A 139,821-nucleotide genomic window follows, 5' to 3' on the forward strand; every position below is an offset into this window, starting at 1 on the left:
CTCCACGTGCTGGTTTTGAGACAAAACCCTCAGCTCTAAACAGAGAATGAGAATTGCTTTCAGAGCTGTTAATAGCACTTCTCCAGAGGCAGCAGAAGTGCAAAGAAGTTTTATTTCCAAAGCCTATTAGGATTCAGCGTCGTCGTTGGGCTGCTCAAAAATCAGGAGCTGGCTGAGAGGCTCTGGGGCTGTGCTGGTGTGGCTGCTCACACACAGCAAAACAAGAATAATACAAACACACACAGCAAAACAAGAGTAATACAAACAAGGGAGGGGGGAGGCTGGCAGGGCAGGGAGGGTCCGTCCAGCCTTCCACACAAGGGAAACACAAACAGGGCACAAGGGGGAGGCTGGCAGGGCAGGGAGGGTCCGTCCAACCTTCCACACAAGGGAAACACAAACAGGGCACAAGGGGGAGGCTGGCAGGGCAGGGAGGGTCCGTCCAACCTTCCACACAAGGGAAACACAAACAGGGCACAAGGGGGAGGCTGGCAGGGCAGGGAGGGTCCGTCCTACCTTCGCAGGACTCCTCCTAGCAGGGAGGCATTGAGACACTCCGGGGGCGAGAGCCGCCTCTGCACCTCTGCCACTGTCACTTTGTACTTGGACGTGGAGCTGAGCAGGGACAGGCGGCCCGGCACGGAGCAGAACACCTCGTTGGGGTTGATCACCACCCCGATTAACCCATCCTTCTGGCAGGGCAGGCTCAGAGCGCTGTTCTTCGTTAGGGAGATGGGACCTGAGGGTGGAGAAGGGAAAGCAGGGATTTTTATAAAAGGGGGAAATAAATAGGAAGTGGCAAGTGAGTTGTCTTTCTGTACCAACAAGCCGGGAGAGGGGATTTTGTTTGGTGTTAAATGCTCTCATCGCTGGGCCCCCATCCCCAGCATCCATCCACCCAAAGGGCCCCAAAACTATTCCTGACCGGCTGGATTTTGCCACTGGATTGCCAGGAGCTGCCGAACAAAACCAAGAACGCTTCTGAAGGCACACAAATCCCACACCAGCAGGCTGCAAGGTAGCAAAGCCGTGCTCACAAAAACTCCATGCTCCAACAGACTCCAAATTAGCATCCTCCAGCTACTGCCAAAACTCTTCCCAAGCCAGGGCAGGGAGAAACCTCCCGGCTCCTGCTGGGATTCATCTTCCACCTCGCACACGCAGATTTAAGAAACCGCCTTTGGAATTTAATCCAAACAAATTCCTACCAGAAAGCAGCACAACAGGGAGGGACGCAGCCCAGGGGAGAACCGAAAGTAAGGAGCTGCTCCTCGTTAAGAGCTTCAGCCTTTAGGTGAGGAGGGACAACAAAGGCTTTGGAAGGAGCAAACCACAGCTCCGGCTTTTCCATCCCCTCGCGAATCCGCCCGGTTCACCCAGCGCTGCTGCTGAAAGGGTTAAAGAGCCGAGGTCGGCCCCGCTCCCGGAGGGGGAAGATTTGTCAGTGGTGCATCTGACAGCAAAATTATTCTCCCATGAGCTAAAGGCAGCAATCAGCGCTCTGACACACACTTCTGCTTTTCCTCAGTTAGGTATTTGTTTGAAGTCTTCAGAGGAAACTTCTGATTTTTTTTTTTTAAGCACAAATTTGTTTAAAAACAAAAGCAAGGAAAAAAACGTAAATTACTGTAAATTGAGTCAATACGTCTTCCTCCTTCCTCAAAACCTCGGCTACAAACCAATTTCGATTAAGATAAAGCCAAACAGTCTTCTGCCAGCGAACTCAGTCTTTTCTCAAAACTTGTAAAGAGGTTAAAAAAATTGGGGAAAAAAAAAAAAAAACTATCTTCGACTGCTATCAGCAACAAAAAAACCTCAAACAAACAAACAAAAGAAAAGCCCCGTGTCACTTTACACACACGTACTTCAGGAAAGATTAAAATCAGTTCAAGGTCCTGGTTCCGATTAAAGCCATAACACAAGAGCACACGAGGGGGGACAGCCGCGGGTGTCCCCGGGGGAGTCTCACATCCCAGGGCAGTTTGTCCCCACCGCCACCTTCCCTCGGACAGCATCAGAAAAATCCAGCGACAAAGCGTGGAGTAAAAACTCCTCCGCCCTCCCGATCCCAAAGGATCGTTCTTGATAAAAATAATAGGGCGTCACTTCACCGGTGCGTCATGAAACTTTTAACTATTGACAAGGGAAAGTAGAACTGCGGTGCCACCTTACTGACCTTTTCTAATGACTGTCTGGTCATGCATTAGTAAGTGTTGATCTTCCACATTCTGGAAAGAGAAAGGGGGAGAAAGTTTCGCACCTGGAAGAGCCGAGAGGGAAAAACCCGGCGGCTTTAGGGAAACCCATCCCCTCCCCGCGCACCCGCACCCCGAGGGGCGAAAGGGACAAAATGCGGATTTCTCCGCATGGATGGAGATGGGATGTGCAGAGGGACACGGGGCCTGTCCCGCTTTGCCGAGGGGGGGTGTCCGGGCTCTCCTTACCTGCACCTCCTCCATCTGGTGGGCCATGTCGTGCAGGCCCAGGTTATCGGCCAGCGCCGAGGCGTCCAGCCCGTGCCCGTGGGGCAGCAGCAGCTCGGAGCGCCGGAAAGTCTCGCGGCGGCTGCCGGCAGAGCCGCTCTCCAGCGCCGAGAGGTGCGGCACCAGCCCGGGGCGGCCGTGCGGGGCCAGCCCCGCCGGCTCCTGGCTCTGCCGGTTCGGCCAAGCGCTCTGCTGCTGGCTGGGCGGCGGCGGCGGCGGCTGGTGCAGGGGGTTGATGGAGAAGGGGTCCCCGAGGTGCGAGTAGGGGTCGCTGGACTGGGAGTAAGGCAGCGGCTGGTAGGGCGGGGGGAAGTAGGGCGGCTGGAAGTCGGAGGCGCCCGAGTGCGAGAGCGGCGGGGCCGGGCTGTACAGGTGCTGGCTGACGGCGGAGAGGTGCGGCAGCCGCGGGTTCCCGTTGCTGCTGCCATCGTGCCGGTCCTGGAAAGCACACAGGGGTGGGGGACAGCGGGGTGGGCGTCAGCGGGGTCGGGGGACACGGCGGCCGCGGGTGGTGGCGCTTGGGAAGGAGAGAGGAGAGAGGAGAGCGAGAGCCGCCCCGCTCCTGCCCTGGAGTTTGGTGTTTTTAAGGCACTTCGCGGAAGAAATCAGCCCCGCTCCCAGGGAAGAGGTTACAAAGCAGTTCTCGCTGCTCTCCTCATCGCAACCACACCGGACCAACCCTTCTCCCGCTTGTGCGAGTCAGCAGAGGAATCATTAAAATCACAAAAATTCAAATCAGAGACGCAGCCGCGTTTCCGCCGCGCTGCCTCGGCTGGGCAGGAGGCGGCGGAGCCGGGGTGGGGGCTGCGGAGCGATGGGGACCCCCGGCACTGCCGTCCTTCCCACCCCGAGGGGCGCCCGGGCCGGGGCTCCCGGCTCTGCCCGCCGGGAGGGAGCGCGGCGCTGCCTCCAGCCGTGCCATCGCCGCTTCTGCCCCCATTTCCAATCTCAGCGCTCAGAGCTGAAATGTCTACATTGAGCTGATCCAGGGATTTGGCAGCTTCTGGCTTCACGGTCATTAAAATAACAGGGCTAGTTAATAAGAGGTGAATGGGGTCCCAATGGAGCGTGAAGCGGGGACTGCGGCTAATCTGTAGGAGCCGAGCAGGCGGACCAGCGGAGCCGGGGGGGGCACGGGGGACACCGACGAGTTCGGAGAGATCAAAACCCGGGAGCACCTCGCGGCGGGTTTTGGTGGGAGCTGCTCCCGGGGAGGAGAAACGTGCGAAGGAAGGGTTCGCCCTGCCCGGCTCGGCAGCTGCTGCCTGCCGGCCCCTCCGCATCCCGCCCAGCGCGGTGCGCTCCCACAGCCCCGCGGCGCCGGGGTCCCGCCGCTCCCGCATGGATGCTCCCTGCTCCATGCGGGGTACGAGCTCGGTTCTCCCAGCTGGGGCCCATTTAATTCGAGAGTTCAAAAGACTCCGTAAAGAAAAAAAAATACAAAAATTATAAAAAATACGAAAATAAAAATTCGCACTTCCAAAGGAAAAAGGAAAAAAGAAAAAAAACGCCAAGCGGGCTGTTGGGGCAGGGAGCGCTGCCGCTCCGGCGGGGATGCGGCGGGGCTGGCAGCGAGCGGGGCCCGGGGGCTGCGGAGCCCCGCGCTGCCCCGCGCAGCACCCCCGTCCCCCGGCGGCCACCCCTCCCCGCAGCCTCTCACCTCGCAGTCCTCTTCGTACTTGACATTATCTGCTAGTTTCCACAACATGGCGTCCAGCGTCCGGACCAGGTGCGCGGTGCCGCCAACAGAACAGCTCGGCCCCCGCCACGGGCGGTAAATCCACGCCGGCGCTGGGCAAGAGCAGCGGCCCCCCGGACGGAGCTCAGTTGGCAGGCATGAAGGCAGCTGACGGACTAACCCTGCGCGCTTGTGGTCACTCGGGCTTTTTTTCCCCTGCCCAGACGCCCTTAATGGCAATAGGATTATCCTAACTCCTCCCCAGGGATGGCTCGGGCGCCGCGGCCGCCAGCCACTCAGGAGGGAGCGCGCAGCCCCAAGCCACTCCTTCCGCGGCCGCGGAGGGCGGGCGGGCAGCGCGGAGCCCGGGCCCCTCCGCCGCCCCTCCTCGGGGTGCGGGGCCGCTGCCCCGCGGGGAGGGACGGGGGCACGCGTGGGCAGCCCGGGCTGGCCGCAGCTGCCCCGCGATGAGCGGGTTTGGGGCGCTGTGCGAGCAGGGCCGGGTGTTCCCCGCTCCTCCACGCGTGGATGGGCTCTGCCGAAGCCCGCAGTGCGCCGCCCCCACGGCCGGCGGGGGTTTTGGGTGAAATAAACTCGGGAAAAGTCCTGGTAGCGAAAGCGAGAAAGTCCGAGCGCAGCCGGGGTTTCATTTGCATAATTGTCAAGAGTTTGAATTACTGATTACAACTTGTAAGCTACCAATGTTTAAGGTATAATTTACTTAATGATCCGACAACATTATTGCAGTGGTGTCGAACCCCCGGTAGGTAAAGCAGCCCTGATTCAGCGTCCCCGATCCGAGGCTCTGTGAATTGTGCGACTGGTTCCTCGCATCGGCTTCTTTTTATTTTAATTTTTTTTTAACTTTTTTTTTTAACGAAAATCCCGTCTGTCTAATCTTTTCGCGCAAACTCGGGGCTGGGGAAGCAGGTGGGAGGTGAGACAGGCATTTTCGGACGCCGTGAGCACACTTTCATCTAAGCTTAGAAAATACTTCCCTGCCAAATTGCTACCTTTCTGCAGGCATTTGATCTATGCAGTTATGTGTGTCAGACAAAATGAACATCGTTTTCAAAAGCAACGACTTCTCCCAGTGTTTTAAGGTGCATCCGGATCGCTGCTCATTTACATGAGAGGAGCAAGTGTTTGTTTATTGTGGCAGAGACAAAAGCTGACCCTGGGCAGTGCTGGCTGCGGAGATCTCGGCTATCAGTGCCGGGGACGAGCCGCCCGAGAGCTGCTATTAAAGGCCCGAGATAGACCCACGTCTGCAGATTTAACCAGCTCACACTTCACTCACTTTTCCCCCCCTTAAAGATCGGGGAAGAAAAATAACAAGATCGCTAATTAAAATTAAAAAAAAAAAATCCAAACACCATAAACCCCTCCATGAGACTAAATGAATGATCTAAAAATAAACCCGAGGAGGACGGGGGTGCTGGAAGTAACTGTTGGAGGTGTTATCTGCCTTATCTACCACGCAGGTGCTGATTTGCAGCAGTTGCATTAAGCCCGTCATCATCAGCGACTCCACATTATCATTTTTGGTGGAGTCTCTATTTATTTTTATTTTTTTTAACGACGGTGTTTTTCTTCCAGGGATGTTTCTTTGAAATGCAGTTGGCGACGATTATTAGCGAGTGTGCTTGCGCTGCTCCTGGCGTCATTAAGACTAGGAATCTAAATAATAAAATACAGGGGGAGCTTGAAGTTCATTTGTATTAAAGGGACAAGATGGATTTAGAAAGAAACGAGGAAGGGAACCGTCGAGCTTCCCTGGTTTGGGATCAGCTCTTCTTCCTTCCAAAGGAGAATTGTAACAACTTCGGTTATTTTTATTATAACCTCAGAAGCCAGATTTTGTTTCTTCTCAGAAATGTCACACTGAGAAACGAGCACGATTTTATCATTCTGTGGGATTGTCAGTGCCTGAACACCTTCGTTTTGGTGGCCAAAATCACCAAAGATGATGAATTCGCGTTATTTATTGTGTATCTAGGAATAATATTTATAAATAGAAGCGTGGAAGAGGATGAGGGACGTATAAAAAATCACCTAAACAAGGCGACCGAAATAAACCCTTGGCTTCCTAAACAGAAGCCAAGAGAGCAGAGAGGAGGCTGAACGCGACCGAGTTTGAGAGAAACTTTCCCGCACACCCCCTTGCTCCTCGCTCTGCGCTCGCAGCCGCTGCCAGGGGCCGGCGCGGGGTCCGGGACCCGCGGGGAGCACCAGGAGAAGAGAATGGAAGGGAAAAGAAGGGAAGGGAGGCAGGGAGGGAAGGGAAGGCAGGGCAGGAGCGGGCACTGCCCGGCAGGTGATGGATGCTGGCCCTGCCCGGGTGCGGCTGCCCAGGGATGCTGTGGTGCGGGCACACGGCGGCTCAGCTGCTCCGCTCCTCTCGGCGGGCTCGGGGAGGGATAACGCTCCTGGGGCCGCTCCCTCTGGGCACGGTGCGTTCCCGGAGCGGTGCCGTTCCCGGAGCGGTGCCGTTCCGCAGCGCTCCGCGCCTCGCTCAGAGCCCGGCTCAGTCCCCGCGGAGCTCAGCCGCAGCCGCGCCCGCACAAACGCTCCCAGCGCACTCCGGGGATGCTCAGGCAGCCGGGACTGCTGCAGGGACACAGAACCGCCCCGGACACGCCTCTGAGACTGGGGCAGAGCAGGGTCCGACCAGCAGCCGGGCAGGGAGGTGGGTGCTGACAGGTGGCGGCTTTTATTTACTTATTAAAAATAATAATAAATAAGTATTTTAAAATTGGTGCTCTAACTCCGGGGATATCCCCCGATTCCGAGCAGAAGGAGTGCCTTGCTCCGTGGGGGATTGGTTCCCTTTTTGACGAGGCTGCAGTTTCCCGTGGGGAGCACGAAGCACCCCCGGGCGTGAACACGCTTCGGGAGGGGAGCCAGAGCCCACTGCTGCGCCTCTGTCACACGCTGTAGTTTTCCTATTTGGCAGCAATTAAAAGAGAGCGTGGGGATGCTAATTAGTTACATCCTTCTTCCTCTGAAAAAATTATTTAAACACGCACATATCTGTATTGTTAATGAGGCTGCAGCAACCTGTCCGGATTGTCGCCTGGGCTCCTGCAGAGCCGCACAAAGGCAGCGGCTGCCCCGCGGCCCCGGGACACTGCGCGGGTTGGGGCGCGGATCCCCCCGGAGGGGCAGGACCCCCGCCCGCAGCCCAGGGCCGGGGCAGAGCCGCGGGGTCGGGACGGCTCCCGGGGGGCTCCGGGGGTGCCCGGGACCGGGGCCGCGGTACGAAGGTGCCGGGCGATGCTCCTCGGCTCAGCCACGGCCAGCCGGCCCCGCGGACGGAGCATCCCCACCGCGCCCCCTCCCGCTGCCCTCCCCGAGCGCGGCCGCCCCCGCTCCGGGAAGGCACCGAGACCCAGCCCGTTCGGGCCGCAGCGCCGCGGCACAGCCCGCACGTTTCCAGGCTTTTTTTCCCCCGCTGTTTCTCCTCCCTTCACGGCCCCGGGGGATGCGGGGTGGGGGGCGGTGTCTGTGCGCGGCTCCGGCACCGGGAGCATCCCTGGAATCTCTGCCTGCCGGGAGCCTTTCCTCGCCCTCGTCGTGCCCCCCCCGGCAGGGCAGCGGCCGCAGAGCCCCGGGCAGCTCCCCCGAGGCTCCCGCAGCATCCCCGGCAATGGCAGCCCGGGGGCTGCGGGCACCTGCCCCGCTGCCAGGTGTGCCCAAGGCCAGGCTGGACGGGGCTGGGAGCGACCTGGGCTGGCGGGAGGTGTCCCTGCCCAGCGCAGGGGGCTGGAGCTGCATCGTCTTTAAGGTCCCTCCCAACCCAAACCATTCTGTGATTCTGTGATTCTGTGATTCTGTGATTCTACACCGGTATGGGAGGTGCAGGCTGGGCTGTGAGTGGGCTGGGCCCCCCAAAAGTGAAGGTGATGGGGAGGGGAGAGGGGCTGCACTGACAGGACTGAATCCCTGCCCAGCTCCCAGCCTCAGCTTCCAGCCCTCACCTCTGCAGGAAGTGAGAAGTGCCCACACTTTCTTCATTTTCCCCCAACCTATTAATTTGCTTAATAAACACCATCCCAGCTATGTTTTCTTCCTGCTCCTTCCCTCTGGAGCTGGAGGAGCAGAGTCCCCTGGCCATGGTGTGCCCTGAGCCTGCAGCACAGAGGATGTTTAGCAATTCCTGGGCAGAAGTGATGGGCTTTGGCAGCAGGCACTTTTGGGCCCTGGGTGAGATGCTCCCTGGCATGTGGCAGAGGCTCAGCAGGGATGTGCAGCTGCCTGGGGCTCCTGCAGAGGAGTTTCTCTGGCTTTTGTGCATGAGAAGTTCTGCCAGGCTGGATGGTTTGAGGCAGGAGATGGATACCTGGGAGAGAGAGAGTTCACAGGAGCCTGCCTGCAGCCACAGCATGGGACAGGGCACAGGAGCAGCCAGATTCCAGCCTGGCCCTGTCCCTGAGGCAGGGCATGACCACAAATGTGACAGCAGCTGCATTTACCCTGCTCTGCTCATTCATAGAACAGGGATAATAATCCCAGCAGTGGCCAGGGCTGAATTCAGCTCTGGTGGAAGCAGGAGAGGAGTGGGAGCTGTGGTCCCTGATCCCATCTCTGCCCAGAGGTGCCTCCTCAGGGCTCTGACATTTTGCCTGCAGTGGAATGATCCTTCCATGCTGGAGAGATGCTCTGATTTTTTAAAATTCCCTCCTTTTTATGTCCATCAGGAGCTGTTAGCCAGTGCTGCTCCAAAGGCTGTCATTGCTGGACTGTGTGTAACCGTATCCAGCTCCCCCTTGCAGGGAACAGGCTCAAAATAAAAGATAAAAAACCCCAAACAGCCAAAACACCACAATGCCAAAAGTGAAATCAGGATTCATATATTTAGTTAGGCTGTTTTCTGTAAGTAAAAACATAAACGGGCTCTTGGCTCAAAAGACACAATTCATATTATAAAAACTCAAGGTTGGTGATGGTGTTTCATGCACACAATGGTTGGGGTACAATGCTGATGTCTGGGGAAGGTTCCTCTGTGGACAGAGATGGGCACCAAAGGGTCCTTCCCATCCCTGCCTTTGAGGGCTCCTGCAGCCCATGCACTGTCAGGGTATCAATCAAGCGTGTAAAGTGTCCTTTTTAAAGCACTCATTCTCCATGTACATACATAGATACACACAGACATGAGAGGAAAATTATCCAAACACCTCCCAAGGTGATTTTGGGCACAATATGAAGCAGAGATGCAGACAGTCCCTGTGCAGGAGGGAAGGAGTTTCCAGAGCAGCACTCAGCTCCCTTATTTCTTGTTACCTTTCACTCCTCAGGGGTGATGAAATAAGGAAACTGACCTTGATGCCAGGCCAATGGGTCCTGTGAGTTGAAGCTGAGGATTTTCCCTGCAGGCAATTTAAGTAAAGAAAATATATTCAGTTACTCTCTGACTTCCGTGGTCCAGTTTCTTGAAAACTCCTAATCCCTCTAAATAGCCATTTTTTCCTGGAGTTCTCCATCAAACTCAGCTGCACAAAATCTGAACTGCATCACAAACAGGGGAAAAGCTCTCTCAGGGACTTGATTTTGGTTACTCTAGCCAACACACGCAGGGGCTGAGTGGTTCTTTAACAGGTTTATTTTTTCCGTGTAAAATCATTCGTGACAATTCCTGTAGCACTGGTGCTGCAGAGGCACAGAGGAGATACTCCATGGTGAAAGAATTCCCCCTGGTTTGAAGGCTCCTATCCACGTCCAGGTGATTTCGTGCAGGTAGGGCTGCAGAGGGACACAGGTTTGGGATGTCCAGGTGATTTTTCTTCTGTTAAAAACCCTCAAAACAGAGGCAAGATGACTCAGGGTGCTTCAGTTCCAACGTGAATTCAGGCAGCATTTCAGGCATCTGCATTTCTGGGCTTCCTGGGATTTAAGAGCCACAGTCCAGACACCACCAGGCAACACAGCACAAGCAGCTTTAAATCTCTTCCTCCTCCTCCTCCAAAAATCCAACACTGGAAAGCACTAAGTCAGTATAAAGTCACTCCACCAATGCAAATGCATTGAAAATGAAGCTGGCATTAACTTGCAGCAGTTTCACGCTGTGTAAGATGTCTTGTGCCCACACCAGCAGCCTGACCTGGTCTGTCGTCCTGTCCCCAAAACCAATCCACAGAAGCTCCAAAGCTGAGCCCAACCCTTTGGCTGGCTCGGCAGGAAGGCAGCCTTGGGCCCAGATTTGGATTGTTAGGGGAGCTGGGTGTCCAGAGAGCTGGGATCAACAATGCTGGGAGCCTTAGAGAGCACCTGAGGGAAGGAAGCCTTGGGGGATGTCAGAAGAGCTGCTCTGGGACACGGGGAGCTGTGCTTTGGAATGAGAGGGAATTTGGAGGGCAGGGAAGGCGGTTCTTACACTGAGAGCTGCACTGGTGGAAGATGGATGGTGCCTTTGAGAGCCAGCCCTGATGCTGAGACAGGAACGAGGTCACCACTTCCTCGTGGTGCTGCATTAGAATGGAAAACAATCACAGCAGCGAAACAAAACCAGCTCAGCCCAAGGGATGCAAATCCAGCGGCAGACACGGCTCCAAGCAGGTCAGGCTGCACCCATGCAAATGCTGGGGGAGTCCAGAGATCAGCCAGGAGGGTCACAGGGGGGCTCAGGGTGACCCCAGCCCAGCCCGGGCTCTGGGCACTGCTGGAACCTGGCACAGAGCCCCTGAGATGGGATGGGTGGGATGGGATGGGATGGCATGGATGGGATGGGATGGGATGGATGGGATGGGATGGGATGGATGGGATGGGATGGATGGGATGGATGGGATGGGATGGGATGGGATGGGATGGGATGGGATGGGGATGGGATGGATGGGATGGGATGGGATGGGATGGGATGGGATGGGATGGGATGGGATGGGATGGGATGGGATGGGATGGGATGGGATGGGATGGGATGGGATGGGATGGGATGTGATGGGATGGGATGGATGGGATGGCATGGATGGGATGGCATGGATGGGATGGGATGGGATGGGATGGGATAGGATGGGATGGATGGGATGGGGTAGGATGGGATGGATGCTTCTCCCTGTGCCCCTGGGGAGCTGTGCCAGCAGAGCAGAGTGATCAAGGCTGCTCTGCCCTGTGCAGACACAGAACAGCCCAGCTGAAGCACTGCTCTGTCAGTGGGGCTCAGCCCGGCTGCCTCCTGCCAAGGAATGCTGCTCCTTCTCTCAGGCTGGGCTGGGAACTGCTCACAGAGCTGGCACTGAGGTGGGCACCAGGGCTGCTCCCCACTCCCAAATCCCTGCAGTGCTCCCTGCTCCCAAATCCCTGCGGTGCTCCCTGCTGGGGACACGGACCAGGGCTGTTCCCTGTTCCCGAGTCACAGGCACCTGCTCTGCCCCAGACATCAATAAAGCCACCACGATGGCCAGGGAAACAGGGCCCTGTGTGAGGGTCCTCCAGGGCACCAGGAATGCCCTGTGACCATGGTCTGTGGTGAGGATCCCGTTTGCACACAAGCAGGGGAGGAGAATTTACATCTCCAGCAGCCCCAGACTGAGAATCCGCCAGGCTCTGCCTGTCCTCAGCAGCCCTGCACTACCCACACAGGCAGGCAGCACCAGCAGCAGCTCTGGGCTGAGCTGTTTCCTTGTTTAGAGCAGGGAAGCAGGAAGCAGGCACATGTAAAGCATATCCACAAGCTACAAACCTCCAGCTCACCCCGAGCTGCCCAGAGCTGAGCCGGGAGCTTGGAGCCCTGGCCGTGCTGGGACACCCAGGAGCTGTGTCAGCTCCCTCTGAGCAGTGGCTGCAGGCCTCCCCAGCCCTGGCACATCCAGCCAGCTCTGAGCAGGCACAGGGACAGCCCTGCCCCTGCAGATGTGCCCAGAGCACCTTGGCCAGCACCCGGGTGATGCTGACTCCCAGCACGGCCTCATCCCCTCCCTGGGACATGGAAAAACCTGGGTGGAGGCTGTGACAGCTCCACTGAAATGCTGGAAACAGAAAAGAAGGCCTTACAAACACTCTGGAATGGAGATCCCATCAAAGGAAATGCAATTGAAGGGGGAAAAAAATAAAGAAAATTGGGAAATGTTGTGACTATAAGAAAATGGACTGGGATTACATGAGGTACAGTGCAAAGGACCAAAAGAGGCCAAAACTAACCTCAGAGATGGTGCAAAAGCAGGGGAAAAAATCAAGGAGGAAGGAAAAAAATCAAGGACACAACTTGGAGGGGAAGATATGAGGGACATGGCATGGATACTTTAAAAAAAAATCTTGGCCAAAGTGAAAGCCATCAAAAGGCATCAAGGGCAGGGACATGGACCAAAGCTTGCCCAATTGAAATTGCAAGATTTCGTTTCCCTTCCCAAAAGGAAGAAAAATGAAATTTCCTTTCGGGAAGGGAAATGAAACCTTGGAATGGGCAGGAGGCTCTGGGCAGGCTCCCCACACACACCTGGCTGGGGACAGCCCTGGAGGCTGCAGTCTCAGGACAGCCTCTCCCTGCACCATGCAATTGCTGCTCCTTGTAATTTTCCCCGAGCTGGTGCCATTGCAAATGCCATCCTTATCTCCCTAAGTACAGATCCTCTCCCCAGCCATGTCACACAGCAATTTGTTACATAAGCTCATTAAGGTTTTTAATGTATCTATGTTAATAGGCACATAAATATGGAAATCTTAATTTCAGGCCTGTCTCTGAAAAGCATTAGCTGGGAAACTGGTCTGAGAAAAAGCAAACAGGGCCCAGGAACGGCCAGGGTTTGGTGAATGGAGCAGGAGTTGTGCTCCTCACTGATCATCACCTGTGACCTTCTAAAAGCTCATTCTCAACAGAGAACCTGCAGTTGCTCTGCTCTGTTCTCTCCACCCTCAGCAATGCTGCAGTGCCAGGCTGGTTTTATCTCTGTTATTTTTCTCTCTTATCACAGGTGCACTATTAGCACAAATAAAAGGACTCTGGTTCTCCAAAGCAAACAGAGACGTTGGCTGCAGCCCAAGGATCCCCAGTGAACAACTGTAACCTGCAAAGTGCATTTAAAATGGCTCAGCAGAATTCCATCCACATTCATTTTCTGCATCATTTACAGTAGTAAATACTACTTCAGGTGTACTCCTGTTTGGCTCCGCACCTTTAATTTGGTGATTTAACACAGGAGAACATCTCCACACCTCGTGATCCTTCCCTGCAAGGATCCTGACAGGAAAGGAGCTCTCAGGCCAGGAGCAGCTGTGCACTCTGCATTCATCCCACAGGCTCTGGGACAGCCCTGTGCCCCACCAGGCACTCAGGGCCTGCAGATGAAGCTCACTTTAATGAGTGATGTGGATTTGGCTGCCCCAGAGTAACTCCCTGCACTGCCAGGAGATGCCAAACCCTGTCTGGAGGCACCAGATGAGCAATTCCTGCCCTCCTGAAGCAGGGAACTGGTTCAGTGCTGTGATGGCTTTTAGGGGCCAGCTGGCTGGGGGGTGTGCACAGTGTGTCACAGGGTGTCCCCACCTCAGCAGGGATGAATCCAGGTGTCCCTGCACCCCCGGGGTGCTGGATGGGGCAGCAGTGCCCAGACTCCCTGGCACTGCTCATGGCCTCAGGCTGCCCTTTCCTGGAGCACCAGCAGCTCAGCAGGGCCAAAATGGACTGGGGGATTTCTCCTCTTCCTTCTCTTTTTGAGCTCTCCCAGCAGCAGGACCCAGCTCCTGGGTCACTCCATGCATTTACTGCTGGATCAGTGGATGGAAGTGGCTCCAGAGGGCTCCCATGGGCACCAGGTACCCAGCAGGGGCAGTTTCTGCTTTGCTTTCCCAGGTCAGCACCCAGCACATTAAATTCACTTCCCTCTCCCAGCATTCTCCCTGCCAGGCAGAGATTGAGGCCATTCCCAGGCATTGTACTTGGCAAAATACAAATACAAATAATACAAATACGGATTTCCTCCTGGCACGGCTGGGATGGAGGCACCTCTCCTGGCCTGGCCATGTCCTCAGCTCTGCCTTTCCCTGCCCGGCTTCCCAGGAAAATGCTGCCGAGTGTTCCGCAGCCCCCAGCCCTGCAGAGGGCACCTGGTGCCATTGCCACGTTTGTGAAATATTGCAGGTTGCTAATTAGGCAGTGATGACCAATGGGAAGGGCATTTCCCGGCTGTTAACTGCAGACTCCTGACCTGGAAAGTTGCTCTCAGTCACCCAGGAATTACTAAAGGACGGAGGAGGAGAGAAACAGACCAAAAAGAGCAAAAACCTCATTTTTTAAAGTTCTTCTCCATTGCCCTGCCCAGCAGGGAAGGGAGGGCAGGCACCCCAGCCTGCCCAGGGCTGCTCTGCTCCTGCCCCTCTCTCCCAGTTACTCCCATTTCCCAATTAATCCCCGTGCTCATGAGGAAACAGGACATTAAATATTCAAGGATTAGCTCATTTTTTAATATCTAGCTAAAAGGTGAAGCTGCAATTAGCAATAATGGGCAGCTGCTGGGCCTGTGTGTGCTGATCCCTGCCCACTTCTGAGGGGAAGGTTTCCACCCACTCCGCTTCCAAACTGGGCCATTTCCCCCATTTCACACCTGAATGGGGCCGGCTCTGCTCTCCCTGGCAGGTGACTGCATTTCAGCGGCTTCACAGTTAATTAAATTGCTGTGAATTGCCGCCTTTCCTCGGGGCTGACCCTGCAGAGCCCCGTGGTTGTGTTCGAGCACCTCTGCTTAGAGACACGCGGAGCTCCTGGAGCTCCTCAGCCCGGCCCTGGGGCCTGGGGCCGCCTCCGAGGGACAAGCAGCGACAAAAATTCACATCCCCGTGCCCTAATTCCCCACTCAGGGCCTGGCAAGCGCGCCCTGCTCTAAATACAAGCAAAGGAGAGCCAGAAGGGAGCAAAGGGCCTGCCAAACAGGCATGGGATGGGATCCCTCTCTTTTCCTGGCAGGGAGGATGCTGGTGCTTGGATTTTAAACAAAAATCCAATTTCTACCTGAGTCTCCAGCTCCAATAACAGCAAAGGGTCAGAAGGCTGACATTGAGGGGACCCTCCCTGACCCCTCTAAACCATGGAATCACAGAAGGGACCTTAGAGCTCCTCTCATTCCACCCCTGCCATGGGCAGGGACACCCTTCTACCAGACCAGGCAGCTCCATGGCCCTCCAAGCTGGCCTTGGACATTCCAGGGACATCTATTATCTATTAATTATCTATCTATCTGTCTATCTCTATCTATCTATATCTATTTATATGTATATGTATCTATCTATATCTATCTAATCTCTATATCTATCTATCTATCTATCTATCTATCTATCTATCTATCTATCTATCTATCTATCTTTTTTCAGTTCCTTACGGTTGTACCTTGGTAAAAAGCATAAAAATAAGGGAAGAAATCAGAAAATGCAGATGAGAAGGTGCAGAATTGTCAAAGGCAGATTTTGCTCACCAAAGGAGGTGTCCAGAAATATTCTCCAGTCCCTGAAGACCTCCAGGATCACAGCTCTGAGGTGTCTCCAGAGCAGCAGGAGATCATACACAAGAAGCAGATTTCATGGTCAAGGTTAGCTTTTGGCTAAAGAAAAAGTGATAAAATTGTAGAGGAAACGTCACTTGCAGAGCTTTGAACATTCTGATTTTTTTTTTTTTTTTTTGAGAACCAAGATTAGCTGAAAGCTCACAGTTTGCAGGCTGTTTTTGTTGCCCTGTCCTTGGCACACCTGCAGACAGGCAGGGACTGCTGCACCTTGCTGGGAGCTACAGGCAGAGCTGGGCAGCACAGGAATTCCATCCTCAGCAGGGTGGAATTCTCCCTTTGGGGAGAAGATGACAGCAGCCAAAAGGAATATGGAAAAATGAACCATTCAAGCAAACTGATTTTTTTTTAAATGTAGTCTCTCCTATTCCTTTGGCCCAAGGGATGCTCTGAGCAGCCCTGTCTAACCCTCACTATGTCCAAATGATGCCAGCTCACCTCACCTGGATGCAGGCATGAGGCAGGATGCTCCTCTCCTCCCCTGTCCAGCTTCTCCCATTCCCAGAAAAAGCAGGAAAGTCCTGTCTGCATAACCCTGATTATTTCCTGTGCATGTTCAAGCCAATGATGATGGGCCCACAAGAGCCAGAGCATGAGAGACTTTTCTAGAACACTTCTTGGGGATCAAACCCTGCTCACTTTCTCCCCCAGGTGATTTCCTTCCCTTGGAGGGGGTGTTAAACCAGCAGCACCAGTGGCAGAATGAAAGGACCTGTTATTCTCCAGTGCAAGGAGGTTTTCCCACTCTTCATGAGGAGCAGAAACCTATTAGGAATCATATAAAGCAGGATTTATATGCAGCCTAGACTGATGAGCCATGTTATGCTACCTTTCAAAAAAATCCCAAAGCAGTCCACACCCAGCACAAATCAGGGGAATAAAGGCTTTTAACAGACAGTCTGCGAATTCCTTAAAAAAATATTCCATCCTGCCTGTACAAAAGGTTGGTGAGGAATTTACAAACGGTCCTAATCCCCCCCTAATCCTTTAAAACACCGAGCTGTGATCACAGATGCTGCTTGGTGATTATGTGTCTTCAAGGGCTTGTTTGGATACTTATTTAAGAGATACCAACTCACTTTCGTCATGGAGAGATTCACCGTGGCTTGATGTGTTTTTCTTGCACATTCTTCTGAGGAGAAACCCCAGGTCTGCTGGGAAAGGGCAGCCAGCCCCACGCCGAGCCACTGGCACAGCTTTTGGGGACAACCAGAGCTCAAAGGGTTCAAACCCACGGAGGATGCAAGGGGAGAATGCTCCTCTCCTTCCTCCCACCCTCGGCTCTTCTTCTTTGCAAGTGGGGAGAGCAATGGCTCATCTCATTCCAAAAAATGTTTCAGGACTCATCTCATTCCAAAAAATATTTCAATACTCATCTCATTCTAAAAAAATATTTCAAGACGCATCTCATTCTAAAAAAATATTTCAGGACTTGTCTCATTCTAAAAAATATTTTAAGACTCATTCTAAAAAACACCTCAAGACCTCCCCAGCAGAAGCTGCAGAGGAGGCACAGTGTGTGATTACTCTGGTGGTGCCTTCAGCAAGCTCCTAATGGAGACTTTGGCTGCTTTAAGTTGTGTGTGATATTTCTGTGTGCACAGATAACCAGGGCAGAGCCGAGTTTTAACTGCTCATATGTGTTTAATTAGAGTTGCATTTTTAATCCTTTTAATTTGTATCTCTTTCTTAATAACCTCATCTTGGCAAGGGTTGAAAAGGAAGAAGTGTCATTTGAATATTGGGTAAAACCTGGTAACAGCTGAGCAGATTGTTTAGCAAAAAGGTTTCAGAATGTTCTTTAAAGACTGTGGGTAGCAGTTGTAGCTAAGCCGAGGTTTGCATCCTTTGGGAATAATTTCAGAGCAGTTTAATAAAAATACTCTGGAGCTCAATATATCATCCAAGGTATGGGGTGTTTAGCAAGTGTTATTTGTCTGTAATCTCCAGGCAGGTAAGATCACAGCAACTTCGATTTTTGCAGCCCAGTTCTGAAATCTCAATGCAATCACGCCATAAATTCATATTTAACATTTGCACCAAAGGAGAAAAAGTCATTGCAGACTTCTGCAATCCCTGCTGATGAAAGGAAACATGCTCAGAGGTTAAAAATCCCATGGGAATGCTCCAAGCTGAATGAGTGAAAACACTTTCAATAATCTCTAAGTCTTGAACCCAGCTCTGATGGGGAGCAATGAACCCATTTCACAAGCACTTGCTTCTTTGCTTCAGATAAATCTCAAATTTTATCTCAGGAAAAAACTCCCCCTCTCATTAAATACAGGATGACCTGAAAAGAAGAACAGATAAAATCAGCAAATACAGTTGCAAATGCTACCATGAATTTGACCCAACACTGTGGATGGATCTCAACTCTGAGACAGCCCAGACTCCTCAGGCAGGTGATTTCTGCTTTAGAAGAAACAAGGCAAAGAGATAATGCAAAAAGAGCACATAAAACCACTGTGACACTTTGGGTGTCTTATGTGGCATAATCTCCTTCTCAGCAGTTCTGCTGTACCACCAAAATCCAACATTTTGGTGTAAAAAGTGGCCACTCTGGGCAGTGTCTGTGCCCCTCAAACGCAGGGATTTGCTGGGTTTGCTGTTTCTCACCAGCTGCTAACAGAGGCCAGCTCTCAGCATCTCCCACTTTGGTGATTCCTCAGCCTCTTCCCAGTGCATGCGTGGGAGCAGCACACAGTGAACAAAAGTTTATTTTTCTTTGCTATCATGCACAGGCTGTTTGGAAAGGGCCCACGAAGCCCTGAGCTGCTGGAGCTGCCTGGAAAGTGCAGATTTCAAGAAAGGCCAAGTGTTAAAGCAAGAGCTTCATTTGAGCTCTGGCAAAACACAGCATCCTCATCCTCAGGACAGCTCTCACCAGGCAGCAGCACTGGGAGCTCACAAACCACCTCATGTTCCAGTTCTGAAGATGGAAGGAAATAACTCAGTTCCCAGCCAATGCCCAGCCCAAGCTGCTGAGCAGAACTGGTCACCCCTCCCTCAGCAGCCCCAACCCAGCAGGAATTCTCTGCAGATGCAGCAGCCCCAGTCCAGCAGGAATTCTCTGCAGATGCAGCAGCCCCAATCCAGCAGGAATTCTCTGCAGATGCAGCAGCTCCAGTCCAGCAGGAATTCTCTGCAGATGCAGCAGCTCCAACCTAGCAGGAATTCTCTGCAGATGCAGCAGCCCCAGTCCAGCAGGAATTCTCTGCAGATGCAGCAGCTCCAACCTAGCAGGAATTCTCTGCAGATGCAGCAGCCCCAGTCCAGCAGGAATTCTCTGCAGATGCAGCAGCCCCAACCTAGCAGGAATTCTCTGCAGATGCAGCAGCCCCAACCCAGCAGGAATTCTCTGCAGATGCAGCAGCTCCCTGCCAATGCAGCCAGCATTCCTCCCCTGCGTGTGCCCATGCCCACACTCCAAGCCAGGCAAGGCAAGTCCCTGCAGGAAGCTCTGCAGCTGTGGGTATCTGCAGGAAGGGATCTCTGGGAGCTGCAAGCCAAGCCTGCCCTGCTCTGCTTTGCTCTGACTGCTCCAGTTTTGCCCTGCATTGCTGTGGCCACGCAGCTCTGGGAGGTTTTGAAATCAATAATGGTTGCCCTGGTCAAGGCTCTTGCCCAACGCTGTGGCTGAGGGGATGTTCCATGCTGGGGGTTGTGTGATGCTTCCCAGAAGGCTCCAGAGTTCTCAGACAAAATTACAGAGTTTTGTTCATTCCTTTTGTTCGTGCCATTGCTGGGCTGTTTTCTTATGGATCATTTTCTGACTGGGAAACTGGGATAAGCCCTGTGATGGTGCCATGGGTGACACGCCACCAGCCCTGCAGAGCATGCAGAATTCACCACAGCACTGGGGGCTGAGTGGAAGCAGGGTGTTTTCTTCCGCCCTGCCAGGAAAAACTCACTGATGTGACACTGGGAATTCAGCTGTTGAGGAGAGCCTCTGCTCAGAAAGGTGGATTTTCACATTTTCACACCAAGCTGCTCCTGGGCTGATGGATATCCTCCCCTGGGAGGTGGCAGGGGGTGTGATGCCATCTGATGTCCTCGTGTTGGGGTGCACAGGAAGTGTGACAGACACAAAATGACCCCTTGGGGGGCTCAGAGGGGTGTCCTGCCTTTCTGTGTGTGGGTGGGGAGGGATGGTTTGGGCCTGCTGGAGAGGAACAGCAAAGGATTCCATTGTTGGGGCTGTTTGAAGGGCAGCAGTCATCCCCAGCACAGCTGCAGGTGCATTCCCAAGGGGAGCATCCAGAGGAGGGAAAACAGAGCTGCAGGGATGCCCTGCACCATCCTGGGCTCAGGACCTGCCCCTGTCCTCTCTGCTCATCACCCTTCCCACTGCACCTCCAAAATTCTGCAGCCCTGCTAGGGACACACACCCTGGGAATCCCTGCCTGCCTTGAATTTCTTTCCTATCAGTAATTTTTAGACTGATGTTGAAGCCAACATCATCAACCACCCCTCAGTGAGGGTGTGCTGGCACCAGTGAGGAGGGATCAGGAGGGGATGGCACTGATTAACTCACCCAGCACTAATTAACTCACCCAGCCAGCAGTGCCAACCCACTGGCTTTTCTTAATGTTTCAGTTATGATTTGAAACCAGGATGGTGCCACCTCTGTTTAGCCAGACCTCAAACACCAAGGGAAGACTGGAGCACAATTTATCAGCCTGAACCAAGCCCAGTGGGAACACAAGGAATGTGACAAGAGCAGAGCAAGTGCCACCCAAATTCATGGCCTGAAACTCTCCTCCAGTGCCAAGAGCTCCCCTGGGTGCCAACCCCACAGCAGCCAGATCCTTGTGCCATCTTCTCCCAAAATCCTGCCCTGCCTTTGATATGTTAATCCTGCATAAGGCAAATTCTCCCATTAGAATAAAGTCCATTCTGGTCTCCCTGCAATCTGCATGATCCAGTTCAAAGTTAAATTAAAAATCCCAACCTGTGTGAATGTTGCAATCGCATTATGAAATCTGTAAATCTATTTTTAATGTCTTAATGCTGAACGAGGCAAGGCGACTGCTGCATGGCATTTGCTTTACACTTTTTTGGATTCTCATGCACTCATTAAATATTCACTCTGCAGCTTTTGCATTTCCAGTAGTGCAGGACCCTAAAATAGAAGACAAGTTTTTCTTTCCCTCTTTTGTTTCTGAAATTCCAACTTGACTCCATGATCTCTCCAAATCAAATGTGAAGCACTAAACACTGCAAGGAGAAAATGTTTCAAATTAATAGAGATGCCAGAAAATAGGATTTAAATCCTAAACATGCAGCTATTTACATTGTTTTTAGGAGGTGACAGAGCAAAATGTTTGATTTTATTTCAACTTTAAGATATATGCAATGTTAATTCTCTGAGTAGCTTGTTTTTATTAAGAAAATATTTGAACATTGCTGGAACAACTCTCCCAAATCATCATCTTACAGAACATTTCTTGGGGGAGCAGTTTGTGCTTTTCATTCTGATCTGGGATGGAAACAAGCTCTGAAAGACTGGAATTTTCTGTGTAGCAAACTTTATTTTCTGACCGACTGGCTTTGAAAAATCAGTGTATGAAGCAGCAAAATGAATCCTGCAGTTGTCACTTGGGAGCTGTGCCATGAGAGCTCGGGCTCTACCTCTCCCTCTGTGCAGCCACCTCTTTGTCACCACTGATGTCCCAGCTGGGATGAACTCCTCGGTGTGAGGTGTATACAAAAATCCTGTGTATAAACAGACGAGAGAGCAGGGAAGGACGGCAGAGGCGATGGATTTGTCCCGAAATCCCAGATTTTCCCAGCAGAGCGGCTCCTGCAGCGCTGCAGACCCCGCGGGTGCCGCGACCCCAGCGCCACTCGTGCCATGGAGCCTGAGGCTGGAAAGAGACGGGGATGGACACGGGGATGGACATGGAGGGGATGGACACGGGGATGGACATGGGGATGGACAGGGCAGGGATGGACACGGGGATGGACAGGGCAGGGATGGACACCAGGATGGACATGGAGGGGATGGACATGGGGATGGACATGGAGGGGATGGACACGGGGATGGACAGGGCAGGGATGGACACCAGGATGGACATGGCGGGGATGGACACGAGGATGGACACGGGGATGGACACGGCAATGGACACGGGGATGGACATGGAGGGGATGGACACGGGGATGGACATGGTGGGGATGGACACGGGGATGGACACGGGGATGGACACGGGGATGGACAGGGCGGGGATGCACAGCCCAGCAGGGATGCACAGCCCAGCAGGGATGCACAGCCCGGCCAGCCTGGGCACTGTGGGCACCGCGGGCCCCTTTGGAAGGGCTGGGCTCTGGGTCTGCGGAGGGGCCGCTGGGCTGTGCCCGCTCTGTCCCTCCCTGTTTCCCCTGTCCCCCTCTGTTCTCCTCGTTCCCTCTCTGTCCCTCCATCCCCTCCTGTCCCACTCTGTCCCCTCCTGTCCCCTCTATCCACTCTCTATCCCCTCTCTGTCCCCTCTGTCCCGTCTCTGTCCCCTCTATCCCCTCTCTGTCCCCTCTGTCCCCTCTCTGTCCCCTCTATCCCCTCTGTCCCCCCTCTGTCCCCTCTCTGTCCCCTCTGTCCCCCCTCTGTCCCCCCTCTGTCCCCCCTCTGTCCCCTCCCTGTCCCCTCTGTCCCCTCTCTGTACCCTCTGTCCCCTCCCTGTCCCCTCTGTCCCCTCTGTCCCCTCCCTGTCCCCTCTGTCCCCTCTCTGTACCCTCTGTCCCCTCCCTGTCCCCTCTATCCCCTCTGTCCCCCCTCTGTCCCCTCTCTGTCCCCTCTGTCCCCCCTCTGTCCCCTCCCTGTCCCCTCTCTGTCCCCTCTGTCCCCTCTCTGTCCCCTCTCTGTCCCCTCTGTCCCCCCTCTGTCCCCTCCCTGTCCCCTCTCTGTCCCCTCTGTCCCCTCCCTGTCCCCTCTCTGTCCCCTCTATCCCCTCTCTGTCCCCTCTCTGTCCCCTCTCTGTCCCCTCTCTGTCCCCTCTGTCCCCTCCCTGTCCCCTCTGTCCCCTCTCCGTCCCGGGGCGCTCCCGGCGCTGCCGTGCCCGAGCCGCTGCCGCCCCCTCGTGGCCGCCGGCCGGAAGCGCAGCCCGGCCTCAGCCCACGGGCTGATTTTGGCTCCAAATTCCTTAAATAAAACAAAATAAAACCAAAAAGTCTTCCAGAGGCTCAATCCAGCCCCGTACCCAGCCATTCCTTCGGGATCGATGCATTCCACAGCATTTCGGGATGCTCCAGGCGCCCGCTCCCCGCTGCGGATCCCGCATTGCCCGGGATGCATCCCCAGGCGCATCCCCAGGAGCGCACCTCACTCATTTACAGGTGCTCGTTCGCGGGGAGAAAAGGTGTATGCGGCACTGAAGCTTGGTCTATTCAGTGAAATTCCAGCTTTTTTGGGGAATTTTGCCCACTGGAGCGCCGGCTGGCGGTGTCCATGGAGCCTCCCCGCTGCATGCATTGGGACCAGAGCTCTGGGATCGGTTTAATGATTCCTAAAGGAATGGGAACATGCAAACCAAATGAGCTTGGGGCAGCTGAAATCTCAATGGGGGAGTAAATGGCTGCAGTTTAAGAGATCCAAGCAGCCCAGGCCGGCCGCCGCTGACAGCAATTCAAATGCGAGCAGATTGGGCGGCACTGAATGAAACAACAGCGCCTGTTCAAATATTAGGAAAGACAAGGAAAAAAAAAGCTCTTGGAGAAACAAATCCTGCTGTGCTGGATGAGTTCCACGGGCTGACTAATCCGGGGATCTGTCCCAGGAGTCAGCAGCACCAAATACCTGAGGAAGGTGCGAGGCGTGGACACCTCACCTGCCCCGGGACACTGGGCTGGGAATGGTTCAGGGTAGCACCATCAGTGTGTAAGAACTGGGGAATCTAAAGTGAAAGACCAGAGCTCAACTCCATCCAAATGAGCAGACAATGCCGTTTTCATGGCCGACTTCTCAATTTTGTTAATATAATTTATTGGTCCCAGGCAGTGAGGAGGAGCTCAGATTCAAAGTTCAGCTCTGGGCTCACTAAAATTCCATGCGCTGCCATTGGGAATGGCGTGTTCCCAGCAGCTGGAGCAGGCAGGGAGCAGCTGGGAGGTGGCACCGGCCGTGCAGGGCGATCCAGGGCTGAGAGGAGCATTTATTTGCAGGTATTGTGGTTGGCCTGGCCAGCGCTAATAATCATTGCCATTCATAAGCATGAAAGAGTCAAGTATTCCCACCCCCCTGCTGCCATTTGAAAAGTATCTGACCTAATTATTACTATCCCTGTTGTGTAAATTCAGCACTTTGTCAGTCTGAATAAATGTACATTAGCCTTAACATGAGTGAAACAAGTTTAAACAATGAAGGCAGCTTTGTAAAGCTCCCTCGCTTTTTAACTTATTTGACACCACACTAAAGAGCCCATTTAGACTAAAGAGTTCAGCACATTTTGGGACCCATTAAATGCCCAGGTTGAGACTAGATATTCTCCTTTTTCTTTTTTTAATTTGTCCTCCCCAGTTGCTAAAGTCAGCAGAATTGAGCAATAAGCTGCTTTGCATTTCTTTAGCTTTGTAGGCAAGTTGCAGAGAGCTGCACCCATCCCGGCCAGCACAGGGCAAACCTCACTTATCACTGAGACCAAGGCATTCCTTGGAATTAGTTTTAATTAAAAGAAATTGCTCTTAATTAAAAAAAAAAAAGAGGAAACTCATAGCACAAAAATGTGATATTCATGACTGCTAGGAAAACTTACACTGTCAAATTGTTTCTATTTTAGGCTAACAACATAGAATTTAGAGTCAGGTCAGCCTTTCATAGAGTTATGGAATTATTATGGTCGGAAAAGAGCTCCAGGACCACCCAGTGCCAGCTGTGCCTGATCCCCACCCTGTCCCCAGCCCAGAGCACCCAGTGCCACCTCCAGGAATGCCTGGGACACCTCCAGGGATGGGCACCCCAACCCTCCCTGGGCAGTTCCAAGGCCTGAGCCCCCTTTCCACAGGGAAATTCTTGCTGATGGAGGAGTGACAAACTCCAAGTGTATCCTGACTGCAGCTGCCGTCACATTCAGGACATGACCTGGGAGAAGGAGAAAATTTACCCAGTCTTGGCTGCAGGACAAATGCAGATCAGCTCCATAAGAGCAAAAGGGGCTGAAAAACCAGAGCATCATCACCCTCATCATTCCCTGTTCCCTGCCCTCCTCCATCACTGAGGACATTTCCGAAGGCAGCAGAAATAAAGAGGCAAACGAGAGGCAACAAGGGAAAAACTGGGTGGAAAAAGCAGCAGCGCAGTCAGAGCTGAACACTTCTGCCAGGGGAAGGGGTTTCTCCAGCAGTGAGCCCCTGACTTTTGAGAAAACCTCTCAGAGATCCCACACAAAGGCTGGGCTCTGCTGGATGTGTCACAAAGAGCTGGCAGGGAAACATTTTCCAAAGAGAATTTCATTTTACTCAAAGCCGTAATGAAACCGGTTCTTTCCCAGATGAGATCTGTGGTCAGTCTGTAAATTGAATTCTGTCACTGACCTGTGAGAGATACTTGGATCCACAAGAAGTTCAGTGCTTGACAAAGCCACAGCTCTGACGTTGGCAGCAGCACCTCCCCAGGATCTGGGCTCTTGGATGGATATTCAGATGAAAACCCTGCTTTATAGGCAGAGCTGCAGATGGATTTGGATTCCATCCCTCTTACTCATTTTGAAGCTTGGTTAAGTTTGAAGCACAGAACAAACCCAACTCAATTATAATTTCTAGCTGTCAGGAAGGAATTCTATCAGCTCCATCCTCCAGAAGGAAATCCACACTGTCTAGCAGTAATCAGTTCCATTTGTGACCCTCCCAACAAAACCCTTTTTGTCTGTGATTTGTATTCAGCTTAGGACATGCTGATTTCAGACCCTCTGTGGATTGTAATGTCTAAACAGCCTTTTTATTTTTAAATGCAAGCAAGAAACTATTTGGCAGGGTCTGAATCTGAAGCAGAATCTCCCAACTGCACTGGGGTCTGGGCTCACAGCAAGGCAGGACACTCACAGACAACTCTGTTTGTTCAGTTCAGCTAAGAATAGGACGTTAGTAAGAAATATTTTAATCTAACAGGCATCAAGTTTTGAAGGGAATTTTCAGCTTTTTTGGCCAATTTGAGTGGCATGTGATGATCTCATGGTGTGGCAGCTGGAGGACAAATGAAGCTGCAGCTCTGACCACTGAGGATGGGCTGGGTGTGGGAACTCCCTCAGGTTTTGGGATTCAGAGGCAGCAATGTGGAAAGGACTGAGCCTGTCCCATGCCAGCCAGGCAGCTCCAGGATGCTGATTCAGGACACAGAACTTTCCCCTTGTGCACACCTGGGCCAGAGTGAGAAGGAATTTGCTGCATTTCAATCCAATCCCCAAATTCCACACCAAAAATCAGCCCCCAGTTATACAACTGGCACTAATTGGATCTTTTTTTTTTTTGAGCTTTTTTCAGAAGAGAGGCCAAGGCTTGAAGAGCATGGAAACAAAACTGTCCCATGAATTCCCCAGAACTGCCCCACGGATGCAGCGCTGCCAGAGCCTCATGTGGCATCTCAAAAAACACAGATTTCACATTCTAAGGCTTCTGCAGTTTTCAACTTTCACCAGCATTCAAATCCACCTACATTAAAAGAAAATTAAATTGCCCTCTCCAACAAAGAGCAAACCACAACAAAGCAAACATCCTGCAGCAAACTATTCCCTTGAATCCATTAAAAATTGCCAAGTCAACGTTCCAGCGCCCGCTGCCCATCCCAGGCTGCCAACAGCACCAGTGGCACTCTGGGCTCCTGTCTGCCACCAGCTGTGGCAAGAACAGGCCAGAAATATTCCATATTCCAACCAGATCTCATATTCCACATGCCAACAATTTATCACATTCCTTCCCAGCTGGAGCTCTGTAAAGGGCAGGAAAAGCCCCCAGTGCAAACACCTCCAGAAACCATAAATGGTGTAAGGTGGGGATGGTGGAATATTGGACACAGCCCTGGCAGAGAGGCAGAGCACGAGCTGATGGACCCAGGGGTGCAGGAGGAATCAGGCAGGAATTTGTTTCAATAGATGAGTGGATCAGAAGCAAAAAGGAGTCACTGTTATGGCCCAGTGGGCAGGAAAACCTGGGACCAACAGCTTGGACTGCATGATTTATCACAACAAAGAGAAGCAAACTGAATATTATGTTTCTCTGTGTATTTTTAGCAAAGTATTAACTAAATCAAAAAGCATTAAATACTTCCCTTTAGGATTTATAACTGCTGGAAGTAGAGGAAAAGTGCAGTCCTATAAAACAGCAATAGGATTTTAACATGTGTTGTCAAACAGAATTAAACTACAAATAAAAACCCTACCATGGGACACCTTTAGTGCAGAAATTTCATTATCTGTAAGCAACAAATAATAAAGGATCATCATGAAAAGAATACAGAACAAGGAGAACAAAGCTGATCCCCAGCCATGCATACAAAATGTGCCTGATTCTTCCTGGAAGCTCCAGCAAACCTCAAACTGTTTGATGTGCTCACATCTCTGGGAAACAAAAACTTCTTACCACCATATAAATTCTACAGCAAACCAATTTTTAATTATAGCTATCAAAATAATAATAAAATCCCTGTTTCATTCAAGCTGTTTGAATCATGGAGACCACCTGTGCAAATATCAACACAGCATTTGAATCTCCAGGTAACTACTGCCAATTATAAATGGGGACACTTTTAAAATGATATTACAAAGATAATTAATCATTTTCACACGCAAAGGTAACAAGGTAACATCATGCAGTGGTTTTTAAAGCCTCCTACTTTCTGCATTTCTAATCTGGTTCGTTTGTGCCAAGATTAGAGAAGCAGATTTCAATTTTAAAAGAGGGAGAGAGGAAAGTGAAAAAGTTCCAGCCTTGCCTCTGGTCATTCCATGTGGGGATTATGGGATTCAGACACTAACAAGGGAATATTCTGCTGTTAGGAACAGGCTACAACAACATGGACAAGGATGCTGCACAAACATTTTCATGACTGTGCTCTCATCTACTGTGTCAAAAGGTAAATTATTTGAAAAAATCTGCAGAAGCTTTTAGAAATACAGAGTTCTACTGAGGGCCCAGTTGGCTTGACAAACCAAAAAAGCATCATTTCTATTTTTGCTGTCATAAAGTTAGAGAGGGTTTGAATTCTGTAGTAATACAGTGAAAGCTGTAATTACACAATTATTTTGTGGCACAAATCAACAGAGGAGAAGAGCAGGAACTTCTCCTCTCCTCCTGAGGACACTGTGACTGAGGATAACATCCAACTGGGAGGAGAGAAGGAGAATTTTTGTGCAAAAATTCCAACATTTCAGAATGAAATCTGCTGCTACAAACATGGATTCTGCTGGTCTGCTTCTTATTCACCAGAAGCTGCAGCTGACTCAGGTTCTCCAGCTATGACCAGGTTTATAACCAACTTCCAAAGAGGAACTGCAGCCAGGAGCAGAGCTGGGCAGAGGGAGCCATGGGGAGGAAGGAGCCAGGGCTGCTCCTCATTGTTTCAGAAATAGTAAGCTGTGTGAGTAACCCAGTTGGAACACTCCTCCTTGGAACGTTTTGCTGAGCTGTGAGTTGTAAAAATAGATTTGTAAGCCTCAGACTTGTCCTCGCTGTCTGCAATGGATCTCTTGGTGCTGCTGCAGGGAGCTTTGTTGACTTTTCCTGGGACTGATGGGTTTCCATTCTCTGAGGGCAAAAAGAAACACAACGAAGCGTGACAGCTTACAATGGACAAAGGTGGTTAAATAAAGATGAAAAACAATGTTTGAAAATTTAAATATATGCATTTTTCAGCTCTCTCGTAAATATTTCCCATAACTTGGATGCAACAGCTTTTAGAATTCACACTCAAAATAGATTTAGAAATCTTGAGAGAGGAATTCTGCAAATCTCTTGCACTGCAATTCAGAACTGACAACATTTATTCCTCCAAGTGAAAAATGGCTGATGAGCTCTGGTGTTTAGCAACATGAAAGCCCCCAGCAGCCTGCAGCATTGTTTGGAAATCAGCTCCCAAATGCCAAAAACTGAACTTGTGCCACACCTTTCCCCAGGGAATCCCTCTGGGCAAAGCTATGACCAACAACAATGCTCTGCATCATTTGATGTCTGCAGGGGGGAAATGCCCATCCTCTGCTCCTGAGACCATTTTTCTCAGTCTATTTTATCTCCTGCTACATAAAAATCCTTTTTTTATTTTTTTTTTTTTTACTATTTCATCTCCCAAGTTGGAGGATGGTGTTTGAAAAAGCCAGGACTCTGGTGCAGAGAAATGAATGCAGAAATTCAACATCCTGAGTCAAACTGAGGCACAGGGGCTGCCAGGAACTGTGTGTGCAACCCTAAATCCTCACAAAACTGTGTGTGCAGCCCTAAATCCTCACAAAACTGTGTGTGCAGCCCTAAATCCTCACAGAATTGGTGTGCAACCCCAAATCCTCAAAGAATTGAGTGTGCAACCCCAAACTTGTGTGTGCACCCCCAAATCCTCACAGTTTTGTGAGTGCTATGCCAAATCCTCACAGAATTGAGTGTGCAACCCCAAACTTGTGTGTGCAACCCCAAATCCTCACAGAATTGGGTGTGCAATCCCAGCAGAACAGTTTCAAAAAGCACTTTTTTTTTTTATTTACACCCTCAGAAAATAAAAAAATCATTAATATTAATAGAATTACGAGGTTGCTCAACATCCAGGAGCAATTCTCATCATCTGGGATGAAATCTTTTTAAAAGTCTCTCCTGTATAAAAGCAGACAGTAGAGGGCAGGTCAGGCATTGCTGATGGAATTTCATCAGTTCATCCTAAAGTTCTATTCCAGTGTTCCCAAGGTCTCACAGCAAATTATCAGGTAAAACAGAGGATTAAGAGTTAAATAATCAGGAGTTTTTAACAAAATTCATCCAAATAAAATGCCATAACATAGGTTTTGATCAACTGGACATCAGGAAACTGCAAATTCTCCTACACTACCTCATAGCCTGGAAAGCAGACACAACAAATCCATGAGTGTGTAAATAAGAATCTGTAATCTCATGAAGTCAGGTTCCCAACTTCAAGCAATACTAGAGTGACAAACAAGCAAATCTGGCCCCATTTTCACATCAGGATTAACCACCAACCTGAACTTTTGGTGAAGATTATCTGCCTGTTTTCCCCAGAGCTGGAATTGACACAATCCTTTCCACTCTTAGCTTTTGAAGGACCTGGAGAATCTAAAAAAAATAAAAATAAAAATAAAAAATAAAAACCAGAAAAATGAAATCCTGACAGCTTCAAGACTCAGAAGGTGAGACAGAATTTGGAGAATATTACCTGCAGAGGGCTCTTGTTGAGAGGCTGCTGCTGCAGTCTTGCCTTTCTTCGATTTCTGAAACAACACAAGCAGAAATCTGTAACAGACTGAAAGGAGATAAAACTCCCAGCTTGTATTTGATAGACACACAATTGAATTCAGAACATTTTTGTTTCTTACCCAGTAGAACTCCTCCTTCCACATTTTTTGTATTATTTCTACATAGAAAAAGTAAAAATCTTGAGAACCTTGCAGTTACATTGAAGAAAATTATGCAGGACAAAATTGGATTTGTCTGGATTTAGTATTTTGGGTTGCATACTTTGAAAGGGGGGTGTGTTATTCTCATTAAATGATCATCAGAACCCACCCAGCAGCACAATAAATTGCACAACATTAATAAGACACAATTAATTGTAATAAAAAAAGATGTTTTTCAATAAAAATGTCAGAAGAATCTGGAATCTTGTATCCACTCAATTTTGTTTAGTCCATAAAAAAAAAATCCCTCCTTGATACCTGCCAATAACTGAACCCTCTGCTGCAGGATTGTTTGGGAAGAAAAGATGGAAACAGTTAATCTAAATTTTTAAAAAGCATCTGTGCAACAGATTTTCCAAATTAATTTATGTTTGTACAGATTAAGAAACAGAAAAAAACAAGAAGAATCCCATTACTGGCTTTGATTATATAAAAAGAAAGAAGCATTATAACAGTCATTAGCATTATTCTCACTGGATACATTCTGAATTGTGAACATGTGGTAAGACAGCTGCACAAACTCAAAAGAAAATAAATATATTGAATTCTGTTCTAAAGCTCAGGAGAACCCCTGCTGTGAAGCAGAGGCAAAAATGCCACAGGAAATGTGGCTGCAAAGCTGACCCAGGAGGGGGGACAGAGGATCAGGGCTCTGCTGGAGGCAGGTCCATGGCAGCTCATCCCATCCAACCTTCCACAAACCAGCTCCTGTCCATTCTGCCCTTCAGGCACCTGGAAAACCCCAGTGCAGGGGATTCCCAGCTTTTCTAGGGGTGGATTTACAAAGCAAAGTCATTTCCCAGATGTTCGTAACTCCATGGATGCAGAAATTCACCATGCAGAATATAGACTGGAGAGATTTCAGTATGGGCACTGTGACAGCTGCGAACTGAATCATTTTTTATCCTGGTTCCAGCTGCATCTTCCTGATGTTTTGTCTCATGGGGATAAAGAAAAGGGGTTTGTGCTTCCTGCCCTAAACACAGTAGGTCCACTTAGGAAGGAAAGGAAAGGAAAGGAAAGGAAAGGAAAGGAAAGGAAAGGAAAGGAAAGGAAAGGAAAGAGGGAGGGAGGGAGGGAGGGAGGGAGGGAGGGAGGGAGGGAGGGAGGGAGGAAGGGAGGGAGGGAGGGAGGGAGGGAGGGAGGGAGGGAGGGAGGGAGGGAGGGAGGGAGGGAGGGAGGAAGGAAGGAAGGAAGGAAGGAAGGAAGGAAGGAAGGAAGGAAGGAAGGAAGGAAGGAAGGAAGGAAGGAAGGAAGGAAGGAAGGAAGGAAGGAAGGAAGGAAGGAAGGAAGGAAGGAAGGAAGGAAGGAAGGAAGGAAGGAAGGAAGGAAGGAAGGAAGGAAGGAAGGAAGGAAGGAAGGAAGGAAGGAAGGAAGGAAGGAAGGAAGGAAGGAAGGAAGGAAGGAAGGAAGGAAGGAAGGAAGGAAGGAAGGAAGGAAGGAAGGAAGGAAGGAAGGAAGGAAGGAAGGAAGGAAGGAAGGAAGGAAGGAAGGAAGGAAGGAAGGAAGGAAGGAAGGAAGGAAGGAAGGAAGGAAGGAAGGAAGGAAGGAAGGAAGGAAGGAAGGAAGGAAGGAAGGAAGGAAGGAAGGAAGGAAGGAAGGAAGGAAGGAAGGAAGGAAGGAAGGAAGGAAGGAAGGAAGGAAGGAAGGAAGGAAGGAAGGAAGGAAGGAAGGAAGGAAGGAAGGAAGGAAGGAAGGAAGGAAGGAAGGAAGGAAGGAAGGAAGGAAGGAAGGAAGGAAGGAAGGAAGGAAATCTGGGTAACAGTGCCAGGACAGTGGGCATTGTGCTGCCAAGTGTGCTGCCACGGGCACTGGGGCTGCCAGGCCTCGGGTGTGCAGGGACAGCAGAGCTGGCTCCAGCTGCAGGGACCAGCTGGGGCACCAAGGTCACCACCTGAGGCTGGGAGATTTGCAAATCCTGTCCTGTAATTCTCCACTAACCAAAGAAATCCCATTTGCATCTTGCCCAGGGCACACAGAGCCCCAGGAGCAGGGCACTGTGTCCCTTTGTGCTGTCACCCTAAAGCCACATCTGCTCTGCACACTCAGGCACTTTGCTGGGCAGAAATTGTGGGCAGCATCACCTTCCAGATTATTCAAAATTACTTGCTCCAAAGCTACAGGTGCTTTGTTAGGGCTCTGTTTCTAAAGAAAACCAGCACAACCAACCACTCACTCATCTGCTGAGATCTGCAACAGTCTAGCAACAAATTATAAATTTAGTTTTTATCCCAAACTTTTAACTACCAAGTACTGAGGGAAAAAAAAAAAGAAAAAACCCTCTGAACAGACACCATGAGATTGTCACTCTTATGCCAGAAGTCATCAGACATGAGGTACAGAGACTATGAAAAACAGGAAGCAGACCAGCAGGATTTTTATGGAAAAGCATCTTTTTGATGTATTGCCCAGGCCCAGTGATGCTGCACTGGCACAGATGAATGAAGCCCCTGTGAGGAGAAGGAATCATATGCTCCCCAGCAAGTAAACAAGCATTTGCTTGAAAACAAACCAGGGAAATATTTGCATGGCAAAATCAAGGGATGAAACCTCCATCTCAAATCTCAGAGGCCGAAAGCATCAGATTTATGAGTTATGATTTCTGTTCCTGAGATCCAGCTAAGTCAGAGCAGCCTGAACTGAGTCAGCACTAAAGGTTTGCTTGCTTTGGCATCCTCCAGGGAGTTCAGGGGAAAACAGCAGTGCTGACAAAATCCCCAAATGCAGAAGTGTCATTTGACAGCTCAGCAGCACAGAACGGCTCCCAGCTCACAGGGCAGAGCTGCAGGGATTTCATTTCCTCTGCATTTTACCTGGGCTGACATCAAAATGCAAAGGCCTCAACAGCATGGTGGGAATTAAGGGAAGCAGTGATTGCTGAGGACTCTGAGAACCACAAAACATCATCAGCTTCCACACCCTTACAGCACCAGCCCAGGAATGCACAGATCCCAGCATCCTGCTTCTGACAGAGGCCAGTAAAAACCATCTTATTTTATAAGATCAAAAAACTGATGTTGTCATCAGGAACTGCCACAAGAAATACAGGGATGATGTAGCTCATTAGTAGAATGAATTCATTTCAGGAAAACCACAAAATATTGTTCCATTTTACCCATTTTGAGTGCACAGGGCACTTCCTGCTGGTCAGGAGAAAGTTTGGGATGTACAACTTCAAGATGTTATTGGCCAAATACATACAAAAACCTCATTGCTTTTCAAAGCAGTGTTTAAATACAGCACAGCTCGGGGAGTAAATTCCTCCATCTTTATAAAGATCAGCAAATCTAAAATCTTGCAGACAAGAATTTTCCCAATTTTATAATAAATAATGCTTAAAAATCTCACCTTTTCTAATTTACTTTTAACTCTTCTTTCCTCCATCCTTTTCTTCAGAATTTCCACATCCTCTTTATTACCATTAAGGACAATCACATCTTCCTCTTGAAAGGGAACACCACACTTCATGAAAGAAAAGAAAGGACAAAATTGCATATTTCTTTTTCTGTCTTCTATAAACAATACTCTGAACTAATTCTTTTATTTGTGTATTTTCTTTTCATGGTTTCCTTGTTTTACTGGCACAAATGGACTTAAAAGTATTCCAAATTAGCATCTACTCAATTTACTGAACCCCACAGCTAAAACCCAAAAGTACTTTCTGATTTTTAGTAATGAATGTAATTGATTAAGACCTGGATGCCATTCTGCTCTTGAATTTGTCTTTCACCTTAGTGACATAAGAAACAGCAGCTGATGGGAGCAAAGGTGTTATTCCTCTACATGTGGAACAGACAGCAAATTTTTCTCTTCAATTGGTAGACAGGAAAACATGAAGGGGGTTTTTGTTTGGGTTTTTTGTGGGGGTTTTTGTTTGTTTTGTTTTGTTTATTTTTATTTTACTGTGGGAATAAAAAAGAGTCATAAAAGCAGAATAATTCATTACCCTTGCCTTGCTGCCTCACTGGATTGTATCACAGAGACCATACCCTTATCTGATTTATCAAACACTCCCAAGTTTCCAACTACTTTCATAAATTAATCTGGATAATGGCTGTAATGTGCTCTGTGTACCTCCACATGTTTCATGGTTGAAGGCACAAATGTTTTCCTGTGCACATTTGCAATAATTTGATGTACCAGCCCATTGACCATGATGTTTTCTTGTCTAAGATCTCAAATTGCTTTTTTTTTTTGTCTATTTGTTTTGTTTCTTGGGGTTTTTTGGAGTGGTTGTTTGTTTGTTTTGGGTTTTTGTTTTTTGTTTGTTTGGTTGGTTGGTTTTGGTTTTTTTTTTTTTTTTTTTGTTATTTTGTTAAATGCAGAAGCTTTCTATTAATCTGCAAGATTAAATTATAATCCTGCCTCTGCCATTACTCTTCTTTTTCCCAACGAAGGTTTGGAAAGGTTACTCCTGTATTTGCAGGAGGAATTAAACAAATGAAAGGACATATGGGCAGGACTTTGCTCAAGTGCTGAGCTTCAAAAATGAACCTGAGCCTGAGAGGAGAAGCAGGGCTTAGAGAGAGGCACAGCAGGCAGGAAGGGGATCAGTCACACCCAGGAAATGTGGGAGTAGCTCATGTTTCTCCATTTCTACTCCAGGAGAAATCCCAGCCTGGTGTGATCTCACACTTGGGAGGGAGAAGAAAAAAATCAAGAATTTCAGTTCAAAATCAAGAAATTGATTGTCAAAATTGAAAGTCAAATCAAGAATTGAAGAAATTGAAAGCCAAAATCAAGAATTTCAGTCTTCTTTCTGAGGCAGGACCTGGCAGCTGACTTGGTTCGGAAGAAGCCCCACAAATTCCTCTATAAAAGCCCCACAATTTCTTTTCTAGGGTGGTTTCCTAATACAGCATTTTTCAAAGATATTTTGTCAGCAGAATAATTTCATTAAATGGTGCATTTTTAAAAGAGCAAGCAAATTCAGGTTCCCATCTGGAAAACACAGGCGGAATTGTTCAAAAGTGAGAAGTATTTACAAGAAACAAGGAAATGAAGACAGTGTTCTTTCCATTCCCTGAAAAAAAAAATTTTGCCATGACAACATTGGATTATGTCAGCGACCATACCCTTCCAAACATCTTAATGAGATAAAAAGCAGAAAGAAGTTTCAGTTCTGCAAATTCAGATGTTTCTTCCTGCAGATTAATTAAGGTCTTGGGGCAGATGTTTCTTTTATGTTATCACAGGGTCTCCTCTGCTGTGCCTTGTTTATCTTGGGCCTTTAAATATATATGAAGGTACCTGCTGAGCTCTTAGCACCTTGAATAGAGGACATTCCTAAATGACATAGTTTTTATCTTTCTTAAAATATAAAATACAGGATTTTTAAAGTAGTAATGAACTCTTAATTTAAGATGATTTTCTGAATTCTAGAATTTACAGTTTCAGCTGCCTAAGAAAATAGTTGTACATTATTTCTTGCTACATGGACACATTTATTTTTTTTTTATAGCATCTAAAATGTAGTTCTGTGCATGACTACTCCAGTCTTAATGTAATACAAATAAACAACAGGCAGATATGTTTTCATATCTAAATATTTACACCAATGTTACAGCCTGGTGTCCTCAGAGAAACCTAAAGGCTCTTTCCCACATTCTAACAGTGAATTCCTGCAGTTCTTCTGAACATGACCATTACCAGGAAATTCCCACCAGGATATGGGACATGGATGGCCACAACCTGAGTGTCCCTCTCCAAACAGGGACATTAGGAAGAGGATTGATCATCTCACTGTTCATCTCCCAGCCACACAAGCTCATGTATTAAAGATTATTCTTGTTGCCACATTTAACTAAAACTTGTTTTAAGAGAGAGAATTTTCCAGAGGTTTAGCCATTAAAAGTTCAGGAGTGTAAGATTTGCTGAATATGGTTTTTTTTTAGACTGTCACCCAACCCAGACATGCAATGGGTCAGGGAGCAAAGGACAAGTTGGGAGCAGTGGAAATTTCCCACCTAGCGATTCACAGAATGTGAACTTCCACTCAGGAGCTGCAGCATCTATTTCAAAACCAGTTCAAGAAAAAGCCTCAATTTACAGAGTATCTCTTAAAATCAGTGATAATTCTGTACCTGTAATACCTGCAGCTGTGCCTTAACTTACTTTGCGGTTTTCTCTCTGTTTATTTCTGACCAACATGCTATTTGTATCAGAATGTTTCCTCCCAGTCCCAGCACATTTAAGCTCAACTTTCCACTTATTAAAGAACCTTTAAAAGGCTGTAACAGCAAACAGTGTGTGTGTGAAGGATGGCTCAAAGCAATCTGCTCCACAGCAGGTACTGTAAAGTAAAGCAAACCTTTCTGCACCAGAGAACACGTAGGGTTAACAAGTCCTGGTGCCTTTCTGCCTGGGGTTCATTTCACACAGACTTTTATACTTTTACAATTCTGGCGTCTGTTTGTTTGCTTAGCTAAAAATTAGAGTTTGAAGGGCTGGGGTCTTACAGAACTTGTGGTTTCTTTATCTCAGGGTTCCAAACATGGCACACGGCTCTACTACACATACTTATCACACACACCTCGCTTTACTGCTACAACACTTACACTCTGTTTATAGCTGTGATTTATAACTATTATGTCCTTCTGTTTCCTATCCATTACCAATCTGTTTTTCTAGCCTTTTGTATCAGCTCTTCGTATTTTCCTGGCCCAGCGGGGCTGGTCCTTTGCTCACAGCATTCAGACACAGCAGTCACACTTAAACCTCCTCCTCATCTCCTTACCCACCACGGCCAGACCCTGTTCTGCAGAATTGCCAGCAGTTCCATTCAAACCCTTTTTTTCTTATCTCTTCGGCCCACTCAGGGCTTGATCCCCGTTTTGCAGAGGGGGTTACATTTATAAGAAGCACTCACATTGAATTCTTTCGCTGACTTACACCTTAATTCTTTCTAACTTCCGCTAAGCTGCTGCTCCCAAGAGAGGTCTGTGCTTCCAGGAGATCTTTCTCTTTTCAAGAGAGATCCTTTTCAAGGAGATTTATTCTCTTTTCAGCTCCCAGCCACTGAGAATGCCCGGCAGCAGCAATTGCCTGCTGGAACCGGAAAGTTTCGGCAGGCGAACAGTTAAGGGCAGGGGGAGGAGGAGGAGGAGGAGGAGGAGGAAGAGGAGGAGGCAGCTCCCAGTGCTCCCCGTGCAGCAGCCGCAGCTCGGGGGGCTCAGGTGGGATTGGGGGGCACACACACAGCGTTGTTCCTGCTCCTGGGCAACATTCCCTTCTCCTGGGCAATATTCCCCTCTCCTGGGTAACATTCCCAGCCCCGGGCAATATTCCCAGCCCCGTTCAGGCTGTTTGGCCGGGAAGGCAGCAGCGTTCCCCGGACAGCACTGCGGGATGTGGAGCGCTCCGTTAATGGTTAACGGCACCGCCAGCCCTGCTGAAGGACAATGAGCCCCAAAATCATCTTTATTATTTTTACTGTTATTATTATGCTGCCGTCTCCTGGACCAGGTAAGGCTGCATCACTTGCTTCTTGCTTTTTCCTTATGTAAAGTGGTCATTTTACTGAGAAAACACTGCGCTAAGCTTTGCATTTCCTTTCCTTCTTTATGGATGCCCAGAAGGATGGAGGTCATTAGTACTGATTGTATTACAAAAATCACGGTATTCATGCAACTTATTTTTTTACAGCTCTAGAACTTAAGGGTTTAAGTAGCTTTCATTGTGTTTGTTTTAAATTACTGTGAGGTCAAATACACAAGGGGAAAAAAAAGGTAACAGGAAAAGAAGAAAAATAGCAAAGCAAAAACAAACACTAAAACTTCATAAATTCGCTGTGTATGCAAATTACGCAGCGTTTTTAAATAATGATTTAAATAACTGGGTTTGATGGAGAAATGTTTATACTCAATGCACCTCAAAATCAGAAGCAGACTCCATGTTCTGACCCCCTTTTAAACAAAAACAAAGCAATGGAAAAAGCATTTAAAATAACTGATTTTAACATTTTTTAAGGACTGAAGTAGTCTTCCCTTGTTTATAAAATGTCTACATTAATGCCTGCCTAAATACCTTTCAAACAAAAAAAATCAGCTATAAAAAAGTTGAAATAAGTATTTAATGCTTTTTCAGTATTTTATTAGAAGGTGAAGCATTCCCAAGTAATTTCTCTCACTAAATTACAAGGTCATATGAAGAAAACTTGATCTAAACTTTAATATTAGGCAAAAGCAAAGAGCACAGAGAAACCAGAATGTTTCGAGGTGCAGTGATGCAGTCTTAAATGCAGTGGCAGGAGAAACAGCAAAAGCAAAAGGAGTTGTTACCACAAAAGGCACCGTGTGTGCTAATGGGGTCTCCATGAGCTGAGCTGACATTTCACAGCCTTTTTCCAGGCATCATCATAATTCCCCTTTCCTCTAGACTTTACTTTGTTAATTGAGACGGAGTATCTTAGGCTTGCAGCAATTTTCTGTTAAGCAAGGTCCTTAAAAGCATCCACAAAGGTGCTTGAAAATCCCTGTTTTGTTTTGGTTTTTTTTTTTTTTTCTTTTATTCCAAGAATGTCACACGCTACTCGCAGGAGTTTTAAAAATTCATACAGCTCCAGGTTTAGAAAACCTGTGCATAAGGTAAGAAATGCTGAGTTTCAGAGACGTTCTGCTAACAGAAAATACTTGTCATGGCACTCTTACATAATAAGACTCAAGGGCAAGACAGTCCCAGTGCAGGGTCATTATGGACAGTGGTCATTCCCAACGGGATCTCTTGCTCCTCAAGGGCAGCAGGAAATTTGGGATAAAAATCCTTCCAGCAGATAGGGCTGAGAGTATCCTGCTAAACAACAAATTTCATATCCAGTGGCACTGACAGCTGCAATTCCAGCTCTAAGTCTGGTACCAAGAAGCTTTCATTCCATAATATCCTCCCAGGGCTGAAAGATGTCAAATGTTCTTGCAATTCCCCATAAACATATTAACACTGGAGAGGAATTGCTGCCTCTTGCCTGATTATGGGCTGTTTGTGTACTTTTATGCTGCCATAAAAATACAGTTTTTAGATGTCACACAGTCCAGTAGGAAAAAATCCATGGTAAGCACTTAACAGCCTGAAACAGCCCCAGAAGCTATTACTTGAAGGGTAATAAAAATTCAGGGGTATGAAACAAGCAGCTTACAGCTTGACTCCCTGTAATTACACTTTGCAACCTGTCCAGAATGTATTTAAGGAAAAAAACCTGCCAAGCGCCCTCATTCTGGCCAGGTTCAGAGAATATTCCAAGTTGGAAGGGACAAGGATCACTGAATTCAACCCCCAAGTAAATGATCTGTGATGAACCCACAATCTTGGTGTTGTTTTATATTTAATCAGGTATAAAATCCTAAATATTTTTACAGCTGCCTGCTGTTGTTAGTGTAATTCTTATATTCAGAATGTCCTTCCCTGTGACACCCCAGAGATCTCATGACATTCACTAATTCAGAGGAATCTCAATGTTCTCCTGCCAATTATTCCCTCAGAATAAAGAGTTTGTCCAAGTCCAGCTCTGTTAGAACCCTAGCTGCTAAGAATCTGAAACTTTCTGTACTACCAGACACTAACTCCCAAGAGAACACTACATTTAACCTGAAGCAAAAAAAAAAAAAAAAGCTCCCAAAATTAAATAATAGAGCTGAGATTCTAAGTGTGTAGCTTGAATAGAAGTGTGTAATATCACATAGAAGAAAACTTAAATTTTAAAGTTTTAGAATATAGTAATATATGTATAAGGCAAAATAGAAGATTTAGAGCAAAAGCTAGTTCTTGTTATTCACCTTTTTCTTCTTAAGTAGTATTGTGTAATTAGGGTAATTAGGGCTCCACAGAAATCAGTGTTTCCCCAAATCCAGCCCCTGGGTCTGTACATCATGGTGTCCTCACAGAAACCCCTCTGGGCTCTGGCACAGAGAGGATTCTGTGAAAATGAAATTAATGGATTTAATGTCATTTTTAATGCAGAAATCCTGCCTTTCCCCTTGCAGTGGCGTCCCTGCTCTCCTGCTTTCTGCACAGCATCCACGGGCTTGATTTGCTGCAGCTTTTTGCTCGGATGGATGGAAGGCTCCCATCAAGGTTGTTTACCCAGTAAATGGATCCCTGAGGAGCTCCAAGGCAAAAATCCTCTCCTGGGAGCTGACTGCCTCCTGTTTTCCTTTGAGCTGCCTAAAGAGCATCCCAGGAAAATGGAGGAGCCCTGCACCTAAGAGGCAGCTCTGCTTTCTGGAATGTCAGTGGGAAGGAGGCACCATTCCAGCATGAAATCCAGTGCATACCAGTGAGGACCAAAAGATAAATACATTCTTTCCCAACAGCCTAACAAGATCTTAAAAATGTGGGAATATGGAGGATCCCTTCCCTCGTTTCCATTTGTTTTCTTGATGCTTTCTGAATTTCATGTCTCGTTGCTGTTTTAACTACAATGCCCTCTTTATTTTCAAGCTTTTAAGGGAGATACTGATTTTTTTATTAAAAAAAAAAGTATTTTGCACTTCTTCCTAATGAAAACCTCGAGCCTTCTAACCACAGCAACATTCTTCTAATGAAACTACCTTTATAAAAATCTATTTTTCTATGTTTCTGTGTGAAGCTAAATACTTCATGATTTTGATAGCTGCAAAATGTAAAATATTTCAATGCAAATTTTGTTTAAAAAAATCATTGAATGAAAGAAGAGAAAATTAATTACCTTTAAAATAAATTTAAAATCTTTTAAAAAATTAACTATTGAGCTCAATGGGAGTTGATGGACCTTCTCCTTGGTGTTTTTCTCTAGAATTTTGTGCTTCAAGGATAAAGACTTCATGTAACTGCTGTGGGATTCAGGACTGCTGCACTCATTCTTCTGACTGTTCAACACGGCAAAGGTAAGGAAAAAACCACAATGGAAAAATTCCTGTGCAAATACTGCTGTAAATTGGTTATCTCAGAATGCCAATGCTGGCATTGTGTCCTTATCTCAGGGTATGCACAAATACCAAAAAGAAGAAATGAGTGTTGTCCCCTTGTTCAGTTTTCCAAAGCTCAAATACAAAGATGTCAGAGGAAAAAAAAAATAAAAATCTCCAAGTCAGAAACATGAGCTGACTTTATAAGGATAAAACCCAGTGTATTTCGTGGATTACATTTTAGCCTCTTCCTTCTGTTTATTTAATAAATTTTCTGTTGATTTAATTTACTGAATTCTGATCCTCTGGCAGAACTTCAAGTTTCCCAGGCCTTGAGGAAATCTCAGCAGCAGCTGCTCCTGGGCTCTCAAAGCTCACTTCTTCCCTGGGCTCACCTCTGAGCACAGGGATCTCCCACCTGAGGGGCTGAGACCCCCTTGGTCAAGCAGTGAAGAATTCAAAGCCATTTTGGGTCCTTTTGTAGCATTTTGAGATCATTTTGTCCTGCAAGGACAAAATTCCTGCCTCGTGGCTCTGCATTCCCAGGGCTGAGTGCACTCAGTGTGGGCACACACAGTTCCTCCTGGTAGTAATCCCAACATGAATAAATGCAGCACTGATGTGGCATCTATTAAAAAAATAATCAGGTTCTTTCCCTCTGTCTCATTTTTCCTTTCAGATGATCTGAATGTTTAATTGGACTATGATAAGAAGACAGGAGCTGGAAGTAAAAGATGAACCCACTTCATGCAAAGAAATCAAGATTTTTAGTGTGTGTTGCTGGCTGTATGTGCATCTACACCTTCATTTACCTAACAGTTCCACTTTATGACGAGTCTGATGACCAAAAATCCCGGGTCAGAAGAGCAGAGTGTGGTTTTTACCCCGATGAACTTTGCTCAGCTCTTTTTGTGGGGAAACCTGCAGCCTCTAAAATTGGAAACTTCTGTCAGAAGTCCTACCAGCCCAAAGCCCTCAGCTGCATTCAGACTCCCTGCAGCTGCTCCACAGTCCTGAAGACTCTGCATTTTATCACCAGACCACTGTCAGAGGAAGAAGGAAATTTCTCCTTGGCATACATTATTACAATTCACAAGGAGCTGGAAATGTTTGTGAGGCTGCTAAGAGCTATTTATATGCCTCAGAATATTTACTGCATCCACATTGATGAAAAGTCACCCAGAGGTTATAAAACTGCTGTACAGAACATCGTTAACTGCTTTGAAAATATTTTTATTTCCTCCAAAAGAGAACACGTTGTTTATGCAGGGTTTTCAAGATTACAAGCTGACATTAATTGCATGAGAGACCTTGTTAACTCCAAAGTTCAGTGGAATTATGTTATTAATCTGTGTGGTCAAGATTACCCCCTGAAAACAAATAAAGAAATCATAGAATATATAAAAACTAAGTGGAATGGTAAAAACATCACGCCTGGGATAGTGCAGCCCCTGCATGTGAAGCACAGGACAGAGGTCAGCTACAGGGAGTTTGTGCACTCTGGAGTGCCCTACGTGTACCCAGCAAAGGTCAGGAAAGCTCAGCCCCCACATAACCTCACCATCTATTTTGGCAGTGCCTATTACATCCTCAGCAAGGCCTTTGTGGAGTTCACACTGAGTGATGCCCGGGCTAAAGCTCTGCTGGAGTGGTCCAGGGACACCTACAGCCCTGATGAGCACTACTGGGTCACCCTCAATCGTTTACCTGGTAAGCCTTGGGCATTTCTGCCACAAATAAACACAGCAGGGCAGGGAGAGGCTGTGAGCTGGGAGCTGAACAGCTCTGAAATGCAGAAATGAAGTCATTTCTTCAGCTTTGCTGCTGCCCTTTTGAAAAGTTGTATCTGGTGGCTGAGATGCAAAGCTTGATTGCAGGAAATGGCTACTTCAGTGCAGACCAGGAGTTAGAAAAATTCTGGTTAAAAAGTTTTTTGCTGCACGAAAGCTTTTGCTCTAAAGAAATTTTAAAAAGTGATTATACTGAGAATGCTACCTGTTCTTATGACATAAATATCTGCAAATAAATACTTAATGTGACTGCAGTTAAGAAGTGTCCAGCAGTGAAAATTTTCCCTGTAATAAGTAGAAAAGAAGCTTATCAGAGCCTTTTGTTTTGAAAGATGCTCCAGGGGCTACACCCAATGCAGGCTGGCAAGGAGACCTAAGAGCCATTAAATGGAAAGATCAAGAAGGGCTCTCACACAAAGGCTGCAAAGGTAACGTGAATTTTGATCATGAACTTAAATTTCATTCACTGGTGAGCATAAATTGGTGATTACATATTATTTAAAGCAGCTCTTAAATGTACATCAGTGGTCATAAATAATTTATTTTGGAAGTATTAAATAAAACAAGGCACCCTATAAATTATTGCACTATCCATTGATATATCCATTTGATATATATGTTATATTAATATATTAGTTACATATTTTATATATTTTGATATGACTGCAGGATTTATACACTGACAATCCTTCTTTCAACCCCTAATTACCACTGCACTAATTTCACTGATCACTTCTCAGTGGAGGGGCTTTACCTGACAAGGATGTTTGTTAGGAACTTTCATCAACATTGGCTTGAATCCCTTCAATTTGAACAACAATAAGACAGAATAGTGCTGACCACATGGAAAGCATGCAGAAATAATTAAAATCCCCAAGTGTGCAAGCTGAGCCCGGGTGTGATTGAGCAGGGAATCCCAGTAGGAGCTCAGAACATCTGATGCCCACCTACAAGATTTTATTAAGCAGAACAACATGGCAGGGAGACAGCTGGAGGTAACAAACATCTATTTATGTAAAACATAAACATTCTGAATGTCTTTATGGACATTGGGGCATTATCCTCCAGCTCCATTTCTAATCCAAAGGTGAAAAACTCTTTTTAAAAAACGCTTTCGTTCATCTTCCCGCTGCTGCCACACCTCTCCAATTTCTCTCTGCAGGTCATTACGTCAGAGACATCTGCATTTATGGCCTGGGGGATCTGCAGTGGATTATTGAGTCCCCTCATCTGTTTGCCAACAAGTTTGAGGCTGGCAGGAACCCCCTGGCCCTGGAGTGCCTGGAGCGGCGGCTGCGGCTCAAGGTGCTGCGCCAGGCTCAGGTGCCCATCGAGCAGCACTGGCGCCTGCAGGAGCACAGCCCCTTCAACATGCAGCTGGATGTGTGAGCTCAGCCCCTCACAGCAGATCCTCCTGGGCAGGAAAGAGCAGAAAATGTGGATATTTACAGCCACAGCCTCGCTGTGCATCGAGGGTAAAGCACAATCCTGCACATAAACGGGGTTTATTCATTCTGGTAGCAATGGGTTCATTCCCAAAGAATGCCCGAAATCAAAGGGGGAAGTTCATCATCCATTAAGTGACTTCTGTAGCTGGAAAATCAATATTCCTCATGTTCACAGCCAAAGCATGAAAATAATAAAATGGAAGCAGTGACTGAACAAAGACAAAATATGGAGAAATAACAAATTAAAGTCATGGTCACTGAATGTCTCGTGAAATGTTTTGAATAATGAAGTTGATGCTAAAATTTCAGAGCTTGTCCATAAGTGACAACCAGCTTGTGACACAGCCCATGCCACTGGGGGGTGAGGGGTTGTTTTTGTTTCCCATGGCCAGCCACGTCCCTAATTTCATTTTGTAGCATGGCAACACCACTGCTGCCCTTCCCAGGCTTTGCTCCTAATAACAGAAGGATCCTGCAGCAGATGTTTATCTCCAAGTCTCTGTTCTGAGTCTCTGCAGGAGTTCAGGGCAAGGAGACAGGGAAGATTTCAGGCCAGGGATTACAGGAAAACTAAGCAAAAAGCCATTTTTCAAACATTCTTCCATCCCTGACTGAGAAAAGCAAAGAGCCTGCAGCAAGTGCAGTAACACCTGGACAACTCACTTGATTAAAAAAACTGCAAATTATTAATAAAAATTCATTAAATAAATAAAAATAAATTGTAAAAGGAGCAATTTCAATGCAATCTTCAATATGCACCCAGAACATCCCTGAGTTTTTACAAGAAAACTGGCTACAGATTGAACCTATTCCCAAAAAAAAACCAACCCAACAACAGGACATGAAAGTTCCTTGTTCCAAACTTATTCCCAGGTTGCTGGAACTTTATCCTCATTTTCCCACACAAGTTTATTGGAAACATCATTTCTTGCAAATGAACTTTAACCTAAAGAAAGGCCATCTGGTCCCTATTTATTTACAAACTCAACCCAAAGGCCTGTGCTGGGTTTCATGGATAATCCAGGACTGATCCTGTAGCTAAATATTGCTGGAGATAGTTTTTTTTATGGAGGGAAATAAAGCTAAAAAAGCAAAGGAAAATAGAAGCCAGGCACATGTTCATGCTGAGCTTGTTGAGAGTCTCTCTCCAAACCATTACTGAAGCTAATGGGTGTCTGGCATGTACTAATCACAGTAATATTCATCATTAATTCCTCTCCAGTGCACTGTAGGGCACTGCCAGCATTTATCCACTCCATGATGTCTTTTAAAATGGGAAAGGAGCGTTCCTTATTGCTGTCATTGCAGCAAATCCAGTCTCCAGCTTTCACCCCTGGCACCACCACATAGAAAAATTGTTGTGCATCACTTCCAAATTGAATTAAAATGAAAAGTTCAATAGCCAGGCACTGTATATCATGGGCTCCTTTTGCAGAAATTGAACCAGGCAAAAAACCTGCACAAAAAGGCCTCTGAAAATACAATTTTGATATCACTTGAATTATCTTTGCAGCATGACATTCTTTGCTTAAAGGATTTTGGATTTGAAACAAAATTTTAGGAAAATCATCAATAAACAATTTTCAAGTAATAAGAAATATTATTCAACTCATTATTGTGATTACCACGACCACATCACCTTGAAACACACGTGAAAAGCTTTCATGAATTCTGTGTTATTATGTTAAGAGTTGCTCAATCAGACTCAGTAAATATTTGTTAATTTGGTGCCCTAGGAGCAGAAAGTTCCAAAGTGACCCTGGTTCCAGGAACCACTGCTGCACACCCAGCTCTGGATCTGACAGGCATGGGCATAAATTCTGTTTCAGAAAGCTTCATATCTAAATTAAACCTGGGGTTAAGTGTTTGATATGGCACAGAGCTGAATACTTAGGGCACTAGTTCAAGTCTGTGTTTACTTGACTCTGAAAACAAATCCAAAATAAACTTTGGAGTGATCCAAGAAAGTACATTTTCAATGTAATCTTGGATTACATTTTTGAAAGTTAAATGTAACTTTCAAAGTGACCCCAGAAGGACTTCCAGCAGCAATCCCAGAACCTCTGTCCTGTCCCCACACCACTTGTAGCATATTTTACATCCATAGGAACTTCTTAGAGGGTCAGCTTTCAAATTAAAGCACAATTTCTAATGCTGCTAAGGAGTGCTTTGGACATGAACAAACTGTGAGATACCACAAAGCACAGCAACGTGTTCAGAAGAGTTCTACTCCCCTCCTTGATTCTGAAGGAGAACAGCATCAGAATACACCCAAAAATCTGCCAAATCTCTCTTTGACCTTACTCAGTGTGCTCTCTCAGCTGGTTACCATTGTCTTTGTGCATCAAAACCCAGCCATGAGAGGATGAGACACTAAATATTATATCAATTATTTCTAGAAGAATCTTTCTGAATATTGTGAAGAATTTCCAGCTGCATGCTAAATACTCTTGACTGAAAAAATGCTAGGGAAAATATGTGGTATTCATTTGGTTTTTGTAAAATTATCAGACTGGCCAAACAATGGACAAAACATCTCATTCCTGCATTTTATGCTCTGGTTACACCCATCCATCAACAAAAATTTAGATGCAAACAAAAAAACCTCATTAAAAATAAATGAGTATCTGCCAAGAGGAAACAAAGCCATTAGGACAGAACAAAATGAGCACTGAAAGCAGCAATGTGAGATTAAACCTTACAATATTCAACAATTTACCAAGACAAAAGTGTTTCCCTCCCAGGTCTTGTTTAATATAAATATACTCCACATTTTATCCAATATCAGAGTGTTCACAGAAATTAAATAACTGCCCAATCTTGCTGATAATGAAAGTAGTGATAGGAATAAAGGGTATTTGCTCATCATTGTCCTTAGCTACAAAAAAACCTGTACAATGAGATCAGCTATGTGAAATTAGGTCAGGATTTTCTAGAATAATTTATAAAACTGCTGAGAATTCTACAAAGTTGGCCCCACCCAAAAATAAAGCAATGCCCAATGTTCTTCAAAAATACAAAACATTACCTGAACATACAACCAGTTTAACCATAGAACAGGTACTGATCAACACAAGCCATGTGCATTCAGGAAGAAAAAATTACCCATCAAACAAAACTCCCAGAACCAAACCAATCACCCTTTTAAAAACTGAAATTAGTACCAAATATTGGGGGAAAAGTACTTACTGCACAATATAACTCTGAGAACAAAAATACTCACTTTTATAATTATTTAGAATATTTTTTTAATTAAAAAGGCCATCAAGAAATACTTGAGGCCATCATAGAACATAACTTTCACAAGTTCCATTTCAATTTGCATACTGAGATTAAAAACTCCCTTTTTAGAGCAGCAAATGCACTTGTATAAAAACACAGATGGCCCAACTGCTTCCACAGCTGGAAAAACTCACCTTGTGACAAACTTCTGCTTTAATTTCCTTGAGAGCACGCTCAGAGAACACACAGCCACAGTTTCTCAGGAAGCAAAACCTTCCAAGAAAAGATAACACACAATAATTTTTGGAGAATGAAGAGAGATCTGTGCAGTGCTGGCAGGTCACAGCCCACCTTCTTTAAAAGTTCTTGCACCTAATCAAACTATCAGCATAGTTAAATGGGCAATTAGTTTATTATTAATTTGCATAGTGTAAAAAATGAATGAAAAATATTGGCTACATTAAACCACAATAGATATTTTGGTTTTTTATCTTGAGTATCTCCTGGCTAATCCCTCTCTGGAGGAAGAAATTCTTTGCAACCATTAAGGTGTGAACTCCTCCTCTTCTCATCCCTCAGGTGATAAAGAAGTTGCTGCTCTGCCCAAACCAGGCTGTGAGGAAATCCCCTGGCCCAGAGCAGTAAAATACAGATTTACTGCAGGGTTGGGACAGAGAATCCATCTCCAGTCCGATCCTAACACAGGGAGACAGAACATGAGGAAAGGCTGGGAGAGCTGGGATTGTTCACATGGAGAAGCTTTGGGGTGGGCTCAGTGGGGCCTTGCAGGGCCTGGAGGAGCTGCAGGAAAGATGGAGAGAGAGTTTGGACAAGGGCTGGAGGGACAGGACCCAGGGAATGGCTTCAAACTGCCAGAGGGCAGGGCTGGATGGGACACTGGGCAGGAATATTCTTGCCCAGAGCAGCTGGGGCTGCCCCTGGACCCCTGGCAGTGCCCAAGGCCAGGCTGGACAGGGCTTGGAGCCACCTGGGCCAGTGTCAGGGGTAGCACTGGAGAGCTTTAAGGTCCATCCCAAGCCAAATCAATCCATGACTCCAACTGCTTGATGTGACTCCAAGGGAGGGCACACCCCATCTCCTGTGCTTCAGCCCCCAAATAACCTGTAGGCAATTTTTCCTTGCCAACACTGCCCCTACTCCTCCATTACACATCTTAATTTATTCAAGAAAAGGTTAACTTTTATCTTTCCTCTTAAATATACCATGAAAGAACACCCAGAAGCCACTTGAACTCTGAATGTTCAAGCTTGAAAACTGACAGCCAGACAGATATTTCCCCCCAGCCCTGAGTTAGCTCCTGATTTCCATTTCCCAGGCAGTTTCCCTGCTCTGTGTGCAGTTTGCAGAGCCCTGACCTGTGCCTGCCATTCATCTCCAGCCCCACCACGGGGCAGATGAAGCGTGCAGCCTGCAGGTCGTCGTACTTGTCCCCCTTGATGCTCTCCTTGTCCCCACACCAGGCTGGGTTATCCACCAGCTGCAGCTCTGTCACGTTCTGCAAAGGGAAAAACACAAACCTGGGTCAGGAGCAGGGAGGTCACTGCTGCCCTGTGCTGGGCACTGCTGGAATGCTGGGCCCAGTTCTGGCCCCTCACTGTGGAAGGACATGGAGGGGCTGGGAACACAAAGAACCCCTGAGGGAGCTGGGGGTGCTCAGCCTGGAGAAAAGGAGACTCAGGGGTGCCCCCATCACTCTCTGCAGCTCCTGAAAGGTGCCTGTGCTCAGCTGGGGCTGGGCTCTTTCTCCAGCAGCACTGACACAACCAGAGCACACAGCCTCAAGCTGCGCCAAGGGAAATTCAGGTTAGAGATTAGGAAAAGGTTTTTTACAGCAAGGGTGATGAAGCTCTGCAATGGCTGCCCAGGGAGGTGGTGGAGTCCCCATCCCTGGGTGTGTTTAACAAAGCCTGGGTGTGGCACTGGGTGCCAGGGGCTGGCTGAGGTGCTGGGGCTGGGCTGGACTCAATGATCTGCAAAGTCTCTTCCAACCTGGTCATTCTGTGAATCCTGTGAAACTTTAAGCTTTTTTCCCCATGATTTTTGAGCCATGATAACAATCCTTAACGTTTTTGCCATTGTGTTTTGTTGTTTAACACTTTAACCTATACTTACAGCATGACTCACAAATTTAACATTTTATTTCAACTTGTCACATTAAACACAAGCTGTTTACCTTAATGCTCTTGATATGGGATGCAGATTCCATGGGCGTTTTATCAGGGGATTTATCCAACAAATATTCAATGATGGCATCTTTGTTGTACAGCCTGTAACAGAAAAATCCCAGTGGTTATATTGGTTTGTCATAATGTTTTGTATTTATAATTTTATATTTAGAACTTTAATTGATTTTATATTTTTATATTTAAGTAATTTCAATATATTAATATTATGTTATAATATATAACTAATATTTAATATACTACATTAAATTTGATTTTAACATATTTAAATTAATTATTTCATATTTATAGTTTTATATTTATAAGTTTAATTGATCATTAATAAATTAAATTGTTAATCAATTAAACTAAATTATATCATTGATTATATATTTCTCTAATTATTTTAATATACTACTATAATGTTATAATACATTATATAATTAATATTTAATATACTACATAAAAGTAGATCTTGATATAGTTTAATCCTATATTATTTAGTTTTGTATCTATAATTTTATACTAATAATTTGAATTTATTTAATATTTTTATATTGAATTATTTTAATATATTTAAATTAATTATATATTATTTAATTCTGCATTTAGAATTTATACTTAAATTTTAATAGATTTTATATTTTCATATAAAATTACTTTAATATATGTTAATTAATTTTTACAACATTATTTAATGTTGTATTTAGAATTTATAATTTTTTTTATAACTCCTGAGGAGTCCATGGCAGCATTCCCACCTGCCCAGCTCACAGGCCACGATGGGCCGACGCAGCTTCTCCTGGCTCAGGGCACAGTAGAACCACCTGGCCACCAACTCAGCAACCTTGTCAACCTGGAGGGAGAAAAACACTCATTAATTAAAAAATCTGTGAATTATTTAAGCATAAAATCAGCTCATACTTGAAGCATTCCTCAAACCCCCAGCTTTTTTACCAAACCTGCTTTGTGCACTCCGAGTTAATTCATGAAATAACTTCAGCCAAAGATTTTGGTAAAATTCTCATCAGTTCTCCAGCACCTCCCTGGGCAGTTCCAGTTCCTGAGCCCCCTTCCATGGGGAAATTACTGCTGTGCCCACCCTGAGCTGCCCTGGCCCAGCCTGAGGCCGTTCCCTCTGCTCCTGTCCCTGTTCCCTGGGACCTGTCCCCTCCTGGCAGGGAACTCCAGAGAGGGAAAAGATCCCTGGGGATCCTCCTTTGCTCCAGGCTGAGCTCCTTCCCAGGTCCTCAGGAATTCTCCATTCCCTTCCCAGCCCCCTCAGGAATTCTCCATTCCCTTCCCAGCCCCCTCAGGAATTCTCCATTCCCTCCCCACCCCGCAGCGCTCCCGGGGCTGGTGTCACCTCAGTACAGCTCCCGGCCCTTGGCCTTGCTGAATTCACGTCCAACCCCCTCCACAGCACACAGGGCCCCCCCGCCCTGAGCAGCCACCAGCGCGACGCTAACACAGGGGCCCCGGGCCGGACTTTCCCCTCCCCGCACCCCTCCAGCCCTCACGGATGTCCCTCCCGGACCTTCTCGACTTTGCGGGGCCCCTTGACCAGCTCGTGCCGCTTGGGGATGGTGCCGCCATCGCATCCCATGGCGCTTCCGGGTTCTCCTTCCTCGCGCACTTCCGGGTACGCCAAACCATTTCCGGCGCACTCCGATGACGCATTGCCTAGCAACAATCACTTAGCAGCGGTCACTGTTGCTTAGCAACGGGTGGCTGGGGGCGTGGCCTTGGCGCCTGGGCGGGGCGGGGCGGGCGAGCCCATCGCGCCGGGACCGGGGGCGCGCGGAACGTACCAACTCAGCGCGGGGGGGGAGGGGATGTTCCCAGCGCTAGTCCCGCCCCTTTCCCTTAGGTTTATCCTTTATTTTTATGAGGAAATCCCCCGGGACACCCATTTTGGGAGGATTTCCGGCCAAACCAGGCGCTCCCGGGGCGGTGCGGGCTGGCGGGGGCGCTGACGAGGCGCGTCCCGCCCTCAGCGCTGTCATTGCGGTACCGGAGGGAGTTTAATCCACAGGAATTCCCTGTGGGATGCGAGCGCTGCTCTGAGTGGGATGTCGCGATGATAGTGACCCATGTCGGCGATAAATCACCCCGAAAACACGGGGGTGACAAGGAGAACGATGCTGAGGGGGCAGCGGGTCCCCGGGGCTGCTCACACCGTGATTGTCCCTTGTGAGTGTGGACACCCAGCAAAGGCCAGGCCTTGCAGCCATAAAATAAATTAATTAGAACTACAATTAGCGCGGGTGTAGCCGTGAGAGGCCGCAGTGTCTCTGTCACACCCAGAAATGTTCATGTCCAGAAAATTGGGGGATAGATTAAAAAAGCTGTGCAGGCCGAGGCTCTGAGGGCTGGGCTGGAGCGCTGAGAGCTTCCCCAGCAGGGAACAACATCTCCTGTCCAGCTGCCCAAAGCCTCTGCACCTTCAGTGACTATTTATTTAGAAATAAATGGGTTTTTCTCAGCTTGATAAGTGCTCTGAGAGCTCCGGGCTGTGACAGAGGGTCGTGTCTCCCTGTGGATTTATCAGAGTCAGGACTTCTCCCAAAGTTTCCCTCTGTGCTCAGGTACCAGCCTGGTTCATTTCCTATTCACCAGATTTTGTACCATGTTGCATTTGTTAAAACCAAAAAGTAGCTTTGCAGCTGTTTAAAAAAAAAAAAAACAAAACAACCCTGTAATTAAAACCTTTGAGTAAAGTCCTCAGGAAACAATCGATATTGGGATAAGTTACAGAACATTGTGCAGCTACATTTAAAGACAGACTTTACAAGAGTAGAAAAAACAATTAAAAAGGAAAATACATTTATCAGACATACATAGAGAACAAAAAAAAAAATCAGTCCAATAATCAACAACTTTTGCTCCAATACACAGCAAACATTCCCACCCAGCCACTGTGACAATGACATTTCCAGGCAGGATGTGAAGGGTGGAGAATAAAGTGCAGATTTAATTCTGCATCAGCTGCTGTGGGGACCTTCAACTGCACTGGCACCCAGGGAATTCCTGATGGGAATCCTGAGTGTGGGTGGGGATCTTCAACTGCTACCAGGCAATTCCTGGTGGGAATTCTGCATGAGGGGATCTTCACCTGAACCAGCACCCAGGGAATTCCGAGTGGGAGTTCTGAATGGGGAGATCTTCACCTGCATGGGCAACCCAGGGAGCTCCTGGTGGGAATCCTGAGTGTGGGGATCTTCAACTGCTACCAGGCAATTCCTGGTGGGAATTCTGCATGAGGGGATCTTCACCTGCTACCCAGTGCACCCAAGGAGTTTCTGGTGGAAGTTCTGAGTGAGGGGATCTGCACCTGAACCAGGGTATTCCTGGTGGGAATTCTGAGTGGGGGGATGTTCACTTGCTACCAGGGAATTCTTGGAGGGAATTCTTAGTGGGGATATTCACCTGCACTGGCACACAGTGAATTCCTGGTGGGAATTCCGACTGGGGGGATCTTCAACTGCTAGCAGGCAATTCCTTGTGGGAATTCTGCATGAGGGGATCTTCACCTGCTACCAGGGAATTCCTGGTGGGAGTTCAGAGTGGGGATCTGCACCAGAACCAGCACCCAGGGAGTTGCTGGTGGGAATTCTGAGTGAGGGGATCCTCTCCAGAAGCAGCACCCAGGGAGTCCCTGAAGGGTGGAAGCTCAGGGTGTGACCCAGTGCCCAGGAGCTGCCCTGGCCCCTCAGTCCATCATGGCCCGGAACTGCTGGGTGTACTGGGCCAGCTGCTCCGCCTGCTCCCGCAGCTCCCTGCTGGCCTCGGCGTTGGGGAATTTGAGGGCAGCGCTTTTGGTGGCCAGGGCCAGGTTCTTGAGCAGGCTGCAGAAGCGGCTGCTGCTGTGCAGGATGTCGCTCCGGGCCTCCCTCTCCTGGCTCTCCTGGCACAGGGAATCCACCAGCTTCTGGCCCACCATGATGATGAGTTTGCTGTGGGAGATGAAGATTTCGGGGGGCTGCTGGCTGCTGAGGCTGGCGCTGAACACACCCAGGGCCTTGTGCAGGGCGGCGAAGCACAGCCTGCAGTGCTCAGGGAGGGGGATTTTCCTGGCAGGCTCCTGCCTGCTGGCATTTTCAGTCTTTTTTGCACATGGCAAGACCTGGAGGAAAGGTTAAAACAGAAATAGATTCAGCCTGGTGTCACACGCTGGTTGTTTCTTTGGTTGCTCTACCCTGAATTGTTGTGGTCTCCAAATCGCCACACCCTGGAGCCTTTACAGTAATTTCTCTTTCCATAAAGTGTTGGAAATTCTCCTGATTGCTTTTTAAATGCAGTTTTAATATTGGATAGCAGACAAAGTGCTGCAGCTGAATATCAATCCTTTACACACTCTGTCCTTGAAGCTTTCAAATAATACAAAACATTGATCTTTAATGGACTTAATTGGGATTATGAATGATTAAAATGCACGAAACAAGAGTCAGTTTTGTGCCAGTGCATGATAAGATACTTTGAAATACTGATTCTCACAGCCTTTTCTCAAATGATACTGAAAGGCAATAAAATAAACTGTATGACTCTAAACTGGAGTTGTTTGATTGAGGAAAATAAGTGTTCTTCACAGGTTTTCAGCAGTAATTCTGGGAAAATGATCTCTGAGAAGCAAATAGGTCTCTATGTATAGAGATGTGTGTCTGAATGCAAATTACTCTGAGTTTTATCAAGCACAGAAATCAGGGACTAAAAGCCCTTATAAATAATATTTTCAAAGTTAGAAATACCTTTGGGTTTGACTCTGTACTCTTCTTTGCTACTTCTTTACATGAAATGACTTTCTGTGCCTGTTACAAATTAAAATGAAAGCAAAGTTGAAACAACTACATAAAGTATTTAAATATAAATGTGGTTTTCTCTGATTTCATGGGGAAACAACTACTTGTTCTGCAGCCTTCATGTTGCAAATAGAAATGGGGGATTTATTAGAAGGAGCTGTAGGTTTTCTCCTCCTAAAAATGATCCTGCAAGATCTGAGACTGAAACCAACATCAACAAAACATTTCAATGTAACATTCCCTAAATTTTAAGGACAATCAGCATTTCTTTGGGAAACTAAGGGAGATATTCTTAGTAGATACTTTAGTGATTCTAAGGAGATTCTTACAATCATCCAGAATTATTCCAACAAATAAATGTGATAATTCACAGAGTTTCATTTCTATGCAAATTGGATTTCTATCCAAGTTAGGAAGGAACATCTCTTGTCGTGCCAAACACAATGTAGTGGCAGGAAGAGAAAAAAGAGAAGTAAGGTTTTGCTAACTTCCAATGAAACCTACTTCCCAAATGAATTCAAGCTGGCAAGAATGATAAAAATGTTTGATTTTCTCTGTTGATTAAAATTACTGCTCATTGTACACGTGCCATCCAGCACTGCCACAAAATCCTGGATCTATGTAAAGTCTGGAAAGTGGGATGTAGTGCAAACTGAGTGTGGCAGTGCAAAGTAAAATAGTGCTGATAGTTAACAGCCTAACATCTGCCAAGGGTGAGGAGTTCAGAGAGGAAACCTCAGTGTCACTGACCTGCAACTGGACATAATCACAATCCTCGCTGCAGTTTTCTTCTGGTTTCTGCACAGGGACCTGGCTTTGGCTGGGTTTCTCAGGAGCATTTCTCTGGAGTGACTCAATTTCTACTCTTCTTGGCACTGGGATTTGTTTTGCCATTTTGCATTCTGGGTTCACTTTTGGTTGCTTCTTTTCTTGCTCCTTCTCGCTCTTCCTGAAGAGCAGTTTCCCGTTGGCGATGATGATGGACACAAACCTCTTGATATCGTCTGGAATTGTCCTGGCCACCATAACGAAGCGATCCAGGTCGTCAGGGTTGTTCTGGGGCTTCCTGAGCACCAAAGCCTCCAGGGACCAGCTGCAGCTGTTGAGAGCTTCCCTTGTTTCTGTCAATATTTTGTAGGAGTTCATGAGGATTTCCAGCTGTTTTTTAATTCTGGCCTGCAGGTTGTTATCCGTGAGGTTGGAGGCGTTTCCCTTCAGGGCTTGAGCAAAGGCCAGGAACTCTCCCAGTGACACCTTTATGTGGTCCACTGCTCTGTGGATCTCCTCCAGGCTTTTCTCCAGGTGCTCCTGCAATCTCCACTTGCTGCTCACAAAGATCATTAAACTGGCGATGGAGCTGGACACGCCGTGCTGCAGCCGGGTCAGGGTCTCGATGGCTGCTTCCAGCTCCAGTTTGATTTCTTGGACAGGCTCTGGTGATGGTGACAGCCTAGAAGATGACTCAGCAGAGGAGCTGGAGGATGAGGACAGAGTGCTGCTTCTGCTGTCCACACTAGAGACACACAAACTGTCATTCTCTGACTTGGCATCCATGGAGAGCTGTGGAGAAGCACCATGTGCTTGGTCACTGTTGTTTTCCTTCTCTCTCTTGGAGTGCCCAGCACTGGGCAAACCTTTGGGAATATCATAAACATTCTCCTCAGAGATCTGACTCTCAGCCTTGGCAGCCAGGAGCCTCGGGGGCAGCCCAGAGCTGCCGTTCTGTGGCGGGAGGAGCAGGTCCCGCGAGGGCGGAACGTCGTACAGGGGGATTTCTGGAAGCGTTAGTTTCCGCTGTGCCGGTGGGATGTCGTACAGCTGGGGATTCCCAGCCTTGGCTTCAGCTGGAGCCTTGTACCTGGCTGGGGGAATGTCATACAGCACCTGCTTCTCCACAGGCTGCCCAGGAGGGGCGGGTTTGAAGCCGGAGTTTTCAGGCGATACTGGAATGTCGTAAATCCATTCGGACTTCCGAGGGTTTGGCAAGGTGTTGTAATGGCCCCAGCACTTCTTCTGAGGTTTCGTTTCTGAGTCATCAAGCTCTCTTTTGGGAGGGACATCATATAACTGCAACAGAGCACAGAGGGTTCATAAACCATCTTTTTAAACAAGAATGAGAAGGCAGAACTGAATTCTCAGAGCACACAAATGTGTGCAGCTCCACTGATGTCGATGGAATGGCACCACGGAAAGGCTGCCTGTATCTTTTATTTTCTACCATGCACAAGCTGCATGTATAAAAGGTAAAATATTTGGAGCACAGGTGATTAGATCCCACAGCAGAGTCCCCAGCCAGTGAAATCTGTAGACACTTGATTTTTCCCCACTCACATGCACACCCTTTCAAACAATGAATCACCAACAGACACCACTGACTCTACTCAAACACCTTCAATAAATTTAATTTTTGCTTGATACAGATATATGTGTGCACAGCTGGAGTCTAAGCCGGGAAAGGGGCGTTCAGGACCATTTGTTGTGTAAGAAACAGTGGGGAAGAGATGGGAGACCTGTCCCTGCTCCAAGCCAGGAGTGACAGATTATTGTGTGCCCACCAAGCCTGACTTACATTGCCTGCTGGTGAGGCCTGGCTGCCAGCTCCTCCTTTTTCTGCCTTGGATGGGATGTTGTAAAGCTGCTTCTGCTCTGCCTGGAAGCTCTCAGTGGATCTGCCCAGCATGGAGACCTTCCTTGTGCTGGGGGGAGTGGCACCACTCTGCTCAAAAGGAAAAAGAAAGGTTTATTTTGATCCTTTTTAGAGCCCACGGGGGCCTTGAGTGGGATCAAAGGCTTTGGGCCATACATGAGTAGGTTGGGTCTGAGCAGGGATCACCCAGGAAATCTGTGGATATTGATGGACTGGGCTCAGGCCTGCCCTGCCAGGAGCAGCAGGGAGTGGGGAGGCCCCTGATGTGTGCCAGTGCCACTCACACCTCGGTGTGCGAGGTGACAGGACAGGCTGGGGGCTGGCGCCTGTCCCACCCTCAGAGGTGCAGGAAATGTGACTGCCACTGTAGGACACAACACAACACAACACAGACTTGCTGCCCTTTCCAAGGTAAAAAAGGGGCTTTTTATTTTCTGACTCTAACATTTACAGATCTCCAAAAGGGACAGTGGACTGGAGGGTGACAGTGCCACCTCTCCAATGACACTGGACAAACCAACAGTCTATCAGATTTCTCCTCCTCCATAAAAGAAAGCAAAACAATAAGTTATTTACATAAAGTGTGTGAGGAAGTTTGTTACAAGAATGTAACCATCAGAAGGCTTAGAAAATCTTAAAAAATCAGGGGACATTCAGTGAGCCCAGGGGAGTGGGACAGCACCAGGGACAGGATTGTGTAACAGGACACGTCACAGTGATGTGACCAAATCCAGGGTGTGTTTTTCCCAGGAGGAGGGTGGTGGGGTGACATTTAATTTCTTGTGGACGTGGGCTTGTGACTCTTCTCTAAACACCCCCGAATCACCCCCACCAAATGACACCACCACATTTCCTCATGGATTCCGAGGCAGAGTGGGTGACAGGTCAATTCTACTGTCACCCTATTTGCTTTCTGTAAAATTGGGAGGAAAATCATCTGTTTTTAGCTCAAAACCTCAGTTCTCCTGAGTTTCTTAGAAATTTAGAGCAACGTGTCTTAAATCTGGTGCACTTCTAGTACACTTCCATTTTTTCTATTTCTTTTTCTATTATAATTCCAAGGCAGAGAGGGTGACACTACTGATGTCTTACTGAATTTTCTGTATCAGTGCCAACCTCTCAGCCTCTGAATCCATGGAGAAATACCTTACTGACAGAAAAAATTGAAGTGTTTCTTAGAAACGCACCAGATTTGGGACACGTTGCTCTAAATGTCTAAGAAACTCAGGAGAACTGAGCTTTTGAGCTAAAAATAGATGATTTTCCACCCAATTTGACAAAAAGCAAACAGGGTGACAGTAGAAGTGACCTGCAGATGTGCTCTGAGGTGCTGCAGGGTGGCAGCTGCGGGGAGGGAGGGACAGGACTCACCTGTGGCAGCGGGGACCCGCGGTGCTGCAAGGAGGGGACATCGTACACCTCACCCCTGATGTTGGGGGCTGAAGCCCTGCAGGCTCTGGGCAGGGTAAACAGGTGCTTGGAGGGGAGAAAAAAATAGTAATAGTAATAGTAATAGTAATAATAATAATAATAATAATAATAATAATAATAATAATAATAATAATAAAACTGCATCAGCAGGAAGCTTTGAAAAGTCATTCAGCTGGAAAATCCACTGTTGGCGTAATCATTCTTAAGTGATAAAAACCTTCAGCTCTTCACTGAAAGTGAGAGACAGGAACTGACCTCACAGGCAACAGCATGTTTATTCTCAAATAATTCTCCTTTACCAGCAGTTCTGGTACATTTTAGATAAGATCTGACCTGGCACAAAGACAATCTGCCTTACTAACCACAGGGCAGAAAAGATTTGGAGAAAATCCAGCTGCAGTTATCACTTAAACCTTTAAACTGCCCAAAAGCAGAACCACTTAAAAAAGGAAGTGGGGAAATTTCGACTTCTCCAAGCCCACAGTCATTGGGTCAAGCCAATTTAATGTCAGAGCAGCAGCAAAGTGCAGGCTGAGCATTATTCTGTAGTTATGAACAAATGACTCATTTGGAAGGATTAAACCTTGATGTCCTGTCCAGCTTAATAAACAGGGAATTGCATCTTTGCAGTCAGATTCTTCTGTTTGATTAAAACATAATTTGAGCAGCCATGACCAGATCTGTGGGACAATTAATGTCACAAAATATGAATGCTGGGTTAGGACTTTTCTTTTTTACAATCAACCACCAAAAGATGGAATTTTGTTCATCCAGCCTGCCTTCAGCCTGGCTGCCCTCAGCTAATTTATAAATGGGCCCTTGCAAAGCACTGACCTCCAGAAACACTGCTGGGGTGAGATATTACAGGAAATTTTAAATTTTAAACTGGTTTTAAACTGGAGGGAGTGATTCCCATCGTGCAAATCCTGCAGCAGCTAAATGTAGGGGAAATATGGTAGAGGAATAGAGTGCAGCTTCACTGTGCCTGGTTCAGCTCTCATGTGGGAGCGGGGAATGAGGAGTGAAGAGAAATCCCCTGAGTGCTGTGACAGAGAATCACAGAGCCACAAAATGGTTTGGGTTGGGAGGGATCTAAAAGACCATTTCTGCCACCCTCTGCAGAGGGCAGGAGCATCTTCCACTGTGCCAGGCTGCTCCAAACCCCCTCCAATGTGGCCTGGGACTCGTCCAGGGATGGGGAATCCTGGGCAACCTGTGCCAGAAGGAAGGCACAGATAGGAACATCTCCTTGCAAACACAGGCACAGCTTCCCTGAGTGAAAGGGCAAAAGGTAAAAGCCATCCTTAGGCCAGGTCTGCTTCCAGATGGACAAATCTGAGAATCCAGCAGAAAGGAAACTCACTGGGTATCACATGTTGGCACTTTTGGAAGTGGCAATAGAACCAGAAGGAAGGAGGTTTCTCTGTGGGGTGAAAACACCCCAGCTCTGAGGGATTTATTCTCGTTTCACTGCTTCAATCAGCTCCCTCAAAGACTCACAGTGGCTTTTCCCAGCTGCTCAGAGGACAGCTGAGTATGGCAGGAGCTTTGCCAGCTGTGCCACAGGATCTCTGTGGGATGGTCTGGATTGTTCTGTGCTCCCTGAGCTCCCCTGCCTTGGGGACAGCTTGTGACCACCAGGGTGCAGCTGGTGTGGGGACAGCTGGGACACTGTGCCACAGGCAGCCCCACTCTCAGCTTCTGGATAACCATCAGAGGCTGGGACGGTCCTTTTTCATTCTTCATTCTTTTTCATTCTCAGACTAGGTGGATAAATTCATGAAATGAGGCAGGGAGAGCCAAGGAGCTGCTCTGGCAGACCATTCATCCACATAATGAATAGATGACACTTTCCACCTGATTTGCTGGCACAACATGGAAAATGCATGCCAGTTTCTGATACAGTTTGCCAATGTCTCTTTTGGGTCAGGAATGTGGGGAAATCAATGACAGCAAGTGCAGAAGAGTCTCTTGTAGCTGTACTCAGTTTGAGTTTGAGTTATGGTTGTGCACTGCAGCTGCAGAGCTGAAAAGGAGCTTCTGGTCCCCAGGGATGCCCTGAGTTTGTTGTTTTCTGGCACCCAGCAGGAAGCAGCAAGGAGGTTTCCATGACTGGCCTTCCACACAGCAGGAGGCAAGGTGGCTGAATGAGCCCCATAAATCAAACCACCATTAAATCAGCCTAAATCACTATAGAGCTGAATTTTCTTCCTTTTCCTTGCTCAATTAGAATTTCAAATGTGATTTACATACACAGAATAACGAGCCACCCAATGCTGGAGAGCTCACAGAACTGAACAAAACCTCACACTTGAACTCTGTCCCCACCTGCTCTATTTCCCTTTCATTATGAAACATTCCCCACTCATTTTTTTCCTGAAGAAAGCACAAGGTCTTGATGTTAAAAACCAGTGAGATGTAATAAAATTGCATGTTCCATGTATGTTTGAAAGTCATACTGGGAGAAAGAAGAGCCAGGCCAGGGAGCTGTAATGAAACCCTGGAAAACCAGTTTGTTCTCCTCTATAACTGGGGGAACTGGTGGCAACTCCCCTCCTGTACACCTTGGTCAATATCTCAGCAGCAGCAAAAACGGGTTGGGAGAGAAATTGGTTGAGGGCACAAAACTTTGCGTCCTTCTGTGTGTCTGGCAAGGGCTGCTGCTTGGTGCAAGCCTAGGGACAGCCCAAGGGACAGGCAGCAGCATTCTGAGCTGCTGGAGACACTAAAACCCAGACCAAACCCAGCAAGCACACACCAAAGGGTGATCTTTTAAAAATTATGAATCATGTTCCTGTGCAGATGGATGCAGACTCCACATGTGCCCAGAGGGCTCTGGATGGCTGCTGGAGAAAGTTCTGTGTCTTGTTATTTTAACTTTGTAAATAATTTATAGATTCTCCCAAACAAATGGTATATTCTTTACTTCCTGCCCTGTTTTACAGCTGTTTTAGACTGTCAGAAAAGTGAGGGAGCACAGAATGTGGAGACTCTCATCTGTCACCCAGAGCAGCAATTCTCACCCCATGCTATAAACTGATGGGAATTTCCTAAACACCATCCATTCTTCTGCTGCAAACTCCACTGAAAATCTCAGGCTTCCTTATTTCCCTGCTCCCAGCCATTGTTTTAACAACAACATCTGGGTTTTTTAGAGCATGTGTGGAGCGCTTGGTCCTCTCACTGAGCAGCATTTCTCACCCCATGCTATAAATTGATGGGAATTTCCTAAAAAACATCATTCTTATGCTGCAAATTGCATGGGCAATCTCAGGCTTCCTTATTTCCCCCCTCCCAGCCACTGTTTTAACACCAACATCTGGGTTTTGGGAGCTCACCTGGTGCATGGAGCGCTTGGTCCTCTCACTGAGCAGCATTTCTCACCCCATGCTATAAACTGATGGGAATTTCCTAAAAACCATCATTCCTCTGTTGCAAATTGCACTGAAAATCCCAGGCTTCCTTATTTCCCTGCTCCCAGCCACTGTTTTAACACCAACATCTGGGTTTTCAGAGCTCACCTGGTGCATGGAGCGCTTGGTCCTCTCGCTGAGCAGCATTTCTTACCCCATGCTATGAATTGATGGGAGTTTCCTAAACACCATCATTCCTCTGCTGCAAACTCCACTGAAAATCCCAGCTTCCTTATTTCCCTGCTCCCAGCCACTGTTTTAACACCAACATCTGGGTTTTCAGAGCTCACCTGGTGCGTGGAGCGCTTGGTCCTCTCGCTGAGCAGCTGCGCCGCCAGGGCTGGCACCTGGTACACGAGCTGGGGCTGAACCCAGCCCTCCATCTTCTCGTAGGTGGCCGAGGGCGCCGTGGCCGTGGGCACGGAGGGCACGGGGGGCGCGGAGGGCACCTGGTAGATGCCGTGCGCGGCCGGCAGCTCCGCGGAGGGCGGCAGGAGCTGCAGGCGGTTGGCGGGGGCCAGGCCATGGTGGCCGTGCAGGGAGCAGTGCCACCAGCCCTGGCTGCCTGCCACGTGCTGCTCCAGCACCGTCACGATGTCCCCTCTGCGGAACGCCAGCTCGTCCGAGCACTCCGCCTTGTTGTCGTAGAGAGCCTTGGCCAGGCTGTGCTGGGGACACAAGCACACCCACAGTGTCGCTTTGTCGCTTTGTCACTTTTTGTCACGTTGTCACAGCCATGCCAGGCTCCTCACTTCCAGCCTGGTGTTCCCACCCTGCTGGGATCCTTTCCCCACCTGGATCTCTGTTTGATTCACCCACCCCTCTTCTCATTGAACAGCCTCTCTCCAGCACTGAACTGGAAAATCATCAGGCAGGGTCAGTGGAGCTCTTAGAAAGAAGAGATTAGAAAGGAAATAAAACCCAAAAAAACAAACCCGAAAGGTTCTCCAGCTAAGGCAGGGCTTAATTAAATTCCAACTTCAGGACAGCCCTCAATACTGTGGAGCTGGAGAGCACATCTTTGCCATCACAGTTAAATGTGGCACTTGGTTGTTGCAGTAAGGCAGGAAAATGGGATCTATTCTGTGATCCCTGTATAAAAAACAGGGATCTATTCCGTGATCTCTATATAAAAAATAGCTGGCTTTCCCATTGTCATTCTGTGAATTCTTCATCTCATAATTACTCATTACAAGATCACAGAGTCATGGCATGCTTGGGGTGGGAGGGGACCTTAAATATCATCTCATCCCACCCCTGCCATGGGCAGGGACACCTTCCTCTGTCCCAGGTTGCTCCAAGCCCTGTCCAGCCTTCCAGGGATGGGGCAGCCAGAGCCAGCAGGTAGCTTTAGTCACCCGAGGCAGTTTTGCAAAGGGTAGAGAAAGCTGTGGGTGCCATTTTTAGTTTTTTTTCAGTACAAGATAGATTTTGCTTTTAGCTTTAAAATGGACTGTGTGCTCCCCTGTCAGTGGGAACACTGGCTGTGCCTCAGCATGAATTTCTTATCAGAAAGTGCAAGTAATGTCCAGGGAGATAGCACCCAAATAGGAAACGTGATGCCTTGTATTTTTGTGCAGAGCATTTGCTGTGGGGCAGCAGCTGGCCTGAAGCTGCAGCACAAGAACTCAAATTTGTCAGCTCAGCTGGCGACAAGGGCCCGCTGTTGGCTGCAGGCATTTCATGAACAATGGCTTTTTGTGGGACAGGGCAGCTGCCAGGGGGGACAGCAGCCCCCTTGGCCTCCTGGTCCAGCCTGGCCTTTGCCTGGAACATGGGAGCCCACTTTGGACTGGGACAATGCCAAATGTTGGAGTCGGGAATCCCCCCTGGACCAGGCCTGGGCTCCACACTGGCAGAAAAAGGAGAACAGCCAACTTTTCTGGTGATCCATCAACACTGCTGGCTCCTTGGGCTGGGTGCTGCACAGACACACTTCTGAGCAACAGAGACCCTCTTCTTCAGCCCCAGGAGGGTGGGCAGAGAAACTCTGCCCCTTTTCCACATGAAGAGCCTTATCCAGGCACTCACAGGAAATGGGAGAAGGGATCTGAGCCTGGCTGGGCACACCCAGCAAGGCTGCCCTTCCTTTGTGCACCCACACAGCTGAGAGGAAGCTTTGGTTCACACTGTGGTTTTAAAAGGCATCTAAATATTGACATTTCCCTTTTCCTGTGGAAACAGCACCTTCAAGATGCTGCTGAGCCTAATTTTATACCCAGAGACCCAAACCTTTCCATCAGAGGGGTCCCTGCTCGAGGCACAGCACACATTCCTTGAGTTTGACCAATAAAAATGTGCAAATATCCCAGGGCCAGCAGCCCCAGCCCGAGGCCAGGCTGAGGCAGAACACTGTGGCTCAGATTTTGCATTTCTGGAGCTCACATCTGCGATCAACACAAACCCAGGAACCTCTAGAATCATCCCAAATCAAGCCAAGCAGGAGATTATTAATGAATCAATTCAATCAGAGGGCACTCTGGGGGAGCTGACCTAGCTAGAAAACAGATCTGTTCATGGATCATCTCATATCCCATCCAGAGAGATGGGAGGGAAAAATGAAGACTTTGACTTGAGAGGTGATGGAGACAAGCCCAAAACTGCAGTCTGTAGAACATGACTGAACTGAGGGATTGTCAAACCTCACACAAGCAGGGTCAGTGGAGCTCTTAAAAAAAATATTAAAAAAAGAAAGAAAGAAAAAACCACAAAAAACAAACCCCAAACGTTTTCCAGCTAAGGCAGGGCTTAATTAAATTCCAAGTTTCAGGAGAAACCCTCAATACTGTGGAGCTGGAGAGTACATCTTTGCCATCCCCTGTCGTATTTCAGTATGTCAGCAAGGTGCAGAGCACGTCAGCAAGGTGCAGAGCATGTCAGCAAGGTGCAGAGCATGTCAGCAAGGTACAGAGCATGTCAGGAAAGTGCAGAGCATGTCAGCAAGGTACAGAGCATGTCAGGAAAGTGCAGAGCATGTCAGGAAAGTGCAGAGCATGTCAGCAAGGTGCAGGGCATGTCAGGAAAGTGCAGGGCATGTCAGCAAGGTGCAGAGCATGTCAGGAAAGTGCAGAGCATGTCAGGAAAGTGCAGACTATGTCAGCAAGGTGCAGAGTATGTCAGGAAGGTGCAGGGCATGTCAGGAAGGTACAGAGCATGTCAGGAAGGTGCAGAGCATGTCAGGAAGGTGCACAGCATGTCAGGAAGGTACAGAGCATGTCAGAAAGGTGCAGAGCATGTCAGGAAAGTGCAGAGCATGTCAGGAAAGTGCAGAGCATGTCAGCAAGGTGCAGGGCATGTCAGGAAGGTGCAGAGCATGTCAGGAAAGTGCAGAGCATGTCAGCAAGGTGCAGACTATGTCAGCAAGGTGCAGAGCATGTCAGGAAGGTGCAGGGCATGTCAGGAAAGTGCAGAGCATGTCAGCAAGGTGCAGGGCATGTCAGGAAGGTGCAGGGCATCTCAGGAAGGTGCAGGGCATGTCAGCAGCCCAGCAGGAGCCCAGGGGGTGAGTGCTCGCTCCCCCCGTGCCTGCAGGGCCATGCTCGGGGTATCTGCAGGGCCGTGAGGCAGAGCCCAGCCCTGCCCGTCCCGCAGCTCCCCGAGGTGTGGGGGGCATCGCCCTCCTCTCCTGTGATCCCTGCCCTGCCTCTCAACAGGGGCTGCATTCCCAGCCCCTGAGCCCCCAGGTGCTCAGTGAGCAGGGGCTGAGCTGGGGGCACTGGGGGATTTTCCCTGCATTTTCCCTGATATCCAGCACAGCTCTGGCTGGGCAGTGTTCTCTGGTGCTTTGTGTGTTGTGGCCTTAAATATCCAACATGTAAAAAGCACTAAAGCAAAAAAGGTGAGGTCCAAGTGATTTTCCTTCTTTGCTTGCTGCCTCATCCCCATCAGCAGCCTTGTAAAACCTCTCCTAAGACAAAGAACATCCTAAAAGCCCCACAAAAAGCACCTTGTGAGGCAGTGCTGGGGCTCTGCTCTCCCTGAGTGGGTTTAAACAAGCTGCTGACAAAGCACAGACCCTGAAAAGACCAGAACGTGTCCCCTGCAGCCCCTGCCGAGGCACTGGGACCCCCAGAGCCCACAGCCAGCCCAGGGCAGAGCAGGGGGGTCCCACCCTGGAGGCACTGACAGTGCAGGGTCCCTGGAACAGCCCCACTCCACAAGTTCCCATCTAGCTGCAAGTGCATCTCCTTTATGGGAGCGTGGCTCAGATGTGGGCAGAGTAATTCCCCTCCAAACTGGACTTGTCACATCTTTGTTGTTTGCAGATCCTTACCCAGCCCTGCTCCCCCTGCAAAGCCCTGGCAGCCCCTGGGAGTCATAGGGATGAAAGCTGCTCCCTCATGTTTATTAATGGAGAAATTGTAATTAAGGGCAGTAAAGCTGATCAGTGCCCAGCTCTATAATGTAAAATTTTATACCCTCAGAGTGACATCTGTGCTCTGTGTACACAATAGATATTTATGCTAAGGATGAAACATCCCACTGTTACTAAAATCTCCTGATGCCTCTCCTATCTCAAGCCTGATCTTCATGCAACAGAAAAAAACCATCATTATTAAATATATACAAACATTGCTAGAAAAATCCAAGTGGACACAGTGATGTACAGCACGTGATAATTTCAGCATCTTGCCCACAAGCCTCACAAAATAATTTCTCTATGTCCCCATCCCACTCAGTTTGTATTTGGAAATCTCAATTTGCTGCCCTGCATTATTTCATGTGAAGGAGTACTGCACTATTTCACAGCATTTCAGATAAAAAAGATAATTTTTCATTTATTATCTTCAATTTGCTTCCTAAAAACCCCTACTGAGACCATGTAAATAAAGATACAGTTTAATCCTGGGAGGTTTCGTGGACTGAGAGAAATTTTTCTCATGTTGCACATCAATATATGAGTGAGCTCTTTTACTGCAGGAAAGTGGGACTTAAAATATTTGAGGAGGAAGAGATAGAGGGTTGTGTTTGCTAAACAGTTCTGCTCATACATCAGAGACACCTCTGACATGTTTACAGAGCAGCTTCCAGTTAATCTCTTCAGCTCCCAGCAAAGCTGCAGAAATAAACATTGTCCATCATCCCTTAGCTGGGAACAGCCTTCCCTGAGAATTCCTGTTCAGCCCCAGACCACTCTGAGTCACTTAAACTTTGCTCAGGTAATTGTAGAGATTCCACATCAACATCCACAGAAAAAGAGGAAAATTTACCTTAAAAGCTCAGATCATTCTCCACCTGCATGTGCAGCATTTCCTGTGACCTGCAGAAGGTCCTTCTGCATTTCTTTGTTTTGTTTGTGTATTTTGGAAAATAATCGTTCAGCTCACACAGAAGTTTTGTGTGAGCTTCAAGGAGGAATAAACATCAGGACTTGCTTTTATTGCTTTAATTGATTTTGTGGGGGTGGAAGCAGGTGCTGATCACAGGTTTTGAATTCTAAATTTGATCAAATACAGAAGCACCGCTTAAAAAAACCCAAGCTTACAAATCCTGCAGCTTCACACAGGGCACTGCTGCAGAGGTGGGAATTACAAGTTCTGTTAATTTCCCCCAAACTCTCTTTTCTCCACAAATGAAGTCAATCAAATCCTTTGTGCGTTAAAATCCCCACCAGGGGAAAATGCAGCCAGGGTTTCACCCCACTCAGAGCATTTGTACAGAAGTGCTCTCATGCCCAGGCTCAAGGGAAAATAAACTGTTCCTCCCTGTGGGACATTCCTGGGGTGTGGGTCCTCAAACCTGTCTTTTTCCCATATGCACCCAATCACTTTAGGGTTTTTTTGATTTTTTTTTAACCTTTTAATATCTTAATTTCACCAGACTACATTTATTTCTAAATGTGGCTTTACAGACAGAGGAAGCTGTGCTTGCTGAGTACAAGTTGGGCACTCCCCAGAGCAGGGTCCTCACCCTCCTGTGAATCAGGGAAGCTCACCAGGAGCAAATTGACATTTTTCATTGAAAACTGTGCATTTTCAGGAATTCCTGCTGCTGGAGGTGCCAGGGGGCTGTCCCTGCATGCTGTGCCCTTTTCCCCTGCTGTGGCAGCAGTGGAGAGCTGAGGGCAGGGTGGGGGTTTCTGATCCACCAAGAAGCAGCAGCAGCAGCACAACTCCCACAGCTGCGGCTGCCTGGGGCTCTGGCTGCACTGAGCAGTCCCCAAAATCTTGTTCTCATGCCCAAAATCTTGTCCTCATCCCCTAAATCTTGTCTTCATCCCCAAAATCTTGTCCTCACCCCCCAAAATCTTGTCCTCACCCCCCAAATCTTGTCCTCACCCCCCAAAATCTTGTCCTCATCCCCAAAATCTTGTCCTCATCCCCCAAAATCTTGTCCTCACCCCCCAAAATCTTGTCCTCATCCCCAAAATCTTGTCCTCACCCCCCAAAATCTTCAGTCCTGACCCTGCCCCCTGCACAGCCCTGCAAAGCTCCTGTTTCTGAGATGGATGAAATGCATTGAATAAACTGAGGAGTGGATGGTTTCTGAGTGAGTATCACTGAAATTGTCACATTTCTCTGGGCAGAGAGGGGTTTCCAGCTGGGCTAATCCCTGGTGTGAGTCCCCAGGTCCAGGCAGCAGCTGGGCTCTGGACCTGGCTGTCATTAGCAGGGGACACATGGTGACAGCCCAGCCCTGCCCTGCCCAGCTGAGCCACCCCTTGTCACAGCCCCAGCCCTGCTCTGCACAAAGCCCAGCCTGGGCTGGGCAAAACCAGGCACAAACTACTGCAAAATGGGTTTGATCCATCACTCATCCCCCCCACGCCAGGAGAAAAGAGCATTTCCCAAAAATGAGAGCCACAGCAGCTCTGCAGGATGTGGCCAGTCCTTACCCTCGAGTGCAAAGGCTTTCCCAGGCTCACAGAGTTCAGACTGAAATTACTTGGCATTTTCCTCATCACACAGTGACCTCAATTCTTGAGACATTTCCATTACCCATTTTCTAGGAGTCAGTGCAAAACCATCATCTCTTTTGAGGTAATACACTGCTCAACTCTTAACCTCGTTTTTTCTTTCCAAGGGAATGTGGAAGTGACCAGTCTGAGTCACTCATGATCATTTCTAATAAACTTGTCATTACTCAATGTATACAGAACAAACCCTCACCCTCCCCTGCCACACTGGTGCTCTTGAGACACTGTTAATTTGGATTGTATTTCAAAAAATTCAGACCACATGCTCTGTTGGTGATGTGCAAATCAGCTGAACACACACATTGCAAAGAGACCCCGCCAGATGCAGATTTTACCCTCTGTCCACTACAAATGGAATCAGGAAAGTCACTAAATCAACTGCAGCAGAAAGAAAAGAGCCCAGTACTTACACTGACCTTCATTGTGCTGTGTTTCCCTGTTAGTCCATCATCTGAGCAGCAGCAGCAGGAGGAAGAGGAGGAGGAGGAGGAGGAGGATGTCCCCAGCCCTGCCGGTGGCTCAGGCAGCTCTGGAGGCTCTGGCTGGGAGCCTGGAGAGGGAAAGCTCAGCCTCTGCCGCCTCCTGCTCGCTGGGAGCCCCAGGAAAGCAGCTCTGGGAATGGGGGGAGCTCATTACGTGGCAGAATTGTCCCCAGGGAGCCCCTGGCTGCAGCTGGTGATGTGCAGGACACACAGACTGCCCTGCAGGGAGGGCCTGCCCTGCTCTGAGCACAAAACCCGGGCCAGCAGGGCTGCACCAGGAAAAGGGCTGCATTTGGAAGCATTTTTGCTGCAGCATTTTTTACTTCTGGTTTGTTGTGCTTGGCTTTTTGTTTGTTTAGTTTTTTTTAATTGTTTTTTTTAAATTTTCAAAGTGGTGTGAGTTTTGATACACTTCTAATCAGTCTTTAGAAAACTGAACAGATCCCCTTTGTGGTTATAAATCCCCTGCAAAACCACCTCCCCCTGCAGAGGCAGAAAACCCAAGGAGGAAAGCTAAACATGATCTGCAGCTGAAGGGTTTTGTTTCTTGGATTGTTTAAAAAATCCTTAAATATTATTAAGGTATAATGTTATTTAAAATTATTACTGGTTGCTATTTGCTTGGCAACAGCTGAGTCCTGGTCGTGCTGGTGCACGGGTTTTACCACTTTGGACTCAGGATATCTTGGGGGTAGGCAAATTTTTACTGGTTTTGCCTTTGTACACGTTGGCTTTTCTCTGGTAAAAGCCTCTTCCTTCCTCTTTCCACAGTAGCTTCAAGATTAAATTAGACACTGGCTCCCAAAGCCACAATCCTGTAGCTAGAAAAGACTTTTATGTCTTGAATAGAAAATGCTGAATTGAAAAGCTTCATCAACCAAATCTACACCTCTGGGCTGGGAGCAAACCAGCTGCTGTCCAGAGGAGAAAGAGTTCCTGGCACAAACCAGCCCATTTCAATGCCTTTGTGGTTTTTCTCTTCTTTCTTTTTTATTTTTTAAACATCAGGAGCAGCAGTTTGACCCCTTCAGACACTTCATGCCCTGGAGTTTTTCAGGTGCTCCAGCATTTGAAATGATGGGGTAGTATCAGTTACAAACCCACAGCTTGTGGCCACAGAAGTACTTTCAGATAGAATGAAATGTTCCCATGAGTGAGCCCCAGAGGGAATCCCTGCCATGGCAGGGACACCTCCCCCTGTCCCAGGTGCTCCCAGCCCAGTGTCCAGCCTGGCCTTGGGCCCTGCCAGGATCCAGGGGCAGCCACAGCTGCTCTGGGAATTCCTGTGCCAGGGGCTCCATCACAGGGAGGGATTTTTCCCTAATACCCAACCCAAACCTGTTCTGTGTCAGTGTGAAGCCATTCCCTGGGTGCTGTCCCTCCATCCCTTGGGAATCCTCTCTCTCCATCTTTGCTCTTGGCTCCTCCAGGCCGCACTGAGCTCACCCCAGAGCTTCTCCTGTCCAGGTGAACAATCCCAGCTCTGCTCCATCCCTCTGCCCATCCTGGAGCCCCCTCTGGACCCTCTCCAGCAGCTCCAGCTCCTCCCAGGTGCCAGGGCTGGGCAGGGGAGCTCTCTCTCACCTGGGCACAGATTCTCTGTCACCCCCACGCCCGTGTTTGTGGGTGAGGAGGGGAGATGTGAACGGGGCATTTTAGGGGAGAAAAACTCCAAATCCACTTGGAGCACATGCAAAGACTCTCCCATTTTCCCTCAGCCAAAGCTGTGGCACTGCAGGAGCTCAGAGGGGTTTGAGGTTGCAGCAAGGGCTGCAAGGCTTCCTGTGCTGCCCCTGGATACGCAACAACAACAACAAGCAAACAAAACAACAGCCCTGGCTGAACTGACACTGAGCTCCTCTCACAGGGGCTTTCCCCTGCAGGTGCAATAGTTGGGGCACAGGGATCATTGCAGAGCATTTCCTGTCACAGCAAGGCTGCTGAGACTTCAAGGAGTCCAGAGAGTAGAAAAAAAAACCCTTTGTATTTTTATATAATTCAAGTATTACAATAAACAGTACTGCCAGGGTGGCAGGGGACTTATAGAGAGTTCATCGATGATGTTGCAGAAATGATTTTGGTGTTTTATTACTCAGCTGAAGTCGGCTGGGTGGGCTCTGGCCATGTTTAAAATGATCATGGCAGAACAGGCAGTTTGCTACCATTACATTGATTATTGACAATCCACTCAAGAGAACTGAAATATATGTAGAAATAGAAAATTCTTCTATACAGAGATTAAAAATACCCTGCCTCAGTTACTGATGACTCAATATGAGAAGCTGCCCCCTAATCTTTACAAGCCTTGATGGAAAATTTGGAGTGTAAAAAAAAATGGCTCATTGAGCTCCTACTAAGCTTTCCCCACCACTACTTTTTGTATTGAATTTCCAGGAGGCAGTTTGTTTACAGTAAACACTGAGATCATAATCCACCATGAAAATCCCAATTCCAGTACACTTATTGGACTTGCAGACCGCAGGACAGCAAGGCATTGACTTTGAATCAAGATTTCAGCATTCTCCAACCCTTACAGCTGCAGCAGGGCCTCTGATCTATAGAAAATTAATCTAGATGGAATGTGGATACAGAAATAAATGTAACAAACCTTATACACTGGGTCCTGTCTTTCAAAATAGGAACAGAGAGTGTTTCAAAATGTTTTCTGGTCTGCATGTAACATAAAGAAATTATGTCATGCAAGAGGGCACCAGGGCTGGCAGAGAAAGGATCTGTGTCTCTCTAATGTCACTGCAGCACAGCAGTGAGGTGGAACCTTGACATTATATCTTTATAATTTCACAAATGTGCTTATTTCCAGCACAATTCTGCTTTATCCTCACCAAGAAGATGTTTCTCCCAGTCAGTGGTTTTGTCACCATGAAAAGCACAAGGGGACATCAGGTACAGGAGCCTTCTGTCCCCCCAAGATGAGGAACCCAAACACTTCACAGAGCCACAGAACTGAGCTTGGCAGGGACCTCTGAGACCACTGAGTCCCAGCTGTGCCTGATCCCCACCTTGTCCCCAGCCCAGAGCTCCTCTGAGTGCCACCTCCAGGAATTCCTGGGACACCTCCAGGATGGGCACCCCAAACACCTCCTCCCTGGGCAGTTCCAGTTCCTGAGCCCCTTCCCATGGGGAAATTCCTGCTGTGCCCACCCTGAGCTGCCCTGGCCCAGCCTGAGGCCGCTCCCTCTGCTCCTGTCCCTGTTCCCTGGGACCTGTCCCCTCCTGGCAGGAGCTGTGCAGAGCCACAAGGTTCCCCCTGAGCCTCCTTTGCTCCAGGCTCAGTCCCCTGCCCAGCTCCTTCAGGAATTCTCCATTCCCTTCCCATCTCCTCAGGAATTCTCCATTCCCTTCCCAGCTCCTCAGGAATTCTCCATTCCCTTCCCAGCTCCTCAGGAATTCTCCATTCCCTCCCAGCTCCCTCAGGAATTCTCCATTCCCTTCCCAGCTCCCTCAGGGATTCTCCATTCCCTCCCAGCTCCTCAGGATTCTCCATTCCCTTCCCAGCTCCTTCAGGAATTCTCCATTCCCTTCCCAGCTCTCAGGAATTCTCCATTCCCTTCCCAGCTCCTTCAGGAATTCTCCATTCCTTCCCAGCTCCTTCAGGGATTCTCCATTCCCTTCCAGCTCCATTCCCTGCCCTGGACAGCTCCAGCCCCTCAGTGTCTCTCTGGCCATGAAGAGCCAGAACCGGAGGGATCTCATCACTGCTACTCCAACATCACCAAGAACCCCACTGAATTCCAACACCAAACCCTTCCCTACCCCAAAACCCAGACCTACCTTTGCAGGTGTGCTGCTCCTTGTGTTTTTCTCCGTGGTTGTCATTGTGCACTTGGAGCAGCACAGGGAACCAGGGGGATGGGGACCCTTGAGCCGTGCCCGGGCGCTGCGTGTGGGGAGCTCCCCTCAGCCAAGTCCATCTGACAGCTCTGCCCCTAGCAGAGAGACAAGCTTCCCACGTGAGATAGTATCTGAGACAACACAAGATGAAAGGAGGGCAGAATAAAACCCAAAAAAAGCCCTTTTGGCGACTGAATGTAAGAAAACGCCGCGTCAAGTGGGATTTTCCTTGGTCTTCCTGCACCAACTTGTCGCAGTTCAGCAGTGGGAAGTGTGAGCCCTCTGCCCCTGCTCCTGTTTCCTCTTTTGCAGCAGTGAGAGCGGGGCTGTGGCACAGTGAGGAGCTGCACAGCCCTGATAAGGCAGCCCTGCACAGCCCCAGCAGGGCAGGATTGCACTGCCAGCTCCTCCCGGCTTCCCAGGCAGTCTCAGCTCTCACAGCCTGAGAAGCAGGAGCCCATCAGGAATTCAAGGCACACAGGGAAAGGTGTTCCCAGGGTCAGGGAATGCTTGGGGTTGGAAAGGACCTTAGGGACCACCTCATTCCATGGGCAGGGACACCTTCCAGCAGAGCAGGTTGTTCCGAGCCCATCCAGCCTGGCCTTGCACACTGAATTTCACCCTGGGCTTCATTTTCTCTCTCAACAGGATTAGTTCAGTTTTTCCCAGCTCTTCTTTCTCCCACAACCTTGTGGCCTAAGGAGGATGTCCAGGACATGGAAAGGCAGCAGGGTGCCAATGGCAGGATGGTTTTGTGTTAAAGAAGTAACTTTTTGCTATTGCACTGTGAGTTCAAGCCCCCAAAACTACGGAAGTTTGAGGTGAGAGCTCCCCCAGTTCACAGCCACAGAGGTGCTTTAACACATAAACCACAAAATGAGGGCTGTAAAAGCAGATTCCAAACACCAGTAACAAGTGCATGAATTACAGACAGGTGCTTTAGCAGAAGAGAAAGGTGGCACTCCAAAACTAAAAAAGCCACTGCTGTCACCCATCCCACATCACGCCTCAGTGACTGTGTCAGGACTTCCCTTTCCCTGCCCCCAGCTCTGCTTCTCCTTGTTTCCCCAGCAAAAAGGCACCAGCACCACCATCCCTCAGCATCACTGCTTCTGAAGGGTCAGAACACAGAGGCAGAGGAGGAGCAAAGAGGATTCAGCCTCAGAAATGTTCTGCATAGAGGGAGCTTTTCAAGAGAAAATTAAATTTCAGTATTTAAATAAGAATCTCCCACATTCTACATCTCGAGTCTGTAATTGTACCTGATTCAGGTGGAACACAACAAATTCATCATTGCCAAGTCCCCAAGCCCCAGCCTCCCATATTTGACCATTCCTCCTTTGTTATACAGAAAACAAATACAACTCCTTCTTTATGTATCAAAGAGCTTTTTAAAAGGCAATCTTTATTTAAATACAGACAAAACCTGTACCCTCACCAGCCCTTGACAATTCCTCAGTGTAATGGAAGTTAATCCAGCAGCAAGAACCACCTCACATTTCAAAACCCTCACAAAGGCAAGTGCTGAGCTCTGACCAAAGGAGCCTCCCAGCTGTGATGCCCAAGAGCTCTGCACGAGGAGGCCTCAAAAAAACAAGTTCAAGGCTCTGCTCAGGCAGATCTCTGGGAGAATAAGTGGTGAATTTTCTAACTTAGAGAAGTTTTAAGCACAGTTTCTCAACAATGGGTGCTGGGTTTGTGACTAATTTAAAAAGAATGTAGTTGAAGTGCTGTGTAGACATAGATGAAGATTCCTCAGTCAATGAAAACAGTGACATTTCTGAGGTACACATACAAAAATTCAGATGCACAGGTTTCTTTCTTTGAGAGGATATTAAAGGTCTCTAAGGCAAAATTATTTTCACTTGCAGCAGCACTGTCACATTTTAATTGCAATGTGGATAATTCCTTAAAACTATTAGGAATTCATTTTGAGGTCCCACTTGTTAAGATAAATTCAGAAGAGGATGAGATGAAGTCTGACTTTAACATGAGAACTAGAAGACCATTTCTGGAATTCATCTAAACAATTTAAAATCCTGTTTGAATTCTTATGGCACAACTCAGAACTGTAGGCCTACTCGGCCAAGAAACAAAAACCACAAAGAATTCACCAAAACCCCAGACTGAAAGATACAAACCAGAGCTTTACAAATAATGAATTGTGGCTGAAGGCAGCTTAAGGCTTTGTTGAAGTTTCTACACCAAGTTCTGCTGCTCTTTGTGTGATCTCTTCTCTGCCAGAGTTCAGAGGGATTGCACAGACACAACACAGAGCAGAACTGGCTCCTTCTGAGCAGGACACAGTCCCATTATCTTGTGTGTGATTCACAGGCAGGGGAACAAGCTTAGCCCTTCCTGCCAGGACCATTTTCTTCTCCACCCCCTCCCTTCAGTACAATTAGAGATGACTTACAAAAATTAAACCGCGCACACTAATAAAAAAAATTAGCGTGGGGTGAAAAGTCTCAATATTTGCTATTTTCCTGCCACATCTGACAGAATCCCTGCCTGCAGAGCACCCTCAGTCCGTGGTGGATCTCCTGTACCAGAACCTGGCTCGGTAGTCATCGCTGCAGGTCATGAAGCCGGGGTTGGTGGGGGAGTGCACGATGCAGCGCACGATGCTGTTGTGGCCCAGGGACAGCAGGTTCCGGCGCTCGGCCGTGCGCGAGTCCCAGCAGCACAGGCTGATGGTTCTCTCGTCGGGCAGCAGCACGTAATCCTCCGTGTGGTTGAACACAGCCTGAGTCCTGTGCACCTGGCGCCCGCTCAGACCGGCACCTGAACGCACACAGCACAACGGGGGCGTTACGAGTGTTCATGCCTACGTGTCACAGACAGGGTTTATGAAAAATCCTTTATCCTTTATTCATTCAGAAACAAAGTGTAAACAATGATTATCTGCTGCTGAGGAATGCAACAGCTGCATCTTTGATTGGTCTCGTGTGGTTGTTTTTAATTAATGGCCAATCACAGTCCAGCTGTCTCAGAGTCTCTGAGAGCCGCAAGATTTTATCATCATTCCTTTCTATTCCTTGCTAGCTTTCTGATGAAATCCTTTCTTCTATTCTTTTAGTATAGTTTCAATATATCATTGTCTTTTAATATATCATAAAATAATAAATCAGCCTTCTGAAACATGGAGTCAAGAGTCTCATCTCTTCCCTCATCCTGGAACCCTTGCAAACACCACCACATCTATAAGTCATTTTCCCTAAGCATCAATTTTCTATCAATTTTCTCTGCTGTTCTACCACTTCCACAAGCAACAGGAGGTGCAATAACAAATATTCTTTTGTAGTTTTATCACAGGACCAGAAAGATTTGAGTCTATCCCCACCCTGTCACTCGAGCACTGAGTGCCACCTCCAGGTGTCCCTTGGACGCCTCCAAACCTCCCTAGGCAGCCCCTGACCACCCTTTCCATGGGGAAATTCCTCCTGCTGTCCATGAATATATGCTAAAATTCCTTAGGGAACAGAAGGAATACCTACACCAACCTGTCCCATGTCCAATCCTTTGCCTAAGAGTACTTCTGCCTGATATTTTTGCATGAGGCTTTCAGCTGTGACCAAGGAGAGGAGAACCCGCAGAGTCTGATGATCCTTGAGGACTTCTCAGTGTGTTTCCCACAGACCCTCCCTGGGATCCTGCAGGGTTTCCCGGGAAGGTGCTGCTCCCTGCTGGCTGCTCCCAGCAGAGCTGGCCTGCAAACAGGGACCTGCAAACCCCAAAACCCAACACACACCATTTCCAGCATCTTTTGTGCTCCTATTGCTTAAGCACATCAGTGCTTGACCCCAAAGCCTCTCACACAGCTGTTGCCACATGCAAAGCTTCCACAGCCTTCATTATTCCCTAAATCCTGCTGAGATCCAAGCATGGCACTGTCAGAGGACCTTGCACACAACTGCATCCTTGGGAAAAAAATACACAGAAATGGATCAAACCAGCTGCAGGTACACTTCAGAGCATTACCATGGCTATAGAGCCACAAAGTTAATGGTTAAATCGAGTGCCCTGAAGTAGCTTCAGTGTTCTTACTTTTCCCCAGTTCAGTGATAACTTCCCTCCAGAACAATGGAGTGAGTAATGATGTCAGAAAATTCTCCAGAATCTACTCAGACTAAAATAGGTTTACACTGACACACAGAAGCTTCAAGCTTCTCTTCTGCAATTGGTCTAATGGAAATATTTTTTTAAAATCCTGGGCAATTTATCCTCAAAGCAGCAGTTTCTCCATTGCCTTTAGGAATTATTATTTTCTGACAGCATTTCCAGCCCTACCACAGCTCAGCACCTGGAAAAGAAGGTGTCTGGAACGTCACCTGCTACATACCTGTGTATTTCACCAGCGTCCGACCAGTGGATATCTCCCAGAGTTTAGCCACAGAGTCTTTCCCACTGGACAAAATATACTTGGAATTTTTGGAAAAAATAGCAGAACAGACTTCAGCTCCATCGTGTGCCTTCTCAAAGGTGGTGATGCAGCGGTTGGAGACCCCATCCCAGAGTTTGATGCAGCCATCCTTGCTGCCTGTCACGTACATGTTGGCGCTGGCGTTGTAGTTGACAGAGCAGATGGCGTCCGTGTGCTGGTCCTGGGGGTTGCAGGACACGAAGCACTGGAAGGTGTTGATGTCGTACAGACGAAGGGTTGGGTGCTGGGTCCCCACCAGGATGAAATCCCCAGAAGGGTGGAAAGAAATGGAGCGTAACATCTCTGCTTCCTGTTGGGTTAAAAACACACAGCGGGGTGAGGAAGGAAAAAAGCTCAGCTGGAAGGGTCGGTGCTGGTGGTGGTGAAGTGCTAAAAACTTACTGGAGTTATCAGCACAAAATGGAAAATGTTTCCTGTGGGATGGAAATGACAGGCTGCCCCTGGCTGTAGTGTAGTTTTTGTCCTAGAGCAGCCTGCAGTGCCCCCTTATTTTAGGATATCACACCCCCCAAACCCACCACCTAATCCCAAATGTTCCTCCAAATCAAAGATAACAGAACTAACTTCCAAGCTAATTCAGATTAGAGTTGGTCTAACGAATAAAAAGCTGACAGGTTCTAGACTTGAATACAAGTGTCCATGATGCACAGAATTGTGACACTGTGTAAGGTCTTAATTCTGTGTAAGGTCTGCAATGCTGAGCCTGCAGCCCCTGATCACCTGAGGCACAGCTGAGCCCACACCACCTCGGCACTCAGACATCTGAGCTTTGCCTGCTCTGAGCAGTATCTCACCTGGATGTACTTGAAGGCTCTTTTGGCAGAAGGTTTTGAATAATCAAACAATTTAAGTGTGTAGTCCCTTGAGCCAGAAGCCAGGATCTGTTCTGTTGGGTGGAAAGCCAAACACGTCACCTCATCCACGTGATCGTACAGAGTCCGGATCACCGGGTGGTTCTCCATGTTCTGCTGCGCTGTCTCATTCATCATGACCTACAAACAACATTCAACATGTTGCTGCTCTTGGAAAATAAAGCAGGTTTTTGACAGGAAAAGTAGGTTTTAGGCTTGCCAGAGAGGCTGAACAGCAGCTCCTCTCTGACACGACCAGGCACGCAATCTGCTCCCTTGGTTATCTGAAGGCCCTTTATAGGCCAACAATTAGGATCCCTGTGTCTTTATGAAGGTCAAAACAACTTGGCTCAAGGACAAACTACTTCAGTAGCAGAGAACTGGTGCAAGAAAACATCACCTTCATAAACAGCCCAAAGCAAAACACTGACTCCTGGGAAGAATCAAGAGAAGCTGCACCAAAACTGCAGCTCTCTGCTGAGAATTTGGTGTGTGCTCTGTGCAAAAAAAAACCCACTTTTCATTGCTACCTGATAACTGCCTTGGAGAGAGATAAAGCAAATCAATGTGTGAAACAGTTCTGAAATATCCAGTGAAAACACAGGTGGCCAGGGGGGCTGCAAGGCCACAAGTGGGTTTTACATGAAGCGTGCTCAGACATTACAGCCAACATCAGCACCCAGCAGAAGCTCAGTTCTCTCCCTGCTGCCAGTGTCCTTGCCCTGGTTCCTCTTCCTTCAAAGGGACTTTATGAGCAGCTGCTGGAGTAGGGAATATGTTGAGACAGGTATTTAGTCCAACCCACTGAGGCAGCCACAAGGTACAGATATGAAATGGAGAGAATTCCCAGAGTGGCTACAAACCATTATCCCAATGAGCATGGCATGGACAGGATTTCAATTGATTACAATCCATTATCCCAATGAGCATGGCATGGATGGGATTCCAATTCATTATCCCAATGGGCATGGCATGGACAGGGTTTCAATTGATTACAATTCATTATCTCAATGGGCATGGCACAGACACCATTCCCAGTGTGGTACAACCCCTCACCTCGATGGGCATGGCACAGACACCATTCCCAGTGTGGTACAACCCCTCACCTCGATGGGCATGGCACAGACACCATTCCCAGTGTGGTTACAACCCCTCACCTCGATGGGCATGGCACAGACACAGTTCCCAGCATGGTACAACCCCTCACCTCGATGGGCATGGCACAGACACCATTCCCAGTGTGGTACAACCCCTCACCTCGATGGGCATGGCACAGACACCATTCCCAGTGTGGTACAACCCCTCACCTCGATGGGCATGGCACAGACACCATTCCCAGTGTGGTACAACCCCTCACCTCGATGGGCATGGCACAGACACCATTCCCAGTGTGGTACAACCCCTCACCTCGATGGGCATGGCACAGACACCATTCCCAGTGTGGTACAACCCCTCACCTCGATGGGCATGGCACAGACACCATTCCTAGCGTGGTACAACCCCTCACCTCGATGGGCATGGCGCTCTTGGCCAGCATCCTCTCGGTGTCCAGGATTTTGATGGAGGCATCGGCCGAGCCCGTGGCTATCAGCTGCCCGTCCCTGCTGTAGGTGGCCACGCGGCAGGGTCCCTTGTGGGATGTCACGTAGCAGGTCTCGTACTCAGAGGCCTCGGGGGACATGGTCTGCACGTCAGCATCGAAACTCCAGGTCGATGCCGGTGCCCGGTGCCACGGTGTCCGAGCGGCCGATGGCGTACTGCACAGCACTGTCATCGTTCTCCATGCCTGGGGACAGCAGGGTGGCACTCAGCACTGCCAGCCTGCCCCTCAGAGCCTGCCACGCTCCAGGGAACGCCTGGGAAAGGCAGCCCTGCAGGGAGAGCTGAGCTGGCAGAGCAGGCTGGGTCCCACGGCTCTGGGGAGGAGTGAGGGACAGCTGGGCTGGAGCAGGCACAGCTCCTCAGGAGCTCTGGGAGTGCCCCAGTGAGGACTGGGAAGGGCTGATCAATGCACTGACAATCAGTCACTGACCATGCACAGGCCTCTGGTCAGCTTTTCATAGGGGAGCAACAAGCCCCAACACTATTACATGAGTTTTAAAGTATAAAACCCAAAGGATTTACTGATTCTTTTCCTATTTTATTGCTCTGAAGCCAAACTATCCCAGCACTGCAAGGAAAAAGCTTGCTGATCTCCAAGCCCACTTCCCAGACTTTTATCTTTATTTCTAAGATGCAGCTACAGACCAGAGAGTTCAACATTGGCAGTGGCAACAGGGCAGACACAAGAGTTTTCAGCCCAGTGGTGATCTTTTTGCTGCTTTCATCTGCTCATTTCAAGTCTAGAATTTGCATTTCAAACAGACACAAAGCTTCACAGATTTATACCCTCAGAACTCAGCTAGTTCAGGCAGGAGAACCAGTTGAGTTACATATGGTGTCATGGTCAGAGCTCTTCCAGGACTTGGCCAGCTTGTTTCAAGAGCAGCTCAGGGGTTTCCCTGTTCTCCCCACACTGTGGCACTTCCAGAGGGAAGCACAGGGAGAGAACAGGTGACAGCCCTGCTGAGACCCCAGAGTGTGCAGCTGTTTCCTGGGGACTGATCTATAAAAGCCAGCAAAGATTGCCAATGGAAGGACTTGCTCCCTCTCCAACACTGTCAGGAACAATCAGATTGGAATTATTTCTTCCTGAAGTCAGCAGAGCTCTGAGGGTGAGATTTTCCCTCAGATCTGGGGGCTCAGTGATTCCATTCACTGGGGTGTTTTGAGAAGACACCCAGAATCCTGAGTGTCCTTAGAGGAGTCCAAACAGATTTGGGCACCACTCAGGGATCTGATTTGTTAGTAATGAAAAAGGAATGCCCTTCAAAACCCTACAGAGACAAAGGCTGTACCCAGATGTAGAAGTGCTGTGCTATTACCAGACACCACCTTTGCATCAAAGGTGTCTTTGCAGTGACACCAACCTCTTAATGCACTGGGGAATTAGAAACTAGACTTTTATGTCAGCTTTTGATTCCAGCTTACCTAACTTAATTAGGTGCAGCAGTTGTTCAGAGGGTGCACACACAGACTGTGGTTTGATCTCATTTATCAAGCCATTGGCAATGTTGATGTATCCATCATAGAGCAGCTGGCTAATTATCAGTTTGTAAAGTTGCTGACGATCTTTCAAACTGACTTTTGTCCTATACATTGTGAGCAGGGACTGCCTTGGGGGGGCCTGGAATGAAGAACAGAAATCACATACAAGAGAGTTGCATGAAACCACCAGAAACTTGGAACAAACCTCAGGGCAGGCACTAAATATTGCTGTGGTTTTGGTGAAAAGCAGAGATGGGGAGAGGAAAGTGGGGGGAAAGAGCAGGAAAAAAAGGAGAGAAAGAAGAGGAAAAGGTGAAGAAAAGGTGGGAGAAAGGGAAGGAAGAGACAGGAGAAAGGGAAAAAAAAGGGAGAAGGAGGAGGAACAGGCAGGAGAAAAGGGAGGAAAAGGACAGGAAAAGAAGGGAGAAAGGGGAGGAAGACAGGGGAGAACGGGGAAGAAGAGAGAGAAGAGGAAGAAGAGAGGGGAGAAAAGGGAGGAAAACGAGAGGAAAAGGGGGAGGTAAGACGGAGGGAAAGACGGGGGAAAGGGAAGGAAAAGGGGAGGAAAAACCTGTTGCGTTTGTTTTCTGTGTCAACGCAAACCTGGGCCACACAGCGAGGCGGGCCGTGCCGAGCGGAGCAGAGCCGGCAGCGTGTGCCAGCGGAGCCAGCGGTGCTGCCGGCGGGCCCGGGCTCCGATGGATGGATGCACGGGGCGCGCAGGACGGCACGGCACAGCACAGCACAGCACAGCACCGGCCCCGCCGCCCGCCCCGCGCCCTCCCCGCCCTCCCGCTGGCGCGGTGGGGCCGCAGCCCCGCGCGGGCGGTGCCGGAGCCGCGGGCGGGCGGCCCCGGCGGTGCCGGTACGTACCGAGCCTTCCTTCTGCCGCCCGCGCTCTGCCCCTAAGATGGCGGCGGGAGCGCGGAGCGCATCGAGCGGCGGCGGCGGCAGCGGCGGGGGCGGCCGGGCCCGCAGGACGCTCCTCCGCGAAGGCTGCTGCATCGAGCGCCCGCACATCGATGGGAGGCGGCTCTTGGGGGGGGCGACACAACGGGGCGGCGTCACGTGAGCGCCACACCCCCCGCGTCACGTGCGGGAGGCGGGAGCCCCCAGGATGGGGGGGAGAGATCGCGGGGACCCCGGTCCCGTTTTGGGGGCCCCGGTCCCCGACCCCGCTTTGGGGACCCCCATCCCCGACCCCGCTTTGGGGATCCCGATCCCGTTTTGGGGACCCGCATCCCCGACCCCGCTTTGAGGACCTCGCTTTGGGGGTCCCCATCCCCAACTCCGCTCCGGGGGTCCCGATCCCCGACCCCGCTTTGTAGACCCCGACCCCTATTACACGCCCCCCGCGCTAGGGATCGCGGGGTTCTTCTGGCCGTTCCCCCCTCCAGGGGTCCCTCTCGCTATTTCGCCCCTTCCGGGGGTCCCTTCTCTCCATTCCGGCCCCTCCGGGGGTCCCGCTCCCCATTCTCCCCTCCAGGGATCCCGGGGGTCGCTCTCCCCATTCCTCCCCTTCCGGGGATCCCGGGGGTCCATCCCCGTTCCCCTTCCGGGGGCAGCGGGGCGCTGGCGGAGGCCGCAGAGCCGCGCTCGGGGCGGGATCGCGGGCGGGGGAGCGGCGCTGGCCCGGCCCCCAGCGGGCGCGGGGGGGAGCCCGCGGCTTCTTTTGTGTCGCAGCCGCAAAGCTCCGGAGCGCCGCTTCCGCCAGACCCCGGATCCCAAACACGGCGACGTGAACGGGCTGGGAATGAAGCGGCTGGCGCTGCTGCCCGGCCCGGCCCCGTCCCCAGCGCAAACCGTCCCCTCCCCGAGTGCTACTCACGTCAGCCTCGAGAAAGGGCAGCCGGAGCGGGCGCGGGTCGAGCAGCGGGGCTGCCATGCTCCCCATGCCCCGGGGCAGCTGTCGTCTATCACACGCTGCAGCGACACGGCGACCCGACATCTTCTTTTTACCTATCCTGAACCACTTGTAAACACCAACACACACAACCAGGCTCTCCTTCGCTCTTGTTTTCAGCACCGCGGAGACACTGAAAAGTTCCCTTGGATCGCAGTTCTTCGCAAGCCCCGAGCGCCGGCTGGAGTTTCCTCGCTCCGCGGCGCCTCGCAGGGACCCGCGGGCTCCGGGCTAGCAGCACCTCACGCCGCGCTCGCTGCGCTGCTCGCGGGCCGCGTTCGCTGACCGGCCGCGCTCCCGCTGTCCCGGCGTCTCCTCGGGAGCCGCGCGGCTCTGGGCGCTGCCGGGGGCTGCGGCGCGAAGGGTCCGGGCCGGGCGGTGCCTTGGCACTTGGCGCTCACCCCGCAGCGCTGGCGGCACGTGGCACTGCCCGGGGCCGCTCGGCCGGGACGCACCGGGAGGCTCCGGCCCTGCTCGGCCCGTCCGGGGGGGCACCCACACAATGGCCCCGCTCGCGCTCGGCCCCACGCGCAGGTGGCAGCAGCGCCGCTCCCCGGCCTGGCCCGGGGGTGGACGGGGGTGTCTCGGGGGGAGTCTGGCGGGAGTGGGACTGACCTGGCGGCGCTCCCGGGCGCGGAGCGGAGCGGAGGCGGCGGCGGCCACAGGTGGGAGCGCGGCGCGTTACGCGATTTGCGTAGCGGAAGCGGCGGCTCGGCCGGCGGGAAGTGCGCGGGCGGCGCGCGCCGGGGGGCGCGGCGCTACGCAAAGTGCGTAACGCGCCGCGCGGCGACAACGCCGGCGGAGAGGCGGGAGTGGCGCGTGCGCCCCTCGCGGCGCGGCGGAGCGCGCCCAGCAGCCAATGGGCGGGCGGGGCGCCCGCGGGAGGAGCCAATCAGCGTGCGCGGGCTGCGGGAGCGCGGCCAATGGCGGGCGGCGGGGGTTTAAAGGGGTATTTAAGGCGCGGCGGTTTGAATTCAAACAGCTCCGGCGGCCCTGAGGCGGATGCGGCTTCCCGGGGAGCGTGGGGCGGGCAGGGTCCATCGATACCGGACCGCTATCGATAACGAGTGCTAATCGATAAGGGACCCCAGATTCCCTCTGCTCCGCTCACCAAGCCCCTCTCGCCCTCAGCCAGAGCCGCACAAGCCTCTCCCGCTCTGGCGCTATGGACAGGAACGTGAAGGAGAACCACGCCGCGTACCCAGGCCGTGCTGCCAAGGTAAGGTGTGAAATACACGGTTTATGCTCCTCTTCCCGAGCAGTTTCCTCTGCTGCATTCTTGGTCTCGATGCCTGGGAGTTTGCCATCAAAATTCTGGTCTGTTCAAGGAGTGGTCTTTAGTTTTTACCTTTTGGATTTGTTTCTCCCTATTGCACGTTAACTACAGGTTTCAAACTAGTAATTTATCTTTCAGTAGAAAAAACAGCCCAAAGCTGATTTTAAAAAAATTACTGTTACTATTCGCATATTATTAAATGGGGAAATCTCTTTATATTATAAGTATTTAAGAGCCCTTAAAGAGAGAGCAAGTGTTATAATCAAATTACTTTAGATGCAAATTTTAAAAGCAAGCACTGAGCAAATGTTACTATTGATACACATGTGCAGCAGTGCTCAAGATCACCCTGATTATTGTATTTTTCCAATTAGAAATACAGGCTCTGTCTCACTATTTTATATAAAACTAAATAGGCCTGGTAAGTTTTTGGAACAAAAAAGCAAAATGAGCAAAATTTCCTTTTAATTAACTACTCAGCACACGATTTTTAGTGTTTCTGTTAAAGTGCTTTTGTGTGGTTTTGCCATCCTGAGAGGGGCTGTGAAGCTTCTGCCGTGCTGCTGCACAATTAACCCATTCTCCTTTCTCTCTGAAGGTTGCCAATCCCATCGGGGATGCCCCCAAGCGTGTCCCTGTGGCGCAGCACTCAGCCCAGAGCCGCTCACTCACCAGTGGAGCTCCAGCCCGAGTTCTGTGTCCCGCAAACTTCGCCCAGAGAGTCCCCGTGCAGCCCCAAAAACCTGTACAGCCCCCAAAACCGCCCAGCAACCAAACAGCGCAGCAGCTCCGGCCCAAACCGCCCCAGCAGGCCGCTGTGAGACCTCAGGCTGCGAGCAAGAGCAGTGAAAAACCTCCCCAGGCTGCAGCACCTGGTAATTGTGAGGGTGATTTCCCTGTGATTTTCCAGCTGTGATACTCAGGATGCTCCTAAAGCTGCTGCTGATCGAGGGATGGTCCTGGAGGGAAGTTCTCAGTTGTGCCCCCAAACAGAAGAGCAGCACATGGTTCACCTCTGGTGTTGCTGCACCATCCTTGTGAATTTATCTCTAAATTAACCAATTAGAGACAATATGGTGTTAAAAACTTGAAGGTGCTCAGCAGCCAGCTGGGAGTTAAAGTAATTTGCATTCAGACCTCACAGATTTTCCAAGATTCATGCACAAGGATGCTTTTGTTTGGGGAGGGGGAAAGAATTCATGGGGTTTTATGCTCAGAAAAGCCTTTAAAGTTGTATTTTGCTAGCACTGTTTGTTTCCAAGCAGTCAGCTGTGCTAGGTTGCTTAAAATGTCATGGAATGGATTCTAAAAACTGCTCCAGACGATGCTCAGGGCTTAGATTTGTTCCTATTTGTGTGTTCAGTGAGTCTGGTTCAACAATTGATTTCCTTCTCTGTACACAGCACAGAACCCTGAAGCAGAAAGCACCTCGAAACAGAAAACTGAGGAGACCAAGAAGAAAAGTGAAGAGACTAAGAAGTAAGTTCTATACCTAAACTGCAGATAACTGAGCCCTGCTGGAGCTCCTTTGGCTGTGGAGCCTGGTGACCCCCACACTTTGCAGACAACACAAGGAAGGCAGCCTTTGACCTGGTAATTGCCAGGAGCAAGGACTTGCTGTAATCTAAAGAAAACTTTGGGCTAAATGCAGAGTAGCTCTTCCCAGGGGAGAGAGAGCACTGATAGCTGCTGCCCCAGTCACGAGATGTGCTCCTGAAAACAAAGCCTCCTTCATCTGGGCAGGAGGCTGGAGTCTAATTTGGGATGAACCTGGATTTGTTTATGACCACTTTAAGTTGTTTTGCCATGCCCTGGTGATGTGTCTGGGTTAGGAGTATCCAAGGAGCCCAGCTTGGTAAACAGTCTTCATTTTCTAGCAGGGTGGTTGCTGTAGTGTCTGCAGAAGCTTCAGGAGGGAAGAAAATAGCTTTCAGAACTTCCTTTTGAAAAATCTCAATGCTTTTATTCTCTTGGTGTTTTCTTAAAGACTAAAATCTAGTTTAGAGTACTAAACATCTATTCAACAAGAATGTTATCAACTGTAAATCTGAGTCAAAGCCAACACAACTCCAGCTTTTGACTTTCCTCTTGCAGAAGGCAGTGGTCTCTTGATGATTTTGAAATTGGTCGTCCTCTGGGGAAAGGAAAATTTGGGAATGTGTACCTGGCACGTGAAAAACAGAGCAAATTCATTCTTGCACTGAAAGTGCTCTTTAAAACACAGCTTGAGGAGGCTGGTGTAGAGCATCAACTGCGAAGAGAAGTGGAAATACAGTCTCACCTTAGGTAAAGCTTAGTGGTATTTTACTCTGCTTTGTTTGCATGCAAATAAATGAAGTAGTCTTGATTATGATGAGGCTTCTGCTTTATGATAAGATTTCTTTGTGTGTTATGAACTGAAGGAACACAGATGAGCTGAAATTCCCATGCTTGCCTTGAAAGTGGGGGGGAGGAGGGGGAAATTAAAGGTTTTGGAGAAACACCAGGTTCAGAAGAACACTGAAATCTCTTTGCAGGCACCCCAACATTCTCAGATTATATGGCTACTTCCATGATGTGACTAGAGTCTACCTGATCCTGGAGCATGCACCTCGTGGGGAGGTCTACAGGGAGCTTCAGAGGCTCACCAAGTTTGATGAGCAAAGAACTGCTACTGTAGGTTGTTCCAGCTTCCTCTCCATTCCTCTGGTATCTGGGATCTCTGCAGGACAGAGCCAGCCCTTCAGAGCGAGTGTTGGGGGGAACTGAGACTCCTTACTGCTAGTTGGCATCTGGGCAGGGAATGATTGGGAAGACTTAGGGCTGTGCAGGAATTTATGTTCAGAATTGTTTAATATTGCAAGGCACAGCCTCTATTACTAGGCTTCAAGGGTTAAGGAGTAATTGCTTTAACTTAAAATTATAATTATGGCTCAAAAAGGCTGTGCTGCAGCCAGATAAACTCAGGTGACAGTATCTTAAAGATTGTGGCTTAAAGGTTGTTCTCTCTGTGCCCAGTACATCACAGAACTGGCAGATGCCCTCTCGTACTGTCACTCCAAGCGTGTGATCCACAGAGACATCAAGCCAGAGAACTTGCTGCTGGGATCAAATGGAGAGTTAAAAATTGCTGACTTTGGGTGGTCTGTGCATGCTCCATCTTCTAGGTGAGAATTCAGTCTCTTGAGCACTGAAATCCTTCTCTAGTGTCAGTTTTTGTCACGCAGTTGTGGAAGGGAGGTACATGGGAGCTTCTTGAAATACTGGGGAAAATGCTGCTAAACAAAGGTGCTAACAGGCAACTGGTGTGACAGAGGAGGGTTGTTGTCCTGGTTTTTAGTTCAAACCTTGCTGACCCTCAAAGGAACCTTGGTGTAGGGTTACATGGTCCCTGAGATGACAAACCTGCTCTTGGGCTCAAACATTATTCTGGCAATTTGGTTATTTCTGAGAGAGTGAGAAATGGCACCTGAGAAGGGAGGAACAGGTTTGTTCTAGCATGTGGGGTGAAGAAAGGAGCTAGGACTGACTGATTGCATGGACTGAGATACTTTCAGGAGTAGAAAATGCCCTGCTGGCTTTTCTTTCCTAGCTGTTCTGGGTGTTGCTGAGGTACAGATGACTGCCAGCATTAGTTCTTCTGGCTCTTGAAATATATCCTCTAATTATCTTAATCAATAATTAACTTGGACTTTTCTTCAGGAGAACAACTCTTTGTGGGACACTCGACTATCTACCTCCTGAAATGATTGAGGGAAGAACACATGATGAAAAGGTGGATATTTGGAGCCTGGGAGTTCTGTGCTACGAGTTCCTTGTAGGGAAACCACCTTTTGAAACAAAAACCTATCAAGAAACCTATAGAGCTATTTCAAGGGTAAGTGCCAGTGCTTATGCAGGTTAGCTGGGCCATGCTTTTAGTTCTAGAAAGGTTTCAGCAAACTTAAGTTTGAAGCATAATGAAAACAAACACAAGAATACACAAATGCTTTCACAAGCAGTGAGAAGCTTGTTCAGGGTTATAATGAAATTATTTTACCAATAGGCAGATGGTGCACAGCCTGCAAGGCTGGCACAGCTTTTAAGGGGTAACTTGAGTAGAGCCCTTTGGTTCTATCATGTGGTTATTGCTAAGACCTTTTGCATGATTGTTAATGTCCTTTTTTCCTTAGGTGGAATTCAAGTTTCCTCCATTTGTAACAGAAGGTGCGAGGGATTTAATTTCCAAGCTCCTGAAGCACAACCCCTTCCATCGCCTGCCCCTGAAGGATGTGCTGCTCCATCCCTGGATCACAGCAAACTCGACCAAGACTCCCACCAGCAGGAAGAGTGATGGTGCTGCCCCCTCCAAAACATAGCTCGAGGAGGGAGGGTGACTCGTGGGACGGACAAGAGGAGCCCTGTACTGTGACTACTGTCATGCTTACAATAGGAAAAGCAGGTCTTGGAATCTAGTGGCAATTGGGATGCAAATCCTTGGGTTGGCTGGTGTCTTAAACTCGAATTGCAGCATAAAATTATTTGACTTCTCTCTGGAGCTTGGGAATATTTAATGTACTTGAAATCAGTTCCATGTGGGCCAGTTTGCTGGTGTAAGTATGAAGCTGTTGGAGGCTCTTGTGCTGAAAATGGTTCCTTGTTCCACCACAAGGAAGTTGTTGTTCTGGCTTATGGAACAGTGCAATATCCTGGAGATGCCTGCTCCTCCCTCCCTGGGCTGCTCAGGGTGTCTTACCTGTGGTGTAACCTGAAACTGAGCGAGGTGTGAATGCCTTTTTCAAGTGTTCCAAAAATGATGTGGCAATTGGTTTTGTCTCTAGTTTTAAATGTGAGCACTCAATTTGTAAAATAAAGACTTGTTATACTGCACCCAGCAGCAGGGTGAGCTTCCTTGTGGCACTGCTTGGTTCAGGACCAGCACAGCTGAACTGCTGCTCCCAGAGGTGAATTCCCAAAGTGTAATTCCCACCTCTGTCAGAAGGGAAGCTCAAAGTGCTGGTACCACAGAGTCATTCACCATCCCACAATCCCAATGTAGGACTGCAAGGTAAGTACCAAATGTGTTGCTACTTCACCTGCTTGGTTTATTGAGAGCTTGGCCTGCTCTTGCCTTTTTCCAGTGAGTTTATTCAAAGATCTCCCATCTGATAACATTTTCCAGCCCTTTCTCTCAGAAATACTTTCAGATTATGTTGGGTAACAGCAAATAGCAAGACCAGATGTTTATAAGACACTCCTTAAAATGGACCAAGGGTCAGGCCCCTTGCCACCAAAATCAGTGCCAACTCTTTTCCAGGAAAACACTTAAAGCAAACTAAGAGAAAGCAATTTATTGTCTTTTCAGAATAAGATTTTGCTATTTTACAAACAGTTTTAAAAAATGATCCTTCTACAAGCAAGGAGTCCAGAATTCAAAATATATTCTCAAATTAATTTAAAATATACTTTGCAAAAATCTTCATCTAAACAAACTGCCAGTAGTTTATACAACCACATAAGTAATCAGAATTCTGGCCACAATTTATATGAAGCTGCTTCTTTACAGCAAGAAAACTCTAGTGCTGCGTGCCTTCTACTGACTTAAATGATTTTATGATTTTAAATGATTCCATATGATTTTGAAAAAAAACTTTGAATATTCCTTCTTTATCACATTTAAGACAAAACATCCTTCTCAGAAATTATTCTACCTAAAGTAAACAAGGCTGCCTCAGAGTTATTTTGGAATTCTTATCCTTGGTCCACATGAAACCTGGGCATTTCTGTGGTGGGGAAGGAGTTAAGGTGCAATTTCATGTTCTAGCTGAGGGGAGGCAAGAGGCTGCTCATAACAAGAAGTTATTTGCTCCTCCTTTCTTCCCTCAGCCAGCTCTTATCAAAACTCCACCCTTTCTTCCTCTCTATTCACTAAATTTTAGCAAAACTAGAAAGCTATTTCAGGTATTTTCCTGCTATTTTACTTAAATCAGAGTTTTGTATAATCAGATCTGTCAGAGCCACCTTGGGGTAAGTGCAAGCACAAAGGGAACTCAGAAAAGAGCAGCCAGCAGGTCCCACACAGCCCCAGCTCTTGCTCAGGCTCTCCCAGCAGCACAGGCCTGAGCCCCAAAGCCAGGCCTAGCCCAGTGTGACACTCATTTATCTGCAGCTTGAGTGGAAGGTGAAGATCCACCCCTGTAACTACATTCTAACATCACAGTGTCCCCATAAGGAAAGGCAGAGCCCCCTCATTGCTACATTCACCAGTCTCAGCCCAAAGCACAGGAATTCTCCCTGGAAGCTGGGAATTGGAATGTTTGCACTTCTGGTGCAGATGATTTGAGTTTCACCCACGGGAGCAGAAAGCAGCTGGGCTTAGTTTAAAGATTTAAAAAAAGTGTTTCCAGTACAAAGCCAGATCTCAAACTATTAAAAAGCCCCAGCTCCTCTCTGCCTTGATGCTGTTTGGAGTATGTTCACATAGGTAATTCTGGTTACACTGATTCCAGTAGGCTCAGGATTTCTTCTGAGTCCATAGACATTTAAAAACAAAGGGACTTTAGTAAGGCTGGCTCCCAGCCAGCACATTTTCAAACAATAAAATCTTGGACTATGGAAGCAATACGCATAGTTTCAGAACAGTGCTTCAGCTATTGTGACTAAACCAATTATGACTGCAATAATTCATCATATGGGTACTCTTACTGAAGTCAGGTCAGTGCCTGTGTTGTACTGCAAGAAGTGTACTTACTTCACTATAATGAAAGCCTCTTCTAACAAAAGAAACACCCACCTGCCACTTTAGATTCCAGTACATACCCTTATCAAGAGAGCTACCCATGTAGTGAGATTTTGTTTATTCTGCTGGAAAGAGACTCTCACAGTTCCTCAGCTGCACAGCAATAAATGAAAGCTATGACTGTTTTTAAAAGAAAAAAAAAGGCTCAAAAGCTGGCTTATAAAGATCCAGAACTGTGCTCACTGTCAAGCATTTATATTCCCACTTGAAACGCAAACCAGATCCCATTTGAACAGGTTTGTCCTAAGAATAAGCGGCGAAAGGGACAGGAGACAAGGACAGCACTTTTCACAGTGACATTTACCTGAAGGAACAAGCGAGAAACGCAAGATGAGATCGACCTGAACCCAGACAAGTCTTTGAAAGAAACGTTTGCCCTGAAGAGCTGGGCAGCTGCACTGGAGAGCAGGGGCAGGAGGCTCAGGGGCTGGAGGCAGGCGGTTTGAAGAAGCCGGCCTTGCGGCAGTAGCGCACCACGAAGGGCACGGACACCACGGTGATGCTGATGCGCACGGGGGCGAAGAGCTTGTGCACAGCGTAGGCCAGCACGAAGGTGCTGGTGCCAGCTGCCATCCGCGACTGCAGAGAGGCCTCGCTGAAACCCAGCTTCAGCAGCACCGCGCTCATGTCCACGCCGCTGCAGAGAGAGGAGAGGCTGCTTTAGGTTAGGGTTGAAAATACAAATACAAACTGCTGGGGGGTTGCTCACAAAGGTTCATGTGTCATGTTCCTACTCAGCCTTCAGAGATGGAGTTTCTCTTAGTGATTCTTAAAGAGTTACTGTGAATCAGATTACATTTAGCTGAAATTATGAAAGAAGTGTCTTGCACACAGAGTGATTTGGGAAGACAGAAAATCACTTCTGCTCCTCCTCATCAGCACAGCAGATGAGCAGAGCCCATGAGCACTGCGCTCATGTCCACGCCACTGAGAGAGAGGAGAGGCTGCTTTAGGTGAGCATTAAAAATACAAACTGCTGGGGGTTTGCTCACAAAGGTTCATGTGTCACGTTCCTACTCAGCCTTCAGAGATGGAGTTTCTCTGCAGTGATTCTTAAAGAGTTACTGCGAAGTAACCTAAGTGAAGTTTGCAGAGAGGAGATGCTGCTTTAGGTTAGCATTGAAAATACAAACTGCTGGGGGGTTGCTCACAAAGGTTCATGTGTCACGTTCCTACTCGGCCTTAAGGGATGAAGTTTCTCTTAGTGATTCTTAAAGAGTTACTGTGAAATTTCTCTGCAAAGTGATTCTAAAAGAGTTACTGTGAATCAGATTACACTTAGCTGAAATTATGAAAGAAGTGTCTTGCACACAGAGTGATTTGGGAAGACAGAAAATCACTTCTGCTCCTCCTCATCAGCACAGCAGATGAGCAGAGCCCATGAGCACTGCGCTCATGTCCACGTCACTGCAGAGAGAGAGGAGATGCTGCTTTAGGTTAGCATTGAAAATACAAACTGCTGGGGGGTTGCTCACAAAGGTTCATGTGTCACGGCTCTACTCAGCCTTTAGAGATGAAGTTTATCTGCAAAGTGATTCTTAAGGAGTTACTGTGAATTTGTGTTGGGAGTTTCACCTTCCCAAATTTATATTAAACTATATTCTGTGTCTTGGGGAAATTTATCACCTAAGCACAAACCAAATGAGGTGTCTGCTGTTAGGCTTAGTGTTACAAAATGACAAATAATCTAAAACCTAGCAAGTGAAGGAAGTGTTGAGGACCTCAAATGGGCATTATCCACCAAAGTCATTAATACAGAAACATAGCAGATTTCATCAGGGATTCAACCATACCTGAAGGGAAAAAAATGTTGTCATCCTGTGCCACAATGTAGTAAACAGGAGAAATGAGGCATTCACCTATTCCCACTGGAGTCAGGAATAAGCAGCAGGGAATGTTTGGGGCAATAACATGTTCCCCTGTCTCCTCAGCTGGAATATCTTGTGTAACATGCATTCCAACAAAGCCACACACAATTCCCCACCTGACTCCTGTATTTTCACTCTAATCCTCTTATAGTGGCTGTTATTTTCTGCAGTTCAACTGCACAAACTGTGTTCAACACCCAGAAAAATACCTTTATCTCTAAGCCCCAGAGCACTTTTGCATGGCTCTATCTCTCCAGACCAAGCAAGAACAAAAGATATCTGCAGAACAAATATATTTTCTGCCTGGTCAGTTATGGTGGTGCTGTGCCTGCTGTTTTCCCTGCTGATGAACCTGTGCAAAATGTCCATGTACAACTCCCTTGTCTCATGCCTGATGGGAGATCAGGTCCATTTAAGGACCCATCCATACTCAAAATTCAGGAGGGAAGGTCCAACAGGCATAAAGTGCCTGTCTCCTGTCAGAAATAAGCACAATGGTAAATGTATTTACTTTACCACTACCTAGAGATGACAGACAGCTGTACAAACCTCACCTTGACACAGCCAGGTAGAAGATTCCCAGAGATACTAAGGAAATTCCAACATGGAAGGAAACCCCTACAGCACCATATTCTTTAAAAACTTGTTTCAGCTGCTGGGATTTGTTGAGTTTCTTGTTTTCAGCACTGGGATCAGTGGCTGCATTTTTGAGGGGTTCAGCTGCATCCTGAAAAGAAAACAATTAGAAGTATTTGTTAGTATGAAGCACAAGATCATATTACAGTTAGCTGAAATTACAAAAGAAGTGTCTTGCACACAGAGTGATTTGGGAAGACAGAAACTCACTTCTGCTCCTCCACATCAGCACAGCAGATGCTGTGGCAGAGCCCAGACAAGCTCCCTTCTCCCACCTACTCCTGTCAAAGAAGTGCACTGATCTTGGTGTAAATTCTTACACAATTCAGGTTTCATAATTAAAACCAGATTATTTGATCCCAGCGTGTGCCAAGGCACACCCACACAGCTGCTGGAGCCATGAGACTGGGGTGTGAGAGCTATTGGCTTCCACCCACTGCCCAGCTTTACCCAGTGACTCCTCGAGCACAGCTCTTTGTTCCAGGGGCACTGGAAGCCCACCTGGTACCCCTTAAAAACAGCTCCCTGATGGAAGAGATCCAAAGTTTAAGTTCCTTTAAATCACCCTTCATGGACGAGCTGATCAAAGGAAGAACTGCAAGTGTTGACAGCAACAAGCAACTCTGTTGCTACGGTGTAGACAACAACTGCAGGGACATGCCAGGGCTGGTGTCCAGAGCCCAGCTGCACTGAAAATCTTTGTCACAGCAGAAGTCATTGACAGATTTTTATCTGGGTACCTTTCAAGTGCAGAACTTCGTACTAAACCATATCCCAAAGCAATCTGAAAAGAAATCAAAGGAGGGCAGCTGTGGTGGCAGCCCTTGGAAACTCCCCATGCTCGCCAGAGAAGAAATACTGACAGGAAGAAAACATTTCCACAAAAACCTCAGGATTTGTCTCTAATTAGTCAGCATTTGTCAGGAAACATTAGCGGAGCCCTTTCTTTCCAGCTGAGCTCAGCAGCAGTTGTGACAATGTGACAGCCACCACGGGACAGGTAGAGCCACCAGGTGCCTGCCACCACCGTCCCACTGTGGTTTCAAGGCATACAAATTCGAAGAAAAATATTCTTGATTAATTATTGCACTTGCTAAGATTGTAAATTAGCATACAAGACAGTCTTACAACCCTCAAGGCAAGCACACCACCCGCCCAGACCCTAACCCCACATTTGCTTGCTGTTTTTCTCTTTTGTAATGATTTGTGTTGCTTTGTATTTCATTTTGACAGGAAGTCATACAAATACAGAAACAGGAAACTGTGTAGCTTAGCTTATCCTGATTCTTGTCGTTTTAAAACTTTACATTTTTTCTTTTGTGGCTCATGAGCTCTGGGTCTTAGGGATGGATCATAAGGACTGAAAAATTGCTTGTTCTGATCTTTCAAGTCCATTCCAATTCACCTGTATTCTCAGGCTCCCACACCACGAATGGTATTGAAGCAAAACATAAAAAAAGAATTTTCAAAAAAGAATTTTCATTTCAAGAGATATTATTTGGAGTACCCAGAGCAGTCACAGAAGGAATAATGTCCAGCTTAGCAAGTAAAGCTGCTGCCTATTTCCATGTCACTCTGCGACAATATTTCAGCTAAAAAGCCGATTTTATTCGCATCATTCAGGAGATTTAAAGCATGAAAACACATCTAAAACACCCCGTGATCCTTCACAACGAGGCAGCAGAAACCACGCTGCAAATTGCGCTGCAGACATTAAAGCTCACACTGCCAACGTGCCCACCAGCAGGTGCGAACCAGCTCCCACAGAAACACGACAAACACGATTTATTGATCCCATGGGGGCTGGGAGAGGGGATAGAGGTGAAAAACACTGAAATACACCCCTAAAAAGCCGAGGAGCAGGGGGAGATCGGGGCGCTCAGTGCCGCTGGGCAGGCGGCCCCTCAGCCCTCACGTACCTTGGCGCGGGCGCGGCGCGGGCCCGGCCCCGGCGGCAGCGCGGCCCAGGCGGGGCAGGGGGAGCGGGGCAGGCGGAGCGGGGACAGCAGCGGCGACAGCCGGCATAGGCGGTACATGGCGGCACGGCCGGCACACGGCAGCGGCCCGGCCCCCCGAGCGGCATGACGGGCCGGGCACACGCCCCGACCGCCTCCTTAAAGCCGCAGCGTTCGCGTTGGTGAGGTGCCGATGTCTTGTGGCACAGCGGGTGCCGCGGTTCCTCTCGGCAAGACCTCCCCGCCAAAGATTTCTACCTGATATCCAGTCTAATCCTTCTCTCTTTCATTTTGAAGTCATTTCCCCTCGTCATGTCACTCCAGGCACTTATAAATGGTCACAGAGCTACAGAGTATCCTGAATTGGGCTGGACACACACAGATGATCCAGTCCAGCTCGGCGCTCTGCACAGGACGCCTCAACAATCCCAAATAAACGAGAGGGATTTTTCCTCAGGAACTGCAGTGACAGGGCGAGGGGGAATGGCTTCAAATGTAGAGAGGGGAAATTCACACCATAACAATCCCAACAATCCCACCTGCGCATCCCTGGCAGCTCTGTCTGAATGTGCAGCCTCGGCCGTGCCCATTCCTTGGGGAGCCTGGGCAGTGCCCAGCACCTCTGGGGGAAGAACCTATCCCAAAATCCAACCTAACCCTCCCTGGCACAGCTCCAGCCGGTCCCTGGGTCCTGTCACAGCGCCTTGCACGTGGCCTTGCTGAATGAATTTCACCAGGTTTTCACAGTCCCATCTCTGAAGCTTGTCCAGGTCCCTCTGGATGCCATCCATTCCTCCATGACCACCCGACACAGCTGGGAGCTGTCACAAGCTTGCCCTCATAACTGTGGTCACAAGGGTTTCATCCCTGCATTTTTCTGAAATGCAGAAAAAAATGCATTTTTCCGTGCCACTGCAGACATGGCTGCTCATGGAAGGGTGAAGGATGAATAACCCTGAAACTGCCTTCCCAGGTGGAGCCCCAGCAATGAGATCCTGCTCTCTCCAGCTGCAAAGCCTTTCCTCTTCAGGCACGCTGTGTTTCTGCAGCCATGTGAGCTCACAGGCCTGAGGACAATGGGAGGACTGTGTCGATAAATAAGAATTTGCCGTTCAGGAGGCTGGAGTGGAGCTGCACAGGCCAGCAGGGCACGGTGCAGCGCTGCTGGGCGGCTGCTGTCGAGTGCAAGGCTCCACAGAACAGATGGGTTTCAGGGAGGATCTCAGGGGAAGAGAGGATGAGAGCTTTGCTTGATTGAAACGATCTGTTCTGTCTCAACAGCACTGCCAGTTCCATGCTTTACACTGCCTGTAGTTCTTGCTTCATAAGTCCAGCCCCTCTCTGGATGCTTTGGAGAAGAAGAGTTTCTCAGAACACAATCTCAACGTTTATTACTGCTCCAAAGCAGTTTGCTGTGTGTTTTCTGTGAATGTTTGCACACCAACACCACTGGAGCAGAGAGGTGATAATGGCATGGCAGTGCTCTGAGCAGAGCACACTACAGCTTTGTCCATTTTCTCTGTGAATAATAAAGAAATCCCAGGAGTTAATTCTGGTCTCAGCAAAGGAGATGTCGGGGGCAGCTCTGGGTTCTGCACAGGGACACTGTGTCTGTCTGGGAAATCCATCAGAGCCTCTCTGGGACAGAGAGCACCGAGCTGCTCTCCTGTGACAAATGTGTTGCTGCTGCTGGACAGCCAAAAATCCTGGGCAAGTGCAGAAAAGAGCAGGAGGTCACTTAATGAGGCATGAAAGCATTAGGGCTGGCAGTTGTATATGCACAGCCTGGCTGTCTGCTGCCCCCAAATCTCAGTGGGAGGTTTTGTTTGGAAGCAGGAAGGAACAATATGATAAACACCCAGTGATATATGCTCAGTGAAAAAGTAGCAAACAGCCAGGCTGGAGACACCTTAATGTGAAGATGGTTTATAAGAAAAGGACATGAGCTCTGTCCTGCTCATTGTAACTAAATCCAAGGGGAGAAGGTATAGCTTTCAGAAACAGCTCAAGGAAAGGCTTCTGCACAGACATACATATTTACAAACACATCTCAAAATATTTTGGTGTCTGCACTAAATATAAGATAAACTGAAAAGAGGCATGCTGCAAAATGCTAAAAAATTGCACAGATCTCAACAGTGTGTTCTGCAGTTCTGAAACACAAGCATGGGGTGTGGAGAGGTGAACCCCAATTCCAGATGGCTCAGGGATATGTTATTTAAAAATAAACCTAAATTACTAACACACTTATCTACTACATTTGTGCTCTGTCTGAACCCCTGTTCCATCTCTCAGTCTGTCTCTATGTAGATAAACTCTTATTTTCCATTTGCAATTTTCCTACAGGCAGAGTGCTGCTCTGGTTTTGTGTTATTTGTGTTATTGCAGTCACTGTTTATCATCAGTAAAAGGGAAGCTGGGAATTGAGCTGAGAGCTATTGAAGAGGCAGTAGGTAAAATGTCACCAGGAGATGCATTTGAATTCCTGTGAGGCAAAGACTTCTCCATAATGACCATCCTCTATAATTTGTCAGAAAGGTTTGTCATGTTTTTATCAGAATGTGTATAATGTAATAACATAGGGGGGTACTCTTTATCAAGGTATCTATTATAAACCTCTTAGATAACAATTTCCCTTCCATAATTTGACTTTCTGAAGTCAAAATCTCCTTTGGTTTGACAGTGCTGTATGAACAGTGCCAAAACTGAAGCGTGCTCTAATGTACAATTTCTGTAAGCAGAAATCCAGGATGCAGAGCTGCTCAGTCTGTGCTTTGCTGAGAGCCCAAGCTAAATACAACCACTGCTGCCTGTGGGACTCTGCAGTGAGCTGCTTTAGGAGTTAAATCCATTTGCAGGGATAAATGTGATCAGTAATTCATTAACAGCTTGGGAGAATGTCTTGGCCAACCTACAAGGATGTTTTAAAGATGAAGAAATCTTAGAAGTCTGCTAAGTTTTCTAAATTGCATGAGAGCAGATTCATTACGTGTTTTTAGAATTATTTAATCTACAAATAATTCAGGGATTGTGAATGTGCTGGCACCAAAATTTAATGCCTTCTAATGGACACGTAGGAAGTGGTTCCTGTATGAGAGTGGGAGGCAATTTCTTCTTCGTGCTGGAAGCTGTGTCATTTAGCATTATTACAGATGTAGTAATGTCATGCATATAAATGTAATGAGATGAGCTGTGAACTGATCATGAACCTCATTTAGAACAGAAGCTAAGGTAAATTTTTTCGTATTATAGTAAATTAAGGGCATGGCATGTGAACTAGTTTTAAGTAGCCCTGTTCTTTAGTACATTGGCTTTTTCACATCATGTTCCCAGAGTGTTTGAATCATGAAGACAAGATAATGGGGTAGTTGATAAGTTGAATAAGAATAAAAATGATATCAGGAAAGGAATATCCATATGCAGTTGATAAACATACTCATTAGTGAAGGTCTGGGTTAGGGATCCTTGAGTACATACGATCAGCTTTCAGGGACATCTTTCTTCTCGAGCAAAACCAGTAGAAAGTCATTAACTCCTGGTATCTTCTATTCAAATGGGAGAAGACTGCATGCTAGGATTGCTAAATCCAGTGAAATCCAGCCCAGGATTTTCATCTTTGAGAGAACTTCAGGGTAAGAAAAATTTCCTAACGGGACAGCAAAGAAGGATTTACTTGTTTATTTTACCTGGAAATCCTTGAAGAATGGGGCTGTGTGGGCCTGTCCTGGAGATGTGGGAATCCCTGATTGTCCAAGCAAGGGGAATTGTGGGTTCAACTCAAATCTTCCTTAATCAGGCAATTTATGTGATGACTTTGTGGGATCCTCTGCACAGAGGGGAATTTCCCCTACCCAGCAGGTTTTGTTCTTTAACCACTTAGCCTAGCTGGGCAAAAAGAGGTGTAAAGTCAAAACAGAAGAAAACCAAAGTGGGAATATCCATATTGCTCATGTCAGTGCACACACAGCTGATTCCCTGTGCATGTGTGTGAGGGAGCAGACTGTGCTGCTGAGCAGTGAGGCTCGTTCCCTTTCTGGGGAGGAAGCAGAATTCTTCCAGCATCTTTGTCCCTTTATCACCGAAGCTGCGGGAAAAATAAAAACTCTTCAACAATATTTTTAAAGAATCAAGGCATTACTCTACTTCCACCCAGGATGTATCACAGAAATAATTTCATCTACACACAGCCCGGGTATGCAGAGAAAATCATTCCGTGACACACGGATTTGACTGGATTTTCCACCAATTTTATGCAGTCAAAACCCACAGAGATTGATTGGTTCAATGTTCATTGGTTGCAAGTCACATAGTTCTCAGTATTTGGTTTCCTCTTGGTTACAGATCGCTTCTGATGCTAATTTGATCCTCATTCTTGTCTCTTCTTTCCCAGACCAGGTGCCTCAGACCACCCCAGGGCTGTTGTTTGGAGCTGATGGTTCGTTAATTGCTGTTGATGGATCTTATCCTTTGAGTGTCTTCTGTGCTACTCTCCTGAGTTGAGACAATGCCCATGGAAAGAAACTCTAAATCCCTTCCCCCGGGGCAAAAGCGAACACAGGCTGGACTTGATGATACCCAAAAGTCTTTTCCAACCTAGTTCATTCTGTGATTCTGTGAAAACTGACTAAAGTTATAAAATAAAAAAAAAATTAAACTTGGTATATTTTCCAACACCTTGGTTGACACAAGGCAGCAGCATTAATTCTCCTCTCCACAAGATCCTCACCAGTGATCCTCTGATGAGATGTTTTTCCATTTGGCCGGTGTGATGTGCAGCCTTTTGGGTATGTGTGAGTGCAAATCACATCCTGCTGGGTGTGGGATTGATAGCCCAGCAGAGCAGGGAGGTTATTTCCTCACGGAGCAGCTGAACTACAGGAGTGACAGCAGAAACCTCTTCCTTGGCACCTGCTGTGTGTCACCCTAATGGGGTGGCTCAGCTCCACATCCCAACAGCTCCTTCTGCCCTGGCTCTGGGGCACACAAAACTCCCTTCACAGCAGCACTGCAGCTCTCACCTTGCTGAAACAATTCTGCTGAAACAATTCACCTGGCTACGTGTGAGGAGCAATGACTGCTGTACCCACTGCTGGTTCCTTGAGATGTGTCTGTCACGGAGCCATTCCCCACTGGAACACAGGCTTTAACATAAACTCATCTTTTTTGGTGTTGTCATCATAGTGCAAAAGTCCTATAACTTCTCAGTGATTTCTCATGGGCGACACCAACCAACCAACCAACCAACCAACCAACCAACCAACCAACCAACCAACCAACCAACCAACCAACCAACCAACCAACCAACCAACCAACCAACCAACCAACCAACCAACCAACCAACCAACCAACCAACCAACCAACCAACCAACCAACCAACCAACCAACCAACCAACCAACCAACCAACCAACCAACCAACCAACCAACCAACCAACCAACCAACCAACCAACCAACCAACCAACCACTCCACCTCTCTCCTCACCCAGCTAACCCACTCTTTTGTAGCACTCTTCTTATTGGACACAGCTGTGGCCTATTAAGGGCAGGCCTGTTCCTAATCTTTGGTGATTCGTACAGCTGCAACTCCTCAGGTGCAAGACCACCTTCTGCACGATATTTTCTTACATTCTATCCCTCCACATTTTGGTACCCAGCAAAGTTTGCATAACTCATGTCTGTGAAGAATTTATCATCTTCTACCCTAAGACTGATATTTATGTTGCACTGAAATACAAACAGTCACTCCTGTACCTGGGCTTTGGCATTTGGAGAAGATTTTTGATGGTTATTTATTTATCATTCAGTGCAGCCCACTCTATTTGTCATTCAGTGCAGCCCACTCTGAGGTGAGGTGTCTGCTCCAGACCTGCACCTCTAGAAATGAGCTTTTAAACTTGGAGTAGCCCAGCAAAAGGGCAGTGTCTTGTGCTGATTACTAAACACTGAGAGGCTGGAAATGATGCTGTGTGCTGAGTTCTGTTTAACATCTGCTGCCACTAACACAGGCAAAGGGGTATTTTGTAAAGTGAAAAATGATGGGGCCAAATTTGGAAGCTGAATGTTTAAACTGCTTTGCCTCATCGGGGTGTTTCACACCTCATTTGATTCCCATGGACTTTTAAATTTGCACTGAGATTCTTATTTAAATATAAAAGCTTCTTCTTTAGATCTAATTTTTGATTCCTCACACTACTGATGATAATTTAGCTTCATGAGAACTTAAGAGAAATTAGGCAAGAAATGTTCCAGGCAGTTAGGGAAGAGATTGTCCAAGGCCAGGTTGGACAGGGCTTGGGGCAGCCTGGGACAGTGGGAGGTGTCCCTGCCCATGGTGGACTGGATGATCTTGGAAGTCCCCTCCAACCCAAACCATTCTATGTGGTTTGTATTTGTTTTTCTAAATGTTCAGCAATTTCAAATTGTTTTCCCAGTACGAGAGCCAGTTGTCCTTTCCCCTTCAGGCTGGAAAGCTGTGTAAATAGTTGATAACATCCTCTTGTAGCAGCCCATAACTCGCATTCCCAGGGGCAGATTTTGCTGCCCTTTGCTCCTCACCAATATTGCTGTAAAGCCAATTGTCAGTCCATTTAGATGGAACAAGTAACAGCCAAGGCCACATTCGCTCTTTTCCACCTCTCCCTGCATAATGCCATAATGAAATTCTGGTCAGACGGTTCAGTGCAATGCAATATTCAATCTGCACTCGGAAAGGGCTGCTGTGAATTGCTGGGCACGGTGATTAGCCCCTGTTTGTCCGAGGTTACTGGAAATTGTCACATCTTGCAGGTGCTGTGCTGGGACACGGCCTTGGGGAGGAGTGATGCACTCTGTGCTCCCAGGGACAGCGCCTGGAGCTCTGGGACAGACACCTTTGTACAGCAGGTCCTGGTGGGACTGGCCAGAAGGAGAAACCCACCTGTGAACAGCCCTACAGCAGGAGAAAGGGACCAAGGGCTCCTCAAACCCTGCCAGCCCTAGGCTCAGCAGAAAGACAAACAGCAACTTCTGCACAAGGGGAGGTCCCATGCTTGCACCTTATCTCTGTTCTTGCACCTGGCAGAGGGTTAGATGGGATATTAGAAAAATATTCATGTCTGTGAGGGAGGTGAGGCCCTGGCACAGGTGCCCAGAGCAGCCGTGCCTGCCCCTGGATCCCTGGCACTGTCCCAGGCCAGGCTGGGCAGGTCTTGGAGCAGCCTGGGACAGTGGAAGGTGTTCCTGCCCATGGCAGGGGTGGTCTTTAAGTTCCAACCCAAACCATTCCATATTTCTCTGATTCTGAGTGTCCTGACACCAGCAGGAGAGGTGCCTTCTTTTGGTGTCTTCTTCTGCTCTCATTTTCAGCCAGAATTTGAGATACACCAAAAATTGTAACTACTTGAATGACCAAACTTTTAATAGTGATAATATTGCATCTGTGCAGGCATTTCACAGATGTGAGTAGCTTATAATGAGCCCATGGCTAGGGAACAATGTCAATTGCAGCCACAGCTATAAGCAGCTTTTTGGTCTGCTGGTCTTTCTAACATTTAACAATAGGGAACATTCTGTTAAAGCATCTAACCTATCATTTATAAAAGATTTATGCCATGTTTTCAAGTGTGAATTGGTGAAGTAGAACCACTATAAATAGAGTCATTGTGTCTGAGGTTGTTTTCTTTGAGATCTTACAACATAAGGAACCTTTTCTGGGGCTCTGGGCATGTGGTGTCCTGTTCCCAGCTGTGTTATAGTGCCAGGAGTGCCTGGTTCTGTTCTTGCTTTATGGTGGTGCTGACTGTATGATCTCAGGAGGAGGAGAGAGCCTGTTCTGTGGCTCTGGGAGCGTGCCACCCTGTGACTCTGTGCTCTCTGTGACACTGGCACAGGTGCCCATCCCTCACACTGGGTGTGAGCAGAGATGTTCTGTGTGTATCAGTGAAATCCTTTAACATACCTGACAGCTGACACATCCTTTAACACATCTGAACAGGCACTGCAGAAACTTGCTGGAGACCAGGCTCCAGTCAGGAAAACTTTGCCAGATTCCCTGCAGCAGCAGGGAGGATGAGTGGAGGGATGCTGCCAGCCTGCTGCTGGTATTTCTGCCCTGCTGGGCACATGCCTTACATCCTTCAGTCAATGGATGGCACTGCTGGCTTTCCACAGCTGGGCTGCTTTGGGGAGCTGAATTCTGAAGTGCATTTGTGACTCACTGCTCGCTGTAAAACCAGCTGGTGGGAAGGGGCTCCTTATGCAGCCGTGGTGCAGGCAGCTCCTGGAGCAGGGATGGGGTCTGCCAGGGGTGAAAATGGCCCCAGCACAGCACCCTCACTGCCCAGTTCCTGTGGGGAGCCAGGCTTGCTGTGCACAGACAAGAGGGGGCTCCTGCTGGGTGAGAGGGCCTAAAGCACATTTTGCTGATGAGAGCCTCAACCTGCTTGGGCTCAGCCTGGAGCCATTGCCAGGTATGAGCAGATCTGCTGGGGATATCATGGAATCCCATCAGAAATCATGGAATGGTTTGGGTTGGAAGGGATCTTAAAGACCAGCTCATTCCACCCCTGCCATGGACACTTTCCACTGTCCCAGGCTGCTCCAAGCCCTGTCCCCGGGCACTGCCAGGGATCCAGGGGCAGCACAGCTGCTCTGGGCACCCTGTGCCAGGGCCTCACCTCCCTCACAGCCAGGAATTTCTTCCCAATATCCCATTATTCATTATTTCTTATTAATAATGAGTAACACGCTCTTCATTATTTGTTATCCTATGGGATAGGGCATGAGAATTCACTTATTATTCAGGGATTTAGCAAATGTATTGGTTTGTCACAGACTGCTCACTTGAGCTTGCTGAGGCAAATTTTTAATTACACTGTTGTTATCCCAGAGTTGGTAAAATGGGAAAGAAGAGCAAGGACATAGAGTAAGGTGAATTTAAAAGGGGAATCAGAAAGGAGAGATGAAAAATGGAAAGCTATAAGGACCTTGAATGTTGTACAAAGTTATTAAGCATTCAAGGCAAAGAAGAAACAGAAGTGGAAGGGAAGGTTAGAAGAAAAGCTGTCTGTGAACAGATCTTCTTTTTCCAGGAACCTGGATAAGCCCTAAAAATAACCCAATTCCAAAAGATCCTAAAGAAACTCAACCTGAAAACCCTCTTGGTTTAGCTGGGTGCAGCTCAGTGACATGAGTAGTATTGCAATTATAAAATGGATGTAAATCAGAGTGATCTGTGCCTTAATTACCAGTCTGACAGAACACCAGATCCAGTCCTGTGGAAACCCCAAGTGGTTTCTGTGGTGCCTCACCCCACAGACTAATTGGTCACTTGCCTTCTAGATAGGCTTTCAAGATAATTAAGAAGAATAATAAATTGGGAGAATATTTTGCTTCTAATTGGGTGTCAAATGTATTAAACCCTTGAGAAACTGAAGAGTTTGCTAATAACCAGAAACCCTCAGCTTTCTCTGGTGCTGCCTGCTTTGTTCTGAGTTGTTTGTGGAATAATCAGGTTTTAATGGATGTGACATTCACCACGGCTAACCAAGAGGCTTTGATTTGGGAGAAGTTCTGCCGTTACCAATGCGAGAACAAATTTTGCTGACCTGAAAAGAAAGAATTCCTCATTTTTGGTGTTACAAAACCCAATTTTGCCTGTTATTTAAAAGCTTTCAGCTGCCTCTCACAGTAATGCAGGAAAAGTAATTGTACTGGAGAAAAAGGCCTAAAATAAACATTTTTCTGCTTTAAACTTCTCTGGGCTAAGCAGCTCTGTTTTCTGCTGGCTTGTGAAGTAAATAAACATCAGTGTGTCTCAATTGCTGGGAATGGACCTTAGGAATTCAGCTTATTGATGCAGCCTTTGGGGTTTGGAGCTCCTGGATGATGCTTGAACCCACAAACATCAGGCATGTGCTTCTGAGTGGTTTCCATGGAAATAACATTAAAAGCTATTTAAAGAATGGAAGAAAAATGTACACATCTTTTATGGATTTTTACACCAAAATAATTGATTCTAAAAGCTGGGGTGAAGCAGTTCACACTCTGATGCAATGGGGCCCAGAACTGTTTAATTCTGGTTTTGTGAGGGATGGAGTGTTTCTAAATGCTTGTGACAGGAAAATACTGTGCAGACAGAAGTTGCATGAGCATTTATAATTCTGTTTTATCTTCACTTTACTTGCAGAGGAACGCTCCTGATGAACATGGCAGTCTTTTGTAAGCCAGTATTTAATATCAGTATTTAATTCTCAGTGAGCAGAAAGGGTTTGGGCTTAGTTCAGATTATTTCTTTTTTGTTTTCAGAATAAACTCAAGAATTAAAGAGGAAATGATGAACTCTTTGGTCCATTTTGAAGTTGAGGAGATGGCACTGAAGTGACAAACAGAGCATTCAGCACCCACAGAGATCTCAGAATAAGAACCTGGCATGTAAACAGGCAGTGAAAAAAGGAGGAAACCAGCCTGGAAAAAGCCTCTGCCTTTGCTGGTAACTGCAGGGGCAGGGAAGGGAAAGAACAGGCTGGGAATGGGGCACAAGAGATTTGAGAAGCAGCAGAGGGTGGGAGTGGGGGCAGAAGTGATCTGAGAAGCAGCTGCCAGGAGATGGTGACTGCAGAAAATGTCCTTTATTCATGCAACAAGACTGGAACTGCCTGGGCAGTGCCATTTTGAGCTGGGTCACTGTTGCTCCAGTGTGACATCACCACCAGGGCTGGAGATGATCAAATTAATAGAAACTGGGCATGTTAATTAAGAGCCACATCAGCTGTCCTCTGCTCTTAGTGACAGTGTCATCCAGCTGTGATAGCTGAGTAGATTTTCTCACCCACCAGTGGCAGGCAGGAATTTTTAGCAGCTGATAGACCTCAGATCAATAACTTACATAAAGCAGCTCCTGAGTCACCCCCAGCAAGTGTACACATGTGAAATTGGGAAGGAATAGTCTGGAGCTTGTGCTGCTCTGATATCACAGAGTGGGGGAGGTTCAGAGGGCCCACAGTGGCTCCTCTGGTGCAGCTCTTTTCTCTTTTCTCTTTTCTCTTTTCTCTTTTCTCTTTTCTCTTTTCTCTTTTCTCCAGCCTCCCACAGTTCCTCTTGGAACAGGATTTCTCCCCAGCTGTCTGCACAGCTGTTTCTCCAGAACCAGATGTTCTCCCCAGATGTCTCCACAGCTGTTTCTCTTGGAACAGGATTTCTCCCAAGCTGTCTCCACAGCTGTTTCTCCTGGTACCAGATGTTCTCCCCAGATGTCTGCACAGCTGTTTCTCTTGGAACAGGATTTCTCCCCAGCTGTCTGCACAGCTGTTTCTCCAGAACCAGATATTGCCCCCAGAAGCAGAGGGGCAGCCCTGGCTCCCCTGTGCCACTCCTGCCTGCTCCTCTGAACTGTTCTGCACTGAGCAGCACCAGCACCAGGATTTGGAATTTCCCTCCTTTCAGAAAGTTTCCCTTTTAGGCTGGAACAGATAGAAAATGTGACCCTGGAGGCACATGGCAACATTTGCCTCTGCCCACGTTGCCAAACACAGCCTGACCTTGTAGCAAACCACGGTCTAAGCAAGAAATGCTCAAAAAACCTTGGGACTGTTCAGATTTTCAGTTGAAGGAATGAGGAGATAATTAGTTCACAGGAAATACTTCAGTGGCCAATGCCAATCCAATTGAAATGTTAAGCTGTATATTCATGCTCAGCAGTAGATTTTTTTTTTTTTTTAATGATGTAAAATGCCAGCTAGAAAAGTGTTTTCCATCTAGGTTAACAATAGGGGTTCTTGCATAAGCCACTGGAGCTTTCAAAAAGTGCTTAAAAATAATTTCCTGCAAACTTTAAATGGAGTGAAGATAAAATTTGGAATAATTTCTGTGGGTACCTACATTATATTTAACTGGTTGGTATCAACATCCAAATTGAATTTCTAAGGCAGCAGCCATAGGTGCTCACAAATTAGGGTTTATATGACATGCTTTTATTTTAGTTGTTACAAATGCTCCAAATGAATGAAGGGACCTTTATTTTTAGGGAAAAAAAATCCTAATGTTAACTTAAAAACCTCACCTCATCCAGCTTTTTATTTACTGCTGTAGAATACCAGGGGCCAACTTTACATTTTTCTTCTGTAGCTGAAGCATTTGTGTATTAGAAAGGTCAAGAATGTCCAATATTCAACTTTCTGGACATTTTTTGAAGTTCATGGAACATTACCAACTGTTTTTCTCTTCTAAATATACAATTTTATTCTAAACATGCAGTTGTGCATTTCATAAAGGTTACAGAGTTTGTGACATTCCCATTCTCGTATTTTTTTAATATGAAAGGACCTGAAGGTTGCACATTTGAATGCTCAGAGGTTGGCAACTAGAAAGCAAACCCAGATGAGTAACCTGTAATGAATACTGGTTCTACTTTGGGTTTTTTGGGGTTTCTTGGGGTGAGTGAGCACAGGAAAAAATCTGATTAACAGTTTTGTCTCTGATTTGCAAACAATTCAGATTTCTGCTTCACTTTCTTTCTTAAACCACAGTGTAAGACTACTGTGAGCTCTCAGGGTCGGGTTTAATTGTACCTCAGAAGAATTTGGTGGCTTTTTTGAACAATTCTTGAAGCACATAAGATAAAAAGAATTCTGGTGGTGAGCAAGTACTTTAAAGCTGTGTTTGGGGCTCTGTAAAAAGCCCGAACAACTCTTGCCTTCTGTTGCAGAAAAGTTTGAACGTAGCCGCTTCCTCATTCCCATGAAATTTTGTTTTTATCGAAGAATAAATCCTTTTGTAATGTGCTTTTTTTGTAATGTGGGCTGCCGTGGTGCTGACCCGTGTCTCCTGCTGGCTGCACACGGGGGTGTGGGACAGCTCCTTGCTGGCCAGCTGCTCCCCAGCATTAATCCAATATGCAGATCCTGAGCCTTAATGAAGCACTAATTAATGGTCTGGCAGAGCCTCAGCAGCCTGGCGCACCTTCAGGCTGCCACTGGGTTATCTCCGGAGCTCCTGGCTCGGCTCAGGCACTCGCTTGGCACAGAAGGTGAAGGAGAAAATCATCCAAGTCCTTTAAATTCCCCTCGGAGCTCAGTGCCAGCTTCAGAAGGTGCGGTTGCTAATGGCCTGGAGGTGATTCATCCATTATCAGGTAATCTGAATTTAGCTGAAGGGATTGAAATTCACCGAGCTGAAGACAAAAACCTCACCGCCTTTAACAGAGAGCTGCCCATAGAAATGAGCAAAGAGTTTGAAGTTAACAGAATGATGAAAAATCAAATTGAAAACTCTGGCTGCTGTGGACTGCCCAGTGGAAGCAAAGCTGAAGGAAATGTGGTTTCCCATGGCTTTAGATGGGCTTTTTGGGATGCTGGGGTTCGAGTAAGGCAGAGAGGAGGCTCACACATGGATTTTCTGTGCATCTGAATGATCCCCAGGGAGGGAACAGGCTGAGTGCCCCATCCTGCAACTGCTGACAGCAAAGCTCATATTACATCCTGGCTTTCCCATAGTCTGGCAGAGTACTGACCAGTAAATAAGTAATCTCTTGGTTTTACAAAGCTGGCATTACTGCATGAGCAGTTCCATGTCTTATTTTATGTCCCTGGATGAGAATGGAGCCTGGGAAGTGGTCTTAAACACAGCTTTACTGTCCAATGGAATACTTACAATTTCAATTGCTTTTGTATTTATAAAAGAGTACATGGATGACACAAGCTTCTGGAAGAGCCAGTAAATATTTTAAATTTTGTTTCGCTTTTCCATGACTTGACATCTCTCTTTTGTATATCCTGGCTCTGAGTCACCCTCAGTCTGCAGTTAAGCATTGCTGATGAATTCTCCCCTGGATCACTCATAGGTCATTTGTTTCTTTGTCTCTTGTGTTTGATTTTCATCTGGCACTGATGAAACCTTGCACGAGCTCTCCAGGGTGGCCACCCCAGCCTCCAAAGTAACACAGGATTTTTCTCCCTTCGCATATTTTTTGCCATTTTTGAATTTAAGCAGTCATATCACACACAGAGCTGGGATTGAACTGCCCGGTGATAACTCCCTGCCTCCTCCACATTTGTTCCCTTCTTCCATTTTCTGTGCTTCTGTGGTTTTGCACCCTGGGGTGACAGAACTGACCTCTGCAAGTTGCCAGCTCTGGAAGAGTCCTTAAAAATCCTTTGTGTGACTGCAGAGAAATTCCTGCCACGGAGCCCTTGATTACTTTTTTGTCTGCACAGAGCAGCAGCCTCTGAGTGCTGGGACAGCCTGAGGTTGAGTGCCCTGGCTGTGCAGGCAGAGTGAGAGGAGGCTTTGAAGAGGGATCCTTCCCATGGAGGGAGAATATTCCGTGTTAGAGCGCAGGAAGGAACTTCACTACACTTGAGACAATGGCTGTTCCTTTGAATCAAGTTGTGAAGTTATCCTAACAGAGGAGGAGGAAAGAAGGAAGAAACTGTGGATTGCTTCCACCCACCTTGACCCCACAAACAGGGATGGGGTTTTCTTTGTGCTTTAAAAAATATCTGTGATTAAAAAAACCCAAACAACCAAACAAACAGCCCACAATAAAGCAACAGGAAAAACCTCTCAACCAACCCCCTCTAATAAAAAAAGTTCCTTTCTTGCTGTTATGCAAGGGCTGAGATTAACCATGGAGCTGCCAGCCTGGGGCGGCTCCACGTGGGTTTAGGAGTGTGGAGGGAGGAATTGCAGAAGAGCTGGGACTGGAATCTGCACTCAGGGAACCCAAAGCACATCCAGGCTGTGCCCGGGCCACAGCAGGGCTGTTTGTCACAGCCAGGGGTTATCCACAGAGGGCTCTGGGGGCGACAACTGGGCAGGAAAACTTTCAAATGTACCCCATTATTTTCTCTTTCACACCCAAGCAAAATCAACATTTCACACCAGTCCAGCTGCATAAATGAAGGATTAAGTGAAAGGTTAAGTGATAACAGAAAGCCACAGCAATCCAGAACAATTTCTTCTTTTGAATTCTTATTAATTCTTTTGAAATCTTGCCTTTTGACATAGGGTGGCTCAAACTTTGAATTCCTGTCTCTGGGAAACTGGACCTCAACCCTGCTCTGAGACTTTCTGACTGTGTCCTGTAGAAGGACTGAGTCCCCTCAGCATCCAGCAGGATTCCTCCTGCCTCAGCCTTGCCTGCAGTCTCAGCAGCTGAGAACACCCAGTTAGGCCATGATAGCTTCAGGTTGTATTGAGATGAACTCTGTACTTTCAATATAATCTAATGTTTGATCTTTCTGACCCCAAATCAAAGCTATTTTCTGAAGCATTGCCATGGTGATGCACAACACAGAATGTTGTCATTGCCAGGGCTTTTAGAGCTTTATTGAAATGCTTTTGAGCTGCAGAAAAAGATCTATGGGAAATAATTGTACATTATGTCAGAGATTGATTTACAATGGGCTGCTCTATAAAATATTTAATAGAATCTCTAAAATTATATCAAGACAAGTTACCAGAAAATTAAAAATACCAAAGTATATAGAGCTGCAAACATGGACATTAGTGTGTGAGTACAACCAGGCCTCTCCTTCCAGAGCTCAGAAGGAAAATATGTTTGCTGGCAAATTGAGTAATTGTTTCTGAAAATTGGCAGCTCCCTCGTTTCTGGGTAAGCCTTCAGCATTACCTATTCCTAAGAAACTTCTTTGTATTCACAGAGTGCTTACTATTGTGAAGCTAATAGATATGTTTTTGATGAACACATTTTTCCATTTGAACTGTGAGAGCAGTAACCTTTAGTTATCCACAGACAAGATCATTTAAATTCTAGGCTCAGTGCAGCAAATTTGCTCAATTCAGAATCTGATATGCACATTGGCTTAATTATTCTTGGTTTTGGCTTTTTTTTTTCATTGTGATGAATCTTATGTGACGATCAAATAGTGAAGTTTATTTTATCTGTGTGCCAAATTCATTTGTCGTCTGATGAATTTCTTTCTCCCCAATTCAACACTGCTCTTTAAAAATACACGGGATTGCTTTTATTGCTTTTTTAGAGCACCCTTTCTAAACATCAGATTCTAAACATCTAATTCCATCTCTCCCAAAAACCAGCAATGGGTGTTGGATGTGAAATCCTGACCCAGCTGAGGATTCAGCAGAATCTTCAACCATTCCCAGGTAGTTCAGGCTCCATCCAGTGGAGATGAGGGCCAAACCCCATCCAACCCCAGGTCAGGCCAGGTCCTGCAGCTGTTCCTGAGATGTGGGAGCTGATGAATCAGTCTGGGATTCAGGCTGCTAAAACAGCAGTCAGGGCTCTGCCTTCACCTTGCAGAGCATTAATTCAAACATATTCTGTCATTTCCTCTCAAACTTCTCTTTGCCACTAATGGCAATAGAAACATTAAATTTGCATACATCAATTACTAAGCAGTTATGTTAACCAGATTGTTAGGTTCATTAATACTGCTGGAAAGTGAGGCTAATTATATCCTGCTTCCCATTTGGGGTGTTGTTTCTGTCTGAGTTGTAATGTGACTAAATCATTATTTTGATTATGCTGATGAGTTAGTTCATTCTCATTTATCTCCTGATTCTTTTCATTCAGAAACCTTTGAAATCTGCACAGATGCTGCAGTCTGAGAAGCCTCCCACTGAAATTCAAGCAATACAGTTCTGTTCTTCCCAGGACAGAGCTATTGGAAACTGGGAGGAGGAAGAGAATGGGACATTCTCCATCCATAAGGATATATTAGCTCATCATATGGATTTTCTGAGTGAGTTTGGGCAAGTTATTACAAATCAATGCAAATTAGTTCACCTTTGCATCCAAGCAACCCAATAAATGGATTGAAGCAGCAGATTTGAACTTGCTTGTGCTAACAGTTATCCTGATCTGCTCCTTTTTCCAGCAGGCCCTTACCAGGTCTGGAAAAATCCTTTCCCAAAGATCTTTGTTTTCAATTCCTTGTGAAAAATCCTTTCCCAAAGATCTTTGTTTTCCATTCCTTGTGAAAAACCCTTTTCCAAGGATCTTTGTTTTCCATTCCATGTGAAAAACCCTTTTCCAAGGATCTTTGTTTTCCATTCCTTGTGAAAAACCCTTTTCCAAGGATCTTTGTTTTCCATTCCATGTGAAAAACCCTTTTCCAAGGATCTTTGTTTTCCATTCCTGTGCCATTTCCCAAGCCTGAAGCTCTGCGGGTCTGTAAGATGCTGTCTCTCCTGAAGGAGGCACCTGACACATTCACGGGGCCATTTCCTAAATAAAGGCAGAGATTGTACAAGTCCTTTGGTGATCAACAAGAGCTCTCAGTGGTGAGGCTGACACGGCACTCCTGCCTGCTCCTATTCTCTCCCTGCCGTGTCAGTGGAGCTCCAGGGAATCAGGAGGGAGCAGAGAGTGGTGCTGAGTGCCAGAAGAGTCTCCAATCCAGCGCACACTAAAGCAGTGACACAGCTTTGCCTTTCTTCATCCGTTCACAAGGCTCATTAGCACTTGGTTCACCATGTCAAAATAAAAGAAGATGAAAGCAGAGCAGCTAAAGAACAAATTGAGAATTCCAGAATTGTGTCAGAGCACTGGAGCACTTTTGGTCACTTGAGGGCCGTGGCTGTTCGTGTCTGGGGTTGGTGCCACTCTGCTTTCCCAGCCCTGCAGGTGTCCCAGGAACCCCTGGACGTGGCACTCCATGCTCTGGGTTGGTGACAAGGTGGGATCAGGCACAGCTTGGACTCTAGGAGGTTTTTTCCATCTTCAGTGATTCCATGATTCTGTAACAGCAACAAAATTCTCCAGCTATTGCTGAGCTTTGCCAGAGCTCTCTTCTTCCTGGCTGTGACATCCAGAGTGGCCTTGAGCTACAGAAAAGTGACAGAGCCACCACAGCTGTGCCCCCACACCCTGGGTCTGACCTTGGCATTTGTGCCACTGACTTCTCCATTCTCAGTGAGCCATAGGGACAAACCACCAGCCACAATAACTTGTTAATTAAACCAATAAATGGATTAAACACTGCACTTCTTTATAGGAAAAAAAGAAATGCTTCAGATTACCAAAGAGCTTTTTGGGGTTTGGATATCTGGAGCCCAATCCTGCTGCCCGAGTAGCTGTAGCCAGGATCCTGTGGTTGCAGGCTGTGTCCTCTCACAGGAACACCAGCTCCTATTTCCATTCCTATTCCCATTCCCATTCTTATTCCTGTTCCTATTCCCATTCCTGTCTTTGTTTCTGCCTTTCTCTGAGCTCAAATGCAAGCTGTGCACTCTCCCTGTGTCCCTTGCCAGGCTGGATACAATGCAGAGTAACTTAATTAAGTTGCTCAGGGGGGAAAAGCAGAGTTTGCAGCAGCCAGACGAGAGCACAAAAAAAGCAGAGCATTCTCTGCAGCTAAATGATCAGTTATACTGCAAAAGGAATAACAGATCCAGCTGGAAAAAAGGCACTTTGGATAAGCTCAGGGATCCCATGTTATGCTCAGAATCAGCTCATTATAAAAAAACAGTACAAGTGTGCCTTTGTGTTGCTTGGTCTTTCTAACTGGGCAGTGACATTTAATGAAACTGTGATTTTTTTTCCCCTCATTAATAATGCAAAGTATTTAAACAGCATGTAGCAGTGCTTTTAGAGGCTGTGCTGATACTTTGCGTTGCTCCAAGCAGGACTGGTCACTCTCAGTGAGAGGAAAAGCTTGGGCTGGTCATGTCATGCACTTCAGAAGCTGCAGGGCTCCTGCAGGAGAATCTCCAGGTGTGTCTTGAGGACCTCATTTCCCCCAGGCTGTACAAATAGCTCTGCTACCCTGCCAGCAGCATCCAGCACCCTGAGTGGAGCCATCCTCAAGGACAGCGGGGCTGGCAGTGCCCAGGGATGTGGGCACGTCTTCCACCTTGGCATGGATTCGCTTCTTTTCTTTTTAAGACTTTTATCTCTGTGTGTGGCACAGGATGGTGGGTCAGAGATTGAACAAGTCTCCATTCTGTTGCTTTACTTGTCTCACAGAACTTCCTGATTCCCCGAGGCTTTTAGAGGGAGAAATAGCTTCTAACTTGTTCTTGGACAGAAAATAAAATGCCCACATGCTCTCCACTCTGCTTGGGGCATCATTAAGGCAGCTATAATTGCACTAATTTTAGTGGAAAGGAGCCTAGTTCAGTCCCCTGAGTGCAGCAGGAGTTTTGAGGTTGTTGTGATGCTGAAATGATTTTAAAAGTTAAGCGCTGCAGCTGTTTCAGAAGCTGGCTTACAAAACTATAAATCCAAACTCCTGTTGATGTTAATTGCACTGAACAATGTACTGAGCTAATTGAAAGCTTTTAGCTGGTTTGGTTATCCATGCACTCCTCACTTCCTTATCCAGGAGTCCCAAATTACATATAATGAAAAAAATGAAAGCATTAAATGGTTGCTGCAAGTGCTTGGAGTGCAGTGTGCCATAACATCCACGTCACCAGCACAGGAAACAGAAAATGTTCTTGTCTGGAACATTTCCATTCATAGAATGATTTGCTTTGAGAGGGAGCTTAAAGGAATCTCCACCCCCTGCCATGGCAGGGACATCTTCCACTGTCCCAGGCTGCTCCAAGCCCTGTCCAGCCTGGCCTTGGGCACTGCCAGGGATCCAGGGGCAGCCCCAGCTGCTCTGGGCACCTGTGCCAGGGCATCACCACCCTCTGAGTTAATAAAGAATTTTTTCTTTGTAATTAGTCCCAGTCTTCCCTCTGTCAGCTTGAAGCCATTCCCCTGTCACTCCTTGTCCTTGTAAGAGTTCCCCTCCAGCTCTCTTGAAGCCCATTTAGATACTGCAGAAAAAGTTCATCTACAAGACACAAGACATGGGGAAGGATGAACACTCAAGTTCTACATGAAAAATTATTTTATCTTTAGATACCACGAAACAAACAAACAAAGAGTTTTCTTACTCTGTATTTGTGATTCTGGAAGGTTTCTGAAAGCTGAAAATTTCCAGTTAAGGATTGTAGACTCGACAGTAAAAAGCAAGATAACAGAGATTCCTCAGTTTTGGTGGCTAATATTGAAGCACCATGTCTCCATAGAGAAAGGGATACAGCACATTGTCACAGCACAGTGTCACAGCACAGTGTCACAGCAGTGTCACAGCACAGTGTCACAGCACATTGTCACAGCACAGTGTCACAGCAGTGTCACAGCAGTCTCACAGCACAGTGTCACAGCACATTGTCACAGCAGTGTCACAGCACAGTGTCACTGCACATTGTCACAGCACATTGTCACAGCACAGTGTCACAGCACAGTGTCACAGCACATTGTCACAGAAGTGTCACTGCACAGTGTCACTGCACAGTGTCACAGCACAGTGTCACAGCAGTGTCACAGCACAGTGTCACTGCACATTGTCACAGCACAGTGTCACAGCACATTGTCACAGCACAGTGTCACTGCACAGTGTCACAGCACAGTGTCACAGCAGTGTCACAGCACAGTGTCACAGCACATTGTCACAGCACAGTGTCACAGCACATTGTCACAGCACAGTGTCACAGCAGTGTCACAGCACATTGTTACAGCAGTGTCACTGCACATTGTCACAGCAGTGTCACAGCACAGTGTCACAGCACATTGTCACAGCACAGTGTCACAGCACAGTGTCACAGCAGTGTCACAGCACAGTGCCACAGCAGTGTCACAGCACAGTGTCACAGCACATTGTCACAGCACATTGTCACAGCACAGTGTCACAGCACATTGTCACTGCACAGTGTCACAGCACAGTGTCACAGCAGTGTCACAGCACAGTGTCACAGCACAGTGTCACAGAAGTGTCACTGCACAGTGTCACAGCACAGTGTCACAGCACAGTGTCACAGCAGTGTCACAGCAGTGTCACAGCACATTGTCACAGCAGTGTCACAGCAGTGTCACAGCACAGTGTCACAGCACAGTGTCACTGCACAGTGTCACAGCACAGTGTCACAGCACATTGTCACAGCAGTGTCACAGCAGTGTCACAGCACATTGTCCCTGCATGTTGGGGGTAGCTGCCACTGTAAGCAGTCAAGGACAAGGACTCTCTGTTCCCTCTCCAAGGAGGGAACTCTTCAGTGGCAAGGCCACCAGGCTGTTCCTGCCTTGAGGCCGGTGCTGGTGAGAGGATCTGGAGGAGTTTCAGGCAGGGACAGGGATCCAGCTCTGGTTCCTGAGGGGTGACTCACAGGCTGCCATGGCCCAGCCTGCACAAAGGCCGGGATGGATCCCAGAGCTCCACCAAAACTGAGCTCCTGCCCAGCTGCTCAGGCTGGAACACATTTTACCCACGCTTGGCACTGCAAGAACGCCCTGGTTTTCTTCCTGTGCAGGTGAATTTCTTATGCTGGGCTGCAGAACTGAACGGCTGCAAAGATTTCCCCAGCTTTAATTTTTCCATGATTATCCAAGTAGTGCTTGGTTTGAAGCTTCCATCAAGAATCTCATTTTCACTATAATGAAAAACAATCTGCAGGAGCTATTTATCTTTGCTTCTGTTTCCTACATGCTGGTCTTGGATTGTGTAACCAACACCAGGAGGACACTGAGAAGTTTTTCTGTGATAAACCAGAAATATTAGCTTGTGATTTATATATTCAAGGATGATAAAAGCAGCCCCAGCACCTGCCAGTGAGCAGAGCACTGCTGGAGGGCTGTGCCTGCCTGGCTGTGTCAGCTCAGCCATGATTAGTGTATTGATGGTGCTTGGCAGGTACCTGAAAACAATTTTCCTTGAAAACAGTGCTGTGTTATGTCCTCCAGTTACCTCCTCGACTGAAACTGCTGTGAGGATGATCTTTGCTATTGATAGTAGAGGTGAGAAGATGAAAAAAACCACACCATCCTTTTGTGCCAATAGGTCCTGGGAAAGAAAAGATCTGAGTGTTCGTGGTTCTTGGAACTTCTGGTGTGTCCTGTTTTACTCTGTAGTTACACCCTTAACCCTGGAGCATAAAAATTCCTCCATAAAACACGAATTCATCTCCTGGAGGAGAAGGGAAATGAAGAGAGGGAAATATTAAGTCTCTAAATTAAATTAGTATTTGTATTACAGCTCTCCCAGGTCCTGACATGGAGCTGCTGGTCTTTGGCATGGCATGGCCCCAACTTTGGCATGAGCTGCACCATCAGGGAGGATGGGGAACAGTTGTGCTTTCCAAAGAGGATGTAACCCCTTGGAAGAGCTGTCAGGGGAAGGTTTGTGGAGCCATGGAATTACTGAGGTTGGATCAATAATGGTGAGGGTGCTTTAGAGTCTGCTTGTGAACCCAACACTGCCTCTGAACATCAAAGGCAATCCAAGTCCACCTGCAAACATCAAAAACAATCAAAAGCCTTGGGAAGGGGCAGGAAAATGGATGATTCTTTGGTTTCTGAAGGGGCTAGAGAAGCCTCTTGCTTTGGGCATCTCCACTTGCCCTACCAAGAGGAATTCTCCTGCAGCCCCTCTTGAGGTGAGTTACCTCAAACCTGTGTGGAAATCTGGCAGCTGGAACAAGGCATTGAGGAAAAGAGGTCTCTGAGATAAATTCAGCATGAAATGTTTACCATGTGTGGCACAAGCCTTCCTCCTTTTTTAACCATTTAACACTCTTCTCAGACCTAGTGCTTGTAGCAGTAATCACAAAATCCTGTCTTGGTCATTTTGAAACGTGTAATGAAATTTGCTAAAAAGAGTGTGAAGTCTGCTTTTGATTACAGATCTAGCAGGATATTTCCAGTCTTCTTTCCTTTTATATGGAGGAAGAAAAAAAAGTCCCTTTCCAGTGCATTATGGCAAACTTTTAACTGGCAGGATGGCTGAAGTGAAAATGTGACCAGGTTGGCACAGCCAGGGTAAATCAAAGTGAGATTTTGGGATGATCTCTTCCCACTGTTCAGAAACACCACTGTGAGCCTCACAGCTGTTTTTGTCTTTGCAGGAGCCCCCCAGAGAGAGAACAATCATCTATTGTCCCAGAAATCCCCCATTTTCTCACAGGACCAGGAGAATGAGAGGCACGGATGTGGAATTGTGGCAGCGCGTCACAAACGAGAGGGGACAACCAAAGCACAAATCTGCTTCCAGAGGGAGCACAGGGAAGGTGCCATTGCCACCACCCAAGGCAATAAAGGCAGCATGAAAAGAATCACTGATGATATAAGAAGTGCTGATGCACTGGAAATGTTTTTCCTCCCATTCATTCTCCGTGGACACTTCCTTCAATGTCCATGGCCAGCAGTGACAGTTGAATTTTACTTGGAGAATGTAAATGGAGAATTTGGAGTTGTAAATATTTGCATTTCAGCAGCCACACCACACAGTGACCAATGGGCCATTGTATGGCTGCTGTGGCTTGTAGCTGCTCCCAGTCCCACTTCTCTGGGGCTCTTTTCCCAGTGAGGCTCCCAGCAGCACTCTGAGCCCTCTGCCAGATTTTGGGAGCAGTTTTGGACATTCTCAAGCATTTTTGTTACTGAAGTGGGCCAGTGTAACAAGCCAGAGCTTGCAGCATTTTTCAGACTGGAAAATCTCTGCCAGTCTCTCACAGTGTGGCATCAAGAAAGCTTTAATTATCATGTGCTTGACAGCAAGAGGTAATTGATTTGTAATTTGTCTTGGGTTTGTGGTTTGGTTTGGCTTTTAATAAGGAATTGCTCTAATTGCCATTTAATGTGCACTGTTCCATCCAATACTTATATTTTTCCACTTGAGTGACTCTTCCCATAGTGGTGTCTGTTTAAAAGGAAGTTTTTTGTCAAAATAAGAATTGTGACGGGCCACAATCTTCCTCCCTCGAAAGAAAGCAATTATTCAGCCAAAATATGTACACTCTGGTGATTATGTCAATGTATCACTTCCTGCTGGGTATTAAACTGTATTACTTCTAGAGTCTGAACTGGGAATATGATTAATAACAGCTTCTGATACAGCAGATAGCAAATGAAGGCTGAGTAATAGTAATTTTTCATTTGAATCTCAGCCAAATTGGCTGTTTTGCAGTACTGGTCTGTGGCAATTATTTGTTGTTCTGCTTCCTAATGCTGATTTCCTTCCAGAGTTGATCAGCATGAATCTCAGGGAAACACTGAGTCCATAAACACTTGTGGCCAAGTGGAGAAGGCAGAACTGCTGATGGGAGCTGCTTGAATCCAGGCCCTCCTGCAGGACAGGGCTTTTGTGGAGAGCCTGGTCCTGCTCCTGATCCTGCTCCTGGTCCTGGTTCTGGTCCTGGTTCTGCTCCTGGTTCTGATCCTGGTCCTGGTCCTGGTTCTGGTCCTGGTTCTGATCCTGGTCCTGGTTCTGTTCCTGCTCCTGATCCTGGTCCTGGTTCTGCTCCTGGTCCTGCTCCTGCTCCTGCTCCAGATCCTGATCCTGAACCTGGTCCTGGTCCTGGTCATGGTCCTGGTCTTGGTTCATCTTCCTAAGTAAATTATAAATTGCTTTGTGCCAGTTTATCTTCAAATGACCCTTGTAAATGTGTTGGTCTCGTTTGTTTTCCACATTTTAATTGAAACTAGTTGGGTGTAAGGCAGCAGAACTGAGGGTGCTTAAATTCTCATTAAAACAACATGAACAGAAACAACTTTCATATGTGCAAGGCACAACAGATAATTCCAGATTTTCTGTGAATTGTCAGCCACTGACTCCAAGTGTGGCTTCATAAGGAAAATGAAACAAGGCTTGTACATACACAGGTATTAATGCATAGATATATATAAATATGTATAAATCCATCTATAACTCATGATGACTGGAAGGTTCTTCTGCTATTTTTCACTGTGAGCTACCATTTGCAGGATGTGAAAATGCCCATTTTGGCTGCTTAGACCCCATAAATATCCAGCCAGAGTGGGTGTGATTAGCCAGCTTCCAGCACACTGGACAAGGCTCTGTTGGATCCACAAAGAAAACAAAATGATGTTTGAAATCCATTCATTACAGCATTAACATGAGCGTGCCAAGCCATTTTTTTGGGAACAATTACAACTTTTCAATCAGAATAGGCCTTTTTCCCGACTTTTCTCCCTTACAGAAATTACTTTTTGCTTTTAACACATGCTCGCTGATTATGCAGATGGCTTAATGACCTTGTTTTCACTGCTGCTTCAATGTGGGAGCTGTATTCTTTGTTAATTCCATCTTTGCCTTTATTGAGAATATCAGATTGCTCCAAGTCCTTTGATGTGGTGGTTTTGATCATGGAGGGCTCTTGCTCACCATTTACAGAGCTGTCCAGATGCACTTATCTCTTCAGAAAAAGTAATATTGGGCCTTGTGTTGCATGTCCTGCTCATTCCAGCTCCCAACAGGGCAAGGAAGGGGCCAGTCCAGCAGTGATTTAATTTTCCAAACAGCAATATTTGTGCATATGCCTCAGAAGTTATTTGCCTTTTCTGCTCAGCAGTTAGACAACAAATTGGTAGTAATTATCACATTAAAAGGAAAGCATTACTTCGGGATAGCTGAATAATTTTTCATTAAGGAGAACTTCCAAAGGGACGGCATTTAAGAAAACAAAGCACAAAACTGTCACACAGCTCCAGCTCTCCCAGGGAATTCTGCTCCCTGAGCTGTCTCTTGAAAATGCTGCTCCCTGGGCTAAATATCCTCCCTGCCAACTTTTCCAGTTCCATTATTTGACTTTGATGGAGGTGTGGGGTCCCCTGCATATCCTCTGATATCTCCCCTTCCAGGCTGAGATCTCCTGAGCAGCAGGTTTTGGTGGCTAATCAGGAATCCTGTTCCTTCTGTCCATGGCGCCACTTAAGTCCCACTTTGGTCTGCAAGGCATCAACCAGAGGAAAGCCAAGCCCTTTCTGCAGCTTTCCTGAAGAAAAGCAAACCTGAGGTGCCCAGTGGGAAGCCCAACACCTCTCCACATATTGCTTTGCACATAATAATTGAGCTGGGCTTGAATATTTCTCCTTCGTTCAGCCTGCCAGTAATTTAACAGCTCTTAGATTCTGGTAAGGAGCTGCATGTAGGTCAAAAAATGATATTTAAAATCCACCCTGCCTGAGAAATAATGAGTTCCATTCTGAAGGAGAGCATTGATTTTCACTGTGCTTGTGCTGTCACACAGAACTGAGATACCTGTTACAATATATTTTTGTTATTTGAACAAAAAAAAAATATTTGTTATTGAAATTTGTTATTTGCTCTTGGGTGCTTTAAATGTCTGCATTTTAAGTTTGAAAGGATTATTGGCTTATCTGTCATTTAACCCTTACAAGTACAAGATGTTTTTAGCTAATACAAATTAACAACACCAAAATAGAAAGGCTAAAGCCACAGGGCAAAATTTTGTGGGATCTTTTGGAGGTTTTCCTTTTGGGAATGAGCAGTGGTAGATAAAATAATATAAAAAATCTTCTTGCTGAGGGAACAGAGCGGAGGCAAATGTTCCCTTGCCTCATTTCTGTGTTTGCCTCTGGAAATAGCTGAGCATGGGAAGTGCAGCTGCTGTAGCTTTTTCTGTCAGCCAGCAAAGGAGGTATTTTAATACAAGAGAAAAAACCCTTTACAAGGAGCAGTCACAGTGGTGTGTCAGCTCCTGGTGAAGCTGCCAAATAAACAACCAGAGAAGGTAGAAATCAATTCCAAACCAAGTTAGGTAATATGATATGAGAAAAGAAAGCAATGAAGTGAAACTTGGAGAACATCATGTTTTTTCTGCTTGGTGAATTGGTTTTTAAAAAGAATATTTGGTCACTTATGTATACCCTGTCTGATTCCATGCATGCCTGGCTTAATTTCAATAGATTTTGTACCTGTTTATTACCCACTCACAGAAATGATGAAGAAGAATGAACACTCCTTTATCACTTGATAAAAATGTACTGTTCCATGATATTTTGCTTGTTTCCAATGTCAGTCCCATTTTTCCAGCATTTAAAACTTAGCATTTAGTAGTTATTATCATCTTTGTAACAGAATTTATGATGTGTGGTTCCTATTTTAAAGAGATTTGTGTTAAGAACAAAAGAATCTATTGATTTTGGGCGATAACAATAGGGTAGACTTATCAAATTACACCTCAGATCATCCACAGAAAGGCTAAATTCCATGAATCAGAGATGGAAACAGTGCTTGCACTGTTATTACACCCACAAGTCCACTTGTACTTGTTCTCAGTTGGAAATAATTTCAGTTTCAACTTCTCTTGCTCAGTTAAAAGCAAAACCCCTTTGTGTTTTTATCCAAATGCAGGTAGCCAAAGAGAACAATGGCTCATTAGTAAAAGCTTTTTAACACTGAAATATGCAACTGTCCTTTTGTCTACAAATACACACAGTTCCTGATTTAACAGGAACTGTTAAACTGTGCCTCAGTGCACATTTTTCTGCTGCTTCTCATTTTAATCAAAGGGAGTTTCTTTGATTTCTTGAAGAATCCCCCGTGGGGTGATGCTGGCTGATTGAATTTACCTGAGTGGGTTTTCAATGTTTAATTCTGGCCTCTCCAACGTGGATTTGCCAAGAGGAAGTTGCTCAGAGCTGCTCCTGGGCACACATCTGCATTTTTTTTTGGGAATAGGAATGACATCCCAGCAAACTGGAGCTGCACAGATGACACAGTTGTAGGTTTATTTATGGCATGGCAGGTTTGTGCCAGGTTACACACGGATTACTGGGGTTTTTTTAGACTTCTTCCAGCATTAAACAGGGAAGCACTGTCAAATAGTACTGAGGGGATGGGGGGAATTATTTATTTGTTGAGTTTCATTTGAGGGGAGTGCAGAGGAGAAGGGAGAGAGCAGAGATCCTGCCCAGAGCTCTGGGGTGTGCCTGGCAAGGGGCACAGAGCGGCAGCCACAGGCCCAAAGCAGCCTCATCCAGCCCTGTTTTGTTGGTGTCCCTGCCAGCTTAAACAAACCTGAGGGGAAAACTGATTTTAGAGAATTGTAGCTGATTCTGCTTTCAAAAAAAAAAAAAAAAAAGGTCTGTTTTAGCACGGCTTTGGTGTTCACTGGTGGGCAGCGTGTCCATTTTTGCTGCTGCCTTCCCCTGGAGCTGAGTGTTCAGCTCACAGCACAATGCAGGGGTTGGTATTCTGTATTCTGCCTTGATTTGTGGTTTTAAATAGCCCCTGTTTCACTGAGCCACACAGCTGTCCTTCTGGAGAAATGCATGGGCTGGTACATAAACATCAAAGACAATGCAGTTCCCTTTGTGAGACAGCAGTCAAGTGTTTGGGTTAAGTTTTGTACACCAAGCTGGATGTTCAAACACATTAATTACTTTCTTAAAAATAAATTTACTGCACGCTCCCTATTTGGTCCTGTCTCCTTTCTGTTTTGTTTTGCCAAAAGTTTTGGATTCCCCAAGTCAGTTCCTTTCATGCAGAGAAATTTGGAAATGAAAGATGACATTTATTTACTGTCCCTGTACCATTTCAAACCCTGAAATTACGAGTCCTTGATTTAGATTTAGACCTTTCCAAGTACATGCTGTACAGTTTTAAGATTACTAAAGGCAAACTTCACAAGTAGCACATAATTGACTGTAAGTAGAGGCAATAAAAGGCTGCAAGTGCAAGGTCTGGTGTTTTGCCCAAGTGAAGAATAAGCTCAGACTCACTTGGAGAGACAAGGGCTTTGGGAAGAGGTGCTTTGGTCTTGGAGGCTGAAGACAGGAGTAACGTGCAGGCTTTGGGAGATCAGACAGGAACAAGGATGAAGTCTGGCTTAATCAGCTGCAGACTCCTGATTTCACACTTCTTGTGTCCTGATTGGCACCAAAGATATTCACCCTCAGGCCTGGCCCTCTCCCACATCTCAAACATCCCCACATGCACCCAGGGCTGTTTTTCACGCCTGCTCACACTGTGTCCCCACCCAGCCTTCTCTTGCTTCTCTTTTTTACCTGATCTTCCCTTTGAGGTGTTCACCCCGGGCTGAGGAAAATCTGCACGGCACTGCCAGGAGGAGCTCGTGGTGTGCTCACATTCCTGGCTGCAGGCAGGGCTGTGGGATCATGGAATGCCCTGGCTTGGGAGGGACCTCAAATCCCACCCAGTGCCCCCCCTGCCATGGCAGGGACACCTCCCACTGTCCCAGGTGCTGCCAGCCCCAGTGTCCTTGGGCACTGCCAGGGATCCAGGGGCAGCCACAGCCGCTCTGGGCACCCTCCCAGGGCAGAATTCCTCCCCAGTATCCCATTTAACCCCCTCTATTTCACTTTGAAGACTTGAATCATCCCATAAGAGTGGATTTTCCCCTTGGATGTGGGGCAGGGAGCTGTGGAACAGTTGCTGTGCCCCTGCTGGTCCCCTGGTGTCCCTTGTGCTGTCCCAGGGCTCTGGGGCTGAGACTGGGCTGCAAACAGCAAAGGGGCTCCCAGTGTCTCTGGTGACACCCCATCTGTTGGCTCCTCCCAAATCACCTCAGTGGTTTAGGTGAAGCCACCAAACAGCAAACCCTGCTCCCCACCCAGGCCTCAGCAAATAGAAACCTTTTATTTCAGTGGCAATGCAATGTTTGTACCAATGGTCTGAACAATGGCCTTGTTTGACTGCAGAGCTCTGTGCCTGACTTGGTTATTTGCCCATTAATACAAATGCTGTCAATTATAGAATATTTAGACACTAATTGATGGAGAAATTGCCTGCACAGTGCTGAATTTCATGTGAAAGAAACAAATCTGTCTGTAATTGGCAGAATATGCTGTGTGGAGTTGACTTAGCAGGATAACTCATGTTGTTGGGAATTCAAATATTTGTCTTAAATATATGAGGATTTCCTAGCACGTCTTTGAGCAAATGGCAATCCTACAGTGTCTGTGAACTTCTTGATTTTCCTGCAGAAAAACTGACTCAATAAATCCATAATAATGATACCTTTAGATGCAAAATATATAATTTAGCCTGCCATTTCTTAGACCATCTGGGGGAAACTGCACATATCTTGTTCAGCCCAGCACTCTCCTCAAGGAAGAAACATTTCTTATTAGGAGCAGATTATATGTTGGTACACAAGTGGTGATTATGTGCTGGTGTACAAGTGGTGGCATTTCACTGCAGCCCTGCCCAGGGGCAGATTCCCAGCTGGAAATGTTGCTCTGCTTGCACAGGTGAGAGGGGCCCTGCCCTGGGTTTGGATGCTGTGAGCACAGCCCGAGGGTGCAGGGCTGGGCACTGCCCCTGGCTCTGTCTCCTGGATGGCTCCTGCTGGGTTTCTGTCCCTGGGGGTGGCTGAGCACCAGTTCCAGGCTCCCCTCTCACCACCATGGTTATGTCTGTCCTACTGGTTGCAGTGCAGCCCTGTTCTTCCCTTCCATTCCTCTTCCATTTCCCTTCCTTTTCCTTTCTTTTCCTTCCCTCTTCCTTTCCCCTTCCTTTCCCCTTTCCTTCCCTCTTCCTTTCCCTTCCTTTTCTGTTTCCTTTCCCCTTTCCTTTCCTCTTCCTTTCCCCTTCCTTTTCCCTTTCCCTTTCCCCTTTCCCCTTTCCCCTTTCCCCTTTCCCTTTTCCCTTTTCCCCTTTCCCTTCCATTTCCCTTTCTTTCCCCTCCAATTTCCCCTTTCCCTTTTCCCTTTTCCCTTTTCCCTTTCCCTTTTCCCTTTCCCTTTCCCTTTTCCCTTTCCCTTTTCCCTTTCCCTTTCCCTTTCCCTTTCCCTTTCCCTTTCCCTTTCCCTTTCCCTTTCCCTTTCCCTTTCCCTTTCCCTTTCCCTTTTCCCTTTCCCTTTTCCCTTTCCCCTTTCCCTTTCCCTTTCCCTTTTCCCTTTCCCTTTTCCCTTTCCTCCCCCCCAGCTCTGTAGCTGTGAGTATTCCCTCTCTCACTGCTGTTTTGGGGTTCAGCCCCATGGTCCTTCCCTGTTTCCCCTCCCACCAGGGAAGCCCTGGATCCATCAGTGCCCCACAGATTTCCAGAGCAGGGCTCAGGGTGTGCACAAACCCTGGGGCTGAGCAATCCCACCCTCCCTCCTGGGTGACCTGGTGCCACAAGGGGTCAGGGATCTTTGGGGGGTTTTATGAACTCTCTTCCTGCACATAGCACTGAAAATTTGGCTTTTCCCTCTCATTTTTGTGAAGAGTTCCAGGCCAGGAGCAGCCTGGGACAGTGGGAGGTGTCCCTGCCCACGGCAGGGGTGGCACTGGCTGACCAAGGTCCCTTCCAACCCAAACCATTCCATGATTCTCTGAATTAAGAGGCTTTTCCCCAGTGTTAGACTCTGTTTTCAGTTTTGTGAGCCCCCAGACCGGTTTGCTGCGTGTGTTGCTGTGACAGAAGCAAACAAGATTCCCAGTGATCTCTCCAGATTTTATTCAGCAGAGGATGTTTTGCTCAGAGGCGAAGCACTGAATCAGTCCTGCTAAAATTGCTTTTAAAAGAGAAAAAAGTAGGACATCAGAGAAATAAGGAGGACATCAGGTGCAGCAAGAGCTAAATACACAATAACCTGAGGCAGAACATTGTGGCAAACCATGCTCCAGAGTGTGGGGATACAGAGCACTGAGGAAAAGCAGAGATTTTTTACAACAGGTAGGCACAGTCTGTGCACACCACAGAAGTTTTGTGGTTTCCCATGCTGATTTCACCTGCATGTGCCACATCAGCTGCTGCAAGGTGTGACAGGCTGGGCTAGCAGGACACAGCTGGGCGCTGCTGAGCTGGGCTTCGTGACACACACATAAAGCTGAAAGCTTTTGGCTTTGCCAGTCAGTGGGATTTTCTTTGGTCTCTTCTTGAAACAGGGAGAATTTCCATTTGTGCCTGCTCTGCTCCACAGTGAGGTTTTGCTTTTTTTTAAAATTATTTTAATTTGGCCTTTCTAAAATGAAGGGTTATAGGATTGGGTAAGTGCTGGAACAGAGGGAGTGCTGGAAAGGGGGAAGTCTGGAGGGTGTGATTATGAGAGGAGGTGAGAACTCAATTAGGGAATTTTGGGTGTGATCAGAGGGCAGGAGGAACTGGGAATGTGAGGTTGGTTTGAGGTGGGACAGAGTGTGGCTGGAGCATGGGGAGAGCTGGTTCTTGGCCCCAGGAGGATTATCCAGCCCATGAGATTGGGACATGGGGCTGTTCCTGTGGGATGCTGAGGATCAAACACTGGCCAGGAGGTGCAGAGTGGGAAATGTGACTCCCCACAGGCAGCAGGGCTGGGTCTGGAGCCACTGGAACAGCAGCACCAGCATGGGGCAGAACTGGGGGCACAGGAGCTGGGGAAGCTCTGGGTGCATGAACAGATCCTCATGAACTGATTCTCACCTGGCAGAGGGCAGTCCCAGGAAAAAAACCAATAATAATAATAATAATAATAATAATAATAATAATAATAATAATAATAATAATATCAACCCAGCAACTCCACCCAAAATAAGAAGAAATAAAACAGAGAGTTTTAAGTCAAATGAGATTTTTGAGATGTTTGAAAGCATCAGACACCTCTGAGGGTTTGGGGATCCCCTCCTGCTGAAAGCAAGGCACCAGAAAGGTGCCAAGCAGCCCTTAGGATGGCTCGGGATGTTCTCAGCCTGTCCCCAGGGTGGTGCCACTGCCTGTGCCCATGCCTGCAGCAGCCCCTGCTTAGTGACAGTGAGCTGCTTGAAGGCACCTGCAGGGTTTGTGGGTTTGCTCCTGCAGAGAGCAGAGGCAAAGGCTGAGCTGGTGTAGCTGCAGGAGCTGGCTGTGCATGGCACTGACACCCAGGGGGCTGGAGAGGGTGGCAAACAGCCCCGGTGCCCTCCTGTGCCCAGGGCAGGAGCACCCAGCCCCTGAGTGCAGCCTAGAGCTGCAGGAAGGACATTTACATTGTCCTGCCCCAGGAGATTTATTTCTCAATGGGTAAAGTCCTCTCTGCCACACTCATCTGATTCCTCCCAGCTGCTGAACTTAGAGGTGGATATTTCTAAGGACTCCCTGCAGCTTTTACACAAAGCTGCATTCAGAGTGTTTTGCATTTTAGCTCTTTCTGCTGCTCGGATCCGTGGATCTCATTAGTGAGGATTTATCAAAAGGAGGCTGCTATGAGTTTTTACAAACGTAGCAATTACTGCATTGATCAGGGCATTCCAGCTTTAAAAAAATAATCAAAAATTCAAGGGTATAATACTCTTATAGCACAATAAATAATGCAAAAGCCTTCACATGAGTCAATCCTATCAGGCAGCTGTTGAAGCCGTGCTGTCACTGACACTGTGGTGATAACTGACTTCAGAGCAAGAGAAGTGTTTGCTTTCACCCTTTGAAAACTGTACTCAGGCTGCAAGCAGCAAAAATGTCAGTCTATTCTTTCATTAAAAGGCGGGCGTAGAACAATGCTGTTACCTGTTGGTGTTTGGGAAAATAGCTTTTCACAGAGGTTACTAATGGAATCTTTTAGAAAGCACTGACTTGTTGGCAGTGGCACTGAGATAAAGCAACAGGCACAAACGAATGCTAGAGGGAATGTTATCTCAGTCTCTAGAAAGTGGCATTGCCTTTCAGGATTCCTTTCTCCCAGTAAGTTTTTGAAGCTGTTTTGTAAGCCACTCTGGATTTCCTTCCATTATAACCATTTAAAAAACTTCAAATAATTCAGTTGAAACCGGTTTTCACTCTAAAAAGTAGGAAACAAGACATCATGTAGGAGGCTTTTGTCTTTCCTGCACCCTTCCTTCAGGCACTGCGTTTAAAGTGAGCTGCTCTGCATCTCAACATATACATAAATATATTTATATTTATATACACCTATGGCGTGTTTTTTCCACCCAAAACCAGGTGTTTTACAGCATGCACTGTCCCACACTCATGCCATAGCAGCAGCACACAATTTCTTTGAAAGTCTTCCTCATCTCCAGGCTCCTGAAGGCGTAAATGAGCGGGTCAATGACCGAGTTGCACATGATCAGCACCAGGTAGGTGTTGAAGTGCGCCGTGTAGCAGATGCAGTAGGGGTTCATGGGGCAGGAGATGATGAGGATGAGGTGGAGGAAGAAAGGCGCCCAGCAGACGATGAAGACCCCCAGGAGGATGGTGATGGTGACGGCGCCCTTCATGCAGGTGCGCTGGGGCGGCACGCCCTCGACGGGCAGCGCCGCGATGCGCTTGACGTGCAGGCGGGCAAACAGGAACATGTGCACGTACAGAGAGGCCATCAGCAGCAGCATGGTGAAGAACATGGTGATGAGACACACAATGACAGTTTTGCTCTCCGAGTAGGCAATGAAAATGATGCCACAGATGATGCACGCCACCCAAATGAGCACAATGAGGGTCAGGGCTTTCTTCACCGTCATGATGCTGTGGTAACGGAGGGCATAGAAAATAGTGATGTACCTGTCGATGGCTATGACCAAGAGGTTGCAAATGGAGGCTACCAGAGAAATACAAATCATGGAGTCAAACACATTGTCCATGTGCTGGATGAAGTGGTCGTCGATGATCAGGTAGCCGTTGCTGAGGATGGCGATCATGACGGTCTCCAGGGCGTTGGACATGCTCACCAGCATATCTGCCACGGCCAGGCTGCAGAGGAAGAAATACATGGGAGAGTGCAGGTTCCCGTTCTTCAGCACTGCCAGGATGACAAGGATGTTCTCCAGCAGGCTGATGATCCCCAAAGTCAAGAAGACCTCGGCTTTGATGAAGACCTGCTCGCAGAACCCGTCGCCGCTGCGGTTGGTGGGGACGGAGTCGTTGAAGTCCTCGGTGGTGTTCAGCAGCAGGGGCTGGAAGGAGAATGCAAAGCGTGTGGTGTTCATTGTCAGCACAGCAGCTGGGCTCACCCCTGCCTGGGCACCTGAGGCAGCACAGGTTAAAAAGAGCAAACAAAACAGAAAAGGGAAAACGAGTCCTTCCAAGCTGCTGCTGTGCATATGGGGTGCAATCAAGCAGGACTTTAGTCACTTTTACAAGGGCAAACATCAAACAATCTGCATTTACAGTGAGTTTTATGCCAGGCTGCTCTTTCCTTTAGAAGAAAGTGAGCTCCCAAGCCTGTGGGCAGCGAACAGTTGTGTCTGCAGGGAGGAATCGGCAGCCGGACATTGCGGGGCTCAGCTCTCCTGGTGGTGAAAAGCAGGGAGTTTCCCCGTCTGCCGGGGCAGCGTGCTGCAGCTCAGCCCAGCATCTGCTGCTATTTCCGTGGGAGGAAAGGAGCCGAGAACTAAGGGATTTATACATGCAAGAAAGAAAAACCAACTCCTACTCCAGCCTGCGAGCGGAGCGTTGGCCATTGGAGAGCGAGCACCTTGGTGAGTGACAGCTGGAGCACCTGGAGCAGCATCCCGCGCATCCCAAACTGTCTGGCGCCCTCTGCAGAGACCGAGCATCCTGGATCTGCCGGAAAAGCCCTCTGGAAAACGTAAAAGCCACCCCGAAAAACTTCCTGCCTGCTCCGTGGGAGGGTTCGGGGCGGGCAGGGTGCTCCGTGCACCTTTGGGTGGCCACTAGGACTGGTCTTAAACGGGATTGTTCCCATTTAAACCTCTGCAGGACTGAGGAGATTTTCATTTATCACGCGTGAGCAGGCAAGCATAAGGTAGATTTTCCTTGCACTTCATTCCTTGTATATTTCTGTGCTGCAATTTTCTTAGTTTGATTGTTTTAAAAGCATTTGCTGATGTCTAAACGCTTCCCACCTCATGTTTTTGCAGAAATACTTTGGAATCAAGTGCAATGTCACTTATAGTAATGTTTGGGGCTTCTGCTGCAGGTTTGTTAGCTTTAAAAAAGTCACAAATCTCTCCCAGTTTCATTGTGAGGTCCCAGAATTACTGCCTTGCACCCATAATTCAATACCAAGAGGCAACACTTCTCAAATTTAACCTCCAGGTGACAGATTTACAAGGACAGTGTCCAGTGCAGTAGTTTTAAGTGAAAAAATAGCTGGGGATTTGATCCCCAAATTGCACAGGTAATATGCTGGGACAGGAAGTCATTAAATGTGTTGCATCATGAATTTCTGAATGTATGTGACAGCAGTACAAGCTACCACTTGCACTGAGGTGCAATTTGAGGTGGAAATGGAATGTTGTACACCCAAGTGGATTAATGGCACCATCAGCTTTGCCATTAAGCACTAAAAATAGTGGGATGGAGCCTCCTGTGTGACAGCAAACCCGCACTGGCTCTGAGGCCAGTGCTGAGGGGGGAGAAGCTGTGTCTGCACCGAAGACAGCAACGTGTCAGCCCTTATTGCCAAAAGGATTCCTCTGCTCAGCACTGGAAAACCTCAGTGATCTGAAATGCCATTAAATATTTTGTATTCTCCTTATTTTCCAAAGGATTTCACTGCTCAGCACTGGAAAACCCTCCTGAGCATTTCTTACAGGTTTTCAGACCCCCAGAGGTTTATAGAGACAAGGGGGGATTTTCATTTTGCTTGACCCCTAGGCTGATTCTGGTTGCAGAGGAGCTTTTCAGCCTCCAGAGTGATTTACTGAGGTGGCTTCTGGAGATGGGCTTCAGAAATAGAAACATTTTGGGATGCACCTCAACTTCAAAACTTTTCTGTGTGCAAACTCCAGCACTTGGGGAAGCTGCTGCAGTTAAAACCTGTTCTCTAACTGGAACAGTTACTGAGGAAAACACCCCTGTGCTTCTATAATGATTGTTTAAAAGCCCATAAAAATGATGTTAAAACAGGTCCAGATTTGACAATATTTATCAGCAGCCTCATCCTTTTAGAGTGTATTCAGGGGAAAATGCCTCTGTGCTGCTCTGGATTCACTGCTACTGACCTGTGCCCCTGCCAGGGATGTGCAGGACCCAATTCCCATTCCTTTCTTGGCCAGAAAAATGAGATTTCCCGAGCACAAAGCTGGATTTGTCAGTTCTGCACTGCCAGACCTTTCCTTCAGCAGCAGCCCCTGATGCAGCCCTGCCACCATTTCTGCTTCTCTGCCCACGCCAGGGCTGCCCTTCACTCTCTGAGTCTTCCAAACTTGAAATTATTACCTAGCCCAAGAATCTGTGATGAGAGTTTTGTGTGCTTCAATCATAGCAGATGGATCCCTGAAAGAATCCTGAGCAGCCCTGAAGTAAAGGTCAGGACAGCCTGCCCTGAGCCCACAGAGATGCAGTGGGTTAAATGTGGAAATTAGATTTATTGTGATGTCTCTTACATTACTCTCATTCGTGTTCTGTCCTAAAATAACTCCTTTTCTAATAAAGAATAAGCTGTAAATAAGAGGATGTCAGCAGAGTTAATGAAATATTGGCTGTGATGAAGGCAGAGCAAAGGTTTGGCTGTTTTATCCACCAGCAGAAATGAACAATTTTCCCAGGTAGAAACCTCTGCCATGTTTTACAAAGCAGTTAAAAGCAAGGCTGGTTTGTTTTTTTTAAATGCTGTTATTGCTCAGTTGTTTCTTCACTAGTGAAACTATTTAATCCTCAGGGAAAGGTAAAGTAGCATTTACTGCTACATGTGGATCGTGGAATTTCCTAAGAGAATTCCCCTGTGCTGTTGTTGAATGAAAAATCTTGTTTAACACTTGACATGAGACTGGGCTGATAATGGCTGATAAATGTGTATCACTTTCCTTTATTTTCACTCTTTTTAACAGTGGTTTCTGCCAGCCAAAAATGGAAATTTTAAAGGAAATTAGAGGGAAATAAGCAGATATTTTCTCCCATGCAGCAGGGAATTATTGTTGTCCTGATGTTTCAAGTAGCCAAACCAGTGAGTGGAAAACTCTTGAAGACCTTTTCTCTGTGTCGTTCCTTATGGAAAAGGACTTAAAAGATGAAATATTTTCTCTCAGCAAAGCCAACGATGCTGATTTTGAATTCTGTGCACATTTCTGGAGGGTGCACTCGGGTTTGATGGGGAATATCTGTGAGCCCAGGCTGGAATTCATCACCTGGGCACTGCACAGGGGCTGCTCAGGGCTCAAGGGCTGCCTCTGCAGAGTTCGAGTCCTTGATAATGGAATACTTGACAAAACAAAGGAAACTTCAGATCTCATTCAGCACTGGTACAACATGAACTGCTTGACTACTGACTTAACTCAAGGAAAAAAAATCTCTTTAATAATTTTCACTGGAACATGGAGAGATCACTCATTATGATAAAGAGCAGAAACACACTTTGGGACATTTTCTATGATTGCATAAAATGATTATAAAATATATAAAATGATATAAAATGATTTCTAATTCATGATTATAAAACTAAAAAAAAAATTCTGGACTTAGGAGCCTCACAAGAACCTGGCAGGTGAGGAAAGCAAAGACACAGTGATTTACTGAACTACTGTGTTTTTCTTCAATGTCCTGAGGTAGCAGCTTTCCAAGAGCAATTCTTGTCCTGTCAGAGTCACAGGCTTCAGGATCACTTGCCATACCAGGTATTGGATGTAATAATGGAAAGATTTCCATGTCTTCCTCCAAGAAGTTGTAGTTCCTGCAGCTCCCAGCCATGCCCATAGCTAATAATGTTATTTTCCAGTCTGAGGCAAGGATGAATCTGACATCAGCTGAGGTCAGAGCAAGTTCAATCTGTCTGCACCACATTGCTGGCAGAGGTTTTCACACTGGGAGAGTAAATCCTCACCTCACCCAGGAGCTGAATCCCTGCTGAAGCCGAGCACCAGGGGTTTGCATCCTTTGGGATGTTATCCACTGCATTTCCCTTCAGCCCTGCCAAGCTGTCATTAGTGAGGAGAAGGAGCACGAAATCCTGATTGCAACGAGGGGGCTTTCAGATGAAGATTTCTATAATTTCAGCCAGTTAAAAAGGTTAATTTAAACAGACTCAACTTTGGGACATTTTGGACAATTTTCCTTCTCATCCCTGCCTACAAGGAGACAAAGCAGACCTGATTGCAAAACACTCACCAGCACCTGCAGGTGCTTCTCATGTGAAAGGGAAGTGAAGTGTTTCAGACTAATAATGCTCAGTGTCAGTTTTGTTCTCTCATTTGCAGAGTGAGGGACAAGCAGATGTGATTGATCCAGCTGCATTCTGCTCTTCAGCTTCATCAGGGACAAATATCCCTGGAGCATCTTCCCCATCTCCCTGGAAGCTTCAGAAACCTCCTTGCCCTGCGCTGCTGGGGCTGAGGGATGGGTGAATTTGGCATTTTCAAACCCCACTGCTGCTGCTGACTGACCTCATTCCTGGACCAGAGAGAGCTGAAGGATTTTGGAGGCTGGCAAGCTTTAAAGATGATTTTACTGAGCTGTGGGTGGATGGATATTGGGACAAATTGCTCTGCTAATGCTCAAAGCTCCTCAATTTGTTGCAGCACTTGCAGTCCAGTGTTGCTGCTTTCCAGACAAAAAGGACAGAAAAAAGCCCCACAGCCAGACCCAATCCTTTAATTTTATTCACCAGTTGAGTCTAACTTCTGCCTTTCTAATTTTGTCCAAGGGTTTCCTGCTCTATTCTTTTTGTGTGTCCTATGGTTACAAAAATTCCAACTTCAGTGCTTTTATCTGTGTTGCTTTTGCCAGTGACTTCCAGGACAGAGAGAGTCTCGTTATTTGTTATGGTTTGGGGAAAACAAGGAATTTGCTGCCCTCCAAAATGTTGCTCCTCAACAATAAAATGGGATTTCAATGCTCTTCAGGTTTAGAGAAGTTGTTTTTTCTTCAGATTCTGCAGTTTGCAAAGTGAGCCAGCTGTTTTGAGTAATGTCAGACTACAGGGTGTCAATACAGAATATTTTCTGTCAGAAACAGAAGCCCCTTGATTCAGAAAGCAAAGCAGATTTGGAAAGCCAACATGATTCATGTAACCTCTCATGAATTTATTATGGAAAACAGAAGTGACAACTAGTTATTCTGCCATTTCTTTCCTTCTTTTTATTTTCAGCTGAAATCTCCAAGGTTATTTACACATCTTTGAGTTTAATAATAATCTATAGTTAGGTGTTTCTGAATAGCACATTTTCCTGTTTGGCACAAAAAGAGAAGCTGAGGTTAAAGTTTTATTTGCTCTGAAAATTGTCTTGAAAAGAGAAGGGGTTGTCATGAAGAGGTTACATCATGAAAAGGTTATCACTCGTCCTGCACTACTTCTGATGGCAGAAATAACAGAATTGCAGCCGATTCCACACTTTTGTGGCTGCTTGGAAAGTTCCCAAAGTGTTTTGCAGCCTTGCTCTTCCAGGCAGTGCCTTGGAGGACGCAGGTGCCAGAACCTCCAGGCAATCAAGCCTGACCTGAGGAGCTCCCTGCTTCACAGGAGGGTTTTGTGTCACAAAAGGTTTTGTGCTCCTATTGCAGAGGGGCAGAGTGACCCTTCAATCCCCTCCTACTCCCCTCATCCCTCTCCTTGAACCTGGGTTCTATTATTGTCTTCTGGTAGTCATTAATTATTTTTGTGTATCAATCTGTCTTGCTTTGAAAAGGCACATTTATATACAAAAGGCAGGAGCCTCCCTTGAAATTGAAAATTTAAACCCCCTCTCTCCAAATCGTTATAATTTTGAAATTAAGGGGCTCTCAGAGGAAAGATATGGGAAGAGAATGCACATCTTGTAACCTAAGACAATGTGCATTATGGATGTGTCTATATTTAATATCTAGACTTATTATCACTTAGGATTTTCTTGATTTGAGCCATGGCAGCTTGAAAGGCTTGTGTGGCAGGAGAGCCTCTGTGCTAAAGGTGTCCAGAGATCTGTCCCTGCTGTAAATTCCTGCCCTGCCTCGTGGGTTATTGTTCCTTCCCTGGCTGATGAAGTGTCAGAGCACAAAATACTGCTTTTAGCCCTGAGATCCAAAGCCAGGTACACCATTCCTGTACTTTAACTAGAAGACAGGGTTTTTTTTTTTCTCCTTGTGTAGTTCTCCTTTCCCTCTCACTCCATGAAAAGCAGAGCAGGAAGCATGTTCAGCCTGGGATCTGAGCTTCACGTTTTCTCCTCTGTAGCAGGACAGGGATTTTTCTGGGAATTTCCTTAATTTCCCCGTGGAGAAGGGAAGTGAGGAGTGAACACAGCCAAGCTGTGCAGGCTCCCCCTGCTCTTCCCATTCCTTAGCAAAGAGCCTGGAGATAAAAAAGAGCAAAAAGAGCCTGAATAACTCCCTGAAACTGAGGCTGGAATTTCCAAAAGCTCTCAGTGACAACCTGTGGCTGGCACACATTGGTGGCCAAGGTTTCCTAAGAGCAAAAACACAGGAGAGGGCAGAGCTGAGTGCTCCCTACACTGTAAAACAGAGGATAAGGCTGAATTCCTGCTGGGCCTGGGCTCAGTTCAGCCCTTTCCAGTTCTGTGGCTGCTGCTGCCCAGGCCTGTGCCCTGGGGATGCTGCCCCAGCCCCTGTGCCAAAGTGCTGCCCAAAGGCGAGGCTGATTTCCATGGATTTCCCCCTTTGAACGGTGCCAGCATTCCCGGAGCCATTCCCTGGCCACAGCCACTGAGAGCCCCTGGGTTTCTGACTCTCATTTAAACTCACAAACCCTTGGAAGCTGTTGCTTTCTGATCCACTTTTGAACTGCCTGGAATTCAGGCAGTTTCTGGTGCCACCTTGTGTCGCAGGGGAGCAGATCTGTGGAGCTGCCACTTCCCCTGGGCACTGGGACACTGTGGGTTTGACTTCTTGACTTTGGGGTGCAGCATCAGAGTGAACAAGGTGACACCACCAGGGAGGTTCAGAGGGTAAGACTTCTGCATGAAACGAGTTTGAAGCAGTTGGAAATTAATTAAATGATGAATTGGTGCTTTGGCTTTTCCTGGAATCGTTCAAGGCCGGACTGGACAGGGCTTGGAGCAACCTGGGATAGTGGAAGGTGTCCCATGGCAGGAGATGGAATGAGATGAGCTTTAAATTTCTTTTTCAACCCAGAGATTCTGTGATCCCACGATTTCCTTTATTGCTGTTTGTTGCTCACAGTGAGGAGCCCAAAGGGAATTGCTCAGGTAGATGAAGAATTGTTATTTTTGGCAATGTGTGGGCTGTCCTTTTCCTTGATGCTGACCGTGAACCACTGTCAAAGGCAGAAAGCTGCTGAGAACATTTTTGTTGTTCCAAATTCAGCAGCTGAGTCGTTTGTGTATTATCAGTCAAGGGAATTGCTAAATGCTCCATTGCTAATTACTGATTTGCTTAATTTATGTGTCAAGCTGCCACCGTGCTTTGCAGATGAATTTTACAAATAAGTGAAAAATAAGAAAGGAAGCCAAAAAATGACACTCCAATCCATCAGACCTCGTGTACCAATTTCTTCATTGTAATGAGCAGATTAATTTTCTCTACTTCCAAGTTCCTACTTTTATTTCTTTTCCTTTTATGGATGCTCCCATTATGCATTCATAACACAGAATTAATTAAAAAATTAACTCATATTACTCAAAAAATTAAATTTCACATTTTATGGGAAAATATTTCTTTTATGGTGTATCTGGTGAAACATATACAAAGTTTAAATTTTCTTCATGAGTGAGGGTGCTGCAAAAATGGGCAGAATTTTGCTGAGCATCACTAGATGTCACCCTCCACCTGAATTTAGTTTCACAGAAGTTTTATTTTAAATTACTCATCTTCTGTTCTCATACTCCCCCCTCTTTTCCCCCCTTGCATTTAATGCATCTCCCAGTTCAGTGCATCAATATTTTCCTTGCTTAAAACCAGAATCAAAATTAGGCCAAATGGAAATTGCTGGAATTTGCAACACCATCAATTTCTGTGCTAGATCAGCACTGAGGGAACAGAAAAAGCAAAACCTCCTGGGCCAGGGTTTCTGTCTAAGGGGTCTGGATGGATTTTGTTCAGATCTTGCTGGAATCTCCATTGTGGGAAATGAAGAGGAATGCTGAGGTCAAACCCCCATAAAGTCACAAGGAGCTCTCACTTCTCTGTTTCAGCACCATTTCCATAGGGAAAAAAAAAAAAAGAAAAAGAAAAAAGAAAGGGCCCTTTTATAAAACAGGTGTAGGCAGCAATTTTCAGGTGAAGCGAGTTTGCAGAGAAAGGCTTTGTTTTTCAACTCTGAAATTCCTTGTGAGAGCATTCCAGCCCTGCTGGAACATTCATGCTTGAATGAGAGGCAAAAATGTGTTTATGAAGGTCATGCTGTATTTGTGTATTTATTTAAAGAATAATTTAATTCAGCTCCCATTTTTTTAACCTGAAATAACTTATTTCATGGTGTTCTTTTCTTAGGTGTTAAAAGGTTTAGGAAAATTCTTTAATGAAATGAAAAAGAGAGTTTTTCCTATTAAAATAATTAAATAATAATAATAATTAAAATGAATAATTTTAATTTAATAATTAATAATTTTAATTTTAAATTAATTTAAAATAATTAAAATAAATATTACATATTTCGGTTGACTGAACACATACTGGTCATAGATTTAGGAGGTTTTTTTCTTTAACTTCCACAAAGAGCACAAAACAATGAGTCCACAAGGGGTTATCTGATATTGGAAAACCCTTTGGGGTTTAGAGTTTCAGGGAGCAGGCAGGGAATTTGGTTTCTGGCCTGTGAAGTCACTGTGAGGTAACAGAGACCAGGAGGTTGGAGTGGGTGCTCACAGCTTGTGGCTGGAAGGAAATTTGGGAAAAGGTGTTTAGAACCTCTGGGAGTAAATCTGAGAGAATCCAGTCTTTTTCACCTAAAAACCATGAGGTTTAAGGAGAGAATTGGGATTCTTCAGCCTGGAGAAGCTCTGGGGTGGCCCCAGTGCGGCCTTGCAGGGCCTGGAGGAGCTGCAGGAAAGATGGGGAGAGAGGATTTCCAAAGGATGGAGGGACAGCACCCAGGGAATGGCTTCAAATGGACACAGAACAGGTTTAGGTTGGGTATCAGGAAAAAATCCCTCCCTCTGAGGCTGGGCAGGCCCTGGCACAGGAACTCCCAGAGCAGCTGTGGGAAGTGTCCCAGGCCAGGCTGAACAGGGTTGATGTTTTTCTACAGCAAAACTTGCACTGCTGGTGGAAAACATTCACCTGGTGCATTGTT

General features: G+C 47.3%; 8 protein-coding genes across 12 annotated transcripts in view; 2 read left to right on the plus strand and 6 right to left on the minus strand.

Annotated features, from left to right (window-relative positions):
* The window catches only part of TFAP2C (transcription factor AP-2 gamma), an 8,423-nt gene extending 4,156 nt beyond the window's left edge, over window positions 1-4,267 (minus strand). Inside the window, exons 1-4 of the mRNA XM_036395661.1 lie at window positions 4,144-4,267; window positions 2,445-2,921; window positions 2,177-2,228; window positions 517-739 (exon numbers count right to left, since the gene is read on the minus strand). Of these exons, the coding sequence (XP_036251554.1) occupies window positions 517-739; window positions 2,177-2,228; window positions 2,445-2,921; window positions 4,144-4,191 (800 nt within the window). The 5' untranslated portion in view covers window positions 4,192-4,267. The remainder of the gene's footprint in view (window positions 1-516; window positions 740-2,176; window positions 2,229-2,444; window positions 2,922-4,143) is intronic.
* A 22,943-nt stretch (window positions 4,268-27,210) lies between these two features.
* Window positions 27,211-51,380, minus strand: RTF2 (replication termination factor 2). The gene is made up of 9 exons (XM_036395591.2): window positions 51,293-51,380; window positions 50,517-50,611; window positions 49,767-49,860; window positions 48,949-49,088; window positions 47,767-47,845; window positions 33,584-33,697; window positions 29,995-30,049; window positions 29,802-29,894; window positions 27,211-28,367 (listed from the first exon to the last, which is right to left on the minus strand). The coding sequence occupies exons 1-9, from the start codon at window positions 51,359-51,361 to the stop codon at window positions 28,183-28,185; spliced, it is 924 nt and encodes a 307-aa protein (XP_036251484.1). The 5' UTR covers window positions 51,362-51,380; the 3' UTR covers window positions 27,211-28,182.
* LOC118694487 (beta-1,3-galactosyl-O-glycosyl-glycoprotein beta-1,6-N-acetylglucosaminyltransferase 7-like) lies at window positions 37,411-44,612 on the plus strand. Of its 2 annotated transcripts, XM_036395589.1 has the most exons (6): window positions 37,411-37,699; window positions 40,210-40,502; window positions 41,001-41,091; window positions 41,792-42,822; window positions 43,235-43,330; window positions 44,065-44,612. In XM_036395589.1, the coding sequence occupies exons 4-6, from the start codon at window positions 41,847-41,849 to the stop codon at window positions 44,289-44,291; spliced, it is 1,299 nt and encodes a 432-aa protein (XP_036251482.1). In that variant the 5' UTR covers window positions 37,411-37,699; window positions 40,210-40,502; window positions 41,001-41,091; window positions 41,792-41,846; the 3' UTR covers window positions 44,292-44,612. The 2 variants fall into 2 exon arrangements, with proteins under 2 accessions (XP_036251482.1, XP_036251483.1); XM_036395590.1 differs by lacking the exon at window positions 40,210-40,502.
* Window positions 51,381-52,640: 1,260 nt separating the features above from the next.
* Window positions 52,641-73,307, minus strand: CASS4 (Cas scaffold protein family member 4). 3 transcript variants are annotated; one of them, XM_036395712.1, is made up of 7 exons: window positions 73,236-73,307; window positions 62,336-62,713; window positions 58,573-58,677; window positions 57,124-57,270; window positions 55,305-56,621; window positions 54,504-54,563; window positions 52,641-53,881 (listed from the first exon to the last, which is right to left on the minus strand). In XM_036395712.1, exons 1-7 carry the CDS (start codon window positions 73,278-73,280, stop codon window positions 53,468-53,470), a joined length of 2,466 nt encoding a protein of 821 aa, XP_036251605.1. In that variant the 5' UTR covers window positions 73,281-73,307; the 3' UTR covers window positions 52,641-53,467. The 3 variants fall into 3 exon arrangements, with proteins under 3 accessions (XP_036251605.1, XP_054372634.1, XP_054372635.1); XM_054516659.1 differs by lacking the exon at window positions 73,236-73,307 and adding an exon at window positions 69,372-69,383; XM_054516660.1 differs by lacking the exons at window positions 54,504-54,563; window positions 73,236-73,307 and adding an exon at window positions 69,372-69,383.
* Window positions 73,308-74,681: 1,374 nt separating this feature from the next.
* Window positions 74,682-84,287, minus strand: CSTF1 (cleavage stimulation factor subunit 1). Its single transcript, XM_036395719.2, is given in 8 exon segments — window positions 74,682-76,079; window positions 77,638-78,028; window positions 78,534-78,731; window positions 80,098-80,292; window positions 80,294-80,376; window positions 81,621-81,816; window positions 82,551-82,712; window positions 83,506-84,287. Coding segments are annotated over 8 exon segments (1,605 nt in total). The 5' UTR covers window positions 83,626-84,287; the 3' UTR covers window positions 74,682-75,819.
* Window positions 84,288-84,623: 336 nt separating this feature from the next.
* On the plus strand, window positions 84,624-89,624 carry AURKA (aurora kinase A). Its single transcript, XM_036395646.1, has 8 exons — window positions 84,624-84,799; window positions 85,455-85,731; window positions 86,260-86,335; window positions 86,951-87,142; window positions 87,373-87,511; window positions 87,854-88,002; window positions 88,538-88,712; window positions 89,008-89,624. Exons 1-8 carry the CDS (start codon window positions 84,746-84,748, stop codon window positions 89,191-89,193), a joined length of 1,248 nt encoding a protein of 415 aa, XP_036251539.1. The 5' UTR covers window positions 84,624-84,745; the 3' UTR covers window positions 89,194-89,624.
* Window positions 89,625-90,150: 526 nt separating this feature from the next.
* FAM210B (family with sequence similarity 210 member B) lies at window positions 90,151-96,159 on the minus strand. Its single transcript, XM_036395980.2, has 3 exons — window positions 96,037-96,159; window positions 94,036-94,208; window positions 90,151-92,250 (listed from the first exon to the last, which is right to left on the minus strand). Exons 1-3 carry the CDS (start codon window positions 96,151-96,153, stop codon window positions 92,034-92,036), a joined length of 507 nt encoding a protein of 168 aa, XP_036251873.1. The 5' UTR covers window positions 96,154-96,159; the 3' UTR covers window positions 90,151-92,033.
* Window positions 96,160-127,227: 31,068 nt separating this feature from the next.
* MC3R (melanocortin 3 receptor) lies at window positions 127,228-131,012 on the minus strand. Of its 2 annotated transcripts, XM_054516652.1 has the most exons (2): window positions 130,535-131,012; window positions 127,228-130,427 (listed from the first exon to the last, which is right to left on the minus strand). In XM_054516652.1, exon 2 carries the CDS (start codon window positions 130,409-130,411, stop codon window positions 129,686-129,688), a length of 726 nt encoding a protein of 241 aa, XP_054372627.1. In that variant the 5' UTR covers window positions 130,412-130,427; window positions 130,535-131,012; the 3' UTR covers window positions 127,228-129,685. The 2 variants fall into 2 exon arrangements, with proteins under 2 accessions (XP_054372627.1, XP_036251322.2); XM_036395429.2 differs by having other exon boundaries at window positions 127,228-131,012.
* Between the last annotated feature and the right edge of the window lie 8,809 nt (window positions 131,013-139,821).

The sequence above is a fragment of the Molothrus ater genome, chromosome 17 (assembly GCF_012460135.2).
Source record: "Molothrus ater isolate BHLD 08-10-18 breed brown headed cowbird chromosome 17, BPBGC_Mater_1.1, whole genome shotgun sequence".
Taxonomy (NCBI): domain Eukaryota; kingdom Metazoa; phylum Chordata; class Aves; order Passeriformes; family Icteridae; genus Molothrus; species Molothrus ater.

Coding starts and splice junctions, on each gene's coding strand:
- MC3R (XM_036395429.2), bottom strand. CDS start 130,777: ATGCACAGCAGCAGCTTGGAAGGACTCGTTTTCCCTTTTCTGTTTTGT.
- CASS4 (XM_036395712.1), bottom strand. CDS start 73,280: ATGACAACCACGGAGAAAAACACAAGGAGCAGCACACCTGCAAAG. Junction 58,678..62,335: donor CCAAGCGCTCCACGCACCAG/GTGAGCTCTGAA, acceptor CTCCCCTCCAAG/CACCTGTTTACCCTGCCCAG. Junction 57,271..58,572: donor GCGGGTCCCCGCTGCCACAG/GTGAGTCCTGTC, acceptor CCTTTTGAGCAG/AGTGGTGCCACTCCCCCCAG.
- FAM210B (XM_036395980.2), bottom strand. CDS start 96,153: ATGTACCGCCTATGCCGGCTGTCGCCGCTGCTGTCCCCGCTCCGCCTG. Junction 94,209..96,036: donor CGCGCCGCGCCCGCGCCAAG/GTACGTGAGGGC, acceptor TTTTCTTTTCAG/GATGCAGCTGAACCCCTCAA. Junction 92,251..94,035: donor TTCTACCTGGCTGTGTCAAG/GTGAGGTTTGTA, acceptor CTCTCTCTGCAG/CGGCGTGGACATGAGCGCGG.
- LOC118694487 (XM_036395589.1), top strand. CDS start 41,847: ATGAACCCACTTCATGCAAAGAAATCAAGATTTTTAGTGTGTGTTGCT. Junction 42,823..43,234: donor CACCCTCAATCGTTTACCTG/GTAAGCCTTGGG, acceptor TTGTTTTGAAAG/ATGCTCCAGGGGCTACACCC. Junction 43,331..44,064: donor CTCACACAAAGGCTGCAAAG/GTAACGTGAATT, acceptor TTCTCTCTGCAG/GTCATTACGTCAGAGACATC.
- RTF2 (XM_036395591.2), bottom strand. CDS start 51,361: ATGGGATGCGATGGCGGCACCATCCCCAAGCGGCACGAGCTGGTCAAG. Junction 50,612..51,292: donor GGCCCCGCAAAGTCGAGAAG/GTCCGGGAGGGA, acceptor TTCTCCCTCCAG/GTTGACAAGGTTGCTGAGTT. Junction 33,698..47,766: donor AAGCAGAAGTTTGTCACAAG/GTGAGTTTTTCC, acceptor TCTTTCATGAAG/TGTGGTGTTCCCTTTCAAGA.
- AURKA (XM_036395646.1), top strand. CDS start 84,746: ATGGACAGGAACGTGAAGGAGAACCACGCCGCGTACCCAGGCCGTGCT. Junction 87,143..87,372: donor GAAATACAGTCTCACCTTAG/GTAAAGCTTAGT, acceptor ATCTCTTTGCAG/GCACCCCAACATTCTCAGAT. Junction 87,512..87,853: donor ATGAGCAAAGAACTGCTACT/GTAGGTTGTTCC, acceptor CTCTGTGCCCAG/TACATCACAGAACTGGCAGA.